The sequence below is a fragment of the Xiphias gladius genome, chromosome 18, assembly GCF_016859285.1.
Source record: "Xiphias gladius isolate SHS-SW01 ecotype Sanya breed wild chromosome 18, ASM1685928v1, whole genome shotgun sequence".
Classification (NCBI taxonomy): Eukaryota; Metazoa; Chordata; class Actinopteri; order Istiophoriformes; family Xiphiidae; genus Xiphias; species Xiphias gladius.
Genome location: NC_053417.1, coordinates 21,116,109 through 21,258,067, shown reverse-complemented (window position 1 = coordinate 21,258,067; position 141,959 = coordinate 21,116,109). Strand labels below are relative to the sequence as shown.

General features: G+C 40.9%; 9 protein-coding genes and 2 non-coding genes across 15 annotated transcripts in view; 8 read left to right on the top strand and 3 right to left on the bottom strand.

The window, feature by feature from the left end:
- The window catches only part of LOC120803484 (adenylate cyclase type 6-like), a 44,788-nt gene extending 26,729 nt beyond the window's left edge, over positions 1-18,059 (bottom strand). The window contains exons 1-3 of the mRNA XM_040151976.1: positions 17,860-18,059; positions 14,078-14,346; positions 13,006-13,945 (exon numbers count right to left, since the gene is read on the bottom strand). Coding sequence (XP_040007910.1) covers positions 13,006-13,945; positions 14,078-14,097 — 960 coding nt within the window. The 5' untranslated portion in view covers positions 14,098-14,346; positions 17,860-18,059. The remainder of the gene's footprint in view (positions 1-13,005; positions 13,946-14,077; positions 14,347-17,859) is intronic.
- Positions 18,060-26,478: 8,419 nt separating this feature from the next.
- Positions 26,479-50,574, top strand: cacnb3a (calcium channel, voltage-dependent, beta 3a). Its single transcript, XM_040153873.1, has 14 exons — positions 26,479-26,911; positions 27,898-27,990; positions 37,139-37,258; positions 38,646-38,768; positions 38,875-38,990; positions 39,076-39,155; positions 39,259-39,278; positions 40,108-40,185; positions 42,656-42,714; positions 42,840-42,940; positions 44,051-44,202; positions 44,290-44,385; positions 46,642-46,812; positions 49,071-50,574. The coding sequence occupies exons 1-14, from the start codon at positions 26,831-26,833 to the stop codon at positions 49,482-49,484; spliced, it is 1,704 nt and encodes a 567-aa protein (XP_040009807.1). The 5' UTR covers positions 26,479-26,830; the 3' UTR covers positions 49,485-50,574.
- Positions 50,575-52,541: 1,967 nt separating this feature from the next.
- On the bottom strand, positions 52,542-63,897 carry ddx23 (DEAD (Asp-Glu-Ala-Asp) box polypeptide 23). Its single transcript, XM_040153547.1, has 17 exons — positions 63,806-63,897; positions 62,870-63,027; positions 62,580-62,693; positions 61,698-61,791; positions 61,541-61,606; positions 61,305-61,443; positions 61,077-61,210; positions 60,391-60,503; positions 60,135-60,278; positions 59,700-59,925; positions 58,042-58,187; positions 57,713-57,890; positions 56,293-56,535; positions 56,034-56,185; positions 55,829-55,937; positions 54,510-54,684; positions 52,542-54,300 (listed from the first exon to the last, which is right to left on the bottom strand). Exons 2-17 carry the CDS (start codon positions 63,025-63,027, stop codon positions 54,077-54,079), a joined length of 2,415 nt encoding a protein of 804 aa, XP_040009481.1. The 5' UTR covers positions 63,806-63,897; the 3' UTR covers positions 52,542-54,076.
- A 10,858-nt stretch (positions 63,898-74,755) lies between these two features.
- On the bottom strand, positions 74,756-85,337 carry LOC120803913 (rho-related GTP-binding protein Rho6-like). Its single transcript, XM_040152944.1, has 5 exons — positions 85,113-85,337; positions 84,292-84,379; positions 79,332-79,441; positions 78,062-78,196; positions 74,756-77,913 (listed from the first exon to the last, which is right to left on the bottom strand). The coding sequence occupies exons 1-5, from the start codon at positions 85,230-85,232 to the stop codon at positions 77,668-77,670; spliced, it is 699 nt and encodes a 232-aa protein (XP_040008878.1). The 5' UTR covers positions 85,233-85,337; the 3' UTR covers positions 74,756-77,667.
- Positions 85,338-92,230: 6,893 nt separating this feature from the next.
- prim1 (DNA primase subunit 1) lies at positions 92,231-99,042 on the top strand. The gene is made up of 13 exons (XM_040151787.1): positions 92,231-92,733; positions 94,218-94,375; positions 94,489-94,595; positions 94,781-94,854; positions 94,959-95,095; positions 96,122-96,180; positions 96,344-96,453; positions 96,564-96,655; positions 96,843-96,975; positions 97,071-97,140; positions 97,224-97,330; positions 98,486-98,584; positions 98,683-99,042. Exons 1-13 carry the CDS (start codon positions 92,625-92,627, stop codon positions 98,700-98,702), a joined length of 1,275 nt encoding a protein of 424 aa, XP_040007721.1. The 5' UTR covers positions 92,231-92,624; the 3' UTR covers positions 98,703-99,042.
- A 446-nt stretch (positions 99,043-99,488) lies between these two features.
- LOC120803552 (nascent polypeptide-associated complex subunit alpha) lies at positions 99,489-111,251 on the top strand. Of its 2 annotated transcripts, XM_040152118.1 has the most exons (9): positions 99,489-99,611; positions 101,038-101,112; positions 103,990-104,676; positions 109,587-109,672; positions 109,945-110,022; positions 110,146-110,292; positions 110,516-110,644; positions 110,747-110,869; positions 111,129-111,251. In XM_040152118.1, the coding sequence occupies exons 2-9, from the start codon at positions 101,043-101,045 to the stop codon at positions 111,141-111,143; spliced, it is 1,335 nt and encodes a 444-aa protein (XP_040008052.1). In that variant the 5' UTR covers positions 99,489-99,611; positions 101,038-101,042; the 3' UTR covers positions 111,144-111,251. The 2 variants fall into 2 exon arrangements, with proteins under 2 accessions (XP_040008052.1, XP_040008053.1); XM_040152119.1 differs by lacking the exon at positions 103,990-104,676 and having other exon boundaries at positions 99,491-99,611.
- Positions 104,802-109,580, top strand: LOC120803551 (calphotin-like). Of its 2 annotated transcripts, none has more exons than XM_040152117.1 (2): positions 104,802-107,541; positions 108,653-109,580. In XM_040152117.1, the coding sequence occupies exons 1-2, from the start codon at positions 105,653-105,655 to the stop codon at positions 109,116-109,118; spliced, it is 2,355 nt and encodes a 784-aa protein (XP_040008051.1). In that variant the 5' UTR covers positions 104,802-105,652; the 3' UTR covers positions 109,119-109,580. The 2 variants fall into 2 exon arrangements, with proteins under 2 accessions (XP_040008051.1, XP_040008050.1); XM_040152116.1 differs by having other exon boundaries at positions 104,802-107,578; positions 108,123-109,580.
- Positions 109,791-109,864, top strand: LOC120804578. Its single transcript, XR_005709455.1, has one exon. It is a non-coding gene; the product is annotated as a small nucleolar RNA SNORD59 (small nucleolar RNA).
- LOC120804577 lies at positions 110,983-111,057 on the top strand. Its single transcript, XR_005709454.1, has one exon. It is a non-coding gene; the product is annotated as a small nucleolar RNA SNORD59 (small nucleolar RNA).
- A 2,411-nt stretch (positions 111,252-113,662) lies between the features above and the next one.
- ptges3b (prostaglandin E synthase 3b (cytosolic)) lies at positions 113,663-119,409 on the top strand. The gene is made up of 8 exons (XM_040153635.1): positions 113,663-113,903; positions 115,941-116,054; positions 116,546-116,615; positions 116,750-116,848; positions 117,029-117,118; positions 118,030-118,086; positions 118,238-118,265; positions 118,381-119,409. Coding segments are annotated over exons 1-8 (480 nt in total). The 5' UTR covers positions 113,663-113,901; the 3' UTR covers positions 118,401-119,409.
- Positions 119,410-122,889: 3,480 nt separating this feature from the next.
- baz2a (bromodomain adjacent to zinc finger domain, 2A) lies at positions 122,890-141,547 on the top strand. 3 transcript variants are annotated; one of them, XM_040152165.1, is made up of 30 exons: positions 122,890-122,983; positions 124,348-124,471; positions 124,747-125,613; positions 127,447-129,594; positions 129,855-130,130; positions 130,233-130,610; positions 130,738-130,798; positions 131,042-131,150; positions 131,315-131,416; positions 131,632-131,854; positions 132,018-132,079; positions 132,164-132,229; positions 132,337-132,729; positions 132,834-133,088; positions 133,356-133,570; positions 133,676-133,750; positions 133,875-134,049; positions 134,132-134,194; positions 134,280-134,424; positions 134,517-135,136; positions 135,241-135,577; positions 135,869-136,024; positions 136,202-136,362; positions 136,900-136,965; positions 137,104-137,387; positions 137,502-137,637; positions 137,772-137,918; positions 138,107-138,336; positions 138,485-138,628; positions 139,567-141,547. In XM_040152165.1, exons 2-30 carry the CDS (start codon positions 124,348-124,350, stop codon positions 139,724-139,726), a joined length of 8,178 nt encoding a protein of 2,725 aa, XP_040008099.1. In that variant the 5' UTR covers positions 122,890-122,983; the 3' UTR covers positions 139,727-141,547. The 3 variants fall into 3 exon arrangements, with proteins under 3 accessions (XP_040008099.1, XP_040008098.1, XP_040008100.1); XM_040152164.1 differs by having other exon boundaries at positions 122,913-123,090; XM_040152166.1 differs by lacking the exon at positions 122,890-122,983 and adding an exon at positions 123,111-123,438.
- The last annotated feature ends 412 nt before the right edge of the window (positions 141,548-141,959 follow it).

Here is a 141,959-nt window from a genome sequence, read left to right as displayed (position 1 = left end):
GTTTGGGTTTTGTACTGTTTATCAGAAAAAGAAAAAAAAAATCTGGAGATGACATCTTGGCCTTTGGGAAATTGGAATGGACATTTTTCACAATTTTCTGACCTGGGCCAAACGAATCGATTAATCGAAATATAATCAACAGATTATATTTCGATTATTGATAATACAAATAACTGTTAGTTGCAACCCTCGACTGGACAACCACTATTTGTGGGAGGAGTTTAACAAACTGTCAATTAACTGACTAATCATTTGAACACCATTAGTTTCAAATAGCTTGGAGCCGTCGCAGACTACAAAGGTCACTTAAACACAATGAGAATAATATTTCGTACTGGCATGGAATAAACCATTCAGCCAGACAGTACTGTCCAGTAAACCTTGTGGAGAGTCAGATGCTGAATTTATGTTTTTGTTGAAACGGGGCCAACAAGAGTGCAAGCCAGAGGCCTTTGAGGAACATCTGGAACTCCTTAGAACATCTGTGTTAGATCAGGCTCTGTAAAACACACTCTAGCACCCAAAACACAATGACAGTGCTTAACTCGTGACAAACTCCTGTAGGTTTCCCCTTATCTTTCCCTGAGAGCTTTGGTTATTTATTTCCATATTCTTTTATTTATTTTCTCCTGCCTCCTCACGCTCCTGCTCAACTCGCTGTCACTTTGAGCTTTTGTTACAGAGGCTGCGTATGTGTGCAGTGCCAGGCAGCTGCTGGGTTTGTGTACTCAGCCTGAGCCTCATGTCTACACACAGCTCGCACTACCCTTATCTGAAATGACCAGAACCACATCAACAGATAAAGAGTCAAGCCCCGCCTGCTCACTCGGCTCCCTCACTCAGTCACTCGGTCTATACTACGGACCGTCTGGAGGTGAGACACACTACAAGCAGACGTTTGTGTCTTACCCTGGAAAAACTTCACATGGAAAAATAAAATAATCTTTAAAGCTGTAGAGAACACAATAACCTGTGCAGTCTTGTCATTTCTGAAAATGACATTCAGTAAATTTGTGATGAACAACAGGGCAGAGTTTTGTCCTTTCTCAGGAAAACATTTTCCAGGACATTTCCAGTACAACATCAATCAAACTGTTTAAAGGTATTTTTAGTTCCTAAAATCTGTCATCATTGCGACGGACAAGAAGCAGTGCAATTTAACCAAAACAAAACTTTCACCACTGTGATGTGAGGACACAGCATTTATATATATATATATATATATATATATATATAAATATATATATATATATACATATATATATATTTATTTATTTATATATATTTTATACTTTTCTCATTTTCAAAGTTGTTTCTGTTGCAGAGAATAACAAGTCTCTTTTGACTTTGTTACTCTGCCACACAGACATAAAGCACCATGATTTAAATACTATTTACTCTTAAGATGTTAATGAAAACAGTCTGTGAATTCCCATCATAGTTTTTATTTTTACATGCACATGTACCAGGGGAATAAAAATGTTTCAGGAAATGTTGAATTGTGTAAATTTCATGAATATATGGATCAGAAAAATATCCTCTTTCACATAAAAAGACCAGACCATGATACAATGTTTTTATCTATCTCTAGAAAAGAAACAAAGATTTAAAAAAAAAGAGATCTGATTGAATTGTGCTGTGTCCAATATCCCTCCCTCGTTCAGACACTATTCACTATTATAAAAACTCAGAAGTTTATTCTATAGTGAGCAGTAAATATAGATTTTTGACACTTGAATAAGCAGTATTGCACTTATTGTAGATCCAGAAACAATTTACTGCAGGAGACTTGTTCCACCAGTGGCCGATAAAACATTTAAAACATTTTTTGTAATCCGCTAATACAGTCATATAATAGAAGAAGTTTACTCTAGACTTCAGTTGCAGCTGGGATCTTGCAATCTGTGAGGGAAGTGGTGTATTTTTTGTGTATTTAAGTAAAATATGAGTCTAAACCAACATGTGATGCATAAGATAAATCAGAAAGGATCAGAAAATGGCTAGTTGATATTATATGTGCTTTTACAGCAGGAAATGGCGTAAATATGTGGCAATTGTTTCTGCTCCCCAAAATGTAATTTATTCAGAAAGCCAGTCACAACTTATTTTATTACAACAAACATGTCTTTTTAAGCTAAAACACACTGAATACACTGACAGTCCAGCTCCTTTTCCCCCGTCACCACTGATATTTGTTTTGGGATGAGTGAAGAAACTACTTTTTTCTTATCTATAAACATAAAAGTGTGACTGATGACACACGTATTCCTATTAATAATTCTATTTTTCTGCATTTCCATCGGCCGTTTTAGACGTCTTTGAGTGTTTCAGAAGCCGTGCACCGAAACACAAAACCATACGCATTTACATGAATAATGTAAAGCCAGGTGGCGAACAGTTTCTTGTAACGTAAAGCCAGTTATCCTGATCATACTGGCCCTATTCCTCAGTCATGTTTCTGCAAACATGGAGACGGCCACACTGGGGGCCCCAACACTGAAAAAATACACACCAAACACATTTCTGTCAGCAACCAGGAGGGTGTGACTTCTGTGGCGAGAGTGTGACTATTAAAGCATCCTGGCATTGGAGTTGTAAAAGTGTCTTTAGGTAAAGAACAACAGAAATCTCCATAAAAAGAAGGGAGCTTGAGGGAATTAAAACTATTTTAATAATATTATCAAGTTTTTCTGTAACGCACTGGACCCCTGCAAGGCTGGTAGGCTCCACATGCTGCGGACAGATGACAGGTTTAGGGATAACGGCTGTGATTAAACAAAAAGCCTCCTAGAGGAGTTATGTCAACATCCGAGGAATGTAAAGGAGTTGTAATTGGCAATAAAACCAGTTATCTGTGGCAGAAAAAGAAACTCATCCAACTAACAGAAGAAAACAAGGTCAATTACTCAACTACTTTAAAAAGCATGTATCTTTGAGGCCTAAAAACACTTCCTGCACTGTTTCCACAGCACAGGGGCAACAAACATGCACAGTCATAGCGTGCTGACCAGAGATAAGCTTCCCTGAACCAGACAACTGGCAAACAACATCCTGTGCATCCCTCCCTCTCGACTCCCCACCACCTCCACTCACGTGACCGCTCCTCTGTCATCGCCATGTTTAATTATGGACGTTCTCATTTCGACAGCAGGGGGGAGGGAAAAAACAAAGCACGAGTCCATCCCGGCAGCCCAACAGCAGCGTGTTTAGAAAGCTCGGACCCCTCCAACACTCGAGCGCTCAGATTCTCAGCAGGAGAAATAAACGGCAGAAATCAATTTTGACCTGAATTTTTTTTTTTTTTTTTTTTGAAATCTTTACTTGAAGCAACAGTTACCAAACTGTACACCAGCAGGCTGAACTGGGTCTGGGGCTGCTTGAGTCGTAGTTGTTTCCATGGCAACCGCTGAACCAACTGAACACAGGCGCTGAGTGAGACACTGTGCAATGCTGTTTATTCCCCATCGTTCTCAGAAGTGATGCTAAACTGCTATCTCCTTTTCCAGCGCCCTCATTGGTCCACAGATTGACTGACTGGCTGTGGTCATATATGTGTGTATTTATATGTCTGTATCCATGTAATCCTCCTAGAAGTACACTGTACTATTTTCTATATTTCATATTATATACTACTGTATATTGCTGTTCTACTACATAATCTACATACTATATATTTATATGCTGTACTAGGAGAATCTCGATAATTATCATAAAAAAATTCCCACAATAATGACGATAAACTGATGAATGCAGCGCAGCACTGCATTTGGGTCGACCCTCTGCATAATAACGTATTAGGCTACAGCAGTGGGGTTGCGTAGCTGACACATGTAGGGCCGAAACATGTGGGAAAAAAACCCCACGCACACCAGCTGCTGGAAAAGTTAAAGTGAGCGACAGTGAGGAGAGTCCGGCGTCCGCGCAAGACGCTAAAATCGTGGCAGAGAGAGGTCACGCGACATCGCTGCATTGGAATGGGTTAAGATTTTTAAAAGCTGGATACATAGTGGAGCGATGCATACGCAGGCGACCTGTACCGATGAAGACGGGAAACAAACCAAACCTTTTCAACTATTTCAAAAGATAACGTTACCATCCCAGCACCCCAGTATACAGAAAGCCGAAACCTTCGGTCCCAGACTGCTAGCACTGACTCACAAACAAGCCTTTTGTGGTTATGCTAGCTCACAATCCCGCAGCAGTCGATCCTGGCTGCCTTTTCAGTCATTACCCCCTATGATAAGAGCTCGAAAAGAAGCAGGGACACAGCGAGTGCAATTTTATATTTTATAGCAAAAGACATGATGCCAGTTAGAACGGCGAAAAGCCAATGAAAGTGATTAACTCCGGGTATAAAGTCACAGGACGGAAACGTTTATCAAAAACAACGCTGCCTCAGCTCTATGCAGAACGCAGGGGAAAGTGGAAAAGCAGCTTAGAGATGTTACACACTTTGCCACCACTACTGACATGTGGTCTAGCCACACAGCAGAGCCTTATATGAGCCTAATAAGCAGAGGTGTTATACCATGTTGGTTGAGGGGAGTATCCAATTATTTATTCTAAAATAAATAATGTCTGGAACTATGATGAATCTTGTGATTCGTGTAGGATTCACTCCTGGACTGAATATACACCTTGACACTCAAATGAAACGGCACCCTGTGGAGTTTTACCTATAAACAAACCAAGTTTACATTCCGCGGTGCTCACCGTGACACGTCGTGTGTCTAACAAACGTGTTGAATGTGGTTCCGTCCTCATTAATGGTATTAAATGTATATCGTGAAATCGATTGGTACTGATCGATATGAAAACCATACTGTGATATTTCTAGCCATATCGCCCAGCCCTATGCCGCATCATTTTATACTATGTCATTACATGTGTACCTTATATTTTCTATTCCATGCTATATTATGCTATACTAATCTATATCACGTCAAAATGTAATACTGTTCTGTACTGTTTATTTATCACTCTTGTGTAGTCTGTGTGTGTCAGTGTGTGTGTGTGTGTGTGTGTGTGTGTGTGTGTGTGTGTGATTCCATCCCATCAGTCAGCACCCGTCCCGGTCGGGAGTCACTATTGTACATGTGACAGGTATCCTCGTTAAAATGCTGCTGCCGCGTTAAACACACAAATTATTTATCAAGGAGGCTGTGGAAGGACTGCGTGGGGAGAATATCGGATTCTCGCCTCGCTGCCTCCGCCTTCCCTCATACAGGGTGTCCTATTCTATAGCCGCAGCGTTGCACAGGTGATCGTCCCAGGCTGACACTTCCTCCACTGGGATCCGAGTTTCCCATCCTGTGGCATGATGCACACAAGGTTACAGAATAGGACAGAATAGAAGAGAATAGAATAGAAGAGAATATCTTTATTGTCATTGCACAAATACAATGGGTCTAAGTTTCCAACTTCTGTACCCAGTGCTATGAATTATTCCAGCACCAGGAGCTGCTGTGAAACTGCTGATACAGTTGATGCCATGTGAGATTTGCTCTCATTAAATTAGGTTCATTCTCTGCATAACATCCTGGAAAGAATGAGAAAAAATGAGTCAACAGCCGTTTGGAAAGTTTGACGTAAGACCACAGTGGGCTTTTGCATAAAAGTAGCGCATTACAATGTTCATAAGCAGCACATTCTTATTTAAACACTATTCCCTTATCTAATCTAATGAATACAAAACACTTCAAAAGCTCGACAAGGAGACCAGTGAAACATATTGGCTGTCCCCTGACCCAGAGTCCACGTAGAGGCCCGATCTGCCCTCCGTGCTGTTTAATGGGCTTTTAGGGGCTTAACCCACCATCTCTGCTGTGGTCAAAGATCAGAGATCCGTCACAAAATGCATTAGGTTATGCTTCATTAACGTAGAACAGAAAGAGGTAACGAAATCGCTTCGGTGTCTGTGAATATACAGTTTTAGCAGCCACTACACCTGTGTGTGTGTGTGTGTGTGTGTGTGTGTGTCTGTGTGTATCAGGGTTTGTGAAAAGGCAGGGCCCATGCGTATGCAGAGAAAAGGGGGATAGAGTGACCTGCCTGTTGCTCTGACGCAGGCTCTGATAAGACTGTTCCATGTGACGCAACAGTTAGCAGAAACGCCAAGGGCCGGGTATTTTTAGGAACCAGTCTTTGACCTCTCACGGCACTTGTGTCAACAACATCCACACAACAATACTAGCCATTGTCGGGGGCCATAATGCACATATTGCTGGGGTTGAAGCATGTACAGTTTTGAGAAGTCTCAGATTTCACTGACAAACATATTGGCAGTGATCAGTGTGCGTTCAAAATAAAGCATGGCCCGACAAAGTGACGCGTACGAAACGTGCCTGGGTGCATTTTTCTAAATTAATCCTGGACAGAAGCACATACAGTACATGCCAGTATTCACACTTAAATAGACACCCACAGATAAGAGACAGGACAATAGCTTTGTGATGTTATTTCCCGCAGAAAAAGAAACAGCAGCAATTCTGACAAACATTCAACGGAGACTATAAAAGAAGGCGTCAACCATAACAAAGCATGAGATGGTTTGCGTGTGTGTGTGTAGTGATGGGTGACTGGGTGGGACATGCACATGTGTATGTGCTGTGCTGCTGTGGCTAATGGATTTCAGCTGAGGAGCCTGAGGATCGGAGACACGGCGAAACAAAAACGAGGAGCAACAGCAGAGCGAAGCTCGCATGCAACCGGACGTCAGGACATTAAAAAGCACTGTTACTTCGTAAAACTGTGATAGGGCGGTATTTTGTCTTGAAAGCATATAACAAGGCAGTTCAAACTCATAGATAGTGCAGTTTAAGGTGTGAGTCTGTAAAATACAACACTCAGTGTGAAGCTAAGAACAGAGACTCGCGATCCTGCTGTATGCAGCTGTAAAAACACACATGCCAACCAACGCCAAGAACAATAAGAAACAACCAGATGGACTGCATGTGTTTTGAAAGGTTTGAAGGGATTAAGGGCCATAAATTTCAAGAGCTGAACATGAAAACACTCCTCATATAGCAACCAGACACCATCAAGATGTCTGGAAGAGCCTCAGCGGGCCTGAACATGACAGAGTATGTTAGATTCGGTGAATAAAAACAGACAATCCCGGAAAGAATAAACTCATACTAATGCTCATTTTCGTAGACAAGCGTACAGTAAACTCATTCAAAATTTTGTAACAAGATTTCTGTGATTATATTATTGTATATTTTGGTCAACAAATGATGATCTAAAGTGAACACTATTTTTACTACTGTTCTGTTTTCATCTCATATTTTTTGTGGATGTCTTTTTTTTTTTGTCTGTGTGTTTCGAATAAGACAAATGACCTGTCAAGCCCTTCTGTCAAGACTTCAATTATGGTCTTGCACGTCCCTTATTTGGAACACTTGTTTTGTGTTTTGGACTATACTGTATTCTGTAAGTAGGTTAAATTATGTATTGTGCCTTTAAAATTACTTTAGCTGAAGAGACAAGAATGAATTAAAAGCCGCATAAAGAGTTTGGGGGTTAGGAGAATAAAATATCATCCTATGTTTCATAAAATTATGGCAAAAAACTCTGTATGGTAACAGGGAGAGCTTAATTCAAACACACAGGAGGACGTATGGCTGACGCTGGGTGCAGCGGGCAAATGTACACACTACAAAATTATACACATGCATGTTTATACACCGGTTAAACTTCAGAAAACCGAGAGTCGTGGATGACAATTACTGTCGGAGGTGTCGAAAGGAAGCAGGCACGTTTCCTCACTTAATGTGTGACTGTTCTTGCTCTCTGCTGTGCTTACCGGGAGACAGAGACAGGGTCAGGAAGCGTCAAACAAAGCCAGTTTTTAAAACGAATGACGGATGTTGCCTCTTTGGAATCTTTGATCGCGAGGACCAATAATTACCAAAGGAGGTTTTATGAAGTTCGCTCTCACTTTTGCATGTATTTAAAGAAAGAAACATAAAATAACATAACATTGCCTTATTTAATTTTTTCACTTACTTTACTGGGATTAGCTACTATATGTGCCCTAATTTGTTTTGTCCTGTTTGCTTTGTTAACTATTCTCCACTGACTTAGTGTAACATGTTGTCCTGTGTTGCACTATGTTTGTTATCTCTTGAAAAGCTTAATAAAAAACTTGAATAGAAAAAAATGAAGGCGGCTATTCTATGGGTGATGAGTGTGTGTGTGTGGTTTGTCATATTTTGAACCGAATTTAACAGATTTTATTAGAAAGTAACTACACACTATATAAACCGAATGCTATGTTACACAACAACTAGAACCTCACTGGTCACCAAAAACACATAGATAATGCGAAGGACGTTCATCTTTAGAGCCCCTGAAACCTTGGTTATAAACATGAACTATCTCTCTGCAAGACAAAATGTTTACGACTACATAAGCAACAATCAAAATTTAAGTTTGTAAATAATTGATTCGATCGATTCAAAATACTTCCCTCAAGGGGCAGAGTGGAACCACACAAGGATTTATAACAGTGGCCAGTCCGTAGCTGGCCGGCAATGACTACACTATATATTATATTTTTAAAAAGCAGAAGTCAAAATTGTAAGTGCATTTATGGGTCGATACTGAAGGCTGACTGACTTCATTCATGGCATTTCTTGTACTGTGGCAGTTCACAGGTCTAATGGCTTCTGGAATAAAAGCAAACTTTGACTCTGTTTGTTTTAAATGAAGGTGATCTAAAACACATTCTGATTACATTACCGTAACGTATGCGTGGGGATAATGCTGTATGTCTTTCGGAGGACTTGTTCAGTTTCAAGCTGTGTCAGGGATGTCTGTGTTTAACAAGTTATTTTTGAGCTGAGGTTAACAACACCCAGCAATCAGTTACCGTCCTTTTGACAAGGGGTGACGTAAACCAGCAAATAGATGAAAAAGTTATACTTTTGATAAAAATAGGAATAAAATGTTTTATTTTTTGATCTGGTCCAAAGGAGTTCAGTGTACGGAGGCAGTGCAGACGCTGCTGAGCCTTTTTCACAATCACATCTGTATTTTCACCAAACCTCCCTCTGTCATCGAACACAGCTCCCAAGTATTTTTCAGGTCTGTTCGATTTTAAAACGTACACCAGGAGACTGTCTATGTTTTGGTGACATTAACATTTCTTCAAAAGATCTGTCACAGCAGTCCCCGAATTCTTAGAATATTAAATGTTTAACAAAAAAACAAAAAAAAAACCAAACCAAAGAAGTGAATCTGCTTCATCAGGACTGTGAGGGTGTGGTGACAGTGGCCTGGCTGCATAAGCAAACACTGTGACCGGTGAAAAGCTCAGACAAAACCCCAAATACAGAAAATCTCTCATGTGAAAGGACCAGACGTTTGTAACTCTGAAAAGAAAACTGTGTTCAAAGAAAGAAATTAATTGAGAAAACTAGTTTCAGAGCCTTTAAACAATCTTTAATGCTGCTCTCCAGTGGTTTGGAGGCTGTCACAGTGCTGCCGACCCAGGTGTAGTAACACTGACACTGACCCCTGACCCTTTTCCCCGTGTTTCTGAGGCAGGTAAGTCGGTTAAAGAAGCTGAACAGCTTGAGGCACTGTCCATGTCTTTTGTGTGTGATCCTCATATCTAGGTCATTTATACTCTTACTGTATATGAAATGAAAAGGAAAATAAAAAATATTTTTGGGACAAGGCTGCTCACTGGTTCAACTCAACAATCCACTTATGAGCAGCTCATAAAACAACAGTCTGATATAAAAATAACACAGATAGAGCTGCAACGATTAGCTGATTAATCGAATAGTCGATCAACAGAAAATTAAACGGCAATTATTCTGATAATCGAATAATCGTTTTTTAAGCAAAAATGACAAGTTTGATGACTAATTTGGTAGTTCTAGCTTCTAAAATGTGAGGATTTTATGCTTTTCTTTGTCATACATTAGATTAAACTGACTATCTTTGGGTTTTGGACTGCTGGTTGGACGAAACAAGACATATGAAGCAGTCACCTTGGGCATTTTATTGACGAAACGATGAATCGGTTGATCAGGAAAATAACTGTCAGTCGCAGCCTTGAACACAAACATCATTTTCTCTGTGGTGATGGAGATTAATCAGCTTCTCATACTTTTTTTCAGGAATCAATACACTTGCACTCATGATAAAGAAGAGAGGCCCAGGTGAAATCCGACATCCAGGAATCTAGTTACTGTCCCAGTCAACGGTAACCTCTCGACTCAACTCAGCTGCACAGATTCCCTCACTGCAGTGCCAGCAAACCACAATGAAAAGATAAACAGAAAAGAGGATCTGCATTTACAGCATTCCTCACGCACAACTTTATCATTATCTTTACCCATCAACACACACCCGGTAAGGTTAATGAGTAATTGGAGAAAGAGGAAATACTTGTACACAAGTGTGAAGCGGTGATCGATGACGCTGTATTACTGTGTCCCATAGCACACAGACGACCTTAGGAATAAACAGCATTGCCGGGCTGCAGCTATCTCATGACATTCATTCACATAACGACGGCAAACAATGTTGGAGCCTGTGATGGATTGTACTCTGGTATATCCTGCATGATGTTACTGAGTTCCCATGAATCTCTAAGCTAGTCCTGTGCTGCAGTAATTCAACAATCGCGGCGTTATAAGAGATCCAGCCAGCACGTGAACGGATGTCTCGCTGAATGCTTATGGCAATGGCAGAGACTTGACAGTGACAATCAGCGATTCAACATTAAGTCCAAATCCCCCTATTGTTTTCATGTACTGGTCTTCCCATCATAAGTTTTCCCCAAGGAGACTGACAGTTGTAAAACAGCTATGGCAGTACAGAAGGCAAGCAGCCACCATACTGTGCCCCCCCCCTCTTCCCCGCCCGGCCTCACCCCTGTCACCCCCCCCTTGGAGAAAAGTACAAAGCGTCCCTTGTGTGAGAGCACAGAGACCTGAGTGATACTGCTTTATATCATGGTATTCTCCCACTGTCACACAACAGCACACACACACACACACACACACACACACACACACACAGTCGTCCAGCCTGGGCGGTTCATGCAGCCCACTGACCTTCAGCGAGCCCCTTGGTCCTTGGCATGACGCACAAACAACAACACACTGTACAGCGAGACCCATAAGCTTCAAAGTACATGTGGTTACGCAGATGCAACATGGTGACAAAACACAGTAGAGCATTGAGAGAGTATACACTGCATCCGCTGTGTTGCCAGTTCACAAGATATCACCCCATCATAAATATCATGCCTAACTGGACGTTTTAAATGCAGCCAGACATGAAGGGACGTAACGATGTGTCAAGTTAAACCAAATTACAGTGATAACTTATCATCATGTTTCACCATTTTTCAGCTTCCCGATGTATTTAATTACTTAGAGACAACTGTAACCTCAGCGTTTCCTATTTTCCGCTTAAAGCAGCTTCAGATTTTGATGAAACTTTTTTTTGTAGGCCCGCAACTAACCACTACTTTTATTTATCGTTTGTCACAATTAGTCAATTCATCATTTGGTCTATTAAATGTCAGAAAATGGTGAAAAATGCTTGGTACATGTAGCTAAAGCCCAATATAATGTCTTCAAATGTCTTTTTTTGGACGACCAAGCAGAAAACTCTGACAACTCAGAAGCTTAAACTAGAAAGTGTTTGGTATTTTCGCTTGAAAGAAGACTTAAACGATTAACTGAGCATCAAAGTCATTGCCGATTAAATTCTGCCCATGGACTAATCAATTAATTGACTAATCATTTAAGCTCTACAGTTGTTTAGCCCCACTGCGCCAATAATACAATAAACCATGTTTTGTGTCAGTTTGTTTGGAAAGTACATCACACTTGAGTTCAACACTTATATTCAGGGAGCCATTTGTTTATAGACGACCAATTACATTAAGTTAAAAACGTATCCTGTGTATAATTTCTTTCGTTACATATTTGGTATCTTAGAAAACTTGGGAACTTTTTTGGCAGGAATTAAAGCTAAATATTTATTGGGGCACATACGTTCATTTACTGCATTTACGTGAAAGATGTCTCTTTCTAGTTACAAACCCACGGCGATTTATCACCACTTAGCATTGTTCAGCTCATTCTTTTGGTTTTGGACCCCATTTCAGGCAGCAGGAGGCAGCGGTTTTCACCTCTAAAAAGAGAAGACTGTATGCTACCAGCATCTGAGAGGTAGCAACAAGCTGGTGAACACAGTGGAACATTTAGCGGATAAAGAGCAAGATATCTGGTGACCATAAACATGATAACGTTGCTCCAGGACCTGTAAATAGGCAACTGTTTGCTAAAATGTTCACCATATCTATTTATAAGGTGTAAATGTGTCAGTGCTGTGTTTACTGCCATCAAAGTGGCCAAAAGTCTATAAATCCAGTTTTGAAATTAAGTTCATACATGGATTACGACTGAGTGTCACGGACTGAACGGAAAGATGAACTTATTCTCCATTACGTTCTCTATGCTATATATTCGGATATGTTATGGCAAAATTGCAGTAACCCAGCCCACAACCTGTCCTTTGTATGAAACACAGCTATTAGCTGGACACAGCAAAATCTCTACTGTCACTGTCACTGCATCTGCTTACCCTGATGAAGACACGCTTCATCTCCATCAAAAAACTCCAAATGTAACTATCTGCTCCAGACCTCACGACTCCAGATCCTTTAAATAAAGTTATTTGGACTTGAACAATGCTTGGCTGCACAGCGCACATTTGGGCTGATGGGCCCACCAAAGGGTCTGAGGAAATATACAACACTATCAGAATTTTACTGAAATTCATTAATGAACTTAATCAATCATTAAAAAAATCTCAGGAGAAAATGCCCATGTACCGTCTGAAAAATAGAAACAGAAAGAGGAAAAAAAGAGTCGAAGGGCCGGAATAGTTTCTGCCCTGTTTGCCATCAGTGTCAGCTCAGGTCAACTATGACAAGCAAAGAGTCAGAACAGTCAGATGTCAAACCGCTCTCACCTGTTTCCAGAGGAACTTGTCTTCCTGGTTGATCTGCCAGGTGGTGACCACATGTATGATAGACAGCACGGCTCCGCTCAGCACCGCCGCTCTCATCCTCACGGGCAGCAGAGTGTAGATGATGTAGATGAAGAACACGGACCACCAGATCCCTTCTGAGGCGCTCCTGGGCGCCACCATGAGCACCCCCAACACCTGCACCGACAGCAAGACTCCGATCACCAGGTAACTGACCATCCACATGTAGTCCTGGTGGAAGCCATTGCGGTTGCAAACTACCATAAGAGCCATGAAGAGTGCCATCGCCACCGACAGTGCAGACGAATAGGCCACGTGAGGGGCGGCGTGGACACAGTGGAAGGTCAGCATGATGCCGCACACGATCACAAGTACCCCCATGAGCATGGTCAGGGAGCTCTGGTTCAACCTAAAGAAGTAACGCTGGTATAGGCGCTCCAGTTTGCGGGACTGAAACTTTTTCGACTGGAACACCCGCACCACCCTGAGCCAGCAGTCCGCAGCCGTCACCACCCCTGCTGCGCCATTGGGACCCTCATCGCCCATGTCCCCGCTTCCTCCGTTACATCCCCCTTTCCTCCCTTTCAGCTCCCCGTCCTCAAAGCCCAAGTCGACCGATTTCAGCCCCACCCCTTCCCCAGGAGCCCCTCCCCTTTTGCCGTAGTGGTCCTCCTGCCATCCGCAACGGACGCCGAAGTTGCCCCCGCCTCCCACGGCCCCCGCCACCCCTCCGCGGTGGTGCTGATGGAGGGGGGCTCCGGAGGGGGGCTCCATAGCATCTGGGTCCCGCAGACAGCTCATGTAACGCGGGTTGCAGAGAGATGAGCCTCCCTTCCGTTTGGACTTCTTGCCATTGCGCTCCCCCCACGCAGTCTTGCGGTCGTCCACTCTGGCAACTAGGAAACCACTGAACCAGGACATTCTGTGTGAGCAGACAGAGGAACATTCAGTACAGGAGCAGGCCAAAGAACGATAACAGCTACAGCTCTGATATCATGTGGGACGACTGAACACCATTTCCTTCTCTATCCACCTGTGAGAGTTGTTCATTTACCTGTTGGGGTTCTGGTACATGTCCCAGCCCTTTCCCTTGCAGCCGGTTCACTCATTTATCCCTGTGGACGAAGTTTTGAAGAAGTGAGGAGGGGTTTGCAGAGGCCGCACCGCAGGGCTGCAGGGTGGGAGTGACCAGATGGGGTCAAAAGGTGCACTAGACACTTCACCGAGCTCCAGATGTTTGTGCCAGAGCTAGTGATCAGAGACCAGGGTTATTGAAAGGACCAGTCTCTGCAGCCAGGCCTATCTCCACGGTTTCTGCTGGGTCTAGAGGAAAAACCAAACACACACAGTAGATTGTAGAGTGAAAAACAGGAAAAGCCGATGCACAAATAGATCTGTGATGGTGTCGTGGCAATAAATTGCGCAAATTTAGATCAGATGAGACACATCATAACATGATAAAAATGTGGATGTCTTGTGTTGTCTGTTGCTGATGCTAATACTCATATAAATGAACAGGCCTGTCTCACATTTAGTTCTTCCAATAACTTGTGAGCAAAGGGCTCTTTTATCCCAAATCTGACAGGAAATAAAATGCATAAAATTTTCTGCTAAATGCACATGAATCTCATTTCCTGGATAACCAGTCACACTTGAGATTTCTTCTCATGTATAAATACTGAGACGGAGTCAGAGGAGAAGAACAAGTTACTTCCAAAATCTAAGGGGGCGAAGGGAGGAAGGGGCGGATAGGACCCAAAATAGCTGGAAAGGTCTGGGTTTTTTAAGGTGAACCAGAGCTTGCTCAATTTGACCCCCATGCAAAAACATTGCCTCTGGTGTAAACACACAACAGCATTTTGGAGTCATTTGGGCTGAAGATAAAGAAGGAGCTCTGTTTATTATCAAGAGCAATGATAGAAGACAAGCAATAAATACAGATAAATGTCGCTGGACAACAGGATACTGTCAAGACAAATATCAAGACAGTAATGGTATATACAGCATGACAGGATCTGTGGCCTTTGCAGTATTAGATTAAACCAAAAATTGTTTAGAAATTACTAAGAAAATCAAACTGCCGATATTTCCCTTGTAGCATTATATCCCGTACATATCACGGACACACGTGTGTCTGATTTTGCTCGATGAAATTCACGAGTAAGGATATGACAGCAAGTATCATCTGTGAATGACATCAATTTTATATCCTTCTGTCCATTTTATCATCATTTTGGAGTTCAGCCTGTCCTAAACAATGTCTGCCGGACTTCCCCTGTCTGTTTGGCGTGGCAGATAATGCAGACTGTTTAAATACAAGGCCTTAGCTCCGTTTCGTGTCGCATGTTTACATCTGATTTGCGATGCTTTGCCAAATACAGAATGGTCGTGTTCTGCTTGTTATCTCTTGCCGTATGCCTGTAATGCAAGCGGTGTCTCGAAGCCCCATGTGGGCTGGGCAAATTTGGGTGTGTGACAATCATTGATTCAGTCAGGAGTGGGGATGCACCGCTCCGCATCGGGGACCGATGCTGCCCTTATCAGGCAAATTTGGTATGGGCCAGAATGCCATTATTAAATTCTGTGTGTTTGCTGCTGCTATTTGCATTCATGCTGTTATTTTAGTGCCTTCGTGTTACCTTACAAGAGGATGATCCCAATGCGGCCCAAGTAGAGAGGTATACCGATTTTTTTAAATTTTGAGGAAAGAGACCACTGGTGTCGGTTCTGGTTTTGAGTATCGGCAGACAAAACGTCAGACAGATGCATCTGTATTACACTGTAGTTATGACTATCGTCCGGGCATAAACTATCTAAAATATTCCTCTAATGGTCTCTAGGGACTTAAAGTGGGCCTTTCTCTGATATTCAGTTGTGGGTTTATGCTGACCGGGTCACATTTTAGAGTATTTATTTTTGATGTGACATCAATAACATCCCTGCAGCACTTTTATAATAGCAAACGTAATAAGAGTATGGTAGAGTAATCATTCATTGTAAGTGCAGTTCATTTTCGTCCTGATTGAATTATAAAACGTCCACATATGCCTCAGCAACTGCGACCAGCTGATCTCCAGACGCCCTGAGCTCCACAAAGTGCAGCGAGCCACGCAAACGCAACGCGGCAGCGGCAGAAGCGGATGCAGCAGCGCCACCGCCGCCGCCGCCGCCTCCTTTACCGGCACTTTCATCGGAGAGTCATGCTGAGTTGTTGAAGCAAAAATAGCATTTCCTCGCTATATTTTGCCTGCATATGCATGCGGCTTCTCTGGCACGTATCCGTCCAAGCCGTATCCCTCCTCCTCCCAGCTGGCAGCGGATCGACAAGATTCAAGGAGAACCCCCCCCCCCCCCCCCTCTCTGTCACACAACTCCCCTCTCCTCCACTCCAGCCCCCCCCCTCCACCTACCCGGCTGCGTCTCTCACTCCCCTGCACAAGGTCGACCAGCTCGTACCCATTCGCAAACGTCGCGGTTGCTCTCCAGTCGCTTCGGTGCGTGTTTGCTTGGTGCTTGCCTTGCACGCTCTTTGCGTGCTCAACCGGACAGCCGCTACACTGGCGCTACAGCCACGTACGGCGAGCATAAAGTCATTCCTTGTGGGCTTGCTCCAGTCAGACATGTCCGAGGCTTTCTCCCTCTCTCTCCCTCTCTCTCTCCCTGTGGCTCACTTGTCATCCAGATGATACAGATGCGAAAATAGATCAAGCAATTAGGGAAAATCAAAGAAATGCCTGCGTTGAACGGGCTTTTTCCTTTTTTTTTTTTTTTTTTTTTTTTTTTGCTTTTTCTGCCGCCCTGTTTTGATCGTGCACGGATGATATGTTTCAGATCCAGTGTATAAATGCCATGCACAGGCAGGCCGTGTGTGAGGGCCCGCATTCAAACAGCGTAGGCTTCCTGTTACATAACACCATGGCCTATGTGACAACCATAGCTGGGACCATAAAACCATTCGTCCGGTAGCTCAAGTTGAGACACAAACACGCCTCTGTCAGAGATTTTTACAAATATCTATATCTATATAGATATAGATATAGATATAAATATATATGCCTATACATATGTATGTATGTATAGGCAGATGTACTTCGGTTTGCAGCAGAGCAATAGCGCGCAGGATTAGTGTGCTGACAAACATGGGTAAATAAACAGACATAAATATGTTACTGCTGCTGCACATTCCTCAGCATCAGTCTGTGGATGGAGGACTGTAGGTGAATAATACTCTAAATCCCATCGTTTATAGCCCCCCATGTGTGCATGCAACGGCAGGCTAAGTAGTGTATAAATGGGGGGGGGGGGGGTGTTCAACTTTAAAGTTGTGCTATCAAATAGAAAATATGCATACATATATATATGTATATGTATGTGTATATATATGTATGTATATCTGCGGCTGATGTGAATCATTATGAGCATCAGATGCGACCTGCAAGCCTCTGAATGTAGCCTGTATTCACACCCTTCAGGACTGTCAGCTGTTATAAGAAACATAAACGCACTGTGATGCAGCTCATCCCCCCTTCTTCTTCTTCTTTTTTTTTTTTCTTCTCTCTCTTACCCCCTCACACAGATACGTTGTTGCTGGTGGAAAACATTTACTGACCGTGTATCCTTTGCCACCACCACCACCAACCAGTGTGAAGCGCAGGCCTCACAGCAACTGTCGCCGGCTATGTCATTCAGTCCGGCAGAAATGGAGTATTGACAGACGAGCGGCAGAGGCCGGTCCATGCAACAGCGTTTGAGACGTTTGTGTGACAGGGGAGCACATATTATATGTCGGCCTGCGGCGCGTTACAGCAGCGGTTACAGTGGGAAAGACGGACTCACCGCGATCATCCTCTGTTTCTGTTCCCCGACAGCACCGCGGCAGACGGTCCCATTCGCTGTGCTCGCCGGTCGGAGCGGCCTGGGTGGAGGACCATTTGTAGCCTGGCTGTCCGAGGATGGTCCGGTGGTTAAATTGGTCACCCTGCGCTGGATCTCCTCCTGTCGTCTTCTCGCTCCACTCCCTTGCCTCTCCTCCCCCTGACCCTCTCGGCTCCGAGCACCGCTGTCAAGACGCGGGGGGGAAGCCGAACACTACGCTTCCGGTTACTGTTTTCAAATTAAAACCCGTGCGACCAGCAGTGGTCGGTGGGACGTGTTCGGATTGGCAAAAGTAGCGACGCTACAATGGAAAAAACACACGACTACAAGTGAAATCGTGCATTTCAAATATCACTCGAAGGAGGGGTTTGAGGAAAAAATCAGCTAAGTCTATGGCGAAAGCCAGTATTCAAATCCTTGACTTGAGTAAAAGTACTAATACTGTGAAAATACTCTACTGCAAGTAAAAGTCCTGTGTTGAAAATGTTCCTCGAGTAACCCTACAGTAAACAAGCATTATAAGTAAAATGTACTTAAAATGTTAAAGGTCAAATGGCCACCGTGAAAGTTATATTAGACTATTACACAGTATATTATATCATATATATATATATATATATAACAATAAGATAAGATCATTAGCAATGCCGGGAAAAGTGGAGTGGTAGGCCTGGGGTGAAAGTGTATTGAAAGACAAATCTGATTTACATCACTGAGCCAGTCCAGTCCAGTTTCAGTTTCTGAGTTAATGAATCATAAATAATTTCTAGAGTCTGTTTTTAATTTTAATTCTCAAACAAACAGGGCTGAGGCAGTTGTTTCATGCTTACACGGCCAAAACACACTTTGGGAAACAGACATTTTGAAATGCTGGAATGAAACAATAATGACCTGCAATAAACTCCCGTTAGTGTCGAAACAATAAACTGGATGAAGTAACATTTAATAATAATGAGTTTAGTTTGAGTTTGGTTATAATGTATATCTGTCTGCATTTACTCATATGATTATTCATTGAATAATGTCTTATTTTACTATAACTATTGTGAGTATTGATGTGTTTCAACAGTGACTGGTTCCTACAGAAGGATCATTTTGTTTTCAGAAATTTTTTAAAACTATTCTCTCTTATTTTTTCTTCATCACTAAGTCAAATATAACAACAAGACTAAACTAGGCACTCAGATAAACTCTTCATGGACAAAAAATCTTTATACTTTTAATATTTTGCAAATCGACTCTGCTGCTCTATTCTGTTCGAACGACATCTACTGCACCTCTGTCCACCCTGGAGGAGGGACGGACTGTTGCTGTCTCTCTTCCCGAGGTTTCTTCCATTTGTCCCCTCATTAAAGCTGTTCCTTGGCTGGCTTTTTCCTCATCCAATTCATGGCTCTAAGGATAAACGGTGCGCGGATTGTAAAGCCCCTTGACACAAATGCTTCATAAATAATAAACCGACTTGACTCGTTTCAAATCAAACAACTGCATTAAATGTAATCTGTTGCACTGGCTGCGGTTCTGTTACCCCCCAGATTCCCTAGACTTTTTTTAAGCCTTTACTTTGAAATGGAACTCAACGCAGTTCCGGCGTTGTGCTGTCTGACTTTGGCTGGTTTGACGCAGCTCTCCTCGGCCCAGGCGCGCCGCCGCTCACACCACCGCTCTCCCGTGTCCCATTGTACTAACTCGGCACTCCCTCTAGAGGCGAAGCGGTGTCTGCAGCGAGCCCGGCCGGTCAGCTGGAGTCCCAGAGGGTAAAAACAGTGATGGCGAGGAAGGTGAGGCCAACCTAAACCTTTGGTTTTTTGTTTTGTTTTTTTTTTTTTTTTTTACAATATGTATAAGCAGTGATCAGCTAGTGGTAAATGTTTTTTGGTATCAATCATAATTGGGCTCAGTGGCTTAATTTAGCCAATTCCTGTGTACAAGGCTGTAGGGTTGGATTCAAAAGTGGAGAGAACACACAATACACAAAATACAAAACAATGATAGTCTAACTTTTATTCATGTAGTTTTCTGTATTATCGGGACACTTACTCTGTTACGATAGATACATATTGTAGTTGCAACTTTACCACAAAGAGCACGGTCCAGAGGTGAGTAGTAATGAGTTACATTTACTCACCTACGTGTACTTGTGGGAGTAGTTTTAACGCAGCACACTTCTTACTCTTACTCGATTACATTCTGGGAGAAAAATCAGTACTTCCACACTGTTACATTTACATACGTTTGTTGCAGTGGATTTATTTATACATTAGTTATGATGAAGATGTGGCCTAAAACTAATATGGAATTTTTTAAATCTCACGTAGGAGATGAAGATTAGGAATTTTGTCCTGGAGAATATATAACCAACTATCTAATTAGAAAATTAGGATGTGAAATTTCATCACAGATTGGCTATAAATACAGGTGTGTGTGTTTACTTCTCTACATTTTCTTGCTTTCTTATTTTCTTTCTTTCTATCTTTCTTTGTCTTTCTTTCTTTAACTCGTGAATTTACACACTACTGGAACTGTTTTGTCCAGTAGATACAGTAGTACTCTCCTCACGTATTCATTTTCATAGTTCTTGTTTTTATGAAGTAACAATACTTTTACTTGAGTACACTTTTTGGCCAATCCACCCACGTCCGGCAACGTTCTTTACTGCGCTGTTTTTTAACTGATGTTCAATAGCATCTTCTCAGAATATTCAAAAAAAAAAAAAGACTTGAAAAACCTTTTAATAATTAACCTAAAAGAATGTGGGAGGATGTAACAGTATTTTTTGCAGTACAGAGCACAGGCTCCAGGGACAAAGCAAATCACTTGCTACTGCTCATAAAGCTTGTTGCTGTAAGCTCACAATAGAGATTTTAGTGAGTAAATCAAACTGAAACTGTAAAAATGGCCCCTATCTGTACATACTGTAAACTACATCACTGACTAAGCTGTGTGTTGGTAAAGTATTAGGGACAAACCCAAGATGTCCTTTTTGATTGTGCCATCAGGAATTCAGTGTAGCTTACTTTCGTGAATTGTCTCCCATGTTTTCCAATTTAGTTTAAAAATTTTAAATAATGTCAGTCCCAAATACAGCAATGATAAGACCATCAGTACCGGCAAATTGCCAGTGTGTAAACTAAATAAGACGCGATAGAGCTGTGTTCACAAGGTGACAGGTGATAAGGGCCCTGTCAAAAGCTGTAATCGCTTAACTAACAGAAATGAACAGGTTACAGTGGACAAGATGATGACTCAAACTATGTAAAGCCCAAAATCATCTTTTTTTTTTTTTTAAATCCATTTTATCGGTTTTATTATTTAACATTTCTGTGTCTTGTGTGTCTTAGTCTCAAATTGTTTTATTGTTGTTTCTAATCATTTATCTTATTATCAGCTTGTCAGTCTGTGAAACTCTTTGAAATGCACTAACCTGTGAAAGTTTCATCGATTGATTAATTGATATGGCTCTCGTAATAGTTTCATTGTCTATTAAGTGCTATAATTGGAAAACGTTCACTACAACACTTAAAGAAAAGGGTATACCAGTAAAGTTGAATTAATTTGTTAAATTTTTGTTGTAAGAGCCTTTATTTTTTTACAAAATGTGTTTAAATACTTTATTAGGCCTGTTTATGTAACAGGAAGATTCCATGTACTGTTAGCTTGAGTAAAACTGCAGAGCCTCACGAAATAGTATTGTGTCAAAAGTGAACACGACGTGAGCAAACATCTGGGTCTGATTGGGCAAGGGGTCAGTGTTATTGCAGTTCTTTTTATTGTTAAGCATGTGCTGCACATACTGTGCATCTACAGAATAAAGGTTAAAGGATAAAGGATAAAGTGCAACAGTCATGGTTTACGTTTTCACAACAGTATTTGGACCTCTGCGTCTGAATAGCGTGTCAGAGGAATGAAGGACAATTGTTTCGGAAAACGCAGAAACGAATCTACTCACAATCAGACCTGAAATAAGCAGTGGACCCAAAATGGAGCCCTGTTACACTCCTCCACGGACGCCTGTTGGGATGACACCATTGGCCGACAGACCAAGGCTGTCATCCCTTATGGCGGTGACACAAAACAGACATCCGGTAATCTGGTGAGTGGAGTTGGAAAATTGCCCATCATAATCACAACGGAGCTAATGGATAAATGAACGACGGGTGGGCGAGCAGGTGGCGGAAAACGAAAGCGACGCCCCCCGCCCCCCCGAGACCGGCAGAGGCGGAAAAAAACTCGCGGAGGGCATCTAGTGGACAAGTTTGTCCTGGGCGACTCTGGGAAATTCAGCTGGACTTGCGCTTCTCCGGGCGGCATCGAGGGCAAACGCGGCGGCGTGGCCGGCTGTTTATTTTATACTTACACTCAGTGCATTCATGTTTTTCTCTCTTTGACCTTCGTGTCGAACCTGCCCCCTGCGAAGGGGCTGAATCAACCGATCAACTCGCTTCGGACGCCCCCCACGGCCCATCGTTCGCTGTCGAGATGCGGGATACACCGGGGTCTGAACCTCTAAATATCTCGGGTTATATCGAGCACGTTGAGCACCGGGTGTTGTGCACTTACTGTGTGCCGGCATCGAGTGGAAATTAAACGCCGCGAATCTCTATCCTCCCAAAATATTAAGCAGTAAAAGGGGTTTTACTTAACTCACTGTGATAACTGCGTTGATGCTGTGAATGTATATTATTACTGTAAACAAACAAAAGTCCACCAACTCTTATGTACTTCGTGTTATATAATGACGGAGGAAGAAATAAGAAAACCTGGAAAAAACAGGTTTGAATACTAAAAATATTTAAGCTCACACTAGCCAGGTCTCGCTATAACACCCACAAGGTCTAAAAATCGTGCGCGTACAAACCAAACCGTGGCAGCAAGACCCCCAAACTCCTCGGGCAGCAGGAACAGGATCCACGGGGTCGCAAGCACAGGGTCTAGTGGCGAGCTCCCAAGATCCCGAGGCGGTCTCCTATTCGGCACTCTTCGACGCGTCGAGGGCAGCGGGTCGGTACGGGAGCTGGCGTCGAGTCGCCGTGAGTTCCGTAGATTACACTGATGTGTGCGGGTGCGTGGTACCGAGTGGCCTCCGCAGCGCGCGCGCACAGCCACGTTCAAAACGCGACCCAGGTCGTCGTCACCTGCACCGCCTCAAGTCAAACTCTCTGTCACACGCTACCGGGTAACTACATTTAAGGCTGCAAACGCGTCCACTTACGGGGCTGGCAGGTCAGTTTGGGGACACGTGAAAGCCAAGAGTGCGAAAGCTGTTGTCACGTCGGACTCAAGAGCGCGAGCATATGGCTGTTTCCTGGAGGCAGCACGCGTCGGCGTAAACTCGATTTACGCGTCAAAGTTGCAAAAGTAACGGTAGAAGATATTTGTGTGTTTTATTTTTTGCCCAGCATTAGCGTGATTCCAGCGTTACACAATACGCACGAAGAATAGGGTAAAGAGCCTGCAAGTGGAGGAGGGAGAGAGGGAGTGTAGGTTGGACAACCGACAGGACCACCCCCCCACCCCCCCATCAAGAGGGCCATCGATGAGCCAGAATCGTGGCGGGGACTTGAATCCGGGAGCCAGAGGACTTGACAGAGTCGAGGGGGTGCTCAACCCAGGACAAATGACAGATCTGTGTGTATGGATCAGAGCAAGCGCGAAGTGGCAGGGTTGTCAACATTATCAGTGAGGAGTATCACAAACCGGAGTGTCAGTCTGTTGATGCAGGTCAAAAGTGAACAACCGAACCTGTTGCATAAAATGGTAACGGCAAGAAAGGGGGGGGGGTGTATCGCCACGGCGGCAATGGCACTGGAGAGGCTGTACTATCTGCTTGGAAGGGGAGACTCGGCGCTGGAGTGGCAGCTCGGGGAGTGGACAGGAAGACTGGACTACTCGGGCGGTCTGCCCAGGTGCTGAAGCAACGGGTGGGGGGCTAATGAAGAAGGTGGCACAGAGGCAGCCTTCCTCCAAACCTCTGAAGCACCGGCCCACGTCGCAGATGTGTTCAGTGATTCAGGGAAAGAAAAAGAAAAAAAAGAAGAAGAAGCAAAAGCAGTCGGCCGACACAAAGCGCAGGTGAGCCCGAGTGAATGGAGCAAAGAGGCAGCTCGTTCTCATTAGTAGGCGAGCAACAAGGACGCAGACGCGACTACTGAGAAATCCCCAAAGCCAGAGCCCCGAGGTGTAGGGGTGCTTAGGGTGTTATTATAGTTATTGTTATCATTCCACGACACCCCGCTCTCCTGGTCCCGGTCACACCATTGCGGGGCAACGCAAGTTTTCCAGGTGGTCTCCTATATTCTGTCGGAAGCTCCGGATCGGATTCGGGACGGCCCCTCCAGTGTGGACGAAGTACATTTCAGATCCAGTTTATAAAGGTGTGTTGCTGTCATGAGTGACGACTCTGTGCCGTCAGTGTAGTTACCTCGTCTCCTTCATAGCTATGCCGTCGCTGATCTTTTTATATATTTAAAAAAAAAAACAAAAAAAAACAAATCAATCTATCTGTGAATTCTTGAATTGTGAATTCCAGTATTGTCGGAATGAAATGGAAATATCTACGGGGAAAGTCCCACAAGTTTCCTCTGGCTACGCGTGGTGATAATGAAACTGTAAAACGGCCATGTATAGTGGGGGTCAACGGGGGCCCACCAACAAATTTGTTGGTGGGGCCCAGTCCAAATCAGTCCATTTTTTTTGGTGGGCCCCAGCCTGGTCCAACATTTCTGCTGGTGGGCTAGGTCGTTGATCCGGCCATAGTTATCTGAAAGTGGTACAGAGAAATGCTTCACCAGACCCCGAGCTCCCCTCCTGTACGCTGTGAATTCAAAGATCCACATATTATTTGCCAGTAGTTTCAAAGCAAACAAATATTCTACACAGACGAGAAGGGAAACGGTGTAAAGCAACGCACTTTAAAAAAAAAAAAAAAAGAAGAATAGAAGAAGAAGAAGAAGAGGAGGAAAGAAATGCCGGTGTGAAGTGATTTCTGTGCCGGTTAAGCTAACCTTGACACCCCCGGCACAGACGCACAGTTAGTACGGACCTGCTCGGTTGCTCGAGCGATGACGCTTCAGTCTCAACGGTTTATTTTAGCTCCGGCATTTTTCCTGCCCGCGTTTGCGTTTTCCCCGATGTAACACGCGTTGTGTGCGCGAGCTACGGCCTTCCAAATCCGCCGAAATGTGGACACCAGTCGCCCTGTCTGCGTATCTTCGCACCCGCATGCCGCTTCTTTCGCTGTCTACCGCCGCATTTAGATGTATTTTGAATCCCCCGTTTCCTCCAGTGACCCATGTCTGTGTGCATCCCGCCTCCCTGCGCTCTCAATAGATGGTGCAAGTCAAAATGTCCAAATCGCCCGTAGACCCTCTGTCTGCTGTGGAAACCGGCTCTCAGTCGCACTATTTTCAGGTAAATCCACACACTTCAGTCCATTTTTCACTCGTCTATCACCGAGGAGAGTGTGGTGTGGTGGTGGTGGTGGTGGGGGGGCGGTCAGTTAATGTCTTTGCTACTTGTTGTAAATGAGGCGTCGCGTTTTGGCAGCAAGCTACTTTATTTAGATTTTTTGATTTTTTTTTTTAACACCTCTGCCTTCACTGAAACTGCAGATTGATGCTTGATTGGTGTTAAAAAAAAAAAAAAGAAGAAGAAGCAAAAGCAGTCGGCCGACACAAAGCGCAGGTGAGCCCGAGTGAATGGAGCAAAGAGGCAGCTCGTTCCCATTAGTAGGCGAGCAACAAGGACGCAGACGCGACTACTGAGAAATCCCCAAAGCCAGAGCCCCGAGGTGTAGGGGTGCTTAGGGTGTTATTATACTTATGAACATCATTCCACGACACCCCGCTCTCCTGGTCCCGGTCACACCATTGCGGGGCAACGCAAGTTTTCCAGGTGGTCTCCTATATTCTGTCGGAAGCTCCGGATCGGATGCGGGACGGCCCCTCCAGTGTGGACGAAGTACATTTCAGATCCAGTTTATAAAGGTGTGTTGCTGTCATGAGTGACGACTCTGTGCCGTCAGTGTAGTTACCTCGTCTCCTTCATAGCTATGCCGTCGCTGATCTTTTTATATATTTAAAAAAAAAAAAAAAAAATCAATCTATCTGTGAATTCTTGAATTGTGAATTCCAGTATTGTCGGAATGAAATGGAAATATCTACGGGGAAAGTCCCACAAGTTTCCTCTGGCTACGCGTGGAGATAATGAAACTGTAAAACTGCCATGTATAGTGGGGGTCAACGGGGGCCCACCAACAAATCAGTCCACCATTTTTACTGGTGGGCCCCAGCCCCCGGTCCAACATTTCTGCTGGTGGGGGCTAGGTCGTTGATCCGGCCATAGTTATCTGAAAGTGGTACAGAGAAATGCTTCACCAGACCCCGAGCTCCCCTCCTGTACGCTGTGAATTCAAAGATCCACATATTATTTGCCAGTAGTTTCAAAGCAAACAAATATTCTACACAGACGAGAAGGGAAACGGTGTAAAGCAACGCACTTCCAAAAAAAAAAAAAAAAGAAGAATAGAAGAAGAAGAAGAAGAAGAAGAAGAAGAAGAGGGGGAAAGAAATGCCGGTGTGAAGTGATTTCTGTGCCGGTTAAGCTAACCTTGACACCCCCGGCACAGACGCACAGTTAGTACGGACCTGCTCGGTTGCTCGAGCGATGACGCTTCAGTCTCAACGGTTTATTTTAGCTCCGGCATTTTTCCTGCCCGCGTTTGCGTTTTCCCCGATGTAACACGCGTTGTGTGCGCGAGCTACGGCCTTCCAAATCCGCCGAAATGTGGACACCAGTCGCCCTGTCTGCGTATCTTCGCACCCGCATGCCGCTTCTTTCGCTGTCTACCGCCGCATTTAGATGTATTTTGAATCCCCCGTTTCCTCCAGTGACCCATGTCTGTGTGCATCCCGCCTCCCTGCGCTCTCAATAGATGGTGCAAGTCAAAATGTCCAAATCGCCCGTAGACCCTCTGTCTGCTGTGGAAACCGGCTCTCAGTCGCACTATTTTCAGGTAAATCCACACACTTCAGTCCATTTTTCACTCGTCTATCACCGAGGAGAGTGTGGTGTGGTGGTGGTGGTGGTGGGGGGGCGGTCAGTTAATGTCTTTGCTACTTGTTGTTGTAAATGAGGCGTCGCGTTTTGGCAGCAAGCTACTTTATTTAGATTTTTTGATTTTTTTTTTTAACACCTCTGCCTTCACTGAAACTGCAGATTGATGCTTGATTGGTGTTAAAAAAAAAAAAAAAAAAAAGACCAAGGAGATGCGATTATAAAGTGGATACTCTGCCTTTAGGACACACACAGAAACAGGTTAAAAATCTCCTCGGTTCTTGTTACATTTGCTGTTTGAGATCAAGCCTTTTGTTTATTTCTAATGCATTTCCTTTCAACACCGAATCCACACTAACGCAGGGAAACCAGCACACACCAGTAACCTCGTGGGACTTGAGGATGCTGGTTTCCACTGGTTTAAAGGAGCATGTCTCTGACTCACCTGTAGCCTGAATCTACAGGGCCATGTCAGCTGTCACCGCAACATCCAAGCTTTCTTATTAATGGGCCGTGCTACAGGAGGCCTGAGGGGAAACTGTCTCTCTGCGTTACACACAGTATGAGCAGCTAGATTCATTTTGTTTTGAGATATTTGTGACTCTGGTGAAATGACAGCTTATTATATTTGCTGCTCTTGTGCACTGAAGCTCTTTTACACACATTCTCCCTGAATTTAGGCTTTTATTTGGTCAAAATTATGAAGCCAAATCAGCATAGACAAGCTGTCCGTCTATCTATCTATCTATTTTAATTTCAAACAAATTTGCGATCAATGAAATTATGTCGCCCAGACCCAAATGACAAGGAGAAAACCTTAAGGTCTCGGACAGTTGCTCGCTTTGCCCGGTTGGTAATCCAGCCTTGCTATCTATCTATCTATCTAGCTATCTATCTCCTCCACTCCCTTTTTTCTCTCACCAGTGTACTTTCCTTTCATCACAGCTGCCCAGGAAGTTGCCTAAAAGGAAAAGCCGCTTCAAACGCTCAGATGGCAGCACGTCTTCTGACACAACATCCAGCTTCATCAAACGTCAGGTAAAAAAGCTCTCGGAGCCAGTTCTTTGCCTTCTTCTTCCTCATTTATGCCCGCATTGTCGGCTACTTACATTTTTCTGGTACATCACGGTCACGTCCAGGTTATCGTTCTTATTTGTGTTGGGAGAAAAATGTAGGCCACACTGTGCTCTAAGGTCAAAATGAAGCTATAGTGGTCTGAGGTTGCTTTTTCACCGGAGGAGGTGTCTCTGCATTATTCTGTTGGCATTGTATGGCACCTATAGTTTTTGCTCGATATATTCTATTGGTGGTGAATCCAGGTTCCTCTTCTGGGCTCAAAAATACATTTGCAGTTCTGTATTTATTATCCTGCATCCAGTTCATGAACGTTTCTGCTCTCCGTCTGCATCCCCAGAGCTTTCTCCTCAGTTGCAGTTGTTGTTTTGCACAGTAGAGGGCAGCAAAATGCTTGAAAGTGGAGGTGTGTTACATCAAAATCCCAAGACAGCCCAGTTTTTTTAATTAATGTTTTTAGGTCATGCACATGCACAAGACTCAGATGGAGATTTGGTGTTATTTAAGACGATCTCCGTGACTGAAAAATAGAAAAAAAAGAGAAAAAAAGCAGAAGAGATTCCCCTCATGCTGTTGCTGCGTGGCTGTTGTGAATCATACCCTCTCGTCTAGATCAGATGATCTGATGGTGTATAATAATCAAGACAACTGTAATTTACCTCCATGTGTCGTTTCTGAAGATGTATTTGATTTGATTTGGGTGTTGGTGTAAAACCAGAGGGTGGTCTCAGAGAGTTCAGCAGAGGGGAGAACTCGATCCCTGTAGAAATCAGATTTTGAGGGAGTCGAGAAGTTTCACGGAGCTCATCCCAAACCACTAGATCCCTGAGGTTCATGAGCCTCAATATATCAAAGAAGGAAAGTCGGGAGTTGGGAAGGATTTAGATATCCGCTCTAAAAAGAGACCTCGTGTACTAATGACAGAAACTACAAGGCTCTCTTTACATTCCTGCTGGCTTTCACTCGTTTCAGTCCTGATTTATTCATCTAGAGCTGAAACGATTAGAGTAGAATAGGTTAGAATGGTTAGAATATAATACAACTTTTATCATTCAACAAGGTGGAAAACTGTCTTTGGCTCAAACATTTAAAAAAAACACACACACACATCACGTAACAACACTGACAATATGAATTAATTAATTCGTTTCTCAAACATGAGTGTTTGCAGCTTTGTCATAAATGACTGTAAACTGAATACCATTGGGTGGAAGAGGTGGAAGAATATTGTATTTAAGTAAAAGTACCATTACCGCAGTGTAGAAATACTTTGATACAAGTAAAAGGAATGCATTCAAAAATTTACACAAGTAAAAGTACATAAATTGCATAAAGCGATACTTAAAGTACCAATGTAACAGTACTCATAATGCAGAATGGCCTGTTTTCAGAGTAATGATTATGATATTATGGGAATATAATTACGGATGTGCACATCACCTTAATGTTGCAGCTGGTAAATTACTTTATATACTGCTGCATGGCTTGTAAATCAATAAAGGAGTCAAAAAAGTCTGATATTAACCCATATATTTGTGCTGTTAACCTGAATCTGCAAAGTAACTAGTAATTAAAGTTATTAACTAAATGTAGTGGAGTAAAAAAGTACAATATTTGCCTCTGAACCTAGTGGAGTAGAAGTATAAAGTAGCAGAAAATGAAAATACTCATGTAAAGTACTAGTAAGTACAAGTACAAGCAGTATAATTACTTGACTTAATGTACGGCATTACATTCCTTTTGGTTTGAGACTGTTGGTCTGACAAAACAAGCAATTTAAAGATGTTTCCATGGACTTTAGGAAACTGTGAGTAATCAGCAGATTAATCGATAATGAAAATAATTGTTAGTTGATGTGTTTAAATCAGCTTTTGTCTGGACTTATTCAACTAAATTGTGAATTGAAACTCTAAAAACGTAGCAGATTGGAAAGAGGCTGAAATGCATCTTCAATACGACTGGTTAATTAACCTAAGTTTGTCAGAAGATTCACTTTATTGATAATTGATTAATCTTTTAAAGTGAGACTGAGCCTGTTTGTAAAGTGAGACTCAAACTATATGTTTGTCAACAGGCTATGGCGTCTGACACCACTGCTCTCAGGCTTATTTTGTTTATACTAAAGGAGAAATAAGGGCGCATGGTTCATTATCATTTCAGAAATGTATTGCACTGATCCACAAACGCCATTGTCTTTCAGTGGGCTAATCAGTGACTCTATTGACTAATCGTTTCAGCTCCAAATTCACGCGCAAAATATTAATTAAGCCCTAACCCTGGAAAGGTAATACAGTGCATTATGATTCCTTGAACCACTTGAAGTTATCAAGCTAGATATGCTTTCTAACAAATGGTAGTGCAATTCAAATATCAAAGTATAGCTCAAAGTATTAATCGATTAATTGTCAATTGACAGAAAATAATCGGCTGCTATTTTTGTGACTGATTAATCATTTAGGTAATTTTTCAAACAAAACTGCCTAATTTTTCCATGTTCCAAATTTTCAATTGTGATGATTTGCTGATATTTGTATTATATGATAGAAAACTGAATATCTTTAGGTTTTGCAGCAATTTGAAGGAGTCAGCTTGGCTTTTTCTGCCAACTTTATAGACCAAACGATTATCTGCTCATCAGCTGATTATGGAAATAATCGTTAGTTGCAGTCCTATATCAACTGTTGTCTTTATATTCAATATGTTCAATATTTCATTCAGTTTATATTCAAAAACAGGAAAGCTTCTTTAGTAAGTAAAAGAAAGCCTTTTGAATTCAACATTCAACAAAACCTTTGCATATTAAATAAGGTAAGTGAAATAACGTTTAAACTGTACAGGAACAACCTATTTCCACTACAACTAACAAATTATTTTCATTTTGATATTTTTTGAAATGTCAAAAAGTAGTGGAAAACGCCTACCACAACCTCTGATAGCGTGCTCCATTTTGCATCGTGTTCCCTGTCGGCAAAATACCCAGATTTGTTAAGCTCAGACGCTAAAAAAAAAAAATCTCTTATCAAATTCATTATTTTTTATAACCAAAGACCGATGTTGAAAACATGCAGGTTAGCGTTAGCAAGCTTCTCATTTATAGCCGGCGCTGACCGTTGCTTTGGGCGGTTAAGGTGACCAACGTCACTGGAGACAGATTATATCACCTGTAGCCAATTAATGGTAACAGCTCCACTGAAACTTTAGTCTGTTGGTCAATGTGCTCTCTCCAAGCCGCTGACTGTACTCTGCCAAAGACAGTGTGAAGAGACACCTCACTCTGTGACAAATGACTTTACAACCACTAGTGAACTCTGTTTTTGTAGTTCAACAGAGTGGCGACTCTTTTCTGATCAGTGCGCCACGTTAAATACAGGAGAGTCCTAGTGAAACTATTTATTCATCAAATCAACATTTTGAGCTCATTGCCAACTTAGTTGTGAATGAGGACCTCCATTATTCAATTACATACAGTGTGTCTAAACAATCAATATCAATCAACAATCAACATTTCATTTCTTCTGCTGCTCGTCTCATTTTCAGATTGTAGCTACAGTTGATCACAGACCTTAACTGAATTTTTGAATTGTTTTTTTTTTCTTTTTTGTAACTTTACTTAGTTGCAAATGGTGACCGCCAAATTTAATGAGATTTGATACGGGATTTGACAGGATTCGGACTTTTCAAAAGTGGATCTGACACAGGATTTAGATTCGATAAAATGCTATCGAACCCCCAACCCAACGTGACGTCCTTAAATTTCTTGTGTTTGCGAACACCAGTCCAAAACCCAAAAATATTTCATTTATTATCATATATGATCCAAATAACCAAACTCTCATATTTAAAAAGCTGGAAGCAGCAAATATTCTGCATTTTTGCTTTAAAAATGATAAATTGATTCACAATTGATCACAATTTTCTTCTGATTGACTTGTTGCAGCTCTAGTAAAAAATGTATTCGCAAAGAAAGTAGTTTAAACACTGAAAAACAAAATTAAATTTCATATTAAATTCACTCATAAGGTTTTAAGGGCTATGGACATGATATTCGTTTCTTACCATAATGGGTCATTTGTTTGACACCTGCAAACATGAAATTCAAACACCATGAAAAATACCTTGGTTTCATGCATGGCACCATTAGCGTGACGGGAATGTGGAGCAGTGTGAGAGGCGTTGGTGAGAAGGAAAAAAAAGGGCTGAGCAGACATCTTCTTCAGGAGGGGACATTAGTTATCCTGATCGGGGGGCTTAATGACAATCTCCAGATTCCCTGAGAATATTGCACGGCTTAAAATATTCATGATGCTCATTTTGAAGGCCTCGGGCGATTTGACGTGTGGGTTCACTGTTCACACGAGCACCTTTGGTTTCATTTCAATCATTACCTACCCTCTGCATGCACTATGGGTGAGATGACAAAGTGTTTCATGCAGAAGGAGTACATTTCACAAACAGAGCAGATAGTTTCTTGTCTGTGATAGGGGTGGGGTGTCTATGGAGGAGCAGTGGAGTATGACTCATTTCTGCAGCAGGATACCATGAGCTGTATGCTGCCATAAGTGTGGATTCATGTGTTATATGTAGGACATGAGGTTTGAAACAGGAGGGGTAATCTGGAGCTATATGTGATTACAAAAGCCTCTTCCTCTCTGTTCCTTCTGTACCTGTGAATGTTGAATTGGACTTGAATGGAGGAATGTGATGTAAATTTAGAAAGGTGGTTTGGTCAAGTGACGCAAAAGCCGCGTTGGTTGTTGTTGTTAGTTTATGTGAGTGTGAGTGTGCGTTTGTTTGTTGTGATGGAATGAGGTGGAGTAAGAATAGAAAAGAAGGTGTTGCTAGTGCCTGCTCCAGTGCAGGTCGTCCCTGGTTAGGTGATGGGACACAGTGCAGTTTGTTTGCATTTTACAGCATGTAGTATATAGAGAGGGAGGGACTGGCAGCAGCAGCATCACCACATTAACTGAGTAAGTACAAATGACTCCCAACACAGTCTGCTTGTCTTTCTCCCTGTTTGAAACTCCTCTCTTTCTGTCTCGCTTTGTTCCATCTTATCGTTGCCGCTCCCCTCTGTGTTTTCCTTTGTCTTCCTCCCTCAACTCACCTCCCTGCTCCAACAAACACTTTTGTTTCTTCCATTCTTTAGCTTGTTTTACTTTTTGATTGGCATCATCCTGTGCACACTCTTCACACTTCCCCGCCGAGTCTTGTGACTGATGAATTTGACATAGAGTATGCCCGATGTTGACTTTGATATTGATGTAACCACGCCATTAGTTTGTGATTTATTGCAGTGTGTATGAGGGAGCTCCGTGCGTGTGTAACATGCTGACACTGAATTATGACCGCACAGTTAATTGAACGCTTTTTGAAATTGGATATGTGGCAATTGGATTTCCAAATCGCTAGAGCTTGCAGTTTTGTTTTTGTTTTTTTTGTTTGTTTTTTTGTTTGTTTTTTCCCCTGTGAGGGAAAGGTGTTTCAGGATCCTGAATAATGTATTCTGATGTTGTGCAGAATCTCCGTCCTGCAAATAAAGCCACAGAAATTACATTTTTGCATCAGTACGCACTCCCTGCATTTTATGCAATTTCAAAGAAACATGCTGTGTCTTCTATTTTTATTCCATTTATAAGGAATCATGTAACTTCGACATTCCTACCAACCCTTTTTAAGGCAAACAGTAGATTTTTGAGTCTCTCCCATCTGACAATTGTTTGTTTTCCGAAGCTGCCAATCTTGTTTTCAAGCCTTCTTCACACATATTAATGGACAATTGTGTGGAAGTGAGAAAGTAAACAGGATCTGACCTTCTCTCTCAAGTTCTGTGTTTTCATTCTTTACACAACTGTTTTCTGTCACTTTTCATGTGCATAAACAAGTGCAACAGGCAGCTGTTTTCAGTGAAAGAGCTCTGATAAATCGACTGCATGCTATCTGCCCAGAACCAAACAGCAAACAGACACAGTTAGTGACTACCTGGTGAACACAGTGGTTCACAGTGGAGCGAATATTGGATATCTTGACCTGGATTTGTCAAGTGGAAATAAAAACAGCACTAAATGAATGTTAATGTTGTTCTGTATCTTCTAGGTGCTCAGATAAGCAACTCATATCAACCTTATAAGGTGATAATTTCTTAACATTGCGTTTACAGTTTGCTGCACTGTCCCCAATTGTTTTGAGAGTGGTAGATTCCAATCTTGCACTTGGGTTTTTGGTCGCAACTCTTTGTTTACATTTTGATCGATGATTGTTGCTTTAAAGTTGCTCTTTGGCATTCTCTACTATGGTTAACCAGTCAATTAACCTACAATTTAAGAACAGAGCCCATGGTGAAGATATCTCTACATGTCTTGCCAAAAGAAAACTAGAACACAAATGAACGTAAATTATTAAACCACTGAATAACATATCAGTGAAATCCTGGTAAAATTAGTGTAGAAATCCCCTGCTGTTCTGTCCCTGGACTACAGGATGACTTGGCCCTCCTGAGGACTCAACTAGCTGGATAATACACTTCCCTATCGGCCCCTCCCTGTGGAGTTGAGGCCATCGGTGTTGCAGTGTGTGAAGAATAATCACAGAAGCAGAATAGGGAGGAAAAGAGTTCAAATTTGCCCCCCAGACGGGGACAATAGCAGTAAAAAAAAAAAAAAAAAAAAAGGACATGACCAGACAATAAAGGTGTACTGAGATTGCTACATTCCGCACTGCAGAACCAGTAAAATACACTATTTTCTGGTGGTAACACCGTTTTTTTTTTTTTTTAAGGATTTAACAAGTAACCAGGGCAGAGTGTGCGCAGCAGAGGTCCACAGCCTCATGTCCAAACATTAATAATGAACAACAATCACAGCCCAGGCAGCTCTCTGTGTCCCAACATCATTAAACAGCTCACTGACATAACGCCTTTCCCCTGCGCCCACCACCATATTTATTCCACTTTTATGTCTGTGTGTTTGAGTGTGTTCCCAGTGAAGACAGAGCAGTGAGAAAATTCAGATTCATGTCTTTTTCAGGCTCTAGCGCTGTCCTCCTAATCAGCCAGGTATGCAACTCTCTCTGCTATCTTTGTGTCTAGGTATCTGGGTCTCACTCCACTCCCTCATAGCATTGTATTATGTTCTAATCTCATCTTCCCCTTGAGATAGCCTCGCTTTATCTCGTCATATAAATCGTTTATACCTCTCTCGTCTCGCCAACCATCCGTCAGTCACCCTCCATCCTCGTAAACATCCTTCTCTTTTCAGGATATCTTGTAAATGATATTCACCCCCCTTCTCCATCTCGCCTTCTCTTTCTATCTATCCTGTTCTTCCTCACCCTCCTTTTCTGTCTCGGTGCTGCTCTGGCACTGGTGCAGTGGCGCCTCGCAGAGCTGCTAAAAATCAGATCTAGTTATCTAACATAGACACACACACAAAAAAAGAAACAAGAAGAGCTGTTCGTTTGCTGCTTCTCTGGGGCTTGAAGTGGTACTGTAGATAAAGATTTATTTTGGATTATACATATGCATTCTGAAGTGCAGGAAAAGCAAAGGTGGTGGTTATTTTTCATATCTGGGCACTTTTTTTGTATTTCGAGCCTGAACTGCCTTTTGTTGTGCTGCTGCTAATTGGTCCTCCAGAGGATCCATTTGTATATGTTGGCAAGATGGATGACCAGGACTAACTCACTGCACTCTGGAGGAGAGGAAAACCAATGTGAAAACTGTATTATGTGCTTCTTGTCATATAGATTATGCTTGATTGCCTCAGTATATATTAATGTAATTATGAAAACTGCAGTTACCTGTGAGAGGTTTTTATCTGAGCAAGGTTTATTTTCTCCTCTTTTGCTTCGGTCACTTCTTTTATTCTTTATATTTCATATTTGTCTCCTGTGTTGTCTTTCTCTTTTGCCTGAGTTGGATTTGTTTTTGCTGCAGCGGTTCTCCTTACTGACAGATTCAGAATAAGTTCCTTCAGCAAAGCCAAGTAGATACCAAATATATGAGAACTCTCTCACACACACACACACACACACACACACATGCACACACACAGACTACCCAAACTGCATTTAGAACACTACTTCATTTTCTTCTCCATTCATGTTTTTCTCTTTTTTTATAAAAATCAGCACCATGTTTGAATGACTATAAAATACAGTATAATGGGACTGTTTTCATTATTGATTAAACTCTCGATTTTCTCAACTAATTGATTATTTGCTTCTGCTATAAAATGCCCATAATTATTTTCCAGTGTCTATGGTGCCATTTTCAAATTTCTTGTTTTTATTCCTGCCAGCAGTTATAAACCCAAAGATATTCCATTTACTCGCATATAGGACAAAGAAAAGCGGGAAAAAATCCCATTTGAAAAACTGGAACCAGTGCATTCTTGGCATTGTTGCTTTAAAAAAGATTGAAATGATTATAAAAATAGTTGCTGATTAATTTTCAGTCAAATGACTAATTGATTAATCAAATAATTATTTCAGCTCTATAGTATATAATGCAGACATTTAAGAAAATCATCACAGGAATCTTCATACCAGTTCTGAATGAAGGCCAGCAGCAGCACCTATCAAGTGATTTTCACCATTTTGTGTAAAATGCCTCTGTGTTTGTTTGTTTTATCTGTCGCTCTCTGCATAATGTGCTAGCCATCCCTGTGATATGTCCCTAAACAACTTACAATGAAAAATGATAGCCACCATATATTTTGCTAATGAGATGTCCTTGGAGAATAAACAGGGGAAGAAAGGATGTATATGTGCTGCACTGTGGGGGATGATGGAATGGATTGGGGCCAAGCAGGAGAGAAGAGGAAGCAGTTGCCTCCTTTTGTGCTATATTTGGTCTACCAGAAGATGGCTGGTGTGGGAGAGCAGCACATTGTGTTGTAGATACACGCGGGCTCACACATGAATGTGTTCATGAATACGGATATGTATTTGCACGTACACCTGCACAGAACCAGGCTGCAGAAGCCAAAGTATAAACGGAAACAACAGATCCGTGTATCTACTCTCACAGTAAAATGTCAAGCAAGTAATGAAATTATCAATTCATATATCACAAATAATAGTCCAACCACATCCACCATCGGCTCTCTCCTGACAGGGGTCGGCTGATTCGTACACCAGTAGACCGTCGGATTCAGACCTGTCAGCAGAGGAGGACCGCGAGGCGTATCGGCGTGAAGCCGAGCGCCAGGCACAACTGCAGCTCGACAGAGCTAAGGTAGGTCATACACTGAGTCACACTGCTACACGCTGTTGTGTTTCAACAGTTTGAGGTCTGGAGCAACGTGTTCATTGAGTGCACCGGGAGTACTTTCATATATACAGTGATGGAATGTAACTAAGTGCATTTACTCAAATACTGTACATAAGTACAATTCTGAGGTACAAGTATTTTACTTGAGTGCTTCCGTTTTCTGCTACTTTATACTATGTACTGTGCTACTACTTATACTTACTGTACTACATTTACAAGTTACTTTGTAGATTGATATAATAATAATACAGAATATAACCCGTAAAGATTTGCAAACCAAAGACATCATTTAGTCAAAACAAAATAGTTAAATCTACAGTACATCTAAAGCTAAAATGCTGTTTTAGTGCAAACCAGAGGTGAAACACATTGTATGGCAAGTCTCAAGTGAGTTCAAGTCCAGTCAGATTTTATTGATATAGCCAAATATCACAAATCACAAATTTGCCTCAGAAGGCTTAACAATCTGTAAGTACCCTCTGTCCTTTAACCCTCAAAAAAGGAAAAACTCCCCAAAAAAAAAACCCTTCAACTGATTTCAACTAGATGTATAGTATGGACAATCAGGATGACAAAACTATAGTTTGTAAACATTAATCAAGAATAAGAACATAAATATCAAGTCGTGGCGATAAAATCTAGTCCCAAATCTAGACCAGCAGATCCCAAGTCACGTCCGATCCCTAAACTTTATATTTTGAGTCCTAAACAAGTCATCATGAAATTAGGAACAGCAGCAATGGCAGGTTAACTTGACAGATAGCTGATATTAGACATTGCTGATTGTTTTTAAAGACAACATTCAGGCTACCAAATCTTGGGTGAAAAAAATTTGGTTACCACGCTGGTTGTGTCAAGGGCTCATTGATTTCAAGTTCTTGGCGTCAGTTCTCAGCTAATGTTAGCTTAAACATAGCCGGCCAAAGAACATTAATGTTAACCTCAACTTACCGGTCTCGGTGTAGCCTCAAATGTTGAACAAAGGTGTTGTTTCTCCCTGCGTGACTTTTGAGCCTTATGTGGGTGTCCATTCTGTGTTGACTACAATTGTCTTTATATCCATATGTGATAATCCGAGGAATGGCCTGTCTCCTAGTCTGCACTGCCAAACACACCTTTCCCTCCTGCTCGACTTGCGCAATTTTCGGAGTGAATCCAAGTTTTCATGTCTGTGCTGTCAGGAAAATGAAGAACTCAAAAAGATTAAGTCCAAGTGAAGTCATGAGTCACTGGTTTTAAAGCCAAAGTCACCAGATCCATGACTCAAGTCCAAAACTCTGGTGAGTTATATGTTTGTACTCCAGTTTCCATCATTGACCAGTGGTTTTCTTCTTATCTACTGTAACCACAGTCCAAACCTGTAGCGTTTGCGGTAAAGACAAATGTGAGTTACTGTGGAGCTCTGGATGAGGACTGTCCTGTCCAAGGGGCTGCAGTCAATTTTGATGCCAAAGACTTCCTGCACATCAAAGAAGTGAGTGATTATCTGCTGTTAATGAGGATGACCACCTTCCTTAGAACGACATGAAAACAAAACAGGTATATGTGACATGTTAGTGCTGTTGCCCTGAACTTAACAGAAGTACAATAATGACTGGTGGATCGGTCGGCTGGTAAAGGAGGGAGCAGATATCACTTTCATCCCCAGCCCTCTACGACTGGAGGCCATGAGACTCAAACAGGAGCAGAAACAGAGGTCAGCTAATGCATTTAACCACAAGCTTCTCGGAGGATTTGTTTCTGCAATACGAGCTTGATAAATTTGTGTTGCTTTGTTGCAGGAAAACAGGGGGCAACTCCTCTAGTTTAGGAGATATGGTGACTGGGAGCTGGAGGACCACACCGCCATCTGCAGGTGAATGTGAGTACTGAAAACCTTCCTCTGGTGCTGGAACTGAAACCTACTACTGCTGTCTTTCTGCCTTTCTCCCTTCAATGATTGTTATTTTTCTTCTTTTCACAAGCCAAACAGAAGCAAAAACAGGTAGGTTCCGGCACTTTATGAGGACACAGCATTTGCTCATAATACCTAGGTTTCGACTTTTGACTATCAGGGTATCTGTAGGAAAAGTCTTACCACTGAATTCAGTTCCCTCAAAAAAAAGGGACTTAAAAATATTAAAACGTCCGAAATGTAATTAAAAAAGGTCTAAAATATTTTTTTCTTCCCTGCTGTGGACAGTAACATAAGTTATAACTTTAACAATGGAACACCATACATCTTAATACTACACTATACCAACAGTGGATTGTGCATGTAGGAGGCTGTTGAATTGTGTTGTTTTTTTTAGTTATTATTTATTATTAATTATTATTATTATTACTGCTGACTACAGTAGCAAGGAATCTCATTGGCTTATAATGGGCTTGTGTCAGTTTTTGCAAAAACCTAAATTAAATCAATTTTCAATTGGTTAATCCACCCATCAGTTTTCTGAGACTTATCTGGGTCTAGCTCACATGAAATAATCAATTATATTACTAAGAGGATTTTGTTAAAATACAGCTAGGAACAACTGACAAAAATGTGATACAAAATTTATTTAATTAATGTATTTTATAAATAATTTTAGGCCTTATCATCCCCAATGTTTTTCCATCATTTTTTGACAGTTATGAATGTGAAAAAGATATTTAAAAGGTATCAAATTTTATTCTATTTAGTATTAAAAAGGTCTTAAAAAGTCATCATATTCATTAGGTGAACTCTGCAGAAACCCTGATTATGTTTTTTTTAGCGTTTCACTAACAAACCCAACCCCCATAATTTCTTACCCCTGCTCTCTCTGTTCTTCATTCCTCTCCCGTCGCAGGAACATGTCCCTCCCTACGATGTGGTGCCCTCTATGAGGCCGGTGGTCCTCGTGGGACCATCGCTGAAGGGCTATGAGGTCAGCCTCTCTCCATTTCACCTGCAGCAGATAGAGAGCGCAGTACATTGCATGCAATGTACTTTGCAAAGCATTTTTAAGTTACATCAAACATCTAATAAGGCCTAAAAATGATTTTTAGAATTTTTCCAGACACCGGGACAGTATTGGCGTTTCCAAGGGCGTAACCATGTTATACGCATTGGGGGGGGTCCACTGTAATCTGTGGATACAGGTTTACAAATAATACATGAGTGTATGGGAGTGCAAAGAATGCTGAACTACTGTAAATATATGGATAATGTAATAAATTGGTTTATGTACAAACAAAAGGTGGTTATGTACAGTATACAGTATATACACACATACAAATACATGAAGAGGTGGGCAGTAATGAATTACATTTACTAAGTTACATGTACTTATGTTACTTCTTTGAGTAAACTGTACTTGTTTGAGTACTTTTAATGCAGTATACCTTCTACTCTTACTCGAGTACATTGTGAGAGCAAAATCGGCAATGCTTTAATTTACAAGTTTGTTTTTTCCTACTAATTTCTATCTTTCAAACGATGTATAATTTGTCAAGGTTTTGTGTTTCGGTACAGAACAAAAACACACCTAAAGTAGCACGACCAAGGCCACAGTGTCCCATGGTTGGCACAGTGTATTTTTAAAGATTAAATTAGTTCAGTTACTTGTGTTGAGTTTATCATTATGCTTATATTAACCTTTGACAGTAAAGGCTAACTTGAAACTTCAATGTTTCTCATAACTTTATTGCAGAATGCTGTTTACAAATATTAAACTCCATTCTCATGAACCAAAAATAGGCTAAGAGAACAGACACACTGTTGTTAGTTAAAAATAGGCAAATACAAATAAAAAAAAAGGCTGTGTTGACTTTATCATTGATTACCAGAGAAATCTCCATTTAAACCATAAATATTTATTCATCCCTCATTATTGGAAACTTTATTCTTCATGTGTACTTAGTTGTATGTTTGTTTGTAGACACATTTCACATCTTGCATGTCCAGCTCACCTGCTCCCCTCCGACTAAAAGTCTCAAGGTTGCACCGGCTTAACACTCGACATTACTGGAGGTAAACCACACGGTTACTCTCTATTTTACTTATAATTAGAACCAAATTACATGGTTCTTTTCAGGAAACTTTTTGGCTGGACTGCAACAGTGGGGCCAGCCCTATAAATGTGAGTGTCCATGACTGACCAAGTGCTGAAGTTCCCCATTGGTCATTGCTCTTTCAAAATAAATAGGTGCAAACAGTTTCTGTTGCATCATCAGGGGGTGTTTACAGACAGTGTTGCAAACTTAGAGCCTTTGTCGCTAGATTTTTACCAACTTTTCACACACTTTTAACGACTTTTCTCCACAAATGCACCTAGCGACAAATCTAGCAACTTTTTGGACAAACCTCAGCTCCTTTCTGTAGAAGAGAGTCGCCAGTATTTCCCTGTGAGCCCAAGGTCTGGCTTTCCTTACGCAGACACACCTCTCTATGCGTCTCATTTCATTGACGGCACGGCAGCCGCCACAGACATGAACGAGCTTCTAATGTTCTCTCTGAGTGATCATTTTATAATGAATATGGTCTAAATCACAGCACAGCCAGTGTCTTTAATTTATGTGTATGGTGAATCTTTCAGACAATGACATTGCGGTTATGAAATCAGGATTTTAGCAGAGCAGAGCAGCAGCTTGGATATGGCTTGGAAGTGACTGCTGGTTAACATGTAATCTCAATGGGCCATGTTTCAGTCACTATTTCATATTTGTTCCATTGTCTGACAACAGAAAAAAATGTAAATGAGAAGAGCTTTATTGGGAATTTGGCCATATTAAAATACTGTATATGTGAGAACAGAGAGTAGGAGAGAAGTGACCAGATAAAGGGCGGTCCAGCCATAGACTAGGTTTTGACTTAGTCTTGTTAAGAAATTATCTGGACATTAATCAGAATTTACAGATCCATTTAAAAAAAGCCTTACTGAAAAATCATACAATATATAACAAATTATCTAATTAGAAAATTAGGTGTACTTCTTTACCTTTTTCTCTTTATTCATGAATTTACACACTATTCAAGGTTGTTTTTTAGGAAGGTACTTTAGTTTGCTTACTCAAGTAATTATTTTCATAACAACTTTTAGCACTACTGGAGTTCTTGTTTGTTTTAAAGTAACAAAACTTTTACTTGAGTACATGTTTTGGCTACTCTACCCACCTCTGTATACATGTGTTTGTAGAGTAATACATCTTGCTTATATTAACCTTTGACAGTAAATGAATATTATGGACATTTCACTGTTCATGACTATGGAAAAAAGCTGTAATTATATTATATTATCCTGACATTAAACCAAAGTATAAAATTATTTTTTAATTTTATAATGTATATTTAAATGTTGTTTTGTAGGTCTGTGTTCTGTCTTTCTAAAACAGTTGGTTTCTTATCCTCCCACCTAGGTCACAGATATGATGCAGAAAGCTCTTTTTGACTTCCTGAAACACAGATTTGAGGGAAGGTCAGTAAAATGGAGAGACTGCCGAATAGCTCCTGTAGTTGTGTAAAGTCAAGCCTTTAATTAATCTGATCAAAAATGTTTCACTGAATATTTTTTCTCCGCGTATTTTGTGAATTTGTTCGCAGAATCTCAATCACCCGTGTAACTGCCGACCTGTCTTTAGCCAAGAGATCGGTCCTCAACAAAAGACCCATAATGGAGAGATCCAACACTCGCTCCAGCCTAGGTAATGTCAGTAGGCTTGGGCAGTATGTGTGTTTTCGTACCTTAATACATTTGACCGGGGTATACGGTATATGACTTCTGTTGGCTAAGTTTCAAATTCAGTTTATTTTCAATTTTTCTTTTCCATCAGTAACTTGAAGCTTCAGTGTTTCTCATAACTTTATTGCAGAATGTTGTTTACAAATATTAAATTCCATTCTCATGAACCAAAAATAGGATAAGGGAACAGACACACTGTTGTTCAGTTAAACGTAGTCTTAATATAAGCAGATGGCCTAATGCCGGATTGGTAAGCCCTATGCTTTCCCTTTCATAAAAAAAGTGGCAAACATCACATCGAAAACAGATCATTTAAGCCAGACCCACTAAAGGCAATTGTGGGAGTTTGGGCAGAAATAGATAGAAAAATAGCCCTATACAAATAAAAAAAGGCTGAATAAATATTTAGCCTAATTAAATCACAACTGAATCCTTAGCCTGCTAGTACAAACCAGCCAAAAAGCAATGGATCATCCTTAAATTTAGCGCATAAAGGTCTAGCGGGCCTAATTGTCCAGATTTTTTGCCAAGAAAACAAGCATATTTACTTTGTCTGGCTTGAGTTGGAGCGTTTAGATTTGCGAGGTGACTGTATTAGCCCGTTTCGCTGAATATTCGTACAGATGCTGCAGCTGAGGCACAGATGCAGAAGTACTTGTGAGCCACACTGGACAACCATTTTCTGATGTATTACAGTCTCTTGTCACAACTTTCCTGGAGCAAATAGTGAAAACAGCTTCACCTGTGTTGGCTGGCTCACCTGTATGATTGGATCTGAACCCAAAATATTCCCAAATATTACCTGTTTTGCCAGTTGCACTGTATCCTGAATGACCTGTGGTGGGCCATTTTGTACACCACATTACCTCACGGTAAAAGAGCGCCTCTATGTCGGTTTAATAGAAAAAAAAAGTTTTCAATTTTTTTGAAGGTTTTGACAGTCATACCTTTGGGGTGTCTAAATGCCGTGGAATACCTTAATACTGTGATAGTGTCAGAATGAAAACTCCACAGATCTTTGTTCTTGAGAACCAATGAGTTTGAACTTACGAAATGTGTCGTCTCTGTGCAGCGGAGGTTCAGAGTGAGATTGAGAGGATATTTGAGCTCGCCAAAACCCTGCAGCTGGTGGTTCTGGACGCGGACACCATCAACCATCCTGCACAGCTCGCCAAAACCTCCCTCGCCCCCATCATTGTCTACGTTAAAGTTTCCTCACCAAAGGTACAGTAGGTTACCTCACTCAAGAGCGTCGGATTCGGGCAACTTCATCTTCCTTGATCTATAACACTATCTTTACCTTTCTCTCAGGTGCTCCAGAGGCTGATCAAATCCAGGGGAAAGTCTCAGAGCAAGCACCTGAATGTGCAGATGATGGCTGCAGACAAACTCTCTCAATGTCCCCCGGTGAGTGGAGGGAACAGGGTGATTTCTTTCAACTGCTGTAAAGCGTGGTCGGTCTTAATCGGCCTGTACAATCTGAACATTTATTACAGACAAGTAATGCTTACAAGGTGAAAAAGAGGAAGTAAATCCTTGATCATAAACCTTATTGGGTTAAGCTAAGGTGTTTGCACTTGAGGGGTTGTCACTTTGGTAACTTTAATGTGAGAATAGTACGTATTTTATATCTGCTCATTGGTTAGCAAGAAGGACACATTTTCTTGTTTTTTTTTTGTGACTAATAGGATGTAGCTGTTCAGTAAGTGTACGATATCATGGTTCTACACACTCATTATGATTAAAAAAATAGTGCTGTAGGGGCTATTTGTCCAAAATCGAAATCAAAATTAAATCAGACTTAAAATCTTACCACTGATGCACAATGGCGAAGTAATGTAACCAGGCAAAAGAAGTCCACTGTCAAAACCGAGGCTTTGCCTTTTCTTGAGATTTATTCATCCACAGCAAGTAAGAAAACAAAGGCACAAAGAAATCATGGCTTCTGCCGCCTCTCGTGCTCTGGTAAAAAGCTACAGACCCTCCCAGGTGCAAGCTGGTCCTATACCTACCTACCTACCTATATAAAACCTGAGTTGCCTACGGTGCCTACGGTGCCTACAGTGCTCCCTGGTTGTTACAAAATAAAGCCAAATAGACTAAACAAACAAATAGAAAAACAAAGCAAACTAAATAACAAAGGTTTCGTCATAATTTTCAAATTCAACCTGTGTGCTGCTAGTATGGACAGTTTTGTCGGCCCCTGATGGTAAAAATCGAACTTGAATTGACGAGGAAAGGGCGGTCCTTGTCAATTCTAGATAAAATCATGTAACTCATGAAGAGCTGTGATTTTTTTTAACCACGCTAGCGCAAGGGTGGATAACCCACTGGGCAACTGCCCAGGGACACCAGATCGCCAGGGCCCCCAAAAGCCCCAGGTTTACTCCTTATTATTTGGGTCTATAAATTTGATTAATGTCAAATCTGTTAGAAATTTGCACCACTGACTTTTTGGAAATTTCAACTATAAGAGGTCCTCCTGCAATCATCCATCCGGGCCCTGGTTTCATGTAACCTGAGTCAAAATCTGGTTTTAAGACCTTCACTGTTTCAATTTATCAAATTATCAAATTGTTTTAATTTTTTTCTGTGTCATGCTATCAGATTCACAGAAAACCTAATACTAAGTACTAAGGCTGTAACTAATAATTATTTTCATTACCAATACATCTGAATATTATTTTCTTAAATAATCGATTAATTGTTCGGTGTATAAAATGCCAGAAATTTTTTCCAATTAATTACTGTCAGTCGACCAACCAAGGACTCTAGAGTACTGGTTGTTTTCTGTGTGTCTGGGGAAATAATGGAACTGCCTTGTATAGTGGTAAACGGACTGCACTTCATAGCGCTTTTCTAGTCTAGTCGACCACTCAAAGCGCTTTACACTACATTCACCCATTCGCACACTCATTAACACAGTGGGCAATTTGGGGTTCAGTTTGGGGAGGAGCCTCGGATCGAACCACCGACCTTCCAGTTGCTCTACTTCCTGAGCCACAGCCACGGCTGTAGAGTGGGGGTCAATAGGGACCAACAACAAATGTTTGCCCCGTAAGATGTTAATCCGGCCGTGCGTTAGCAGCGTGGCTCGTCGGATGGTAATGTCTGTTTGATTGTTGGTCAGTTGATCCACCACTTTCATCCAGACTGAAATATCTTTTTTAGATGGACTACCGTGTGTTTAGTGTTATAGTTACCAAATGTTAGCATGCTAACAAGCTAAACCAAGGTGGCGCATGTGGTAAATGTTAGACTAGGGCTGTCAATAACAATTATTTTCATCACCGACTAATCTGCTGAATATTTTCTCTATTAATCATTTGGTCTATAAACTATCAGAAAATGGAGAGAAATAACCACCATAATTTACCACAGCCCAAGGAGATGTAATTGTTATTTTTGCCTGAAAAATTATTAAAAGGAGAATTTGATAACAAAGAGAGTCACAGATTCATTTTCTGTCAATTAACTACTTGATTAATTGATCAGTCGTTTCAGCTCTACATTACATTTGCTTAACATCAGCACGTTAGCATCGTGTTTCTGAGTACATTAGCATGCTAATGTTAGCATTTAGCTCAAGTACAGCCTCGCAGAGCAGCTAGCCCGTCATAGACTCCCAGTCTTGTTTATTTGTGTCTTGTTGTTCGCTTGTAGGATATGTTTGATGTCATTTTGGATGAGAACCAGCTGGAAGATGCTTGCGAGCATTTGGCTGAATACCTGGAGATTTACTGGCGTGCCACTCACCTCCCAGGGAACACTCCTCTGAATCCCTTATTGGAGCAGAGTCTGATGACCCCACCTTCCGCCATCTCTAGCCTACAGGTGAGTTCATCTCCACCTGTTTTTAAAAAGCAAGAGAGCATGTTGTAATACTGCGTTAATACTGTTTTAAGACTATCAAGTAGGAATGTTGTTTCGAACATGTGGTGTTGTCCCTGTCCTTACCAGCTCTTCCCATCTCCGATTCTCACGCCTGTGTTTTTATTTAATTGTCTCCGGTTGTCTTGTCTGTCCTCTCACTCATCCATGCTTAACATTTTTGCAGTTTTCTGAAACACAGGAATTAATTGAATGATCGCTTACAAAATGGGGTGAGTAGTAGGGTTTATATATATATATATATATATATATTTGCACCCTCAGCCCCAACAGTCCCCTCTTACACACCTACCGACACCTGAACACGATTCAGCAGCTGAGACAGCGAATGAACAGCATTTTATTCATTCAGATCACACCACAGAAAATAAGACGTGTTTCCTTATTGCATCTTGCCTCCTTTCCTTTAGTTGATGGTCTCAGGTGAATCGACGCTGCTCCACAAACCTTCTGGGAGAAAATTCACAAAGCTGTTTAGCTCAGGCTACAATGTAAAACCATAATTGAGCGCATCATGTTTGGATTCATAGAATGTTTGTATGAAATGTCAGCGTTTCGCCATTGTTCTCTAGTTTCTTTCCATTTCCTTTTCCAAGCATGCTTTGTGAATGGCGACCCTGCCCACAGTGGCACGAAATGCAATCTTGAATGACAGTGCTAATTAAAGGCACATGAGAAATGCTTAAATAATATATTCACGGAAATAATTGCGAATTTACACGGCAATAAACTGAGACCATAACTACCGTACGATACCATTTTAAGTCTGAGAGTAACCCCCTGGCCTTCCATTCAAGTGTTTTACCTGCATTTCTTTTGTTCAGTGTCTGTGGTATTAATCTGTAAACACACAGATAAAACACTGTAAACACTTTACTGAAAAGGAATTTGAAGAGACTTTACCAACACTAAAAACGCTGCTGCCCTACTAAATGCCAGTTATTAACGTTGTCAACAATGTGTACACAAATTTGCAAATGCGAACATGCGATACATGTGTAAAATAATCTAAAAGTGTGGGCAAATTACACATTTTGTTGATTTTTGAAGGGAAAAGAAGTAAAAACAACCCCTGCAGCAAATACACATTAGAAATTAGCATTTCTTCAAATGTGAATGCACTGTTACATTTTATTTTATGAGCTTAAAAAATGGAAGTTGAATATGCTGCAATTACTGTTTTTTTTTAAGCTGGAAAAAAAAAATACAGTGTATTAACTTGAAAAAAGGCTCGTTCTGAATGTGTGTTTGCTGCAGGGGTTGTATTTACTTCACTTCAAAAATCAAGAAAATATGTAGTGTGCCCAAAATTTTTCATATAAGTAAGTTATAGCAGTCCTGTGCACATCCACAAAATCTCAGTGTGATTAAAAAAAATAAATACAATTGTAATACAAAGAGTATCTGCACACAGGTCCCTTTAATTTTATCAGTGTTTATCAATGGTTTATTACCAAGTGGTGATTTTCAGACCTGATTTATAGCTGACAAATGCTGCTAATTGGCATCATAAGTGACATTTTGTCGCAGTGTTTGTAATTATCACAGCATATTAAGAGTTAAAAGATGTATTTACATCTGGTTTAAAGAAATCCCTTCCTAAAGTGACTCCAGTGTAAGAGATGATGGGCATAATTCACAGTCCTCGTTCTGTATAGAAATTCATTAAATTAATAACAAAATTACATATTTGTGCAACTGTCCCTCCGCTGCAGCTCAGCAAGGGAGCGTAGACTGTGAAAACCTTAAAAAGGGAATCCTTACCAAAAAGTCTGTAAGGTACCCACTTGTTTTACTGCTTCAGAGCACTGAAGCTTTTATACATTATCAGCTTCACACACATTTTTGAATGTAATTTTGCACAGAATGAGGACTGTGCATTTTGTCTCCTATATCTTACAATGCAAACACCTTAGGAAAGGATGTCTTTGCGGACAGTGCGGACAGGAGGAACAATTTCAACAACCGCTGTGAGTGTTGTTTTAAGAAAGGTTTAACCTTTCCTTCAAAATCCTTCTTGATGTAGTGTTAGCTGTGTTTTGTCCACCCTCCGTGTGTCTGTAGCAGAAAAACTGTCTGTGCTGTTAGAGAAAAAAAAGGCTGCAGAAAGTGTCAAGCTACTTTGAAATGTTTTCCTAGTTTCAGAGCTTTCTTTTGACGCGTTTTTTTTTTCCCACTCCATGGCTACTCGAATCCTCCAGAACCAGAACAAGAACCAGCCGCAGCCTCGTGAGGCGGTGGGCTTGGAGGGTGACGAGGAGGAAGAGGCGGGTGAGGAGGCCCACTCCCCCTTGGAGCAGGACAGTCTTATGCCGTCTGACGAGGCCAGCGACTCCCTGTCTCGCAGCCGCAGGGGGAGCCCATGCCACAGGGGGGGAGGGCAGGAAGAGGAGGAAGAGGAAGAGGAGGAAGAAGAGGAGGATGAGTACGCCTCCCCATGCCATTCTCGCACATACAGGGACATGTACCCGCCTCACCGTGGGCACGTGGGCAGTGCCCACAGTGCCAACGGGCACGAGTCACAGGACAGGCTGCTCCAACGCGAGGCTCAGCAAGGTCACAACCAGAGGAACAACCGCCAGCGCAGCCGCCACTGGCCCCGAGACACCTACTGAGGAACAAAGGCCCCCCCAACCCATCCTCCCTTAGCGTCCAGATCAGCATCGAGATCACCCTGAGCCCTCTGACAGTCGAACAGTCCCGAACACACATTTAGAGACGAAAAAAACAAAACATTCCCAAAATCAGCTCCAGACTTTAACATCAATCAGAAACAGACACAGCAGACAACTGTAGGTGTCAAGTATTTACAATCTCTCTCTTCCAGACTCCCCGTGTCAATTTATCTAAACCGATGGGATGCAATGACCTCTCCAGGGTCAGGTCATCCAGATAAAAGTCAACAGGGCTACTCACCTTTGCCATGGAAAGGTCTCTGGCTACCAGCTGTACGCAAACTCAAACTTTAGCTGCTTTGCCTAAGGTTTCTCTATTGTAGGATGTCTCATATATTGGCCTTAAAATTCCTAAGACTTTTAACTATCATTGATATTGCATGTATGAGTATAATTATTTTAAGGCTATTTGCACATTTACGTCAGAACATGAACTGAATGATCTTTACAGATAAACTAATGTAGGAATGTCTACTGTTGAATCAATTTATGGGGAATTGTAATGCATTTGATTACAGTGTATATACTGAATGGTCAATTGGTTTTGTTTCATTGCTATTTTATTGATTGATTTGTTTCATTCTGTTAGTATGGACTTGTTTACTGTTTCAGAGAAATGTTTCCAGCCATGTGTTGTTAATTTTCTACTCTGAAGACGGCGAATGGCGTCTGGGAGACACACGTTCAGTTAATCCTTCTGTAAACGGTCGCGATGCAAGTATGAAGCTGCAGTACAGCATCAGTGTCAAGTACAGTATGTCCTGGGCATCCCTTGTCTCTGCTGTTGCACAATCACTCTCTTAACACTTCTAAAAAAAAAATCTAAAAACGGGCACAGAGAATGTAAACACAACTTAGAAAGAGAATGTAATCTTTTCAAAGGACGAATTATTTGCCAAACCGCTTGTTTACATCGAGTCATTCACATATTTCAAGCACAGGCTGCACAGCTGCAGCTCCTCTCCAAATCCAGGCTTCAGAGAATGTAAGCTTGCATGCCTTTTGCACCTCCAGCTCCACCCAGGTGTCCGCGACCCAACCGATCTCCCTGTAATTCGATTGTAGCACATTATTGATTGTAGCATCCACAATTTCTACACTTAACCACCCCCACACACACACACACACACACACACACACACATTTCGTTGCGTTTTGTGTACTGCAGTTTTACTGAGGCAGATCCTCAGGTGTTAAGTCCTACACACTCGTCCCGCTCAACTTCGTGTAACGAATGTGTCGTGCTCCTGAAGGACTCGTAGCATCTATGACACGACGAAATTCTGTTCCTGCACCATTTTTAGTACATGAGCCGATGACAAGTTGGACGTGATGCTGATGAGCAGCGACCTGCTTCTGCTCACATACAGGGTCAGTGCTGTCTCAGCCTGCTTTAGGAATTACTGGTTTACTGCTTCCATGTCCCACAGATATCTCTATCTAGTGTTCTGTATATTTTGAAGAGAAAAAAAAAAATCAGCATGATTGGAAAAAAAAAAGAAAAAAAATCTATGCAAGTGTTGCATGAAATCTGATTGTTTCTTTTTAAAGTTAAGTATTTTAGTAACGCATTGATTCTGACTTTCCTCGTTGTCTTGTAGTGATAGTCTTGTCTTTGGGGCTACTCACTCCTCACACCACTAACAACACTATTACTAGATATCAGAACGCATCAGTTTATTTATCCACAAACCTGAGTATTGGGGACATTTTCCCACAACATTGGGTGGACACTGTTTGACGTCACGTAATAAAACTGCCCCAGATCAGGCCTACGCTTTTTTAATTTGTGATTTTGAGAAAAAAGGAATGAGTGAATTATTAGAGCCCTGCATGTCTTGGTTCCCCAATTAGGTATCTTCATTATATTTTGGCAGAGTATGTTTTTCAAAGCGGACCAATTTAGCAACTGATACAGCAGTTGAGGTATTTCAATTTATGAAGCACAATTTTTACAAGGGTTATGATTTAGTTTCCTCCGTCTTATTCTGTATGCAATACTAAGCCTAACATTGAAAAACTTTAAACGCCTTAGACTATCTGGACTTTCTCTTTTGTGTGAGTAGAAAAAAAAAAGAAAAAAATTGCACTACTTTTGTTTGGGACGGTTGCTTTCTAATGCAATAACTGCACTAATTATAACAATGTATCCACCAGACTAACACAGCGTGCTAGCGTGGCCCAACACGCCTCTTCCCTCTATTTATCTGAAGAGACAGCAAATGTGTAAAAAGTGAGACATTTCCTGCCTGATGCTGTATAGAATGCTTTCTATTTGAAAATAGATTTCCAATGCTGAGTAAAATATGACTTAAACTAAATAAACATGACATTTTATGTACTTTTAACTGTTTGGGTCATTTTTGTGTTTCACTATATTTGCATTTAATGGTACATCTAGTCCCAAAGGAAGCAGTGCTTTTCTGCTGTAGTGATGGCAGTGTTGGCCTCTCAGTCGGCCCAGACGACACTAAAATATCTCAACATCGAGCAGATGGATTGGCACAGAATTTTGCTCGGACATTTATAGTTCCCAGAAGATTCATCCCACTGACACTGTTGTCACCATGAGGTTGCCATTTGCGGTTTTAAGTGAAATATCTTGACATCTGTTGGATGGATAACCATGACATTTGGCTCAAACGTTCGTGTCCCCGTCAGGATAGATTGTAATAACTCTGGTGAATCCCCTCACTTTTCCTCTCCTGCCACCTCCGGTTTATGACCAAAATACCTGCAAAACTAAGGACATTCCCATCGGCCACTGCTGCACTTGTAGAAGTAGTATTTCAGTCTCTATGTTCACAATTATTCCAAGTCAGTCTAAAAAAGAATAGTCAGGTGTCCATATGAACACCTGATTTGATTAACTGATTTCATCGTGCCTGTGGATTTTTGGCCCCGATCACTTACACTGAAAGCTAATTAGGAAGTGATCTCTTTATGACCAGTATGAACAGAAGGAATGATTACAGCAAACAAAAAACTTGCAGACTTGGAAAAACTGTGAACCTCTCCTTTAATATTGTCTGTATCAGAATTGTACTCTGATTACATCATGTATAATGTTTTCCATGTGTGTGAGCACATGGCATCATACATGGCCACACACAGGGGTTTCAGGGCATACTGGTAATGTAAAGCCCCCTTTGTATCAGTTCTATAGTTTTCCACTCAAGAACCCTTCTAATGTGCTTCTTCAGGATTGTGCATCTGTGGTTTGATCAGATTTGACTGAAACACAACTGTCATCACAATTGGATTTAAATGTTGCTAAACTCCGATTGGTGCAAGATCACATTTGAGTCCCGCCTACTTAAGATAGGTGAGAAAGGAAAGAACAAATAGAAAAACAGACATCTCTCGCCTGAAATAACCAAAACCGTTCAAAGTTTGGCAGAACATTCGGTCTTTATGCAGACGCTGATTGTAAGAAGTTGACTAGCAAATGTATTTTTAGGGCCTTTAAACAAAAAGGTAAGTTGTTGCCAGCAGTTGTCTATGAAAATTAGATCATCCGATTGGTTATTTGTACATTTAGCACCACAATGGTTAGCATGTCCAAAAGAGCAAACTTCAGACACACACGCACACAAAGCTGCAGGAGTAACATGGAGTCTTGATTTTTTTTTTTTAAAAAGCCATTATTATGGTTTTATGAACAAGCTTATTGGCTTGTTCATAAAACAAATCAAAAAGCAACCGGTTTGGTTGCCATATGTAACCAATACTAACCAAAAACTACTGCTTCTCTACATGTGAGTGCCTGGAGATGCTTTCTTCTGTACAGGTTTAAAGATTTCGACACTACTGCCGAAAACGACTTATGCTAGACACATCGCTAACAATGTGGCCATACAGATGGTAAGTGTTTAGCATAAAACATTGACAGTAATGAGACAGATGTCACACAAATTCACTGTATTCACCTCATACAAATGTTTATATTTAAAACAACGAACTGAAATTTAAACAGCTGATGCATTTATAGAGAAAATAGTAGCCGTTACTTCCGGCATTGGTCTCTTAAACAGTTAGGGAACTCAGATTATGGTGAATGGTAATGGTTAATAAAAATGCACAACATAGCCCTTACTACTAATCTACACTCGCATCCTGGCTGGTATTTATCACATTTGATGATTATTGAAGGGGAACATCTTTACAGTGCAGATCATCAGTGTGCTGCTAAGTGATCCTGGACCTGGGCTCTTGTTCCCAGAAGCATAACACATGTCTCCTCCTGAGTCCACATTTACACATCTTTGAACTGTGTGAACCTACTCAAATTCACAGACATCGATAAGAACTGCACATTTGAGCCTTACCACCTCAAAACCAGTGCTGCGATGATTTCTGCACCAGTTAATGTGTCCGTTTCTACCCGCAGACTGGACTAAAAGACAAAAACAGACTGACAGAATGGGTGGCAAGGTGAGAAACAACTAAAGACGTGAGCATGATTAACTTGGAGAAACGCATATTGTGTACACATACAACATGGCAAAACAGTCTGAAACAGCCAGAGTGGATCAGGCGAAGATGGTCTCCTCGCGTCTCTTCTTGGTCAGGATGGTTCCAGGTTTGTGCTGAGCGTCCGGGTGGTTGGCCAGCTCTGGAGGGCAGGTGGAGACTGGGCTCTCGAGGATGGCCTGCTTCAGGTCGTAGAACACCGCCGAGTCCTCTTTGGTGAGGAAAGTCATGGCCACACCGCTCTTACCAGCACGACCCGTACGACCGATACGATGGATGTAGTCTGCAGGAGGAGGAAGAGGAGAATTGAAGTAGAGCACTTTGTAACCAGAGTGAAGTAATAACACAGGAGCGGCCTAATGGGTAATGAGTTATTTATGTGAATTGTACAATATTGTTTTCAACAAATATGAAATTATGGTAATAGAAAATCACAATAAAGAAAAACCTTTAGTAGTGAGGAAACACTGCGCCCTGAAGGAGGGATCTTACCTTCAATGTTCTTAGCCATGTCGTAGTTAATGACCATGGAGACGTCCTGGATATCAATACCTCGACCAGCAACGTCTGTGGCCACCAGAATATCTTTGGCTCCCGCCTTGAGATTGGAAAGCGCAAACTCTCTCTGCTCCTGGCCTTTGCCACCGTGCAGCGTGCAGGCATTGTACTGTGAGAAGAGGAGGAAGAGACAGTTCAGGTTAAATTTTGTTGTAGATTTTTAGTATTTTAGCAAATCGATGTCTCTGACAGGCATTTTAGAGAGAGTGGTCCAGTGTTTCCGCACAGTGGGTGCCTTAAAATGTATGCCTTTGTGCCTCATGAGTCTACAGCTATGCTAACAGCCGTGTGAAGCTGTGCTTAGGGTACAGCAGTGCCTTGAACTAAAGGCTAAGGTCAACATGCTCACAATGATAACAAACGCTAACATGAGGTTGATTAGCGGGTTTAGCAACATTTGCCAATTACCACTAAACACAAAGTAAAGCTGAGGCTCATGGGAATGTCATTAGTTTTTCAGGTATTTCGTCATAAACCCAAGAATGGGACACGTTAAAAACTAGAAAATTTGACCATGTTTGCACCAGATTTCATGTCAGTTCATCCATTATTACTGCCGGTCACAGTAGCTTGGAAGCTCATCAACTAATGATGGGCATTTGTCAATTCAAGCAAAACTGAATACATTAATTAATAATTTTTTTAAATGGTTAATCATCCCATCAATTTTCAGTCACTTTCCTGGGCCCAACTCAAGTAATAAATTACATGCTGAAGAATTAGTTAAATACAGCTAGGGATTACTGACAAAAATTAGATATTTATGTTATTTTATTCGTGTGCTAATTTAATTCTAGGCCTTATTGTCACTACTATTTTTTTTTTCATTCTTTTACCATTATGAACGTGAAAAGGGTGTTAAAATTCATTTCCTGTGCCATTAAAAAGGGCTTTAAAAGTCTTCAGTTTAATTTTATTAACCCTGTAGAAACCCTGCAAGACATTTCAACCCAAAACCTCAAGGTGGCTCTAGAGGGGGGAAAAAAAAAAGAAAAAAGGCAGGCAAGTAGTAGTAAAAACTTTGACCTGCTGGTGGCAGTAGAGGAAGAGTAGGGGGATTACCAAGGTTACTAGGATTAATTCTCTGGGGACCATGAATGTCTTTGTAAAATTTAATGACAATCCATCTAGGAGTTGTTGAGATTGTTCAGTATAAACACTGTAACATTTACATAAACTACATTTTCATATTATTTTTTTAAACAATGAAAGTGTGGTTTGGGAAAGTTGTTGTCTAGTCTACAGTGACTTACCCCCATCTTCTCCAGAGACTTGGCCAGCACATCGCACCCCTTCTTCTGGTTGACAAAGATGATGATGGGAGGCTCGAAGCCATGCGCCAACACCTCCAGCAGCTTCTTCCTGCACCACACAAAATCCAAAAACACTCGGTATGACACCTTGACAGAAATAAAGGGGATGTTTGCTGTTTACAGTTTGCGTTTGTGTCTGTCTCACCTCTTCTCTCCCTCTGACATAAGCAGCACCTTCTGTTCGACTCTCTCGTGAGGTTTGCCGGCAGACCCGATGTACACCACAGCAGGACGTCTCAAGTAGCTCCTGGCCAGTCTCTCCACAGCTGGAGGCATAGTAGCTGTGAACATGACCGTCTGCAAAGTGCAATCAAATACAGTTAGAAAAAAAACTCAACACCTGGCACCTACAGAAGAGTCCTGTTTATAAAGAATGTTTGCAAGCATTTGACAGATAAACGTACTTGTCTGTATTTATGTTTTCCCGATTCAAAATTCATCATCATTTTCTCAGGGTCCTCTGCTTCGTCTGTGTCTGGTTTCTGATTGGTCACTGGGATGTACTCCAGAATCTTCTGGACATCGGGCTCGAAGCCCATGTCAATCATACGATCAGCCTCGTCGAGGACCACATAGGTGCAGCGGCCCAGGACCAGGTAGCGGTTCTCCAGCACGTCGATCAGACGGCCAGGGGTGGCGATCACAATCTGTTTGATGAGGAAAACATACAGTTGGTGAGTGTCTGTTTTTAACCTTTTGAACCCCAGGCTCTTATTGCTCAATTTTCACTCCCTATATTTAGTCACTACATGTCTTAGCCAGGCATTGCATATAGACAACATTCACAACTGTACTTATAAGCGCGTGATCTCTCTCTTGATTTTTAATCTGGATACTGACAATCTGATCTAATGGCCTTTGCGTTTACGCCTGGTATCAATATTTCAAGGCCGGATACTTAGAAATGCCATCAATTTGTAATTTTTTTCCCTTGCACTTTACTTTTTCTATGTATTTTTTTGCCTGTATGGTCACAGGTTTTCATTACAGGGCAAATACTGTACACGCCGTTCCCGGTTAATTAGTTACACCTAGCTAAATGCAGTCTAATACAACTAATTTTTTTACAGAGGTGTTTATTCAACTGTTGAATTGAACTGTGCTATACGAACAGTTGTATGGGCTAAATAAGCTATTTGTACCTAATAAAATGGAAACTGAGTTTGTGTTTCAGAGGTATAACAACCATGTTCATGGGACATTTTAACCCTCTGGTATTGATGATTTTTTTTACTTCAATATATTTTGATTTTCTTTTTCCTACTGCTATTTGAGATAGTCATGCTCTACGTTTTGGAACTACAATGCGTATGTGGCTGGGGATGGGGATGCAAGCAGGGAGAATTATGTTGCCACGGAGTCAGTGAGTAGCTGTATGCTACACCTTGACTCCTGTTTTTAAGTTTACATTTGTTGACATTTCTGACAACTATCTTTATTACTCTGATACTGAAGAAAACCTCCAAATGTGATGATTAACAGGCAAGCTCTGGAGTTATAAGGAACGTCTTTAACCTGTTTAGCTGTGACGGACAACAAGAGATATTTATATTTATTTATTTATCCCAAAAGGGTACAAGTTGCACTGAGCCTAACTGTATGTGTAGCATGTCTGTGTATTCTTATTTAGGGCTTAGTGTTAAAGAATATTAAAAACAAAAACAAAAAAAATGGCTTATTAATTCCCTGTAATTATTCACAAAAAGTAGCAGAACTCAGTATAACCAAGATATCTGAATGTTACCATGTCAAAATGATATGATGTATGAATGTTACTGTTTCTACTCTTTGAAGAAACAAAAGTGTAATTGCTGAATGTTTCACCTCACAGCCCATCCTGAGACGGAAGCCCTGGTCCTCTCTGGATATTCCTCCAATCACAGCCACTGTCCGGATGCCGAGCGGTTTACCGAACTTAATGGTCTCCTCTTCAATCTGCTGCGCCAACTCACGAGTTGGGGCCAGGATCACAGCATAAGGACCCTGGTCTGAGTCTTCAATCCTGCAGCAATAGTCCAGCAGAGGAATGTATTAGGTGGTTATGTGAGTAAAATGTCATTCAAGCCAGCAAAATGGAAAGTCTTGGAATCAAGAATTGACTGTGACATTATAAGTGGGTTTAGTTGAGTTTATCGGATCATAGGTGGTTTTACCTGTCAATTTTTGGCAGGGTGGTAATCCAGACAAGCAGTGGAATCAGGAAAGCAGCTGTTTTACCACTACCTGTCTCAGCCACACCAATGATGTCACGGTTCTGTAAGCCAATAGGAATGGCCTGCCTCTGAATAGGTGTTGGATCCTGGATTTAAAGAGAAAAAAGGATCATTAGCAATTACATTCAGTTTGTCCAAAGACATTCGGTGGCCACTTAGGTAACCAAGTTACAGTCTCCTTTTTCTTTTTTCTTTCTTAAATGTCGCATAAACGAAAAACCTGGTTTCCATAACCTCGGTAAGGGATTAGAGAAACCTGGTTTCCATAACCTGGGTAGGGGATTAGAGAAACCTGATTTCCTCAGGTAAATTTCTCCTGGAGAACGCCAATTTCTCTGCCATGCAAACAAGAAACAACGTTTCCAATCTGCGTGTTTCATAACAACAACCTGCAGACAAGGGAAAATCGCAGCAGAATGGTTGCTGAAAGGAGACATGATTACATGGAGTGATGTGTTTTGAAAATTATTTCACCCAAAGTCAGACTGAAACAGAATCTAACACGCAATAGTCTCTAGAAGTCTAGAGGTGGGGGACACGCTGGACAGGTCATCAGTCTGTCACCGGGCTGACACAGAGAGACATACAAGCAGTCTTGCTCACATTCACACCTACAGACTATTTTGAGTCGTCAGTTGACCTAACCTGCATGTCTTTGGACTGTGGGACGAAGCCAGAGCACCGAGAGGAAACCGATGCAGACATGGGGAGAACATGCAAACTCCACACAGGGAGGTCCCCAGCCGGCCGGCAGGTTCAGACCCAGAACCTTCTCTCTGCGAGGCGACAGTGCTAACCACTGCACCACCGTGCTGCCCTGTCATTGCCATTTTTTCAAAATCAGGGGCCAGGGGCAGAGGACAAATCTGCTTCCTTACCTGCTGCAGGCATATACAGACTTACAGCAATCTGGTTATCACAGTGCATGTACACACCTCTGGTTACCCACATAAAAATGGTTTTCTCCAAGTAACCTGTTCACGTGTAAATGCACAAACTGTATAAAAGTTTAGGTCAACATGTCTGACTAGATGTTGGTTTGTTGGTCAATCAAGGAAAATATAAAAGTAAATGAAAATAATTGTAACAATATTAGTAGGACTACGAAAAAACTAATGTCTTCATTACTGATTAATCTGCACATTATTTTCTTAATTAATAGTTTAGTCAAAATGTCAGACAAATGTCCATCCCAGTTTCTTAAAGTCCAAAGTGACGTCTTTAAATGTCTTGCCTTGTCCAAAAACCCAAAGATATTCAATTTAATATGATATAAAACATAGAAAAGCAGGAAATCTTCACATTTGAGAGGCTGAAAACAGCATTTTTTTGCCGCTTTCCAATGAAAAATTACTTTAACAATTAACTGAATTATCAATAGCTTCGAATTATTTTTGACCTATCGATCAATATACTAACTGTTGCAGCTCTGTATTTTAAACATTAAGCATTATATCAGTAAACTCTGTGCACTGTATAACATCAAAAAAATACTGGAACTAAAAAGTCAAAGACACACAAACTCAATGATAATCAAAAGACCTCTACCACTCTGTATTCCTCTTTGGAATAACTTCCAAGTGACTCAGTGATCTGACCTTGTAGCCACATTTGTCGATGACCTCCAGGATGTGAGCAGGCAGCGGGTACTCCTTCCAGTTCCTGATGGGGTTCGGGATCTTTCCTCCCTTGGTGGTGATGCTGTAGTCCTCTCTGAAGATTCGCCAATCTCTGTCCGTCATCTCGTCCAGTTTCTTCTGGGACCAGTGTCTGTCGTCCCAGCGCTGCTTGGCCTCTTTTTTACGCATCTTCTTCAGTCTTGTCCTGAAAGGAGTAGGGTGAGGTTGTTGAGTCAGTACAAATTGAGTATACTTTACATTTTTAGAGTGATCTTCTACATTGCGGTCAGTTTTGTTTAATATACACAGCTTCATTTTTTGGGTTAGATTTAAAAACTTTAAATTGCTTTTGAAAACAAATAATATGCTCCCTTAAGCCACAAACAGAGCTGATCACTTTGATGTTTAACTCACTCTTCCTGCTCCTTCTCTTCCAGCGTGCGCCTTTTCTCCATCAGGTCACCATAGAAACGTGACTGCTCTCTCTTTTGCTGCTTTAAGTCGATGCCAGCGATGAAGCCTCGTCCATACAGCTGCACCTGATGCTTTTCTTTGTAACTGGGAGACAGACCTTCTTGTTTAGACTGGTACACATGCTAGCAAAAACAAAACCAGCTTCAAATTCAAGAGATACACGTTCGAATGATACGATACGTTCACAATGACTCACATTGGGTTGTAGTCGACTGATGTGTCTTCAGAAGCATCCCACTCAAACACAAACTTCCTGTCATTCAAGTGACGAGTTCTCCGGCGTTTCTTTAGCCCACCCAGGTAACGCTCCTAAAGATTAGATATTTACTTTAGTAAAATATCCTTCCATCCATCCTCTTCATACTTTATTTTTACTGATTGAGAATTTTTTATTAGAAACCTTATGATCTGTTTAAATGTTTTAAACTTTTTTTAATGTAATGTCATGTAAAGTACTCTGAGCTGCATATTCTTATGTATGAACAGTGCTATACAAATAAGCCTTTTTTTTAAATTAAATAATGTATTTTAATGCATGATTTCATTATGTCTTAGAAACCGCAGATGATCAACATTTTCACAGTTACAGTTTGCAATGTCTGAATACCAAAAGGTAACAGGTCAGTAATAAATTATATTTTGTGCTTTCAGGTGCCATCTGCCAAGATTAATTTTCTTGGATGATAAATACAAATGGTCCACTGGATATTCAGCTGTCTCAAGAGTGCAGTTTCATATAAGAAAAATGTAGAGGTTAATTAGATGATTAAAACTTCCCAAACACAATGAGACTCAATGTAAACCTGTACAACATTTAAAATTGCTATTCCACACAACCATTTCTACACGACTGTAAACTAAACTTTTTCCCCTCGGACAAACCTTGATGGCGTGGAGCTCTTTGCTTTTATCTTTCTCCTCTCTGAGTTTTTGTCGTCCATCATCGTCTTCATTCCCATTGTTCTCTCGCTCCATTCGCTCTCTCCGCTCTCGTCTCTCCCTTTCCTGGGGGTCCTCTGTACCAGACAGTCTCAGTTACTATCAACATGCTTCACAATATAGCAAAGTGCAAACAGTCTACAACTGAACGGACCAGAGGCTGATACACACCCAGCATTTTTCTCCCGATGTCCTGGAACATCCTTCTTTTCTTCCTTTCCTCTTCGAACAACCTCTTCTTCTCCTCTGTCTGTTGCGCCCTTCGTTTCAGAGCCTCAGCTTCTCGCTCTGCTTTGGACAGGAACTTGGGCTGAAAAGAACAAAATTTTAAAAATTAGTGTGGAAAAAAAAAAAAGATCTTGGGTCTAAAAAGGAAAAGAAAACGTATGCCTTGGGGAAGTTCTCACCTTTGCCTCTGCTTCCTCTTCTGCCTTTTTTTTGGCCAGAAGCTCTTCTAAAGATAGGGGCTGGACCTGAACAGAAGCGACACAAGTTAAAGACTCAAAATAACAACCTAATAAACAGTGCAACGCTATGAAAGATTCAGCCAAACCAGATGCATACCTTCTCTTTCTTCTTTTTTTCATCTTCGTCCTCCTCTGTCTTTATATCCTTCTCTCTCTTTATTCTGGAATCCTTAGACTTTGGTGAGGGACTCCTTTAAAGGAGAGTGACAGACAGTATTTAACAGGTATAATCAACCTCTTCGAAAATAACAGTCATTCATTAATTGTTTATTTGACTGATTTCAGCGCATCATTCCAGAACAAGAATTAAGGCAAAATTTTCACTGTAACCTAAACTACTTCTACACACTTCAATGTCCCAAAAGGAGCAGGAAAAAAGAAACATCTTAAATCATGTAGATAAAAATTGTTTGCCAGTTTTTTATGTGACACATTATAGTTCTACCTGCAACGCTTCAATTATGTTTGCTATATGATATGAGATTGTAAAGAGTCCCATGTATACGACTTGCTCACCGGACATGTCACGACGGTTGCACGACTGCAGAGATGGTTGTGTGAAGGTTAAAAATTCTGTGCATTGACAATAAAGCAACATATCCATTAAATTTGAGTTAAACTGCTTTTAATGCCAGACTTTGGCTGACATGAGGCATACATGTCTATTTGGTTTTCAGGCACATCCAAATTATTGAGCCCTACGTTGGATATATCGGAGCTTACTGAGAAGTCCCGAGTCTCCCTGTCGTAATTACAACCTGGATGTTGAAGTGAATGTTATTTGCAAGTTGGGAACTGGTAATTACAGTAAATGTCAATGATCATACAGTTGTTCAAGAGTTTTATGAGATCTGTGGGCAAAATCTAAAGCTGTTAAATAAATTATAGCAAAGAAAATTATCCCTTTTGCTTTGCTCAAAGAAAGTGTCATCTGATCTGTCTCCATCTCATAAAGCTGTATATTTCAGCATTTGCATACCTGGACCTCTTGCTGCGATCACGGCGATGGCCATCTCTGTCCTTACGGCTCCGCTCTCTGTCCTTATCTCTGTCACGGTCCTTGTCTCTATCCTTGTCTTTCATACGACGGTCTCTGTAATTATGAAACAAATCAGATACAATGTTTAATTTGTTTTTATTTCAACAACAGACAAACTTGGTCATGCAGGAAATAAAACAAAGGCAAAGTCAGTAAGGATGCCGGAAATGTTCAAATTTGAACATTAAGCCAGTGTTAAAGATGGGTTTGTGCCTTTGCGTTTTAGTTACCTTTCTGCAGATTTGGAGCGGTTTCTTTCACGAGACCGATGGCGTTTGCGGGAAGGTGAGACCTTACGATCTCTGTCTCGTGAACGGCTGCGTTTCCTCTCCCTGTCTTTGGTCCCTGAGGATTCTGCATCCTTCTTGTCTGAGGAGTCAGCTGCCATCTGGAAACACAAATTGCATGGGTGGTGTTTTTTTTTTTTTGTTTTTTTTTTAGGAACTTGTACTTTTTAGTGTATTTTCAAAATCAGTTAATTTCACTTGGGTTGGCTCTTGATAAGGCATTGTACTTTATTTTTCTATTAAATGAATCAATGGATAGGCTACAGTTATTTTTAAACGCGAGTAAGATTTGTATATGTTTTAAACGCTGCAATTATAGGCATTAAATAACTGCACGTAAATGTTTATTACACAATTTATGTATTTTATTATGGTTTACGCACGGTTTCAAGTTGAACATTATCCAATGCCGTTTTGGACAAGACAACATACAATACACAGTCCTAAAAAAACATCATAAATAATGAATGGCTGATCGATTTCGTACATATATATTTGAGCTTTTACTCGTTAAAGTTCATGGTTTACCCGCATTTTATCTTGCTATCTCCAAGAGTAACGGTGTAGTATTAACGTTAGCCGTTTTGTTAAAGTTTCTGGCTTGCTCGCCATCGATTTTAAGAAGATTTATCTTGTCACACGACACGTAGTTAACTAACAAAACAAAAAAAGGACATCAGACTCTGTAGAATTAATGCAGTTGATAGTATGAAGAAGCTAGCTCCTAACGTTAGCCAACAATTTAGCAAAAAGGCTAATCGTCTTCTATAGACAACTCAAACCTGCAGCATTTAAAATCTTGTTCAAGTCAGAAGTTAATGAAACACAAGTAATGAAACACAGCAGAGCAATGTGTGGTTTACGACATTTAAAACTTACCTTTCTCACTTGTCAACAAAACATTTACGGTTCAGCAACGCTTCAAGAAGACGCCATATCGCCCGACACGAGCTGAAGGAAACACGGTTTTGTGGGAAATGTAGTACTTAGCGTTACGTTCAGAGTGGAGGTAACGGCCGTAAAACTACATTACCCAGCAATATCAGTATATTCTATCAAGGCCCCGGTTGTTTGGCACATGAATACCTAAACGCCTGACCAAAATAATCTTCTGAGCCAGAGCATTTTCCATCTCGAGCACAAGGTGGAAACCGTGTTACAAGTTAGCACGACACTGATTTTGTTTTAAATAAGAATGAAAAAGAATAACCGTGTATTTCAGGCAGCTAAACGCTGTTGACGATGCTTCCAATGAAGGGGAAAAAGTAAATTTTCCCGAGCTCTACCTAGACTAGTCAAATCTGGACCAGATTGACCCAGAGATTTTCTGGGATATTAGATTTTTGAAACCTGTATTTTATTTGTGAATAGAGAAAAAAGGTCGATTTCACTGCTTTTTCCCTGTTCAAGACGAAATAAGATCAGAAAACCACTAAACTAAGACTTGTAAAAACAACAACAACAATAAAGGTTTCATAGATCTGAAACTGTGTTTAAAACAGTCTTCATCTTATCTGGGTTAATCTATCTGAGATCTGGCAAGTTTAGGTATAGTGGTTTTTGATCAAGACCTGGTCCCATGTGGTCTAGATGGAAAAAAGCAGTGAAATCGCCCTTTATGTGAATTCACAAATAGAATAAAGGTTTCACAAATTTGAAAGTGATTCTATCTATCTTGCTATCTATCTAGTGTACCCCTGGTCAGTATCACTCAAATGTTAAGTAAATATCAATTCTGTCCATTTAATACTGTTTTATTTGTTTCTAGCAACAGCCAAAGAAGAATGAAGCCAAGTAATTTGGAAAACAGAAATCTTTACTAATTCAACTATAATGAAAAGTTCATATATTAGAACCATTTGCAACAAAAGTCAGTACACCCTTCACTCATGAGACTCCATTCTTTTATTTTTTAAATATTTCGTACGTCCGCCTTCACGGTGTCATTTCCAAGGATAGCCACTGTGCCTTCTGTTGTTGGTAGTATGGCTCTTCCTATATCTCCTAAAACTCCTGCTGCAACTGTGTTTCAGCTTATGTTCAGCAGCTGTGGCCAGTATTCCAGTAGCCAATGTCTCATAAAAACAGCCGTAAGAGAATAATTTACAGCATGGCCGGGTTAACCTCCTATGGGGCCCGAGGGCAAAAATTAGTTGTTGGGCCCCTAGTGACCCCCACTGTGCATGGCAGTTTCATTACTTCCACGGGCACCCAAAAACTTGCCAGTACTCTAAAGCTGAAATGTTTAGTTAATATTTGATTAGTCGACTAACAGAAAATCGAATGGCAGCAATTTTCATTAATTTATTCATGTTTTTTTTCTGAGCAAATATGGCAAAAGTTCAGTATTACCAGCTTCTCAAATGTGAATATTTGCTAGTTTCCTAGTTTTCTGTGATCTTCGGGTTTTTGGCTTTTGGTCAGACAAGAAAAGCCAGTTGAATATGTTACTTCATGAATAATGACTGGCATCAATTGATTATTAAAGAAAATAACTGTCAGGCGTATTGATAATGAAAATAATTGTTGTTTGCAGCCTTACAGTAGCCAACTCCTTTGATGGGATAATACGTTTTCTGTGGGTTAATTACTTGACATTAAAAATTAAAACATTTTGATAAAAACACAACTTAGACCCAGTGAGCACAAGAAAAAGTTAAACAGGTCTTAAAACCAGGTTTTGACACAGTGCCCTAGTTACCTGGTATTGTTCTTCAGTGGTATAAATGTATAACAAATTTGCAAGTAATCAAATTATGTAGACCCAAATAATATGGAGTAAATATGGTTTTTAGGACCCTGATCAGTTGTCCATTTTTCCCGGTTGGTAATCCAGCCTGGATTAATAGCACTTACTTGGAAAGTTTAATGAAATACAAAGTTTAATGCAATGTCCTTTGTGAAATGCATTCATAAACAAAATAGATAAGAAATAATATGCAAAACAACAAGGAGGCAAAATTAAAAGCAAATAGCTTTTGTGAGGTATCGGCACGCAGAAGTTGCCGGTCTAACTCCATTTGGCAGGACAATTCCTATTTAGCGGGACTAAAAGAGCAATCCTGAATCTATCTAATCCAGTGGTAATGTCTCTTATTAGTCTGCTGATTACCTGAAAGAAGACTTAAAGGTCTACAGCAGGAACCAGACCTATCAGTCTATTGTTGACCACAGACTCTATAGTGCAGCTGAAATAGTTCTGTCTGCTCAGAACCACTTAAAAACACACAGCCTCTGCATCATATTAACATTCAAGAAGTGCTGTTAATGCAGAGACCAGACCATGTTTTTCCCTGTAATCTAAGCCATCATCTGGTGTGTATGTGAGTGTGCATGCTCCTGCAAACATAAGACATTTTAGATGCTGCTATGCTTGACTACAGTCCAGATTGGCCCGACTCCGGTTCATATTCTGGACCTTCCTTTTCATCCACGGGGAGATCAAGAGAGATTTACGGAGCCCTTCTGAAGGTGAAGCGGTTTCAGTAGGAATACATCAAAGTTGATCCTTTAAAAAATAATAATAATAATCACACACAAAGGGGAAAGATGGTGGGGAAGAAAACAGTGAACTGATTAGACTATAAAAGTCGGAGTCGTATTTTCTGTACTGAACTGTGGTCATTAGTTTTTCTTTGATTCTCCAAATAGCTTTTACTGGGTAAGTCTAAACAAGATTAAATAAAATTGATAAAAGGAGGACAAAGGCTGCTCTTGAAATGAATTATGAATTCCCTCTATCTCGTACTGTAACTACTAATCTGCTAAGGGCTATGTGTTCCTTAACGGTAGCAAGGGTTTTTCTCTGATAGGCTTTTATCACAGCAGAAATTTTGACCTGTCACAGTAGGAAAAACACAGGTGTAACTGATAACAATAACAGTGGCTTTGCTCTATTAAGGCGTCCCAGTACGCCATGACTGTGAGCCAGCATGAACAATACCAGGACCCTGAAACGGAAGCAACTGTTAGAATTCAGCCATCATTAATTTCATTATTTATACCTGAGCTTTTCCTACTGTAACAAAAAAAGGCCCCTTTTTCAGCTGAGCAGAGGTCTTATCAGCCAGGCCGTGCACACTCACACCTGTGTGAGTGTGCACGGCCTTTAAGTCGCTAAATATAATGTTGTCAAATAGAAATGTTCGTTTGAGAGAGAACATTAATGTAGGCTAGAGGGAAAAAAAACAGATTTTTTAGATTAAATAATGTGAAGGTCTAATTTATATGTTTTATATGGAATGTATCTCATATGGTGTGAGTATGCGGTTATAACTTTCTTATACAGTAATGCTGTTAAGAAACATACAAGTAATGTATGACCGTAGCAGTAATTGTGTAAGCAAAATACAGAAACATTCTTCAATAATATAGTATGGACATTATCGCTCTTTTTACATTTCTATTACCTGATTGATTTATACTGTTATTATCATAACTACATATTATGTTTCATTATGATTGAAGTGAGTCATGATAGTTTATAATTTATGTAATGTTGCTGGCAGCAGTTTTATCAAACCAAATCAAATCAAGGTTACTGTCATTTTACCATACATCTCTGTACAAGGCAGAATGACAGAAAATTACTCTGGGACCAAGGTGCAAAACAAAAGGTGGAAATTGTTTGGAAAAGCACTACATGCATTGGACATGTCAAGGTGTCGTTGTTGCTGTTCAGTGTCGATGACATTTTGTGTCTCTGCAAAGTGCCGACACACCTCACTCACACAAAAACACACTGTCTACATACTTTGGGGCTTCACCGTCGTGACTACCCCACATTTGCCATTAGGACCTTGTCTTATACCGTATGTCTACAGTGGGCATACAGGGTGAGTAATGCACAGTGAGGATTTAGTACAACAGTTGAATCTCAGAAATATGCCCATTACAATTTTACCATGATTCAACTTTTTTACCACCAAATGTGTCCGCCTTTCTACACGTTTTTTTTTTTTTTTTTAGGTCACAGTCTGTTAATGATTCCTCAGGTCCAGAAGCTGAACTGCCTTCAGCCAGAGTTGTGTAATGTCGACTCTAACCTAATTCGGATCACTAACATCTGACCATTGATAACAGTTAAAGTTAGGCTTTGTGTAAGCAAAGAGATCAATTTTAGAGGGCAAATCACATTGTTTAGTGTCAACTCTTACTGTCAAAACACCAGATAAAACATGGAAAAGACTCAGCTGATCGGGAAATATTTACCAGTTTTGAAGCCCTAGCAACAGACTTTTGCTAGAGCCACATGATTGGATGGCACAGATAGGACTGTGTTTAGCTGTTCTCCAGATGTACACACCACATTTCCAACAGTAACCCTAAATCCCCCAACTCCAAACTACAGTCAACCCCCATTCCAAGCACCTCATGCGCCCCTGCCTCAGCTCCCCTCCCCGCATATCCCCGCATGTCAGGCGTGGTTGTCTAATTAAACAGCTAGAAGAGCGCTCGCTCTTGACATGCCCTCAGGGTGTTCCAAATGGGCTACGTGGGCATGAAGTGGGGGTTAGATCTGGTGAAAGTGAACAGTGTGCATGAACCGGGGTTTCTGGGGGTCTCATACTATGGGGAGGGAAGGGGGACAGGATAGTCGTACCCAAGGAGTCTGTTTACCTCTGGCGGGGAGACAAGGGGTCTTATCATTACAGCAGGCCCGAGCGCCGGGGTGTGTGAACCTGGCTCACCTCACTGCACTTGGGAACGAGAAAATATGCAGCGTGGACAAGATAAACTGCTTAGTATACACGGCACACACACCCTGGCACACGTTCAAACACCAATTCACATGTACATCATCACGCATGGATGCCGTTAGCTTAAAAAAATACAGTACTCACAGACACAGGCATGGAGAGATAATGGGACTGCACTGGCACGACTGACAAAGAAACACGGTTGAACAACAGTATTTACAGCAGCAAATGTGATCAGAAAAGCACAGATGAAGTCTTATGTTTACTGAATATTAAACTTTATTTTCAGCGCATTATGCACAGTATGCTAATACGGCTTAATATGTTTAATATTAATGTGAGTCAGTCCTCAGGGGTCAGGGCTATAGAAAGGCGGCGGTGCGTGCTGTCTGCTGATGTTTGTGTGCCTCACTGTGTAGCCCAAAGCACACAGACATTCCCAGGCGGAGAGCTGCTCTGCCGCCTGAACCCGTCACATCAGAGCAGCTTTGGTCATTTGCAACAAAACTTCTCTTCGATACTTCGATGCAATACAGACACGTACAAAAAAAATCTTTAAGAGAAAATTAACATAATCGTAAAAAAATATATACTGTACATTGACAGCTTGTATTTGAAAAGATAAATAGGCTGTTTAAAGGAATAGTTTGACATTTTAAGATATATGCAAGAATATATGCAGAATACGATCGACACCATTCTCTTAACTATCCTGGCAAATACGCAGCTACGGTACTGAAAAAACAAGATATACGGTGTTAATTAGTGAGCTCTAGAGATGCTGGTCGGTGGATTTTGTTACCTTTGGACAGACCCAGGCTAGCTGTTTCACATCTTAATGCTAAGCTAAGCTAACTGGCTACTGGCTCTAGCCTTATTAGCTCGACAGACATGACAGATGTGTCGATCTTCTCATCATCTCGTCTAACTCTCGGCAGGAGAACAAATAAGAGAATTTCCCAAAATGTCACACAATTTCTTTACAGCACATTGATTATGTAGGCATACAGTAGGTGGGGAAAAATATATAAAGAAGTGGAAAGACATCATAGAGATAGAGGCCACGTCTGCCCACATGGGACACCCCTTCCCCTACTCCTCACCCAGCTGAGCCTTTGACATGCAACCCCAGTTTCCATCCAGAGACACGAGTCATGACACTATCAGAGCAGCTGTGGCAAAGCTCACCGTTAGTGTGTTTGTGTGTGTTCAGTGTGTGCGCAGGCATATGAGGGAATGTAACCTATATGTCAGACTGCAAATAGCTAATCGGTAACCAGGCAGCATACAGTGGCTTTGCAAAGCCCCTTCCTCTCATCAGCCTTCTGCCTCCTTCTCTGCTGCTGCGGTTTGTGGAATAGGTCTGATAGGTTGATCGTACAAATGTGTGTGAGACTCCAACATGTGCATGTTTTTATATGTGTCTGTGCTGCCATGTCTGATGGATGATGTGCTTATGTGGTAATGAGCCACGCTGCACAGCGACCATTTTCTTGGACTCCCCGAGAGGGTTTCAGATGACAGCACTCTTCCCTAAATTATCCTCCCTCCAGTTCCTGATCCTGATTCTCAACAGTCGCACCGTCTCCGCTGCAGGCTCCATCCTTCAGGGAGGAAGGGACAAATGTCTAGACTGCACAGATCACTCGCTGCTGACCTGTTCATTAGTTTACATCCAATATGTCAGTGCCATACATATGTCGCTGTTGGCCTGTACATCTATTTTCAAGCATGGATTGATTTTCAGAAACTGTCATGGACATGGAGGTAAATTTATCTATAAATCAGCAGTGCAGCCCCCTGGTTATTTCTTCTTCTTCTTCTTTTTTTTTGATTCAAGTTTTTATTTTCTTTATTCATACCCAAGTGTGTACAGTACAGTACATCTGTACAGTAAATGTGTCCATTTCTCTGGACATTTCTATGCTCATCTTGTATGGCTCTTACTTTTTCTTGTTTTTACTCAGGCACGCTCTGATGCTTCAATTTCCTCACTTGCCACACTACCATGTTTCTCTCTATCCCGTTTGTGACTATGTTTGATTTGAAATCAATCAATGTTTGTTGTTCGTTAGCTAGCCTATTCCGTATATTCCGTAAATATTTAGGAATTTAGTAAAAGCCCAAATATACATGAAAAGATTGTTTGCTTATAGTGCAGAGTATTTTATTTTATCACCCCAAAATTATCCAACACCCGCCCACTGTTTACTTACTCTTCCAAAGCACTTTCACTTTTGTGAAGAACTCACCAAAAATGGCAACACTGCAGTGAATTACGTTAGCTCTCGTGTTTATAATCTATACTGCCATCTCGGTTATGAGTGGTGTAGCTGCTTTGAGTACTTTAGGGATTATTTGGCGGTATTATTATATAATTATTTGCTGCCATGTGAGCCGGCGATTAAAGTTTGGTGAGTCACATAGTGAGTATCACTGACTCAGCATAAAGACTGGAAACTGGGGGAAATAGTTAGCCTAGCTCTCCCCCAGCCAAGAATTTTTTTTTTCTTTATTTTCTCCTAAGCTAACCAGCTGCTGGCTGTTGCTTCATATTTACCATACAGACATTAGACATGGTTTTGATCTTCCCATCTGTCTCTCCTCAAGGAAGCTAATGTGTGTATTTTGAAAATGTGGATCTGTCCCTTTAAACATAGTCTGGGGCAAAACCAGCCCAAATAGCATCATCCGAAAAAGTGCAGTCTTTGTCAGAGGAGGATGGCAGCGCTTGATTTCCACATCCACTATGGTCGTGCAGTATAATCATGCCTTGGAGCAACCTGCCATGGATGACAGGCTCAATGTGCCTTGATCAGAGGTTTATCTGATTTGCAGAGACATGTAATGTACGTGGGCCAATTTTTGATAAATGTGTGCATGTGTGCATGTATCTGTGTGAGAGAGACAGGGATACAGATAAACTGTAGAAAAAGATAAGAAAGAGGAGCCTCGTAGACACACAGGCTGGCAGCCCAGTTTATCCAGAAGACGATCAAATCACTATTCCCTTTCCAGCTACAGAAAATCAATGTTGGAGTCGACAAGAGATTGAATTTATCTGAGACCGGTGATGTAGAGTATATTCTCACAATTTCCTCTTCTCCCATTGTACAAAGGTAATGGATAAGGAGGTCATGAGTCACTGCTGTATCCTCCATCCTGTATGTGTGATAGTTCAGGAATGGCAAACATTCAGCCACTTTATCCACATCATATCATGAGTGTGACAGGAGGACGTAGCCAGGGAGTTCCCGATAAGAGCCAGTATCAGTCAAGTGAAAGACTAAGCAAATATAATAATGGAGGTCAGGGTGGCTGGTTGGTTACATAAGGGAAAGAAAGAGAAAGGGAAAGGGAAACAAGGAAAAAAAGACAAAAAAACAGTGGAATTATCTTTTATAAGAAATGCTCATGTTTTTAATATTCTTGATGGAATATTTTGTTCCTTGTTAAATTACTCGACTGAATCTGTTATGGCCTTAACCAGATATAAGCCCTTTACCAGTTAGCAACTATGGGTAGGCAAAGTATCGTTACTACCAATATGAAGTCTTATTTTGAGTATCAATAATATCATCAATATGTTTGATAGCAAAAGAAATGGATCCTACACATGTTGGATCACATCCTGGTCATGTGAACACTCTTCTTAGTGCTGCAATATATTGTGCTGTTGTTGCGTGCATGCGTGTAGTGAATACCTGTGAAGTTCAGACAAATCACATATTGAACAGTTTTATTTACCATTAAAAACTGAATGAGTTTGACCATGTTTGACACTGTGTTGTATGACATAGCAAATTTGTAGAATTTATTTCCAAAATGGTACAAGTCTATTTCAGGGGAAAAGACTGTACCTGAAATTGCTCATTATGTATCTCTAAAACATAAACTATCCACTTGTGTAAGCCTTAAAATGTACAGAATAAAAGTTGGCCAATCATGGCGAAGAGGCAGCATAAAGACATTGTTACAACCAGGGTTGTAGCCAGGATTTTAGAAATATTGAGTCTTCTAAACATCGCCAAAGACACCAAGAAGAGAGCCTTCCTTTTTAGTTTTATTATTTCGATTTTTTAAATATTTTTTTATTGGGTTATAGCAGGTCAATTATATTTAATGTCAGGTTTATTTAAATGGAGTACTTCTCTCAAGGGAATTCCTCTGGAAATAAACATCTACTTACAAACTTAACTCAAATTTCCCTATATTTAGCACAAGTTTAAATAAATGTTTGACCTATGACCATGCATTAATGTTAATTAAGTAATTAAAAGAGAATTGAAAAAAGCAAATTATTTGGTGGTAATAAAAATATATACAGAAGTATCCTGTTGAGAATGCATTCACCTCATAAATATCAGTATTGATATTGGTCATTCTAGCCGTGGTATTACTTGGTAACTTACCTAGTTATAACATAAATATTTTCTAACTGGAGATTTACATAGTACTAAATGAAATTGGGTTGCAACATAAAATCTGGAACTATGTAGATATTAATTGTTAAATATTTACACCCAGTGACTGCCACCTGTTACGTATTGTTAGCTAACTGACAGAACTAGCTTAGCTTGCTAACATTACAGTATGGCTACTAATTTCTATAAGAGACAACATAATATGGTCGACATATGGGGTCACTTGATCAAAAAGCTGTTTACTAATTATGTAAACTGGGAAGACTTTGAATTACTTTTCCGCAAAATTACAAAACGCCTCTCACGCTAAACATGAATACTACGTATCTAAAACACACATTTCTCCCTGTATTATCGTAGCAATAATCGACATTTGCTTTGACACCATACTGTCAAGCCGCCGCCGTCATCATCTAACTGTAGGCCACACAGTCCTTAGGGGCTGAACAAAAAAAGTTCAGATTTAATGTCCAGAAATACAAACAAACGACTGCAGTTCTTTTTACCACTGCGCCAACACAGCTTCGGTCCGATTCATTTTATTTTGGAGAGCTATAGTTAATAACCCTCAGGAAATAGGGTTAATCTGTTGGCCTATCAGACAGACACAGTAGAGTAACATTTTAACTGTATCTCGGTCTTATTAGTAAGTGAGTGTGTAGTGAACTACTGTGCCCATGGCCTTGGTTACAAGTATATATTATCATTCTTTCTCAAGACAAAATAAACAATGTGCTGCCAAGCGATCGGTCTTTGTTACTCTCAAGGAGCCTTGAATTTGATTAAATTACCCAAATAATCATTTGCCCTAATTTGATAAACCTCCTGAAACAGAGAGGTGCAATCTGGTGTTTTTTGACATGACTGAAGAGATATAGAAACTTAAAAAAAAAAAATAAGATGGACTCAAAGGGTATAAGACAAAGCTGGCTTCCCAAATGTTTGACATCTTGCGTGAAAAGTGGGCAATACGTAATGCTTATATATACATTTATACTATTTGTGTTTAAAGGTCTTTTGGTATTTCTCCACTTCTTCATAATCATTGAAATGTGTTTAACACAGGAAAAAAACACAGACTTGTAAATGAAATTCAGGCATATTTATTTAAATAAAGATGAAAATAGCGTACGACAATAACATACAGAATACAGTCAATAATTTAATAATAACAATTGGCAACTTGACACAAACATTTTGTTTTGCTGCAGTAACATTCTTTTGGGGGTTGTCTTATAAACAGTTTTAAGAGGAAGAAGGCTTATGACAAAAAAAAGTCTGTCTGTCAAAAAAGAGCAAGGGAGAAACTGTGAAATGCAGGGTTTCTGTCCCTAGAAGGCATTAAAAAGCCTTAAATATAATGAACAAAAGTCATAAATCTTGTCTCTTGGCTGCTGTAGGCAGTAATGTTTGTTGTAATAATGTTTCTGTATGTGACTCTGTGTTGTAAGGAAACTAAAAAACTGGATTTTTATGACGGGATTGTGCTGCAGGAGGCTTTTTGATTCTTTTTTGTGGAGTTTTAGTCAGCGCCGTCAGACCTGTAGCAAACACTGTCTCCACTGCTGGCTACAGTAGCAAGGAAGATCATCAGCTCAGAATGGACAAGTAGAGATTTTAATAAAAACTTCAGTGAACTTAAACAAATTAAAACCATTTTTCATTAATTATGCCATCCATTCATTTTCTGTTGCTTATCAGGTCAGAGATCACATTATTTTATATACTGCTGGGAAGTACTGAAAAATGTGATATAATAAATAATAATAATAATAATAATAATAATAATAATAATAAATAATTCCAGTCCACATCTTCCTTTCTGCTATCATACCTTCATACTTTGGATGGTGTGAAACAGGTATTAATTTAATATGGTGAACCCCTAATTTTAATTTTAAGTTGTTGAACCCTGCAGGAACCCCGGAAGGTGAAATGTACATTGAACAAAAATGAGCTTGTTTAGGATGGCACGATGCTCCAGACACGACGAGTGAAATAATGACTGCAGCAGAGCTGAAGAGACACATTTTAGAAGGCATGCTGTTTCCAACAACCCACTCGTAGTTGCTACCAGCATGGGGTCTTTATAATCACGTAGAGATCTTTAGCAGTCCGCCGCTCCCTGAAATGCCCAGCCATCACCTCCGCTGTGGCTTCTGTCTAATGCTACAAATAAAAGGTGAGGCGCCCTCTTGGAGAGCTGTCCCTCCCTCTCTCTGGGAGACAGGAGTCCTGATCGCACTGTTGCTAGGCAACACCTTAAATTCCAGTGTTCTGTACATCCAGAGAAGTCCAGGCTTCTCGGTGCAGACCTACAAATCATCAAGCCCTCCATTAGCCGAGCTGTCAACAGCTACAAATGCCAGAAGACTTGAGTGAATACAACATCAGCAACAGCTGCAAAAACACCAAAGACAGCGACAAGCAAGTAGAAACATCCAGGGGAAAAAAAGGCTATTTTATAAGTGGAAAATGTCAAGAATACTTTGCAGCGATGTTGAAAAATAAAATCAAAATATTTTTAAAGCATAAATAGAAAAAAGAGGAAGGAAAAGATCTCTTTCTCCAGACAGGACCAGCCTGTGATTGAATTCAGCTCCCCCACCCCACCAACCCATCATCGCGGGGACATTTAGTGTTAATGCGGATTTGGCTGCTATTCGATTCCAAGCCTTGGGAGTGGGTGCCCGTACCCAGGACGCTATGACACGGTCTGCATCGCGCTCGCGGAGTGATGGCTCATCTTGTGTCCAAGTCTGTTCCCCCCTTCTGATAATCTTTATCTCCTGTTAAAGTGGTGTTTCCTGTAGTTTTATGTAGATGTGCACTTAGTTAATGGTAACTTCGTTCCTTGTCGATCGCAATTCTTATGGTCATGTGATTATCAGATATTTGTGTTATGTTCAGTCGGGGCGTTTAGTCTTAGTTATATTCACCCGTGCTCTGTCAGACTGCCGTTCAATTGCTTGAACAGGCAGTCTGTACTGTTGAGTACAACCAAATACTCCCAAGCCTTGGAATCTAATGCCAACCATGCAGATATCCAGACTGAAAATGGCAGCAGGAGCATCTTTGATAACTGTTACCAATGAAGAATTTAGCTTGAAGGGGTTTTCACAAATCTTACACATCAAAGTCTGTTTATAGGTGTTGGGGAGTATTACTACATACAGTATGTGGGGAAAAAAAACTTGTGTAAAGTGAGTTTACCAGACCTTTGTAGCCCGCTACTCATCTTTGCCTGAAGCTAGCAGCTTTAGGCTACATTAGCTACTACTAGCAAAACACACCCGAATCTCTGCCGAACTCTCAGCGGCTGAGTTGCAATGTAGGTAATGTAGGCGCCAGGTTTTGACAAAGGAAGAAGAATGTGTGGAATAAAAAAGTCCTCTGGTTGTGCTGCATTAGTCTGACAGTTTTATATGGGCGCAATGCTAAATCGGTGGAGCACTCTATTTACCCAGCACCTGGAGCTTGTTGAAGTACGGTGGATTAATCTTCAAATAATCTTGAGGCAGAGGATTCAAAAACAAATAACTTTTTTTGATACATTAAAATAAATCCATCTAGTTTTGCTTGTATAAAAAGAAATCGTTGTTTTATCCTTTAAAGACTAAGAAAGAATGGTTTAATTATTTTTCCGGATTAAAAAAACTGATATCCGGTTAATATTCATGGTTAATAACACTGAAGAATTATGACTGCTGTGAATGAAATGAAATGAAAGGGTACGTGACAAAAACATGGTCAGACAGTTTTTACATGGCCCAGATTTTGTGTTTGTTTTTGTCACAGCATGTCCACCCTGCACTGTTTTGTGGCTCATGTGAGTGCTGAGTCACATTGCGGTCCTTCAGATGTGCTCTCAGCTCGTCCTCCCACTGTCTCAGCAAATGAACACTCTGCCTGCCAAATCTCTCCCTTCTCTCCCCCTTTTCTCCACTGTCGGCTTTAATTCCTTAACGAAATACTGTGAGGGGTCTGCTGGGGAATAATTTCCTCAAGGACCACTGCTTTAAATTCTCCAAGTTGTACATAGCACGTTCTGCATCGTCAGATTTTACATTTCATCTAGTCACTCAGCCCATAGCGTGACCTTAAAGGGACATTCAAATCAAGAGATGGATGGGAAAGGGCACCGCTATCAGAACTTAAAATCGGTCTCATCAGGGTAATGCAGTCAAATGCAGTGTTTACAACCACTTCCCCCATAGAAAAGAGGAGGTACTGACCTTATTCAAGCTGACTCTATCACAGCAGCCTTTATGTGATGAGAAAACAGGTCTGCACCTTAAAGCGCCTGTTATGATGTCTTTGTACAGGATTATTTAATTGATCAGAAATATTTTAAACATCAAAGCTTTTTCACTCTGTCTCTGCACTGAGTGCTGGTGTCAAGTCATGATCAAAAGTTCAGTGTCAGAGTTGAATATAGAGAGTATAGTGATCTTTTTGAAGTGGTTGAGGGAGTTTGGACTGCAAAGGAGAGAGGGACTGAGTAGAAATCCACTTTGTTGCTCTCTCGCCCTTGCACACCCTGCACCCCTGCTGAACCAGCTACAGTATAGTTCACTTGTCCTTCCTTTCTTTTTTCCACCCTGATCCCAGCAGTATTTCACATGATGGAGCAGCTCTTTGACTTCTCCTTGCTAAAGGTAGAGGAGAGGAGCTCTGTCTTGCTTGGCAGGTGGAGGAGTCTCTTGGAGAGGCGACGGACGGGGCTGGGTTTATTGGCAGGCTGGGGTTTGTTCATGCAGGCCACAGCTGCCGTACGGAAAACACTGTGGATGCTCTTCTCTGATGTGAAGGCTGAGCACTCCAGGTAAGCCTCTGCTCCGAGCTGCTTGGCCATGGACGAACCCTACAATGTGAGGGGATTAAATATACGCATGTTAAACTGAGTATGAGCTAGAGTAGATTAAAACAAAGGGGAATTTCTACAAGTACCCAGACTAGACAGGAGACCTAAACAGACACACAAAGGAGGAAAGAGTATTCCTGGAACAAACCTGTTCATGGGAGATGGGACTCTGTTTCTGATTGGACAGCTCCATGCGCGTGCATACATCCGTGCGCAGGTCCGTTTTACAGCCTATTAGCAGGATCCGTGTGCTGGGGCAGAAGTCCTGGATCTCTGCTTTCCACTGCAAAGAAAAATAAACAGAGCTGTCACCAGACAGTCACTTGAAACTGTAACATATAAAGGGTGAAAATGGTGGAGCACCCATTAGTGATCAAGGAGACTACCACCTAGATTAAGTGTATGTCCACTTTATGATGGTTAAATTTGTACACACATCTTTACTGTCCATCAGCCCCCCGTCCAGATTAAAACAGCAACCTCCCCCAAATTTGAGTTTTTCCAAAATGGGTTCCAGAGTGTGTAAATCTGAAAACGCCAGTGTATAAACAGCCATGGTCACAACCATGACCTAAACCAGCCAGTGAGGGTCATAGTTGTGTGACAACATTGTTACGAAAACAACTTTAAGTTGTCTCTAACTTTCACTGATTGTTCATTTTAAATGCCAATACAGCTGAATACACATTAGAGCTGTTGTCATTAACCTGGATTTGTGTTGGTTGTCAGACAGCATCACAATTATAAAATAAGGATTCTATCAACGCAGCGCAGCTGCTCTGGAATGACTGATTTTTAACATATAGTGTTCATCGGCCGCATTTAAATCACTACTTTTTCACTTATCTGACAACAAAAACAGAAAAATATGTAAATGAGAACTACCATATAATGAATTTGGCTGCATTAAACACAGTATAGGTGGCCACAGAGAGCATGAGGAGACTGAACAAAAAAAAAAAGACAACTTTCTGTCATCCCTAACTTTTTCTGTAATCAAGCATTTTAAATGTTGATATAGTCGTTGATACAGCACAGCTATTGTGATTAATCTCTATTAATCCTTGATTGAATTTGTCAGACGACGCCCCCAACTATGAAATAATGATTTTATCAGCCAGCTGTCTGTCCCACTCCTTACTAGATGTAGGGTTTGATGCAGTTTTTGTTGTTTGCCAACATAGCAGAGAATGAAGAGGAGGAGATTTGACTGCGTTCATATTGTTCAGGCATTTCACTGTGGACAGATCCCCCTACAAAAACAACGTGGAAACACTAATGTGGACGCAAATTTGTTTTCACACAAAACTTAGATGACTCAGATGACTTTAGATGACTTAATGTAGACCTGGTCTAAAATGAAGCCGTAACACTGCAGTGTTGTCATCGTGTCATGTTCACATTTCAGCTGCCCATACCTTCTTCAGTGCACTGTCTACTGTGTCTGGTCGGCTGATGTCAAAGCATAAGAGCACTGCATCTGAGTCACTGTAGCAGAGGGGCCTGACGTTGTCGTAGTATGGAGAACCTACAAGGACAGAACAGAGACAGAGTAAAGTTTCGATTTTGTAAACATGGAGTTTAGGAAGCCTGACGCTCAACTTGAAACAAAATCTTTGAAAATTAAAAACCTTTAGTTTTCCCATTGTCAGCGAGCAGAATTATAAACGTGTAAAGTGTGTCTTTCTATGGTCTGAGTCCAGCTGACACTATTATAAAGTTCTTTACAAATCATCCTCCTCACATACACACAGTACAAACACAACCAGACACATACACCCCTGCCAAACTGATATGAGAGCAAATAATTTAACTACGCTGGATGCCTTCCCGCTGAGAGGATTTTTTCCAGATAAGTAAACTAACTCACTGAGTCACGGGCAGTGTAACTCTGTACCAGTCATGTCTTTCCATTATTAGTCAATATCGAACTTTATTTACCAAACTTTTGAATGAATGAAAAAACTACCAGATGTCCCAAGAGGGTAAATTATCATCATAGGACACTCTTTTCCAGAATTTTTCCATGATAAAGTGCAAAATACAGACACTATGTCTGAGCAACATTAAGCAATCTTAATCTATGTCTGTTAAATTAAGTCTCTGTCTCTGCTCTATATTCATATAAAAGATAGCTAGATCAATGAAAACTATTCTTTTTAAAGTAGATGCTTATTCACTTTCTGGTAACAGTTAGAAGAGAACATTGACAGCGAGGAGCCAATTAGCTTAGCTTAGCACAAAGACTGAAATCAGGGGGAAACAGCTAGCCCTGCTCTGTCCAATCGTAACAAAACCCGCAGTGACAATTAGGCGTTTCACAGCGGGATATGTCCTACGTGTTAATTGGTGAGCTTTAGAGATGCTGGTAGGTGGATTTTGTTACAGATGGATAGACCCTGAAATGTTATAAAATTGTTGGATGTTCATATGTCACCCATATTTGGGTGCAAATGCATGTTGCATCAGCTTTGTGCGGCCTGGTGCAGTCACACTAATTAGAGACAGGAGTTGAGCACAAACTCATTAATGTTGCTGTGTTGTTGCTTTAAAACAATGCCTTTATTAACTATTAGTAACTTTTCCGTCATTTTCAACCCCCACTTACACTACAGAGGCATTATTAAACTAATCCTCTGCAAGATAACATTCACTATTCGTCTCGTCACTCAGGCAGTCTACCCTGATTCTTGTTACATAAATATGACACCTTAGTTACAAGAATGCGAATTATGTTGTGAAGGAAACATATTTTGCTTCCATTTCCATAAACAGCACATCTACAGTATATGTAGAACTTTTTTTAACTCTCAGGAAGGCTCCCTTGCTAAAAACAGACTGACAGGATGTCCGCTCTCTATTGTCTTCGCTCTGCCACCTAATCACTCCCCACACACCAACACTAAGATTTAATTTCCTACTCCTGTCCTTGGGGGGCCACATGTGAGCCAGAAGCTTTCGTTGCAAATATAAGAGAATGTAATTATACCAGGAATAGATACTTCTAATAAGCTTCAACTGGAATTAACTAACAATCATGCTGTCTCGATGAATCTGGTGGTCTCTTGAGACATTTATGAATATTTTATTTTTTAATATAATATTACCATCAAAAAGCATTACTGTTCAGAGAGCCCTTCTGGCTTATTCAGTTTCTCTGAATCTTTGATTTAACTCTGCAAAGTAGGACAACTTATACAACTACAATCTATCAATAACATTTCTTTTAGCGGGAATCAAAGCGCCCATCACATAACTACCCAGGGTGATGTAAGGACTGAGAAAGAGAAAGTAGAGAGATTTAAAGAGGACACAACTTCTAGCACCTACCAACTCCCACACATTAGCAGCACCCTGCCTGGACACACAAACACACAAAGCAAACACACACAGACACACAGACACACACACACACACACACACACACACACACACACACACAGTAAGCACAAACACGCAGCCCTTTCAATTGAGAAAAACAATAGCTGATGTGCTGAAACTGTCTTCTCTTCTGTCAAAGAATGAAAGCGAATGGAAGTTGGAACCCTCGTCTTACGCCAAAAGAAAGAAAGAACCGTCCATGTCTTCAAAAAAGATGCAAGATAAACTCAAATATATCCTTCTGAGCCTTTTTACTATGAAAAAGCCTATGGCACACATTGAATCGATTAGGCTTCAATTAACAATTATGTTTTTTATTGATTAGTCCGATAATTGATAATTGATTCATCATTTCAGTCATTTTTCAAGCAAAAATGCTAAACATTCTCTCTTTGTAGCTTTTCAAATGTGAGCATTTTCTCCTTTTCTTTGTCACAAACGATAGTGAATAAAAAAAATCTTTTGGTTTTGGACTTTCGGTTGGATACAACAAGCAATTTAAGAATGTCACTTTGGACCCTGAGAAGTAGTGAGTGACATTTTCTGTAACATTTTGTAAGCAAAATGATTTATTGAGGAGATAGATTAGCAGATTCATCAATTCTGAAAATAATCATTAGTTGCAGGCCTAGACACCTGGAGCAATGCTATAAATAGAGATAATGAAGGAGGAGGATGAAAAACAAAAATAAAGAGTGACATCAACTGTGTGTGTGTGTGTGTGTGTGTGTGTGTGTGTGTGTGTGTGTGTGTGTGTGTGTTGTGTGTTTGTGTGTGTGTGTGTATATTGCAAATGTAAATTCATATTATGCAATGTTTCCTCTGGAAAAGGCTGACTGTCCAGAAAGTTTTTACTCCGTGGGAGATAAACAGACAAACCTACATTAGTTCAGTGCTGGTTTCAGTTACGTAAGACCTCTTTTAGGCAGCACACACCATAAGGCAGTGAGGAGGTCATGCATATCTTTTCTCTCAGTATCCCTCTCTTGTGCCTTCTGTTCACAGCAAAGGTATGGCATACACACACAATTGTACACATAGTGAGACAGGACACACACACACACACACACACACACACACACACACACACACACACACACACACACACACACACACACACACACACAAACACACACACTTGCCCACACTCTTACAGACTTCCACCCCCTGCATGGACGAGGCATCCCCCTCTCCCCTGTGAAAGAACCCCTCTGCACGCCAACTGGCACAGCTCAACTTCCTCTGGGCGCAAAGCTTCATCCAGTGCTGTTATGAAAGAAATCTATACTGCAGCGGGTGGCTTTTCCTATTGATCCTATTTACATAATTTTTCTGTATGTTTAAAGTCATTGTGTCAGTAGGCCACTGCTATTAACCTATCCACGCAGCTCACAACAGATTTTCAAGACAGCAACTAAAAACGGCCACAAACACTTTAGACATTTTGGATCCAAAATCCAAAAGGAGGAGAGACACTAATGGCTCTCTGAACTGTACATAACTATCTGTACATAATCTATCTTTAGTTTCAAAAAATGGTCATGGTGATGTCTTCAGATGTCATGATTTGTTTGACCAACAGTCCAAAATTCCAGGATATTCAGTTTGAAATCAAAGAAAACAGAGAGAGGTATCAAATCCTCACGTTTAAGAAGCTGGAACCAGCAAATTCTTTGCATTTCTACTTGAAAGGTAAATCAAAATAGTGATCAATTAATCTTTTCCGCTCTAGTATGTACAGTATCGATGACAGAGCTGGCTGAGAAATGTGTCTGATTTGTGTCACAAATTATTCACCTACTTTTGTTTAAACCTTTGTTATAAGAGTTTTTTGTAGAGTTTAAAAAAAAACAACAACTTTCTTGAACACAATGTATGACTCTCTTTTTGATAACTTGACTTATTCCACATAGAGGTCAGAGGTCAGGAGCATCAGGAGACCATCATCCCTGCAGCTGTTTTACTGATTGTAAAAACAGTTTACCCATTCAGCAGGTTAGCTCCCTGATCCGTCTGCATACGGGACAAACAGACTACCATGTACTGTGCCTGAACTCTGCCAAATTAAACTTCACAGCCATTATAAAGATCAGTAAAGATCTGAGCCTTTAACAAATTATAATGGGTAGTTTACACAGCTTTCTGACATTTTATAGATAAAATAATTAATCAGTTGATTAAATCGCCAGATTAATCAATGATGAAAATAATCATCAGTTGCAGCCCTAGCTGAATTAACAATAACACAAACTGCTCAAAGCACCGATAATACTGTAATAACAGTTTCATTATCAAAATCTTACAGATCAGACTGGAATGGTTAATATATATCTCAGGGCCCATATATAATTATGGGGGGAATTGAAAATTAGTATTAAGTTTGATTTAGCATTTAGTGTGTGTTTAATTTATTTTCTTAGGGATCTTCCTGTTAATATCTTGGTTATGTTTCTCAAACCGGGGTCCCTATTTGTCTTTGGTGTCTTTTACTAATCTAGATTTGGCTCATTCAATCATTTGGAGGATTCCATGCGCTAAACTGTGTATTTTGGGCCCCTGGTTGTCCTCTGAGTGAGCCAGGCAGGGTTTGCTGCTCAGGTCTGTCATTCGTTTCCTGCGCCACTTTTCCAAGGAAGATCTCTCACCAGATTTCACACTAGTGAAAAGCTGCTTAACTGCTTCAAAACAGGACTGACAGATAGTGACGCCTGGGTAAACAGCAACAACACTGTAAGTAAAACAATGGGCGAGAGGAGGCTTCATTTACAGTTGTTACCCGACTCCAGGCTGACTGTGTTGTTGGGAGGGTAAACACGTTCCACAAATCAACCTGTGAATACAGTACTGAAACTGACTCCTTAACTCATTGCTCAAACGCAAAACATTGACCATGACAGATTGGGTGGCTTATAAAATATCCGTGGGTAAAAACATTCAGTTTTATTTAACTGTAGGCAAGTTAAAAAAAAAAAGAAAAAAAAAAAGCATAATCCTCACCTGATGTGTCCCAGAGGCTGAGCTCAACTCGCTGGTCTTCAAGCTGCAGGCAGGCTGTGTAGTTCTCAAACACAGTAGGTACATAAGTCTAGAAATCGACAATTAAAGAAGGACTTAGGGAGCGTTTTTAACTTGTGTTTTTAAAATCGCAAATCCACATGGAAAATCATTAACTTACTTATTATTTAGTATGAAGAACAAATGCCCACCACATGTTACCAGTAATGGACGTACCAAGTCTAACCAACATCAAAAAGTATGAAATATTTAATTATATAAAACAAAAGACAAACAGATCTTTACATTTGTGAGGCAGTTATTTTTAAGTGACTGACACAATAAATCAATAATCCAAACCGATCAATTCATTGGTTTCAGCAGTGCTCAACAAATATCAACCTACAGTATATCACTTACTTTACACAGGCGTTATTGCCAGTCTGGAGGTATTTTATGTAAACCTGTCTAGGTCACAAAGCTTCGTGTGCGGAAATAATCTTTACTAAACATTTAGCATGTGCCAATCCAATAATTCTATAGGTTGCGCAGCATTGATGGTACCACGGGAGTTAATATATATACAATCCTATATATTTAAATACTATGTATATTACCAACAGGATGTAAATAAATTCAAAGTCAGTAGCACTGACCTACACAGTACTGGAAACCCCCAAGAAGTACAAGGGCAGGAAAACGTTAAGCTCTGAAGTCCTTGTAGGAGTATTAAAGGGAATATTTATTCTTACTCACGGACGAAATAAATCATCAACTGACGCTAGAACAACTCCAGACATTAAATCTGTGGAGAAATCTCATACCTCTGGATAGCAGTCCTTGGCCAAGACTTGTAACATCGCCGTTTTCCCGCATTGGACATCTCCAACCAGCACTAGTTTACACCTCGCCACAAAAGGCTGCGCGAGTCTTCTTTCCTTCATGGTGGGGACGAGGGAAAGACTGTCAAAAGGAACAGGACTGGAAAACAATAACGCGGGTCCTTCTGGCGACCGGCTTTTAGTCCGCCCCACTGCTCGGTCGGTCCGTCAGTGAGTGAGGCGGCGCAGCAGTCACTGCGGGGCTTTATAATGTCGCGCCAATGAGGAAGAGCAGGAGGAGGAGGAGGAGGAGGACGAGGAGGCCAGAGCTGCAGGGCTGTAGCCAGGTTTTCTGAAAGATTCAAATCACGCGTCCCCTCGATGCACCACCTAAGCCACGCTTATACCTCAGGCCGAACATTGCGACCAGAAGACACAGAGAAGTTTTTTTTTTTCAATCATTATTATTATTATTATTATTATTATTATTGGCATTGTTTATATTTCATATATTCAATTATTCAGTCAAAAGTAGTGGATGGAAGCAGATTATGCAATACCTAGCATGTGTAGGTTTTTAATTGTAGAATGTAAACTCCTTGCAGACTGCGGAAACTCATAAAGTCACACACACACGCGCGCGTACGCACACACACACACACACACACACACACACACACACACACACACACACACACACTCAAAACGAGGACCAGACCTGTCCACAGTGGTATTTATTGCCACATATGTTAAAGGAATAAGGCCAATTCATGGCTTCCACATCCGCGTAGACGCAAGGTGTGCGATGTATTCCACATCCTTGTTCCTGTTCTTGTTAGGTGGTTGCACACGTTTTTGTTTTTTGTTTTTTTGTTTTTTTATTTGGCTGAGAAGTTCAATATCACTCTCAGATCTTTACAGGAAATATTAAACTACAGCCAACATCTTAGCTTAGAATAAAGACTGGAAGCAGGGGGGCACAGCCAGCCTGGCTCTATCCAAAGGTTTAAAAATCAGCCTATCAGCACCTCTAAAGCTCACTAATCAAAGTGTTATACCTTGCTTATTTGATCTTAATTGATGTAAAAACAACTATTTGTGGCCTTCTCCAGGAATGTATTACGTCTCTTCAATCCGCTTTTTTTCTTCATGAATTAAACAAACGAGATATAACATTTTCATTAAGCGGCCATTACGCTCCTTCAGAACTGCTTGTCAGATGGTCGAATAGCTCAAGAAACCCCCCTACCCCCGTATCTTTCCGACATTGGATTAGGTGAAGTCTGTGGCCGATCATTTCTGTAATTTTCCCGAAAACCAGTGATCTTTGCGCCATGAATCGCCAGCTTTTTGGAGGTGAGAAAGGAGCCGAAGTGTGAACGTCTTCTCTCTCTTTCTTCATTCTTGACACAACTATTTCTCTCGCTTGTCATAAAAACAACCGAGTGCAACACTAATGCCTCCCAAGAGAGAAAGTCTGAAAATGCGTGCCGTTGTCCCCATATTTAAACTATCCTATAATTCTGATCTAGGATAACCCAAACCTTACTGAGGTTTAGTGGTGCTCGGAGGCAGAATTTCTTTACATTTGAACAGAACCAGGCTAGCTCTTTCCCCCTGTTTTCAGTCTTTGTGCTAAGCTAAGCTAACGGTCTTCTGGAATGATGTGGGAGTAGTATCGATCTTCTCATCTAGCTCTCTGCAACAGCGCAAATAAGTGTATTCCTAGAATGTTGAACTACTCATCTAAGTAAAACACTAAGAAGTCAATGACAGTGTGAAAGCAGTGAAGTTTCAGGGGATTTTTGCCTTCTCATATGGTCTTCGTGGAAAACTTGACGTGTATTTGGCAATAGGCCTAAATTAGATTTAGTTGAAACAAAACAAACATTCACAAAGTTATTTTTTTAACAACCTCGCAGGAAACTCTGATTAATGTTCATGGTATTAGCAATTGCTTTTCCTCTTCTGCCAGCAGTTTGTGTGTGTGTGTGTGTGTGTGTGTGTGTGTGTGTAGTTTGTGCAACATGCAGTGAAACCAGAAGTAATCAGAAAGTACCTCATCTGTTATCTGACTTGTGTCAGTTGTACCGCTGGCTGTGTGTGCTAGTCATAGTATCCTCTTTACATGTTTTTGAAGTTTTATGACCTCAAAGCCTTGTAGTATCTAAGTTCAGAGGTCATCTTGATCAAGTGATGAACTGGCTGAAATTGACAATGTCTATGAAAAGGTTCAAAGCATGACAATACACAGAAATCCACCTTATCAGAATATGCCCTAAATGATGTCTAAATGTTTCTCTCATACGTATTTTAGTGTGTTTATCCGTCAAACCAGCTGTGGGATACAGCCATGTGAGGGTGCACGCAGTTATTTCTTACATTAAACATATGACGGACGTTACATATGTTTACACAACACGTGTGCAAGCATGCAGCATACAGGGCCAAGCGCTGCCTGCCAACCCCAAATACCTGACAGATGGCTTCATCAATCTGAAGTATAACAGAGAACTCAAGAGTGTAAGCCATTTGGAGAGGAGGTGGAGCATGGCGTGTTGTGCTGAACATAAATGGAAACAACTGCTCGACTGTCACAGAGGGCTCTTTGATGCCATTAATGTATAGCATGAAACTCTGGATGGGGACATCGATTGCACCTGCTGCCTGGTGCAGAGAAAAACAAGGTAAACTGCGTCCCTCTGTCTTGCTTCATTGAAATTTCAAATTTTGTGCTCTGTTCCCTCCCTTCCACGCACCTGAACAATACACCACTGGGATAAAAACACTACTTTCACTTAATGCTTCCTTCCCTCATGCTCCATTTCTCCCTCTTAGTGGGCTTACTGTATAATTATGTATGACTTTCCAAACACTGAGCTACAAACGGTTTATAACTCAGTCTGTCATAATGAATCCCTGTCTTCTTTTACGTCACGGTAGAGAAATCCTTGTCTTTCTCTTTGTTCTATTGATGATACATTTAAACTTTGGCATGGTAGGAGAATAAGAGAAGTGACCAGTCTCTTTGACAATGGTATATTAATGTCCTTCAATCAGCTGCAAGATAAGTATAGTTTACCATCTACTCATTTATTTTAGCTTTTTTCAAGTTCTTGAGCTTAGTTTAAGGAACAAGATATGGCCCCTTTTCTGTCCTAAAACCCATAGGCTTTACAAACTAATAAACAGGCCTAAACTTTCTCAATTCAAAACAATACATATATTACTCGCCAGAAAAACTTCATTGATTGAACTCGGATATGTCTTTTGTGTTGGCGCTGTAAAAAAACAGAAGGGAAATTCAAGGGTCTGACTTGCACAAACAAGTCAGACCCTTGAGATAAATTTAAAAAAAGAAATATATAGATCTTGCTCTTTTAGCTGAGAGAAAATGTATAACAATTAACTGGGAATCTGAATACCCCCCTACAATCTCATGTTGGCTAATTGAAATCTCAAGTTACATCCATAACATCCATTGTAAAAGAACATTAAAAAAAATATCTTTCACATATGGAATTCATGGCCAACAGAGCTGTTAATATGAGTAGTGTCCTAATTGTGTAGCTTTTATTTTACTTATTTATCTTATTCTTTTTTTTTTCCCCCTTTGTCTTGTGTTTTTTTTTTTTTTTTTTGGGTATGAGTGGAGAAGAACAATGTCCTTGCCAGGTAGCAAGCAGAGACTCAAGGTAGTGACTACACCCAGCCGCTGCTCACCAAGAAATAGTTACAGCACTGCAAAACCACAACTTATCCAGTTTACATTGTGTATGGATTAAACAAACAAGATATAACGTGTTAAGCAGTGAGCTTTAGAGGCGCTGGGAGATGTATGTTTGAGCCAGGCTAGCTGTTTCCTCCGGCTTCCACTCTTTATGCTAAGCTAAGCTAATTAGCTCCAGGCTCTACTGTATGTCGTTAATGCACAGACATAAGAGCAGTATCAATCTTTTCATCTAGTTCTCGGAAAGAAAGCAAATAAGCATATTTCCCAAAATGTCAAACTATTCCCCTAAAGATCATTTATAATAAAAATAATAGTTCACTGAATGGATATTCCTGATGATAGAACTACTGGAGTTTAGATAGGTTTCTATGTTTTGGGCCTTCTGAATCAACATCAGCAAAATCGAACACAGTCATACAGTATTTGGTCATGTGTTCAGCGTTGCTGCATATTGTGTTTGAGAGGTTTTCTACTGACCTATGTGTCGCCAATGTTTTCCTGATGAGAGGCGACGGCATCTCTGAGATGGTGGCACACTGGTCATCTGAAGAGGCAGTGACTTTTATATAATCTCCAGTATATGACTCCTCCTGTACGGCTAACATGTTGGCCTATAGTGCTGGCTAGTGTGCTCCATGGGCACCCGGTGACTGTCTGACCTAGATTTATCATACACAGGGCTGAAAGTTGCATTTTCACTTAACCTAACTTGCCCCACTGACATTTAGTGTTGTGTGTGGATGTGTGTGCAAGCAGTAAGTGTCTGTTACAGTGGCATGTGATGTTGGCTTGCATGTCTAGATGCATGATGAGCAACAGGAAAACTCAAGTATAACGGTTCAGAAAATGGTCAGCAATGCTTTAGGTTAAGAGCTACTGTATGTAATGCAGTATGTGCATTAGTATTCACCAGAATTATTAACATACAGTGGGAATGTTGGAAGAGAGAGAACGACAGCGGGCATTAATCCCAAATCCAGTTCAAATAATTTCTAAGAAAGGACCCAAAAAAGAAAAACCCATCACATTCCCTACGCCTTGAAGCAAAATCATTTGCATAATTCAAGTATGATGTGGTTGAGAGCCCCTGCATTATGTAAATCAGGCTATGATTAAAGAATATTATCATAAACACGAGTGCAATCATGAAGTGGAAATGTATTGGTAGTACCTGTCTGTCTTACTTGCTGTTGAACATGGCACAGTTCACTGATGCTGCAAATTGCAGCATCGGTGAACAGCCTACAAAGGAGAAACTAGTTCATTACAATTAATTTAGTGTACAGGCATTTCATATACAGTAACATAGTATTCTAGCAACTGGGTAATTGCAGTTGTGGAGGGTTGTCCTCACTTTCAGCATCTACCTGACTGACAGTTGTGAAAAAATAAATGGATTAAATGGACTGCCTAAGAATGGAGGTGTCTTGGTTAGTTGTGCACAAAAAATATTGAGCTGCTAACAAAGTTATTTTTCCCTTAAAAGCTTCACACCACTTCGAAGCTGAGCTTGCCCTCAGCGAAGGAAGATGACTTTTGATTTAATACATCTGATAGCAGCGGCAGTGTATTTAAAAAGGTTTGTATGCAAAATGTCTTGACATTTACATTCTGTCAAATTTCCATTGAACTGTGAAAATACAGGCAGAATGATGGAGGCAGAGAGAGAAATTATCGAGAAAGGTTCTAATGCCAACAATGGAGAAGTCAGGAGATGAGACGGAATGAATAAAATTATAGAGCTCATATCTAATGTACAGTACAACAGTGCAAATTGTGAGTGTTATTTTATATAACAAGTACAATAACTGACAAGAGCGCTTAACGCTGCACAGCTCTCAACCTTCTGTCTGAACAGCACCACTTCAGTGAGATGGAGTTTCAGACTGGCTGCCTAGGTTGTATATAAAAAGACTGGCTGCCTGAAAATACAATAGCAAAGCCACATTATTATTGAGCAGCCCCTGCTCATTTTTTTTCTTGAAAGCAAAAGTGCCCTTTTCAAATGTCAAAGCAAAGGTTGTCCTTGCACATACCTACAACGGTATCGGACACAAAGGGTAATGGCATAAATTAGACTGTTTTAGCCAAAAAGAAACAAAAGAAGGCACTGGTGTCTCCCTGTGTGGCCTCTGGGTCCTGCAACTCTACCTCTGTTAAAACCAGAGAAGTGCCCCTTTTTTGTGCTCTTGTTTTTGGCATTTCAATGTTATGCTGAGCGTTTCATGGTCTTATTGTAGACTTAATAAACAAACAACGAAGGAGTGTGTTCAGTACCAATTATCTTCAATTTCCTGACATGGAGCTCAATGTGGCAACCCTGGAGATAATGTCACGAAACTGTACTGCCCTCTAAAGGTGTAGAATGGAAAGTGAAGTGAAAAAAGAGCCATGAAATCAGAACACAATGATCAAGGAGGGCTCCAGTAATGTTTTTGTTGGTGGAGTAAGTGTAGAATACTCCTCTGAAGCAACAGATTTCTATTGCAAAGATCTTGGTATTGTCAGTACTTAGCAGATAAAATACTACAAAGATGTCAGTAACTTTGCATTTAAAACAAAGCTAGACTTTTGGCAGTATTCCCGTTAATTTATAGCATATCTAAATGATTTTTAAATTGTATGTGGAATTTCTTTTCTAAAACAAAAATGTACTCACTGCATTTTACTATTGTAATTAAGCTTGTATTTTAAGAAAATACCTTTAATTGTATTTTGTTTATTTTTCATCATTAATTATTCATTCCTTTGTCTCTATATTCTATTGTATTTTACTTTATAGTCTACATTACAGTGTTCCCATATTTTTGCTTTCATTAAGTGAAAGATGAGAAATGTTTCACGTTTATTATACTATAGATACCATCACTGTTTGTAAATGAAACTTCAGTAGTGTTTGAGGGAAGAAAAAAAACCCTCTGCATTCACCGTCTTTAACAGGGTGGACTGGTGTGGCCCAGGTAAAAAAATGAAAAGCTATTAAATGTACATTTTGTAAGAAAGACATTGAAATTCAAGAACACCTGTTTTACACCTCTGTTGTCATCCAAATGGTCTGTAGAAGACTATAAAGCCAAAACCAAAATTGTAATTCTTGATTTTCAATATGGTAACGTCAACATATACATTAATTTAGATTTAAGGACACTCCAACATGTTTACATTTCTAAAAAAATAAATTGTAAATATATATATATTTCATTTTGATAAAATATATAATACAGTAATGCATATTATTTTAATATGTATTATTTTAATATGTTTTTGTTATTTATTAAATCAACTTTCATTGTATTCATTATAGTAATTTGTTGTATTTATTTCATTTGTTGATTTAAAAAAGAAACCGGCAGCAGAGTCAAATGACTACACGTCCCTCGATGCTCTCCTCGCCAGGCGTCACTTCCGCCGCTTCATTCGTCGTAGGACGATTATTACAAGGTTCGGTAAAGCTTCGCGCAAAGACAGCAGAGGTCATGGAGTCTAATAATACCGACATCTAAAACACATCAGTCAATCAAGTTCAGCTCACTTGTGGTAGTTTTGCTATATGTTTCCCTACTGGGGGATCCAACAGAAAAACGAAATCCTTCAAAATATCTTCTTCTTACAGAGGAAGTTCCTGGTTTCGGCGACGTCATTGTCTGAACCTTGTGTCATTGGTTCTGTCCTCTGCTTAAGACTTTTCCCGCGCTGCAGAACTACGCACTGAACCCGTAGTTGCAGCAAGCTTTAACATTATTTTACACCGGTACCGGAGCCGCTACTTTATTAACCAGGTGATGCCGTCCTCGGATTATGACCCGGCTTGTCTGCCGGACTTACTACCGCTGTACTACCGCCGGCTGTTCCCCTTCTTCCAGTACTACCGCTGGCTAAACTATGGAGGACGTGAGTATCATTGATTAGACAGGCCAGGAAAGGCAGCAAGAATGAATGCTGGCAAGCTACATGACTGGAGCTCTTGAACAGTCTTGTGAGATGTGCGACGTACCTGCATGCTTCAACTCAGCAATGTCAACTGTGGTTGTGCTGTTTTCCTGCTGGCAACATATTGCACTCAGTCACCAGTTTATTAGGTACACCTGGCCAAATCTAATACAGAGGTTCTGCAACAAATCCTCCCTTCAGGAATGTTACAATGTTTTTTTGTTTGTTTGTTTGTTTGTTTGTTACAACGTTTTTAGAGAGGTGTTGATGCGACTGTGTGGTAAATTTTGGAGAATGTGTTTTGTGGTACTGTTGTTATTGTATTATGCATCATGGCAGCAGGTGTTTCTATTATTTTGTCCACCCAAAGATGGATTACCGACTGGGCAAAGTAGGCCACTGCCCAGAAGCCCGAGGTCTCCAGGAGCCTGAAAAGCCCCGGGTTTATTTAATATAATTTTGGTCTACATAATTTAATTAATTGTAACCAATCTATCAGCTATTATGGTTCCTCCATCCTGCAGCCCTAGTGTTGTAGAGGGACTCTGTGTGAAATTCTAGTTTTAAGACCTGAACTGTTTTAGTTCATATTGTGGTCATTTGTTTTGAAGTTGTGTTCTATCAAATTGCTTTCATTTATCTGTGTCACGTGATTAACTGACAGAAAACCCTGGGCGAGGTAGTATTATTCCATCATAGAAATACTTAGAAGCTGCAACAAACAATTATTTTTCCTTAATAATCAATTGATTGTTCAGAGTAAAATGTCAGGAAATCCTGAAAAATGCTCATTATTCCCTGAAGCTCAAGTTAACGCATTAAACATATTAAAATGTCCTTTTCTTGTCTAAGCAACAGTCAAAAACACGAAGTAAATATTGAATTTGCAATCATAGAAAACTTGAAATAAATCAGAAAATATTCACATTTAACATTTGCTTAATTATTGGCATTTTTCCTTTTTAAAAGACTTATATAAATTAATCAATGGTCAAACTTGTTTCCAATTAATTTCCTGTCAATCAGTCCTATCATTTCAGCTCTAAAGCACTGGTTGTTGTTGTTTTTCTTACTTGGTGAAATAACAAAAAGGCCGTGTGTAATGGGGGTCAGGCAATGTGACACCATTTATATCGATGAGGGTGGGCTAACTAACAGAAACACCTGTCAATATAATGTAATACACTTCAACATCACCACAAACTATATCCTCCAAAATGATCATATCGTTGAATCAACACCTCTCTAAAACAGGTTAAATAAAACTTAACATTATAACCTTCATGTAGGTAGAATTTATTGCAGAACTGTTGTATTAGACTGAATGAGTTTAGCTAGGTGTGCCTAATAAACTGGTAACTGAATGAAGTCTGTCCCCAAGGATGATTTTTAGAGGCAAAAAAACACTACAGGAGAGTAAAATGTTGTTTCTTCTACAACCTCAGTGCAAAAGAACTACTTTCAGAATCGAGAGTTCTCCTTCACCCTGAAAGATGACATCTACGTCCGCTACCAGTCATTCAGCACACAGAACGAGCTGGAGAAGGAAATGCAGAAGATGAACCCTTACAAGATTGACATTGGAGCGATATACAGTCACAGGGTAAGACTGCATGCTCCTATTATTTGCACTCTTACACGACTCCGTGTCACCGCAGATGTCCTGCTGTTTCAGCAGGATAATGGAGGAAAATTTCGTCTGTTTGTCGCCCGCAGCCAAATCAACACAACACGGTGAAGTCAGGAACCTTCCAGGCGCTGGAGAAGGAGCTGGTGTTTGACATCGACATGACAGATTATGACGACGTCAGAAGCTGTTGCAGGTAAATGGACTGTGTCGCTAATTTTTTTCCGACTGTTGAATGAGTCAGTGTCTTATTTAATTAATTAAATAAGCCACACTGTGGAGTGACTTTAAACCACCACTGTATTCCACATCAGCGCAATCGAGTATTTCAGCATATCCTGATTGTCACATCACTGAGACAACACAAAACTCTAATTTTAGTGCTGCAGACATTTGCTCCAAGTGCTGGACCTTGATGACCATTGCTATTCGTATCCTGGATAGAGCTCTTCGAGGTTTGTTTGTCAGCAATTTTATGTCAGCCATCTGCTCATGTTATTTTCAATTTTTTGGCAAAATTAGCATCAAACACTTATTTTTTTGTTATGTGATATTACAGAGGACTTTGGTTTCCAGCACCTGCTGTGGGTTTATTCTGGCAGAAGAGGAGTGCATTGCTGGGTGTGTGATGAAGCTGCCAGGAAGCTCTCTGTAGCCGCACGCTCTGCTGTTGCAGAATACCTGAGCCTGGTGAAGGTAACAGGATTTTAGCTTTTATTAGATGCATAGGGAAGATTTATTTATTAGCAGCCGGGCTCTATTCTCATTATTGTGTACGTATCATTGTATTTCTCTCAGGTAACCCAGACTACAGCCTGACCAATAAAACGACCATGTTGTATGTCAATATTAGTACTGGCCTAAAAAAATCAAAGTATCAGTCAGGCTGTAGTTACGACGCAGACAGGCTCCAAAAAGCACTAGTTTAACACATTTAAGAGAAGTACTGTAATTTTTCAAAGCTGTGAGGAACAGGGTGACAAAATATTGGATCTGAACAGCTCCACATTACTTTTGCCACATTTGTGTCATAATAAAGTTATCATAATTACAATTCTCTGACTTGTGGATAGCGTTCATGTCACCATCAAAGTTGTAATTACGACCTGGAAACTTATTTTTCTGAAATGGGCAAGATATCCAAATTGGTACCGAATAATACGTAATTGCCTGAGCCAAACAAACATGGACGCCTCACTTCAGCCAAACTCGGTCACTAAATGTAATTAAACCCAAATTTAATGGATATCGTGTTATACTGTCATTGCACAGTATACAACCATCTTGATGGCACGAATGCTTGCAAGCTTTAAACATAGGAATCTTTCCCATCTCCACCATTCATCCCATTTTATGTAAATGCAGTATTTAGTCGACTCTAATTGTTGCCAAAAAATAAAGATTTTTTATTTATTTATTTTTCCTTAGTCAACTTTATTGGTCTGCTATATATAACAAGTAATCCTGGGCAATGGTCCAAAGTAATCAATTTACCTATTATTATATGCATTATATGAATTAGAATATTTCTTTCATATTTCTATCATTTTCTTTCCCTCAACTAGATGTTTTCCACAGAAATCACCAGTTAATCACTTGACGTAGCTAAAAAAAATTTAAAACTGACATTGACTCCTTTTGCTGCACGATCAGTCGGTTTTATATGTAAAACCGATAAATTAATTTTTGAGATTGATTCACTATTTCATTGCTGATTTACAGGGAGGTGAAGAGACAGTGAAGAAAGTAGTGCTGACAGATCCAATTCATCCTTTTATCCGGTAAGAATCTGATCATTTTCTTTGTGAAGGTAAGTGTGAAGCTGTTACTGTGTTTGTTCTGTTGTGATGTTTGTGTCTAACTTCACTGATTGTTACTGTTGTTGCCTCTGTTGGTTTGTCGCGGCTTCAGCTGTTTAAGAGTCTGTACCTGTAATCTCAACAGAGAGTCTTTGACAGTGGTGGAGCGATACTTTACCCAGTACGCGCTACAGGAACAGGAAATACTGAGCCGCAGGGAATCTGTTGACAAAGTGCTGGCACTCGTGCCTGAAGATATCCTTTTTCACAGTTTCACATGTATCTCAAGACCACATGCAGTAGAGCTGGTGGTTAATGGGGGAAAAAAACTGCATTTTATTTCTTGACCTTAACTCAGCTCCTACATGTCAAAAAAGAATTACAGCAGGACTTCCAAAATGAGAAGAAACCTGAGAATCGTTGGAAACTGGTCAAGGATCACGCCAATAGGAAACAGGTTGGTAATCCTGCGCATACTACATAACGACAGGTGTTTAAATCTTTAGTTGGATTTTACGTGTTACAACAAGATGTGATGTGTAAAAACCACATTACATCTTGATTATTACACATTACATCTTGTGTAAAAGATGTAATGTGTAATGTATGGTACAGGGGCAGTGATACAATCTTTCGTCCTCCAGGCCACTGCCAAGAAGGGCCAACACTTTGAGAAAGAAATCATGCTGCAGTATTGTTACCCACGGCTCGATGTGAACGTCAGTAAAGGTGTGAACCATTTGCTGAAGAGCCCCTTCAGTGTCCACCCGAAAACAGGTGAGCAAAGATCTAATGAGATTAAATCAAGGCCTTGTTGTGAATACGTCGCTGACCGAGTCTCACTGTGGCCTTTCTCTTTTAACTCTGGCCAGGACGAATTTCGGTTCCCATGGACCTCAAAGAATTAGATAAGTTCGATCCTTTTGCTGTGCCCACAATAAGGTAAGCGATAATTTAATGCCGCCCCGCACTGTTGTGTGAAGTGTTTGATACTATTTAGAGCTGATGTTGTAACTTTTTTCCAGCCTCATCTGTGAGGAGCTGGATCGGCCAAGAACGGGAGAAGAAGAGTCAGAGGACACGAAGGAGAAGGAAAACGAGAAGGATGCCGCAGAGAGACGAAAGATCAGAGGTGAAATTCTGAAATCTGAATTTCAGGCTTCTTGTATCCCAGACAAGAGCTTTACCTTTACCTTTCTTTCTTTCTCTCTTTTGATATTGTCGCAAAGTTATAAGTAGGCCGATACAATGTAAAATGGTATTTCCTGCTTCAAAATGAGGCAAATGTGGTAATTTAACCATGACCTGCTGAACCTAAATTAATTTTTTTGTTTTGATATAAAAAAATATTAAAACATGCTGCAGGTACTGAGCAGATGCCGAGGGCCTTATCTGCTTACTTTTTTCCTATAATAGGATGAAATAGTAATAGCTGAATTGCTTTTTTTTTTTTTTTTGCTAAAAGTGAACCACAAGACATATTTATCAAGAAACCCACTCTTGCTTACAGCGTAGTGTAAGAGTAACCTTTAGAAGTAGTTCTCAGGGGATCACATAATTAATCACATGTAACGATCACAGCAGGAACAGTCAGTCATAAAAAATGGTCTTACATCTGCCATATTCTTAATTCTTTAATAAATACTTGCTTGCTAGATGTTTTCTTTGTTTGAAAACTTTCATATTTCCAGTAGCAATTCACACTTGAAATTAACAGCAGTCCAATGTCTTCATGAAATTGGAATGAAAAACAGAAACAAACCAGAGGAGGGAGAAAATTCTGGTGCGCGTAGAGGAGGTAAACCAGTGAAAACATACAGTAAAGACAGTTTGTAAGAAATGCAGATGCATCTTGATTGCAAACAAAATCAATGCCAGCTTTATTCTTGTTGTTGGTACCACCGTTAAATGCAAGAAAAAGGGGGGGGGGAAGTGGTGTAACAGCCCATCAAATGTGCACTTTTCAGCAGCCGCAAATAGTAAGCCAGATCTACTCTATTCTGAATTGTACCTTGCTTTAGATAATATGTTATTCATCATGACAAATGCCATATTGCACACTTACTCCAAAACATGTCCAAACAGGCTACTCTTGACCAGCTTCAGAGACAAATTTTTCAGTCAAAAGACATTTAATAAATAGCCTTTACTGTCAAGTTTGCCAGTAAAATTGAAGGGTTTTTGCTTTTATCTTTAACTTGAGTCCAAAATTTCACTTTCAGTAGTTTGATAAATTTTGATCCAGAGCAACTGACTATTTCAGCTCACTGATTACTTTTCTTCACAGATTACAAAAAAACCAGTCTGGCAAAGTACGTGAAACACTTCGATCTGTTTCTGGATGGAATGGCTCGCTCGTGGAAAGGAGAACTTGTCAGAAAGAGCGGTACGTTGTCATTTTGGTAGATTAAATGAAGACAGAATGACTTTTGAGCTTTTTACACTTTCATGTAATCAGTCTTCTTTTAACCTCTTTTCTTTTAGATCTTGAGAAAGAATTCTGAACTGGATCAACAATCAGAAAGCGATGACTTCTGAAGTGGCACTGTTAATGGCTGCCGATTACCAACTGTCCTGTTTCGGGAGTTTCATGTTGTGGTGGAATGTTTCCTTTTTTCTGACAAACAATAATTTCATCCAAATCTGTTTTATTATACTCTTCAGTAATAGAAGAAGAGATTCAGTTATAATAATACACTCATAAATTAAACATAAGTAAATCCTCTTAGTGTAGGATTTTCGTAATACAATTCCAATTATATATTGTTTGTCTACTTGTTGCCTACATTTTGCTACTGTACAGTCATTTGTGAAAATAAATTTGGTATTCCTACTCTTCCAAAATCTTGTATGCTATTATTTGCAGAGCAATAGCGCCTTGTCTGAGGTTTTCTGTGTGTTAATTACTTGTCAAACTGAAAAAATGGAAGCAAGTTCATGAAACACAACTTTACAACAAATGAGCAACATGTACTATATAGACAAAAACAGTTAAGTCTTAATACTAGACTTTTAACACAAGGTCCCCCTTTACAAGACCAGAGGATGGAGGACCTGTATTGTTCTACTTAAAGTGGTAAGAATTTCTAGCAAATTATTGATAAATCAAATTACGTAGACCCAAATTATACGGCGTAACCCTGGGGCCTTTTGTTTTAAACAGTTACCGGAGTCTGTCTATGCTTTATTTAAGTAAAACGGTTGAGAAACACAAAATTCTGATATTTACATAAACCAGACTCCAAAGCAGATATAATCATAATTTTAGGTGGAAAAAGAAAAAAAAAAAAAGTTAACGATTGTGCCTGTAAATAACCCGGAAGAAGAAAATACGGCTCTAAAGCGGATATTACCGTGAAGCTGGGGTCAGAAGTTCTCTCTCACAGCCATCTTGGATATAGCGTCCCGAGTCGGTGAGTGTCTCCGCTTATAATCCAACACCATCCAGTAGTTTTTCACAAATTCCCGTCTGTACCGAAGGCTTCATGTGTTCAGTTAAAGCTCTGTCAGCAGGCCGATACAGCTATTACTCCTTTACCGTCCCGCTGCTCAGTGATATATGCTCTGTTGTGCCACCGATTACTGGCTCAAAATGGGGGAACATGATGCCTACTAGTTTATACTAGCAGCCTGTCAGGGCCGGCAAGAGATGTGAAGTTTAATGGTGTGACAACGAGCCGGTCGCTTCAGAGAGGTTAAACTGGAAGAGAAAGGGATGACAGGCTTAATAATTTGTTGTTGAGCTTTCTCCCTGTAGACGCTGATAGAACCGGTTAGCTTACCGTCGCTCCAACGGGGAGTAACGTTACAGACGGAGCTCACAAGCTGAAGCATGGGCTTGGTCACCCGTTCAACCCTTTATGACAACCGCAGCTCGTGGTCTGAACTGGTTAACTAGTCTGGTAGTGATCCGTTGAGTGCCAGGAAAGCTGTCCCAAATTACCTACTCTACAACGCCGCCGAAGTTAGCTGCCGTTACGCAGTTTTTACTAATCTCTGTGTGTTAAACAGTCTTTGGCTTCTCTGGGTTAATGCTGTCCGGACTGAAATTTTCCTATTTGTGTTTACACAAATAGTTTTAGATTTGTGAATCTTTCTTCTTTCTGCTTTTTAAGCAGGCTTTACACTACCCTGTTAATCAAGTCCTAACTATAGTGGGTTTTCACAGATACAATCTACAAATCTGAAACTGTGTTTATAACAGTTGCTTTAATATTAATAAGTGGATTGAATAACAGAATCAGTCACTCAGTGTCATTAAATTTCTCCTAACTTTCCTTTCAAATGCTGAATCTGAAGCTAACTTAATTTTATATAAGTATTCTCATTTTATAATGTTTGTTTTTATCAAATTGCTTTCATTTGTGTGTGTGTGTGTGTGTGTGTGTGTGTGTGTTAAGTAATTAACAAACAGAACCTTGGTTAAGGTAGTACAATTCCATCATAGAAGTACTATAAGGCTGCATCCATTCACATGGGCATCCAAAGCCCATGTGAATGTATTGTAGTCTGACCAATAGTCAAAACCAAAAGTTGCTAAGTTTACTGTCATGGGAAACCAGCAAATATTCACATGTGAGAAGTTGGTGCTGGAGGATTTTTGACATTTTTGCTTAAAAATGACAATCAGTAAATAAAAGTTGTTGCCAACTTTACGCCAATCAACTATTTAATTAATCAGCAGCCTTAGGTTGGTTTCTGGGTGTCAGGGGTAATAACAAAACTGCTATGTACAGTGAGGGCTAATAGGAGCACAACAACAAATGACCATGACCACTACAAGTTATTAAGACATACCTTGTGCCAATAAACTATCTTTTCCCTAATTTTTCTCACAAGCAACCATGCCTAGTGAAGCCACAGAAACGGTCCCAGTCACCGAGCAGGAGATGCAGCAGCCACAAGTGGAGACCGGTTCGTATATTTTAGCATCACATGCATGTTATACTGTATATTAAATACAGGGGTCCTTGAACTCTCAGAAATTGTGAATTGGTCAAAAAATAACAGCCTACGGAAGGTTATTTGTTGTAAATGATCAATATTGGATTATTGGATCATTATTTGGTTCAGGGATTTGACTCAGCTGGCTGGACACTGAGTTAATGTAAAAGGTTTATTTTGACTGTCACCATCCATGTATTGGGACATCAGTAACAGTATGTTGCTCACCAAGGAATTTGCAATGGTGATATGGCTTGCTTTGAAAAGAGTAATCCAGGACCCCTCTTTTTTTTCTAATTACACAAACTCACAATGGAGTGTGGTGAATTGCACTGACAACTGGATTTAGCAGACAATGCATGGTGTTCAGTGTGGTTTTCCCCGTGCACAATAAATGCCTTGAAAACCTACTTTGCATAGATTTGGAAGTAGCTGTTGGTGATGGTACAGATCATTCCGTGTTGCATATTTATTTTAGCCCGATCTTAAAATGTTTTTGTAGCAATAGTTTTAAAACGACTAGTCTTGTTGATAACAACTTTGCTTATTTCCTTTTTAGTAGATAAACGCATCTTCATATTGTCTATAGGGTAATAAATGTGGTCAACACTTGTAAGTAAATTTCTCAAGTATTGTTATGCTGATACCAAAATATAGTTTAAATGACAATGGACGTCTTTTGAAAGTCATCAGTTAACATATTGTACATGGTACTCTTTTGACCAAAAATAATGTAATATCCTGTTAATAAAGGGGATATGTCTGCTGTCCATGTTAGTTGAAGTCTGTTATCCTGGATGTTTCTGAGTTACAATGTTGTCACACGGAGGGTGTTGGAGGAGAAATCCAATTTGTACACACAACAGTGAATCATAATTCTTCATAATTCTACAATCAAACTTAAGTTTTTATAAATTCTTGTGCATGAGTTTTCACTCAATATGCACCTCAGTGTTTTCGTGTAAAAATAGTCTATAATGGGGTGGAGGTGCATGCTCAGGGGAGGGGCTTAGATATCTATACCAACTGATCAGTTGCAAGTGGCTTCAGAGAAACTGCTAACAGGCTAGCCTGTCAGTCAGCAGTGGCTATCCCTCTACAACCAAATGTAAAAATACCAAGAGGATTCTGTGACATGTACGGCACTGTACATGTACTGTGAAAAGCTGCCATCAAGCTGTTGTGTATTTGTTTTGAAGTGGTTTCCCAACCTTAGTTTGAGTATATGCACCAAAGAGGAGACTATTTAATTAAACCACCAATAGTCTTTCACTTTGAACTTTATTTGTTTCAACTCAAAAAGGGAGTTTTGACTGCTCTTTAGTATGTTAAAACTGTACAGTAAAAGGACGAAGAGCAATAACTTTAACTAACACCCATGTTTATTTCAGTTGGGCTTGTGATATCAGATTGAGTGTCTCTGTTTTAGTTTAAATCAAACTGAATATGTACTTGGGTTGGGAAGGTTACCACAATACTGCCGTTGAAAGCCTACCCTAGGGTTTAGCTCATTACCTTCCTTGGCCCTTTTTTCTGATGGTCAAGTCCTCACTAATTTACCTTTTTTAAAAAGTAGTCTTTGGTTTTAAATGTGAATTCTGAAAGTCTTGATTTTTTTTTTTTTTTTTAATTAATTTTTAATTTATTTATTTTTCCTACATGAAATCTGAATTTGTGTATTGATATTGTATTTTTGATTGTCACCACGCTCTACTGAAAAAAGCTGTTGGCATTTTTGTTTAAGTTAATCAGTTGGATGACAAACTTTTTTACAGTAAAACTACAGTTTAACTATCTTGAGCAGTGATATAAGGCCCCTTCAATTGTGGTTTGATTTATAGGCAGTCTTACAGGTTCGTTGTGCCTTTTGAGAATTCTTGACAACCAGGTTAAATATGCACAGGCCAATATTTTTTAGATTCTCTTTAGCAATGTGGGAGGACATTGGTAAAATAATTGTACTGGCAGTGGAAAGTGTATGCATTTATTTGGGCTTTGCATCACATTACATCATTATCTGTGAAAATACAAACTTAGGGCATCAACAGTAGAACAGTACCTCACACTGATAGCTGATCCTACTGCGTCAGTTACTGATGATGTTTCTGATGGATCTTGAGGGGGAGGGGCGTGTCATTTCACTTGAAGTGTTTCCTTGATTCTATCAATGACAGTGGTTGGGGTGAATACGGATGCAGGTTCAGTCCCTGATTCGTACTGAACGCAAACTAAGGGCAAGTGTTCTGTTATTTCATAGGGATGCGTCTGTGTTGGCATGTTGACAAGCACTCTATTAAGGCTGAGCACAGTGCTCTAATCTTTGAATAAAAGGCATTTCAAACTGATTGCAAAGTTATTTTGGGTTTTTAGCTATTAATGTAATTAAGTATGTACTAAACATAGATGTTGCCAAGAGGCAATGCAATAATGTGTATGTATTGAGCTGTACAACGAAGAGTTCGAGTTAGTGCAGTCTACTACTGATTTAAAAAGATAGTCTTGGACTGTAAATGGATTCGTGGCTTATTTTCACGCACCAGCTGCTGTTTTGGACTAAAGAAGCTTTTATCTCACATTTGGACACTGCATGGAGTTTGGGACATAGGCACTTTTTTTTAAGTTGAGTTCACTCAACACCCCCTTTTTCTTTTTTTACACTGGCAAATCAAGAGCCAGCTCCACATCACTGAGCTTTCTCACAAACTCATCGTTTGGTCACGTGTGAAGCACAATTTCCTTTTCACTTCAGTGTATACATGAAACTCTAAAAATTTGCAATTTGAGCTCCTCAAACGGCTACTGTGATTGCATATCCCCCTGTTACTCCTGTTGATTTTCCTTCATCAGCCACAGGAGTATTGAATTCTTCTTCCCCTGAGATGACTGTTCCTACAGTGAACAGAGCGATCCCACTGGAGAATCCTTCAGAAACCTCGGTTCCTGCTCAAGAGATAAGTTCCCCAGAAGAAGCTAACATTCAGACTAGTGGTGATCAACCAAATGGTGTTGCTGCAACTCAAGAAATGACCAAGCAAACAGAGGAGAGTGGGTTGGAAGCAACACCTGTTTCACAGCAAGGGGAGACTGCTGACCCAGCAGGTGCTTCGGCTGGTTTGCCAGTTCCTGAAGAGTCCACGCCTTTTGCCGAGGCTCCAACTAAAGAGGTACAGTGTCAGGAGTCAGTTGTTGCTGCTGAAGAAGTGGCCACTGCAGAGGTTAAGCAGATTTCTGTAGAAGAGAAGACCTCTGGAGAAGAGCTGGGAACAGTGGCAGAAAAAATTCCTGGTGATACAAAACCATCTGCTCCTGAAGACGTTGGCGCAAACCGTGAAGATGGGAAGATGGCAGAGGGTACAAGGAATCTTTGCCTGGATGTAGCTCAAGATGAAGTATTACCTGGTGATGTGAACATCGATGTGGCTACTCAGAACGAAAATCTTGACAAGAAAGAACCTGTTATACTTATTTCCAAGGGCATTCAGTCAAAGGGGACCTCCTGTGAGGGCCCACCTGTTTCCACTCACCACCTGTCAGGTTGGTTTCACCACCCCCCTTTTGTACCAATCTGTTGATTGCCCCTTTTTGATCGGGTAACATGATTTGCACAAGTTCATGCCTCTTTTCCACACAACATATAATCCCAGTGAGTGTTGTTTTTTTTTTTTTTTTTTTTTCCCCCTTCGCAGACAAAATTGGCTAAATATCATATTGCCATTCTGCTGCATCTGTTAGTGTTTTTTGTTGGGGTGGGTCATGACGTGTTCAGAGCAGAGTTCGATATTGTTTTTGTCTGCATCTGCAGTACTGTAATCTTTTCTAAAATGGTAGTTATTCTTTCTATAACCTGTTGTCATAAAAAATCCCCCTCACCACCAGTTAAAATTGTTGATCACTGTTAAAAGGGACAATAAATTATTTGGCTAGGAATGCCTTTGTTTAACTAAAGTCAATCTATCTAATATATGTTTAATATATTTTAGATCAAATACTTATGTAGTAAAAAATAGCAAAATAGGGTGAAATAGTCACTTCATTTATTTTGCAAGCATTTTCGTTGAAGCACTGGGTCAGTGGCTGTATGTCAATGTAGTGTAGCCCTGTGTTGTGTGATATTTCATTATGCAGTGTAATTTGCATTTTCCTTTTCATTCTAAGTGCATCCTGACTAAATATAGAATGGGTTTTGTGTGGAAGTAAGTAGTATGTACTGTGCATTTTGAGTGGAAGTTTGCATCAAACTTTGAAGTTAGGCAGGCCCTTTTCCCTAACCCTAAGAAAGGTGGTTTTGTCTTGGTTTGTGATCGTTTAACCTGCATGAGTAAGACTTCAACATTCCCAGCAAAAAAAATTTTAAAGAATCTTTTTCTATTCAGCTACACCTCCTGCCCCAGCTTCCTCCCAGAAACCTCAGGCAGCTTCTGGCCCTGCTAAGCCCAAAGGCAAAGATGCCAAGAGTGCACAGGGTTCCTCTGCCCCAAAGGCTGTCCCTGGCAGGAGAAAACGCTCCTCTATGTCTGCCTCTTCTTCTTCTCCAACCTCACCGAAATCTACTCCCTCCTCTACCCCCCTGTCACCTGTTCCATCTCCCCTAGCCTCCTCACCTGCTAGTTCTTCTGCTAATCAGGCTAACCGCTCCACCCCAAAAGTTGTCAAGGCTGGCAAACAAGGAAAATCTAAGAAAGGAGAGGCATTTGTTCCTGCTCCTGCCCCTGAGGAGCGCAAGGTCACACCAGTCAAAGCTAAACCTGCCCCAGTTGAGAAAAAAAAACCCTCACCAGCTGTTACAAAGCCTGAAGCAGCACCAGCTGCTTTTAAAGTTACCTCAAAACCTGCTTTGGCAGCACCAGTTTCATTTTCAGATACTCTTTCTTCTAGCACTCCCAAAACATTTGAAGTTAAGGCAGCTTCATCAAAAGCTGTTGCCGTTACTTTAGCTGCTGATGATGACCTCCCTCCACTTATCCCACCTGAGAAGCCAATTAAAATGCCTGTGTTCGTACCCCCTGTTGTGAAAGAGGGTGCAAAACCTGCTACTGTTGAGGCTGATAAACCAGCTCCTATTGAAGTTGCTAAAACAATTTCCAAGGCCAAACCTGCTCTAATTGGAGCTGCTATACCAGCAGCCCCAGCCCCAGCCACAGTCGAGGCTGCTAAGGCAGCATCCCCAAGCAAACCTGCTCCTGCCGAGGACAGACCTGCTCTTGCTGAAGCTCCTAAACCAGTTGCAGTGGCCAAACCTGCTCCTGTCGAGGCCGAAAAACCCACTCCTGTCGAGGCTGCTGTTAAACCCCCGGTGGAGGCCGAAAAACCTGCTCCTGTCGAGGCTGCCCCCAAGCCAGCTGTCGAAGCTAAAAAACCCGCTCCTGTTGAGGCCGCCCCCAAGCCAGCTGTGGAGGCCAAAAAACCCGCTCCTGTCGAGGCCGCCCCCAAGCCAGCTGTCGAAGCTAAAAAACTCGCTCCCGTCGAGGCCGCCCCCAAGCCAGCTGTCGAAGCTGAAAAACCCGCTCCCGTCGAGGCCGCCGCCAAGCCAGCTGTCGAAGCTGAAAAACCCGCTCCCGTCGAGGCCGCCGCCAAGCCGCCGGTGGAGGCCGAAAAACCCGCTCCTGTTAAGCCGCCGGTGGAGGCCGAAAAACCCGCTCCTGTTAAGCCGCCGGTGGAGGCCGAAAAACCCGCTCCTGTTAAGCCGCCGGTGGAGGCCGAAAAACCCGCTCCTGTTAAGCCGCCGGCGGAGGCCGAAAAACCCGCTCCTGTCGAGGCCGCCGTTAAGCCAGCTGTCGAGGCTAAAAAACCCGCTTCTTTCGAGGCCGCCCCCAAGCCAGCTGTGGAGGCCAAAAAACCCGCTCCTGTCGAGGCCGCCCCCAAGCCAGCTGTGGAGGCCAAAAAACCCGCTCCTGTCGAGGCCTCCCCCAAGCCAGCTGTGGAGGCCAAAAAACCCGCTCCTGTCGAGGCCGCCGCCAAGCCAGCTGTGGAGGCCAAAAAACCCGCTCCTGTCGAGGCCGCCGCCAAGCCAGCTGTCGAGGCTAAAAAACCCGCTCCTGTCGTGGCCGCCGCCAAGCCAGCTGTCGAGGCTAAAAAACCCGCTTCTGTCGTGGCCGCCCCCAAGCCAGCTGTCGAGGCTAAAAAACCCGCTTCTGTGGAGGCCGCCCCCAAGCCAGCTGTCGAGGCCAAAAAACCCGATCCTGTGGAGGCCGCCCCCAAGCCAGCTGTGGAGGCCAAAAAACCCGCTCCTGTCGAGGCCGCCCCCAAGCCAGCTGTGGAGGCCAAAAAACCCGCTCCTGTCGAGGCTGCTAAACTAGCTGTTGTCGAGGTCAAAAAATCTACTCCTGTTGAGGCTCATAAACAAGTTGAAGAAAGTAAAGCTGCTCCTCCTAAGATTGCAAAACCAGATGTGGAGGTCAGGTCTCCCTCTGTTGAGGTTGTCAAGCCAGCTGTCCAGGCCGAAAAACCTGCTCCTGTTGAGGTTGTCAAGCCAGCTGTCCAGGCCGAAAAACCTGCTCCTGTTGAGGCCACCAAGCCAACTGTGGAGGCCAAGCTGTCCGAGGGAGGTTGCCAAGCTGCCAAGGTGGAGGCGCCTCAAGCCAGCTGTCGAAGCCGACGCCAAGCCAGCTGTGGAGGCAGCCGCCAAGCCAGCTGTGGAGGCAGCCGCCAAGCCAGCTGTGGAGGCCGCCGCCAAGCCAGCTGTCGAGGCCAAAAAACCCGCTCCTGTGGAGGCAGCCCCCAAGCCAGCTGTGGAGGCAGCCCCCAAGCCAGCTGTCGAGGCCGCCCCCAAGCCAGCTGTGGAGGCCAAAAAACCCGCTCCTGTCGAGGCTGCTAAACTAGCTGTGGAGGCGGCCGCAAAGCCAGTTGTCGAGGTCAAAAAATCTACTCCTGTTGAGGCTCATAAACAAGTTGAAGAAAGTAAAGCTGCTCCTCCTAAGATTTCAAAACCAGATGTGGAGGTCAGGTCTCCCTCTGTTGACGTTGTCAAGCCAGCTGTCCAGACTGAAAAACCTGCTCCTGTTGAGGCCACCAAGCCAACTTTGGAGGCCGCAGCTAAGCCTGCGATGAAGGCTGCCGCCAAGCCAGCTGTGGAGGCCAAAAAACCCGCTCCTGTCGAGGCCACCAAGCCAACTGTGGAGGCCGCCGCTAAACCTGCTCCTGTGGAGGCCGAAAAACCTTCTCCGGTGGAGGCCGCCGCCAAGCCAGCGGTGGAGGTCAAAAAATCTACTCCTGTTGAGGCTCATAAACAAGTTGAAGAAAGTAAAGCTGCTCCTACTAAGATTGCAAAACAAGATGCGGAGGTCAGGTCTGCCTCTATTGAGGTTGTCAAGCCAGCTGTCCAGGCCGAAAAACCCGCTCCGGTCGAGGCCGCCACTAAGCCAGTGGTGGATGTCAAAAAACCTGCTCCTGTCGAGGCCCCCACCAAGCCAGCTGTCGAAGCCAAAAAACCTGCACCCGTTGAGGCTCATAAACAAGTTGAAGAAACTAAAGCGTCTACTCCTAAGATTGCAAAACCAGATGTGGAGGTCAGGTCTGCCTCTGTTGAGGTTGTCAAGCCAGCTGGAGAACCTAAACTAGCTGCCGCTGAGGTTACCAAGCAAGCTCCTGTGAAGGATGCTAAGCCAGAGGCCAAATTGGCTGAGGTTAAGGCAGCACCTGCTGAGGTTGCAAAGCCTGCCAAAACAGCAGCTGAACCTTCATCTGCTCCCTTAAAACCCATTCCAGTCGAGCCTGCTATTCCTGCCCCAGCTCCCCGTAAACTCACATTTGCTGAGGCAGTTGCAAAACCTGCCCCTGTTAAACCTGAGGTTGAGGTAATCAGTACAACTCCCTCTGAGCCCGTCTCATCACCCAAACCTGCCCCCACACCTACTAAAACACCAGCCAAGGTGGAGCCTGTGGTCAAGAATGACAAGGGTATTTTCTTCTTTCTCTCCTCTTTTGTGCCATCTGTTTTTCCAGCTGTACTGCAGTCTGGAAACAACTCAGATGCTTAGCTATGTCATTCTCCAAGGCTGTGAAGTATAAATTAGCTTTTTTAAATTTTAAACTGTGACATGCTACCTAGTTGTTGACATGGAGTCTCCTGGTTTTGGAAAGTCAATGCTCTTGTTGTATACTCTGTAATAATTTTGTACACATTCATTTGTGTGATCATATAATGTTTGATGTCAGTTTTTATTTAGTTAGTGAAAATGTCTTGTGTTGGTCTGGTAAATATGGTAAGAGACTGAAGGGGAATTGTGTTCTCAACACACAGAGTACACAGTTGTTTGGATTTGAGGTTAAAAAATCATCATGAATCTGGAAGCATAAGTTCAGACAACTTGAATATAAATTGATGTATGCATTTTTATTCCTCAGGAATGATGCAGCTTATTTGCAGAACTACTTTTTAGGGGTACACTTTTTTAAAAGGTGACATTTTATGACAAAATTTTGGTTCCCCTTGGTGGTTTTTGCAGGATCCGGCACTGAGTCGGACAGCGATGACTCAGTCCCTGAGCTGGAGGAACAGGACTCGACACAGACACAGACACAGCAAGCTCAGGTGAGCTTTCAGTCTGTGCTTGAATATTGTGTTCACTGTTGACTTTAGCCCAGACAAGACCATTTCAACATTTACTGGTTATGTCAAACTTTTTGAGCAGATGTTGATGGTCTATAACTCTTCTGTGATGATTTGCACAGTGACTTTCGTTCTTCTGAGCCTACTGAAGCTAGCCTTTCTGTCCTGAGAAGAGACACTATTAAAACCAGTGATGAATCACAATAAGTTCTACATTTACATATTCAAATTAAATGTGGATGAATCTCCTTTAGCTTGCAGCAGCTGCTGAGATAGATGAGGAACCTGTCAGCAAAGCCAAACAGAGCCGCAGTGAGAAGAAGGCACGGAAGGTAACGATCTTAACTTAATTAAAATATTTGATTTTTTTTTTTTTAATGTCAAATGGGCTTTTCTGATTTCATTGTAATGGTAAAAAATGGCCACATTTGTAAAATGATTTGTATTTCTTGCAGGCAATGTCAAAGCTTGGTCTCAGGCAGGTAACGGGGGTCACCAGGGTCACAATTCGCAAGTCAAAGAACATCTTGTTTGTCATCACCAAACCAGACGTCTACAAGAGCCCTGCATCAGACACATACATCGTCTTTGGTGAAGCTAAGGTATGTAGCCAGTAATAATACAAGCCACATTAGTCTTTATCCCTTCTTAAGGTGTCAAGTGATTACACTGGTCCCACTGTCTGGTCTATTCTCAGCCTTTCATAAGGCAGTAGAATAGACTAATTGAGAAATTCGGTAAAAATGTTAGAAAATGTCCTCGGCCAAGATCTTACTGCCAAATGATGTATTGATGTTTCATTTTACTGTCTCTCTTGCATCCCAGATTGAAGATCTTTCCCAGCAAGCCCAGCTGGCTGCCGCAGAAAAATTCAAGGTACAGGGAGAAGCTGTATCAAACATCCAGGAAAACACACAGACGCCAACAGTACAGGAGGAGAGCGAAGAAGAAGAGGTAAGAAATAGTTTTATTCAAGTCAGGATAGACACAAATTAATTTGAGTTCTTGTTTCATAATATGAGGTGTTACAAATTTCTGCCCCTATTATTTTTATAGGTTGATGAGACCGGAGTTGAGGTCAAGGACATTGAACTCGTCATGTCACAAGCCAACGTGTCGCGGGCGAAGGCTGTACGCGCCCTGAAAAACAACAACAACGACATTGTCAATGCTATTATGGTAAGACTTTAAAAACGTTTTCTAATTTTAGTAAAATGGTTTGGAGCATTATTCTCAACAAGCCATTTTAAATGTTTTACTCAGATTTCTGGTGATAAATGTGTATGAAGAACTCTTCAGTGATGAATAAATACAGTGACTTTCGTTCTTCTGAGTTTACTGAAGCCAACATTTCTGTCCTGAGAAGAGAAAAACTGTCTAAACTGGATAAATAATTCTTGAAACGTACGCTAACAAACCTCTCTTGTTCCCTTTGCAGGAGTTGACAATGTAATGGGACCCTGTCAATGCAGAGTTGGAGAAAGGTTGCTGATTTAATCTAAGCTCGTTTATACAATTTATACCCAAGATGGAAATAAAGTTGTGGCTTGATAAAATGAAATTTTTGATGTTTACTGTTTATTTGGAAATGGGGGGAGAGTTTTTGTTGTTGATAAATTAATAGCTTGGTCAAGGCAGGGATGGGGCAGGTGTCCTCAAACAGGACTACTGGAAATACTGATTTATTTGGATTTTGCCTTCCATTTTTTACACCCTTGTAATCCTATTTAGATGTCACAGAGAGCTGAACAAATTACAGCCTTGCACTGGACAGGACACAGAGTTCCAGGATTCAGAACTGAGGTTAGGTGCATCATGGAAAGTCCCTTTGCAGTCTAGGCCTATAGCAGCATAATTACAGGATGGTTCAAGACCAGCCTTAGCCAGGCCTTAATAATCTTTATTAAAAATGAAGGTTTTAAGCCTGCTCTTAAACGTGGAGAGTGTGTCTGCCTCCTGAAACCAACTGGAAGATGGTTCCAAAGGAGAGGAGCCGGATAACTGAGGGCTTTGGCTCCCATTCTACTTTTGGAGACCCTAGGAAACACAAAGTAAGCCTCCATTCTGGTACCGCAGTGTTTTAGTGGGGTAATAGGGTACTATTAGCTCTTTAAGATATTATGGTGCCTGACAATTGAGGGCTTTTTAGGTGAGGAGGAGGATTTTAAATTAGATTCTGGATTTTAGAGGGAGCCAATGCAGTGATACTAATACAGGAGAAATCTCTTTCCCTAGTTCCTTCCAGTACTTGCGCTGCAGCATTCTGGATCAGCTGGAGAGTAAAGATATGTTGGGACATCCTGATACTAAGGAATTACAATAATCCAGCCAAGAAGTAACAAAGCATGGACTAGTTTTTATGCATCTTTTTGAGACAGGATGTGCCTGATATTTTCAAAGAAAACTCAAATTCCCAACGGTGGTGCTGGAGGCCAAGGCAATGCCATCTAAAGGAACTATATCATTAGATAGTGTGTTTCTGAGGTTTATGGGGTCCAAGTACAATAACTTCAGTTTTGTCTGGGTTCAGTGGCAGAATATTCCTGATCATCCAGGTCTTTATGTCCTTAAGGCATGCTTGAAATTTTAGCTAACTGATTGGTTTTGTCTGGCTTCATTGATAAGTACAATTGGCTATTATCAGCCAAACAATGGAAGTTTATGGATTGTTCTTATGCCTAAATGAAGCATATATAGGGTGAACAGAATTGGTAGGTGACAGTGCTAACCACTGAGCCACCATGGTACTCTGTTGATGTGGGTGACAGGGCTAATAACTCAGTTCATCTGCTTGTCATCAACTTCAGCTCAACTTTTTTTCTTTTTTTTTTGTGCCTTTATTTGATTGTTGGTGTAGAGAGAGGGAACATGGAAACATGGGGATGGAGAGGGGTATGACAAAAAACAAAGTGACCACCTTAGGCAATCAAGGCAGCCCACTTCAAGCTAAACTTGATCATTAGCACAATTATGGCTGGGCAGAGATGAATTAATCCAGAGTTAATCAGCTTTGGTAAAAAACAACATAATTCATAAGTATATTTGGTAGCTGCGTACCCAGAAGTAGGAATGCCAACCTTAAAAGACTGTGACTTGCTTTTTGACACCACAGTTCTCATGTTTTGAAAAGTTGAAGCTGTTTAAGTAGCAGTTAGTGGAGATGAACATTGCATTGCAAAGATAAACAAAAAAATAAATACATTTTAAAAATCTTTAGATGATTAATGGGATATAAAATAGAAAAGGGGATCTTTTAAAGGGAACACATTTACCATTGACAAACAAACGGAGGCTATTAAATGCCCATCATATTCATTTGTTTTTAACACTTACTGTATCTCATGTCCAATTTTCACTTTCTAATAAGTCATCTTGTATGCAGTTATAAATGTGAGTATGACATTAATAAAGTAAACGGGTTTCGCAATTTGAAATAAGCCATCAGCAGAAGTTAGTCACCTGTAAATGTTCATAAATTCCTAATAAAGGTTTCTACAATCCATCAAGTCTGTTGTTCTTAATGTTAATAAGCTTTTTATAAATAAATTATGGTACACATGTTCTACAGCTCTTTTCCAGAAGGCGAGTTATCAAATAGCCTTCCTAGTGAATTAAAACGCTTAATGGTTTATAACTGATTTGATGAATCATTCGTAAATGGTTTATTAAGCAGTAATAAAGAGAGCTTATACAACCTTTATAAATGGTGCCTTATCCGAATATATGACCATTTTGATTATTGTCGTAGATTTTAGTAGTTTATCTGTTTGTAACGCCCTCGGTAAATGCACCAATATTGACGAGCTATAAAAGCAACAAAAAAGAAAAAAATAGTAAAATAAATAACTAGATAACTAGAAATATTATTTTACTCTGTCGCAAATTGGTGTTCGGCCGCGGATAAGTTTATTTGAGGTTATCATACTAGGTGGTACGGACACCATAGAAGATCACATTAAATTTGTGGCTGCCTCCTTCACATCCGCCGCAGCTGTGGCTGAAAGCTCTAGAAACGTCTAGTACGCTCCAGCTGCGTCAGGACTGCCATTCTCATCCCGAGATACGCAAGAAGATCCGGAGTATTACAGTTCACAGCATAGAGGCGTTTACACTGGTTGTGTGTGGGCAGCATTCCTTCTTTTTGCAGGCATTACCATTCCTCTCACAAGACTATTTTAACTGTGAAAAAGAGGCTCACTTCACGCCTAGACATGTAAGTTGTGGAAAGTTAACTTGAGGATACAGCGGAGGGAAAGTGCGATAGTACAACATGCTTAGCTAGCTACCTAGCTAACGTTAGCCGTCTGACAACATGCTTTCGCAAAGGCGGGAGGTTGGCCTTGCCAGAGTGAACTGTAAGCTAACAGTAACAAGCTTCTTAGAGGACCAGGTTAAAGAAAACAGTTTACAACCGCAGTTATTATAGCAGACCCGGGCTCCTGCATTAGTTGAAAAGACGGCTACTTTTGCCAGTGGTTTGAGTCAGGGGCCCCGCATGGCTCAACCAACGTAGCGGCTAACGTCAGCGTTGTTAGCTTGGCTAGCAGAGTATTCATTGATCATTAGATTAGCACCAGGTCTATGTCAGAAGTCACGATATCATCGTTAAAAAAAGAAAAACGGGAATGTAAGCAGCAAAGCTAAACCTATCAATCGTTAGCGGCTTGATCGCAAAGTTGCGAAAGGAGTGAGCAACGTTTAATCAACGTTTGTGTTAAACGCTAGCGTCATATTGTTCCACGATCATGTGTAAGAGGATTTGGTTAATGAGGCCATCAGTTCGATGTTAAGAGGAGAAAAGTATCGATAAATATGCAGTTGACTAAATTTTTCTTAACTTCATTAAAGAAAATCCAAACTTATAAATAAGCAGAGGTCAGTAAGTGCTTATTGATTAGTTGTAACCACAGACATGTAACTGTAGTGAGGGTCCACTGCTCAGTGAGGTAGTTATCAGTAAGTTTGTATTATGGGGGGGCCTGTCACTTTGTCATGTAATACGTTTTCTTTGTTTCCAGTGGGGTATAAAAAGATCATGGATTCTTTCCTGGTCTTCTAATCTCTTTCATCAGTACCTGTAAAGTTAGACTGATGGTTGAATTTACCATACCAGTGGGTTGAGCTGCAACGATTAGTCCATTAATAGATTACCAGATAGAAAAAATAAATTGGCAACTACTTTGATAGTTGAATAATTATTTTGGTCATATTTTACAGCAAAAAATGCCAATCGATTGCCGTTTCTAGCCTGACAAATGTGAAGATCTTTGCTTTTCTTTGTCATGCTTAATAGTCATCGGGATATCTTTTGGGTTTTAGTTGATTTGAATTTGAACTGGGCACAATTAGAACTTTTGTGCTACATGTTAAAAGGGATAGGGCTGCAACTAATGATTATTTTCATTATCGTTTCATCTGTAGAGTAGTTTCACGATTAATCATTTAATCGCTTAGCATAATGTCATCCATTCTCTTCTTATCCCCGGTCAATAGGCTAAAACCTAAAATTATTGAGTTTTCTATCAAATGAGACCAAGAAAAGATTCAAGTCCTCACAAATGAAAAGCTGGAAAAAGGATTGCATGGCATTTTTGCTTGAAATTGCAAACAAAAATGAATTTATGATTAATCGATTAACAAAGTAGTTGCCAATTTATTGTTATATAAATATATATTTTAAAATAATTATTTTTATTTTTCTTACTGTTGGTTGACTGATTAATCGACTCATTGTTTGAGCTTTCAAAAGAATTACAGTAATATGCGTAATGAATAGGGAAACCTGATCTGAACCCATCCATAGCTCGTTAACTTGACTTGTCACCTTTTACGATGCAGAGATGTTTCACTTTCGAGGTTTCCTGATACAGGAACACTGTGTAACTGGATGCTGTGTGGCAACCTGATACAGGCTGATGGCAGGCTGTTGTGCTTGAACACTTGCCCACTTATCAACAGCACTGACGTATTATCTATTTTTTGTGCAAGTTTGAGATCTCATTAGCTTTACTTTCTTTACAACAAACAGGAAAGAGAGGTTTAGAATTTTTTGTTAAAGTTACTGTTGTTCTTTTTTTAACCAAATCCACATTGTTCAAAGCTCTGTACAAACATACCAAGAGCTGTACTTTTAATTGGCACAGCAAATTACAATTGGATACTCAGTTTGTCTAGAAAACCAATAATCCTTAAGTTCTGTAACAGACTGTTTCCATGTGTTGATATTTTGGTGTCTTTTGTCTTTTCACAGGCATCCAGCAACTGCCAAGTGGTACGATAGAAGGGACTCTGTCTTTATAGAGTTCTGTGTAGCAGACAGCAAAGATGTTAAAGTCAATTTTGATAAAACAAAGTGTGGTTTCAGGTATGTTTGCCTCATGTTGGCTCTTAAAACAGACTATGAAGTTGTGTTTAATTATGTATTTTTTGTTAAATGTTTTGTTGGTTCCACTCTTAAAGTCTATTTTGCTGAGTGAAGTTTAGTGTAGACTACAAGACTTTGGCCAGGATTTGTCTGCCCCAGGCCGGAGACAGAAAACAGCGCACAGCCATTAAGTATTTTATTAATGCAATAGGAAGCACAAAACAATCTTTGTGAAAAGGGGATTGAGTGGCATAAGAACACCCATCAAAATGTGCAAAAATGCTGTAACACTATGTAAAGTACAATAAGAGGGCAGTCATAGTTTTATTTCACCTCTGAAATATTTTTAGTTTTCTCAGTTGTGGATTTTTCTCCAACAATCAGTAATTCTGAGATTTTCAAAGTCTTGTAATCTGCACTTGGTTTAACACTTGTCTGCTGTTTTATTTTTCACAAAAATAAGGTTGTTTTTTCTTTTTTTTCTTCCACAGTTGTCTTGGTGGAACTGACAATGTCAAACATGAGAATGAAATAGACCTTTTTGAAGCTATTGATGAAAATGTAAGTTATACCAGTTGTCTGAATTATTGCTTTGATTAATATTGCGTCAGAAAATTTACACAGCACTGCAGATGGAATTTTACAAAATGAATCCAGAAATTGATCACACATCTTTTCTTTCTGTCTCAACGCAGGAATCTAAACACAAACGCACAGATCGCTCAGTGTTGTGCTATTTACGAAAAGCGCAGCCAGGGAAGGCGTGGCCAAGGCTAACAAAAGAGAAGGCTAAGGTCAGTGATACACAAAAGAACACAGTCATTAAATGTAAAGGACATTGTGTATCATAAATTTGAAATACTGACTGTTAATAGTAAGATTCAGTTAATCGATGCACAACATTAGAATAATTAAAATTAGATTAATTGTATCAAATTCCTATAATGAGAGACACTGATTTTGTTTTTTCGCAGCTGAGTTGGCTCAGTGTCGACTTCAACAACTGGAAAGACTGGGAGGATGACTCAGATGAGGAGATAGGCAACTTCGATCAATTCTCAGATGTAAGCACTATGATTATAATTACTTTGAAGAGCTCTATTTTAAACCTAATTAAGAGCTTTTTCTAAATAGTTGTATCACCTTTAATACAGTCAGTCAAAATTACGAGCAGGCCCACCCTAAAAATCCACAATTGTCATTTAGCCAAGGCCCAAAATGTCAGAAAAACTTGTGTGAACATTGGTAAAAGATAACGTTATGGAATAATATGACTTTTTAAAAATTGGATTGTAAAATTTGTGTTCTTTTTTTAATGTTTCATTTTGATATAATCTGATTATACCAGTCCCAATTTTATAATTATGTATATTTTCCATATAATAACTGGTTGTTGCGCACTTGGCATGAAATAGTCAAAATCTGTACTCTAGTGAGGTAGAGATTTTAAGAAGAAAAAAGAAGAATAATGGGGGTGCGTTGGTGGTACCCCATTTTACAACTGTACATATGAGTCGGTAGTCAGGGGTTGGGACAGCAACCATGAATGACAGTGTCCCCGGTTTTCATCCGACCAGGAAAATTAGTCCTTGCCCATCTCTCTCTTCCCCCTCATGTCCTGTCTAAAAGGCCCCAAAATAATTATTAAAAATTGGTACCTGGTAATGAATTGGTACTTGAGTTTCTGTGCCATAATTGGTATTGAGACAAAAATGAAGATTGGTGCCTCCCTACACTCTAGTGTTGGCCAGTTGTTATACAGTTCTGCAAAGAGGAAAAATGCTCCACCATAGTCAGCTTCTCAAATGCAAACCCGTCTTGTCATTCCAACTGTAAGTGAATTAATTTTTATGCCAGCTTGAAAAATTAAAGTATTGACTTATGAGCCTTAACCTAAGGAAGATATGAATGATTTTGAGTTTTCCATTTAAGGAAAGAGAAATGGCATGGTTTTAACAGTATTGACATATTACAGATGATGAACAGCATGGGAGGTGAGGATGACCTACCTGATCTAGATGGTGCAGATGACGTAAGAAGCATTAATGTTATATTCACAAATAAAAAACGCATGATAAAGCAGACAATATTCGGTGTCAGTAATGTTCTTGTATTGAAGCAACCATTGCATTAAATGATGTGTAACATTTTTCAACCTTATCTTGTACCTTTTGTCTTTTTAGGATGAGTCTGCAGATAGCGACGATGAGAGTAAGTGTTTAGGAGCCTTTGGAACAATAAAAATTACAAATGTATATGATGGCTACAAGTTGTGATAATGAGTGTTTGCTCGGATGGAAGGCTGAATTTTTGCTTTTACTTTCAGAAATGCCAGATTTGGAATAGAAGACTGTAAGACTCTGGAAAGAAAATGGAAGAACAGAGAGCAAGAGGAATCTTATCAAATGTATATCTTGAAATTGAAGACAGTGACAAACAACTGTACATACGAGTCAGTAGTCATATTTAAATCCATAGCCTCAGCTCCAAACTCTTGACCAATCAGTCCACTGAAGGTTGATATGCATGGTATTGTACAGAGCAGCTATCTCCACTTCCATTTGCTGTACCGCACCTTTTGGGTATCTTGTTTTACTGTTAAATATTACAACTAAGCACACATTATTTGTTGGAAAAGCTGTATAGTTGTCCTCAACTAAGCAATACGTGTTAAGAGATTTACAATTTGTTATCAAATTAATTGTGGTCAAAAATGATTAGGCCCACCCATTCCCAATGTTGTGGTTTTAAGTTAGTCGACCAGTGTAGTTTATTTCATGATTTAAGAAAACACTAGCTATGTACACCGGATTAATTAGATGCATTTACTGATTGGGTTCCTCTAAAGCCTTCCATGTGCTGTGAATTAGATATCCAGGATGCCAGTCTTTGTTTCTGTAGCTTAACCTTCCAGCTTACATGTTTCCCTTTACTTCTCGTTTAATGTTTGTAAGATTGGAATATTCTGAAATCTCCCGAGTGATCATCTACTTTGCTAATCTGAATGAATTCCACATATTTGGTATCTTAACAGTTCCTCTCTCCATACCCAGTTAACATGCACACTTATGTTAGACTGCAAGGTGAAATGTTTTGCAGCTGATAAAGAGGCTTGAAGCTTGGTTTGGCCTTAGCATCGTGTGGTTTGTTGCTATCCTCCAGGTTCTTTCCGTTAGTTCATCCAGAATAGATCCTCCCTCGTTCGTTAGGGAGTGTTGGAACAATACGGCGACGTGTAATGACCAAATTATATTTGCACTGTCAATAAAATGTAAGGGGAGACAAGTAGTGTTAAATTACAGTGGAAATTCTTTTTTTATTGTCTACATCTTTCTAATAAACCGTTTAAGAATCATTTTAAATGCCTTTTTTTTTTTTTTTTTTGTAAATGACATTTGACTCGTGTTTTATTCATTTGTCCCTAGATACAGAGTGTGACTTTCTTTCAAAGAAGGGTCCGAATCATTAGAAAGGGGGATAATTTAGGACAGAATACATCATGATTTTGGGAGCAAGTTGAGCTTTGGACCTGCTAACAGATGACAAGTAACGTGTACTACGGTTAATATAATTGTGTAGAATTATTTTGCACTTATTTCAGAAATCAGTAATTTTATCTCCACTTAAATTTACGTTCAGTGGCCACATTATTTGGTACACCTGTACTATTTAATTCAGTATAATAACGCTGCCATAAACTCTACTTTTGCAATGTTTGTGATTAGTTTTTGTTGACGACATAAACATGGTGGTGGTGGTGATGGTGATGGTGTACTAGATTACTTTATGTTCAGAGGGATTTGTAATTTTTTTTTTTTTTTTGTCCCCCCAATTTACATACATGACAGTAGCAGAATTTTAGAAACACCTCTGGATATAATCCTGTCCGGTCATGGATGGATTATGAGACTGGTCCCCACACCCCTCCTACATACCAGCAAGACACCCAGACATAAAGTGTCTGTAGTTGTTTTGCAACTCTGTGTTTATTTCGCCTCCTGTTGTCGCCCTTTGCATCTCTATGTATTAGTTTTGTATCTTTTTGTTTTCATTTTGCACAATTTAATGGTGATTTACTTCTCGTGGTCGCTTTACATCTTGTGGTCATTTTGCTTCTCTCTGGCCAGATTGTGTCTCGTTTTGGTCATTTTGAGTCTTGCTGTAGTTGGTTTGCATCCGTCTGTGGTTGTTGTGTGAATCTTTTTGGGCATTTTGTTCTGTTTGAGCTTGTTTTGAGTCTCTTTCCGTAATATTTTGCAGGTGTAGTGCACAGGGCCCCTTGTCAATTGACTTAATCCCTTTGGCCCGTGCTTAGAAGGCTCGGTGGAGTTCATGACTGTCAAAAAATGAACATTACAGGCATCATGAAAGACTTTATGGTAAAACAGTTGTATTGGATTTCATTATATCACACAGGTGTACCTAGGGACCGTCACTGCATTGTAAAGGAATTGAAATGATACTGGTATGGCATATTCATAATGAAATGGTTTTTCAGGATACGATACTGGCCCGTTCATGCTGTCCAAGCTTAAGAGCAGTTTTAATACAGTAACCTTTGTCGCATTTAATAAAAGTATTCTCAGTTATAATGCAGTATTTATACTTGAGTACGATTTTGTGGTAATGTAACTTTCAATCCTCCAATTTTCGGAGTTAGGACCCAGAAACCCGGAGGCTCTTCGGCCCAGAATTAGCCTACTTCCTCTTCGGGCCTGATTTCCTCACTGTCATTTCTGAGAAGTGGGCTTTATTAAGCAACACCAATTTCCTGCTGTCACCCTGAAGCACATTAAAATAAAAGCGTTGATTTGACAGTCGTGTTGTACCTGTAAGAGGATAACTGGTTGGGATTATCACGGATATTGTCTGGTGGTTCTTATGAAAACCTGCTTCATTATCGTCTGCCTAATCTAGTCGGATTGACTCATTTAAAAATAACGTTTTGTTGGGGAAAAAAATCCCTCGCACCTGTTATTAACAGTAAATTTAAAAACAGTATATGAAATAAAGGGTTTAACTAACAATAGACTCACATCAGAATCAACACTAGCTATGAATCTGTTTAGTTACTGTTTAACAGAGATGAAAGAAGTATTCACTTCTGTAAAAGTTCTCGTACGCAGTGTAGAAATACTCTTCTACAAGTAAAAGTCCTGCACTCAAAATTTTACCTAAGTAAAAGGATAGAAGCATTAACATTACAATAGTACTGAAAGTAAACACACTAATTATGCAGAATGGTCCATTTTGGAATATCTATATAATGCATTTTATTATTAGATGATAATTCTTGTTGTATTAATGTGTAAGCACCATTCAAATACTGAAACTTGTAAAAGTGGGGCTAATTTTAACTACTTTATATAGATAGATTCATTTATAACAACTGATTAATTAAGTATATTTTTTATTACTGATATTTCAAAGTAACTAGTAACTCAAGCTGTCATGTAAATGTGGTGGAGTAAAAAGTACAATACTTGCCGCTCGCACGTAGTGGAGTAGAAGTCTAAAGTAGAAGCAAATGGAAATTCACAAGTAAAGTACGAATACCTCAAAATTTTACTTAAGTACTTGAGTGAATATACTCGTTACTTTCCACGCCTGCTGTTTAACAGTGGTGGAATGTACATTTACTCAGGTATTTAAGTACATTTCTGAGGTACTGTAGGCAAATTTTCCTGACTGATTTTCATGTTATGCTACTTTATAATTCTACTCCGCTACATGAGATTGGATTTTTTACTCCATTACATTTATTTGACAGCTACATTTACTTGCTGTGAAGATTAAGATTTTAAGTATCTATAATGAGCAAAATAAACTAGAATGTATTTTTATAAAGTAAATTAAACCACCCAACAGTATATAAAAATCATGCACCACGTTAAAGTGCTGCTTACATATTAATGCATCAGTAATAATAATCCAGTAATTTTGGGCACCCTACTAAGTTACTATTTAGTAACCCTGCATTTGCCAATTGTTAAACTACGGGCTGGAGATATTAATCTTGCGTGGCAGCCAATAACACAGGAAACATTGCACAGGTAGTGGGAAGAATGGATTCCAGGAAATATCAGCAAATTCTCGATGCAAATGTCTGGATGCAAAAGGACAATGATCCAAATCAGACCTAAAAATCCACCATGAACTACTTCAAGAAACACAAGCTGGAGCTTTGGGAACGGCTCTCGTAGTCCCCTGACTTGAACATCATTGACAATCTGTGAGTAGATCTGAAACATGCCATGCATGAAAGACAGCCTAAAAATATCTCAGAACCTCAAGTGGTCTGCAGGAAGAGTGGATGAAAAGTCCTAAATCAAGAATAGAAAGACTCTTAACTGTGAAAAAAAAGCGTTTGCAAGCCGTGATATGGAGGGTGTCCAAAGTTTTGCACATGCCACAATTACTGTTTATTTTTTCCTCTATTTTTCTAAAAGTTCATGACATATAAAATAACTGCATCAACAGAAAGGCTGAAGAAAGGCTCGTTTTTAAATGTCTGTTTGCTGTATGGGGGTGTATTTATTTTTGACTTCATCAATCAAAAAAATATATGCAATTTGCCCAAAGTTTTGCATACAACTGTATAATAAACATCTGACAGGGGCCATTCTTCCTGCATAATGAGTCATTTTACTATCGACACTTTAAGAACATTTCGCTGAGGATACTTTTACTGAAACTGCAAAAAGTAGCGTATGGCCATTTTTTTTTTTTTATTGTTAAAAATAAATTCCTAGCAGTGTATGATTCTCACCATTATGATTACTATTGGGTGTTTTCTTGTGAAGCGACATGAAGAAATGTGACCGGATGTGTCTCTGGTTATTGTTGGGAATTTTACGCTGCTCACCCTGTTCTGTGATCATGGCTGCACTGGACCACACCAGCCATGTTTGCTAATTTAAAACCCAAAGGTTAGGGAATAGTTGTTTATTATTTATCGCTGTGCCATCCTCACCCGCATATCTGTTAAGACGAAGGTTTAGAGGCATCTGCACCTTCGAAATCCAAGGACCGAAAGGTTTGAGTAGCTTCAAGTGAAATATCAGCGAAACTTTTGATGGTGGCAGTGTAGAGGAGGATGATGCTTCGCAAAAATTGTCTGTATGCGTGTAGCGTAAACAATGTAACTTCATCTGGCTGCTAGCTAACGTTAGCCCATGAACAAAAGGGAGCACGCCTCTATCTGTTAACAAGCGAGTCTGAGTGAGTTAACGTTCGCCACTCTCAACCGAACCGGTTGATATTTATTTTCAACCACGGCGCTTTCCATCGCAGATGGGCATCATGGATCCAAACCAGCGTGTTTGCGGTACCTGCTGCCTGGCTATCAGCTAACATCGCAGCTCACGTACCGTACTCACTCCGGGTAAACGTTAAAGATGCTATCAGTTAGCTATCTAGCTAGCGTGTGTTAGCTAGGTTCTATTGTGATGCTTTAGCTAAATAACCTTGGAACTGAAGCGGGGAATGTTTTTGTGTGGTGTTTCACGTTAGAGTAAACCGACAATTCAACCTTTGACATGGGTTACATCTAAGGTTAACAGTAGTAGTTGTTAGCACAGCGGACCAGCAGCGCTTTAAAGTGAATTGTTTGTTTGAGAGCACAGCCAGCGCGACTTGGCTAACGCGACGCCTGCTTTTGCAACGGCCTTCCTGGTTGAATTAGAAATTCAAATATTCAGTGATGGCCACTTTGTGTTACGAGGACATAGACGTGTTGAACAGTGAGCGGTGTGGGAACAGTTTCTCGGGCCTCGGAGTGACTGTGAAATATTCTCGCTAATCCCTTCATTGTTAGGCCGCCGGGTCTTGGCTACTGTGTGGCTGCCTGGGCCGTGTATCTATCGTGGTAGATTGGGGAGGCTCTGCTCGTGTTAGCAGCGCCTCATCAGCGGTAATGATGAGCTTCTATCGTAATATTCCTGTTGTCCATTAAGGCTCGCTAGGGCCTGGCATCTTCCGCTGCCGGCTGCGACATTTTGACGGTTGTTGCCGGAGCGAAATGGTGCTGTCACAAGGCTGCAGTTGGCAAAATCATTAAAGATGGGCATTTCACGGAGGAAATTGTGCGTATAACGTAGTGTCGGGTGTCCTCAAAATTGCATGAAAATAAACGAAAATTAATTAAATAATAAATTTGTGATTCTTATGATGATAGTATCGTGAACATGCACCTCAAGCAATTGCATAACCTCTACCTAGTTTACTGGAGAAGAGCATTGAATATTAGTGTAAATTTGTGTATTTATTTATTTATGTTGTTTTTGTTTTACAGATGGAGTCAAATAATCATTTCAACTATGGCACCCACTCCTCAGCAAACTCAGGACTGAAACTCTCCTCAGGGGATTCTCTTTATACTAACGGGTCCTCAATGAGTTTTCCTCAGCAGGGGAAGAGTAAGTTGTTTTTTTTTTTTTTGTTTTTTTTTGTGTGTGTTTTTTTCATTCTCTAGCATGTGTTGAGTAAGAATGCAAAATAAAATTAGTGTTAATGTGAAAAGTTCATGTACTTGTACTTGTTCATGTACTAGACCCAGACTTCTCCCTCCTCCTGACCTAATTCTTTTGATTTGATAGTCCAACCTATCTCAGCATTAAAGTCAACAAACCCAATATTTTACTAATGCAAACTGTAACCTTTTTAACTTGTCTAATGTTCTTTTATCTAATAGATCTGAATGGCGAGATGAATGTGAATGGCGCCACTACTGTACTTGGGTCCGGTGTACCTGGTTCCCACCCACCAACAGCTCCTTATCCACACATGAGCAACCACCACCAGAGCAGCATGGGCTATGACTACTTGTGGGGGGGGCACCCTCAGTATAGTCCAGGCATGGGCACCTCTCCTGGGCACGGGATGCACCAGAAGCAGCCTACACCTGGGATGGTGCAGCCTCAGTCGCAGCACCACTTCCAGGGTCATGGACAGTACCAACTGAATGGGGGTATTGAAAGCTCCCACCAACCCCCTGTGGCAGGCCCACCAAACATCCCTCTTACTGGGAATCAGTACTGGAACAGGAGTAACCCTAGCCCACAGCAGATAGGTTATAATTCCCACAGTATGTATGGGACCTACCAGAGTCAGGCACATCCTGGAATTACACCGTCACAGCATCACCAGCAGCAGTCCTTACAGCCTCCCCCACATCAACCGTCACAGCAGCACCCCCACTCCCATCGCCACCACCACCACCAGCAGCACCAGCAGCCACAGCATTATGGCATGATGCCTAATGGGATGCCGTACTACCAGCATCAGCCCCAGCACACGACCCTGCCATCTCCTCAGCAGCAGCTAGCACAGCAGTCGCAGCCTCAAGGCCAGACCCAGATGATGCCCCCAGCAGCCCAGAATTTTTCTCCTCCACGTGGCAGCCCACAGCACCACACTTTAGGTAGAGGGAGCACTGGCAGCCCTCTCCCTGTGGGGATGACCTCTGCACCAATGATGTCACCATCAACAGTGCAGGATAGTGGATCACCCAAGAGCCACAGCAGGGATAGCAACATGGGAATGTCTTCTGTAATGCAAGGTGACCACTTTACACTTGTAGATGTTTTTTCGAAAATTTATGGCTTATTTGATCCTGTCAGTCCTTTTTTGTTTACCCAGTTTCCACAGAAAGTAATTACTAATACAGATGTGTATAGAATTTTTACGTTCTACATTTTTAAAGTACTGCATTTCTGGTGGCTATCTATCTACCTACTTTTTATTTCCTGATAAATCAAACAGCGTTTATGATACTTGCAGTTCCTCCTTTTCTTAATGCCACTGGGTGAGTGATACTCAAAACTCATAACCAAACTGTTTTCTTCCTCTTTGGCCATTCTTAACATAGCTCGACATACTTGACATGGCACTCCCTAGTTTAATTACAGTTTCATATGTCATCATACATAATTATATTAATGAAATACAATTATTATTTAGCTAAAAACAGCTAACTTGTTTTTCATCCAAGTGGGCATATTTTCTTGTTTCTAGGTTGGCTATCTATGCTAGTTATTTGATTAATCGAGTAGATGATTAAAAGATAATTAGTTTATATTTAATTAATAATTTTAGTCATTTTTTAAAAGCAGAAATGCTAAACATTTGCTGGTTCCAACCTCTCATATGTGGAGATTTGCTGATTTTGTCTAACATTATAGTGAACTGAACTTTGTTGGGTTTTGCACTTTCAGTGTGAAAAGACATTTGAATGTTAGTTTACACTCACTGGAATTGTGATGGGCAGTTTTCACTATTTTGTGACATTTTATAGACTAACTATTAATCAAGAAAATAATCGGCAGATTAATCATTAATGAAAATAATTTCTGTCTGCAACCCTACCAGTTGTACCTTAAACATGAATGTATAGTACTGTAACAGTCTAACTGCCAGTGCTTAATAGTTGGGTAGTGCTAAGATTTAACCAGCAGATGCCACTGTTTGACTGTGAGCTACAGTGTGAACAACCTTTTGAAATAAACTCACTGAGGTTGTTTGATAGGGATAGCTAATACCTACTGAACATTTTTATTTATAAAACATCATTATTTCTATATCAAAATTCATTATCAGAGTACAGTGCCCCTGAAGGTCAAATCACAACATGACAGAAGAAAACATGAAAATACACAAAACACGACATTTCACATAACACAAACATTTCAGATTATGGAAAAAGGTGGGACAAAACCTCTTGTTTGTGATTGGACAGAACTCAAGTCCCTGGCAACTGTGTCATTTCCTATTTCTATTGTGTACTACTCTCAGCAGTGTCCTTGCGCAAATTTTAAACCAAGTTTTAAAGGATGGAAGAGGAGATTGAAATCAAAAAGGGAATATTTTAACAAAGCACATTTATATGATTTAATTCTCGATATGCTTTCAACATATCGGGGCATTAAATTGTCCCACACAACCTCTAGTCGGAAATCGTGCAATGACGCTGAGCGACACTGCAGAGAGGAGTGAGTGCAGGAAATTGACTTGTCAAGGCATAACTTTTTCAATAAAGCCAAAGATCTGAACAATTGACCAGTTAAACCTCTAGGGGACTTGACAGTTGCCTGACAGCGTAACAACCAATCAAAGCAGTGTAAAGTTTAGAGCGTCTCTGTGGCTGATCTAATCTAGCACCAACCCACTTTAACAGAACCACTGAATAAACTCTGAACTGACTTGGGTTCTTTCCAAGCACAAACAGAATTGTTGTCCTGCCCTTTCTCTAACCTGATATTTTGTGTTTTCTGAAGAATTGGTGGGTTTTGACCCTCAGGGCCACTGTATCAGAGTGACTATCATGTGCTTCAGTATACAACACCCTCGCTCTGAATTTATCATAGTATTGACTGTTTTCTTGATTCTCTTCCAGGGCATACAAGGGAAGCTGTCAAGGAGGTAGACACAAGCTATAATGGCAATGAAAGGGCACCTGCTGCCCAGAGGCTCCCCAAAACTGACAGTTACCAATCAAAACCTTCAGCAGCCCATGCGGGACCTACAAATGATTATCGACAGCATTCTGACCAGCCAGCAGCTCAGTGTCCAGAGATGGCTTCTCCGGTCAGAGATGCAGCCGTTAATCCACCTCCCCAGTTTGTGTCATCTCAGCTCCCTGTCTCTCCATCACCTGCAGCAGTGTCAGTGTCTCTAACCAAGTCCTCTGCAGCTTCTGCTGTCTCTGGATCTCCCATATCTGCCCCTGGGCCCCCGATAGTTGCATCCCCTGATGTAGAATCTACTCCACCACAAATCTCAACACCTCCCAGTGTGTCCTCTGTTCCATCTCCAGCTGCTCCTCCCAGGCTTTCCTCACCTCCCCTAATGGTGCAAGGCCTCAGACCTCCCCCTTCTGCTGCAACTGAGATACCCCCTGCTGGATCCAAGCATCTGTCAGCGGGGTCCTCTTCCTCCTCCCTGCCGGAATCACCTCTGAAGTTGTCTACACCCCTAGCTTTGACTCATAGCGAGTCTAGACCTGCCACAGTTTCCTTGGTCCCTCCAGTCTCTTCTTCATTGGAGTCTGTGGCTCATCAATCAGCATTTCCTCCTACAGCTTCTGGACCTCATACAACTGTCTCCCCTCCTGCCACAGTGTCCAAGTCTTCTTACTCAGTGTCTGCACCCATCTCATCTCTTCAGCAGATGGTACAAGGGTCCAAGCTATCCTGCTTTCCCGATACATCTGGAGCTCAGCATGAAAAGCCTGGAGTCCCAAAACTGATGTCTGCCACTTCATCTGTGGGTACAAACTCCTCATCAGCTGGTCTGGTTCCATCTCTTATGTCAATATCAAGACCTTCGACCTCAACACCAACAGGCTCTTGTTTAACAACATCTCCATCTCCGATGTCTGTGTCAGTTACTCCTTCAGTTGGCAGTAAACCTTGTGAACCAGCACCTACAGCCCAGCACCAGACATACACTCCTCCAGCTGTAGACACTGGTCTTTCCACTGCCTCTGCAGCATCATCACCACCAGGAGGGGTGAATTTACCCTCCCTAGCAGCCAATGGAAGTCCTACAGTCCAACCTCTGTCTACCCTACCTCTTCTAACCACTCAAGCCTCTAGGACTGCACCTGTGTCCACTCCTCCTGCCTTGGTGTCTGTGCCTCCTGCAATGGGTACATCTTCTGGAATGGTCCAAAGTTCTGAGTCCGAGCAGCCTCCACCTAACACCACTCCTCCTCATGCACTAAAACAGTTGTCTCCCAAGCCAGAGCACCATGGTCATAGCGAGGACAGAAAAGTTTTCAGTAATAAAAGACATGGAAAACCAGAAGAACACCTCCCTCAGATTGATTCATGCACAATAAGGACACCACAGAAGGTGGAAGCGATTGAGACTCATAAAACTGATCTTCCTGGGAAACCTTTGCAGACCACAGTTGCTTCTGATAAGATGGCTAAGAATAAACAGACTGACTTTGAAAAGCATGCCATGCAAAGCAGTGTCAGTGACATCTGTGAGACCGAGGACTCCATGATGGAGCAAACTCCACTCAGAAAGTCCCCACAGCTTCACAGTACAAGGGTAGAACATATGACCGATGAAGAAAGTTTTGAGAACTCTTCACATGCTGTTTTTGAATTTGATGACAATTCATCATGTGACACATCTTCTAGAATTGAAATCAGCTCGGTCTTTGAAAAGACCTCTCTAGATGGTGACAGCTCATGCGTAGATGACTCTACTCACTTTGAAAACAGTTTTCACCTGAGAAAGGGCACGTCTCAGTTTGACAGCAGTTCCCATGCCGAAGGGGAACCATCTACTATGTTTGACACCACTGGAGACAGCAGCTTCTCTGTTGAAGACTCCAGAGACGACACGCTGGACTCCACCAGAGAAGAGGAAACCTCTGAGGCAGAAGAGACCACGAACAGTTGCCAGATCACTGGGGAATCAATGCTGGAGTCTTCGCTAAACAACACCGCTCAGAAGGAAGAGCCCTCTGTCGATTCGAATGATGTGTCCAACTCGCGCTCGTTTGTGCAGTCTCAGCCTGGTCATCAAGGTACAGGCTTAAAGTTCATGATCCTGGAAACTATTATCACATGTGTTTACAAGTGATAGTTATTAGTTGAGATACACTATGTAGAATGATTTATCTTAAAAGTATTCCCCTTCTTTCCCTCTGTAAAAAAATTATATTTCTTTTTTGCTCCTTTCATTGTCACCAAATTGAGTTATACAGCTGTTCCTTTTCTGTGTTGTTATCCTATAATTGTAATTTATGCTGATACAGTTCAGTGTCATTGTTTCATCTTTAATTAGGACGTGAAGCAGAGTGGGCACCCAGAGGACAGGATACACCAGACTCAGCTGGACGAATAAGCATTAAGACCACTGTTAATGAGGCATTAACTCTGCCGAGTTTCAAGATGAGAGATGAGAACTTCATCGCCTTCAGTACCCCAGCAGAGAGCCCTGCTGTACACCCACTCCAACCAGTAACTGATCAGGTTATGTCAGCTGCTGGAGGACATCTGAAAACCCCAGGGAAACCACGAAAACCTCGAGCGCCAAAGGCAATATGGATTAAAACCTCAGGTATTCAACATTCTGATTTCAAAATAATGTTACATCAAAAAATATTCAGTTTTACTTGAAATCATTTTTTTTTTTTTGTCTTTTTTCCCTTTTTATTTTAAGCTCCTGAGGAGGCCCAGCGGAAGCCCCGTGTTCGAACCCCTAAAGGGGAGAAAATCAAGACTGAAGAAGAAGGAGGCAATAAAGAAGAGGGAGCCACGGGCAGAAAAAGAAAGAAGTCCCTCAAAGTGGATGTCAAAGAAACATCAGCTGTATCTGGAGAGGCTGGGCCTCCAACAGAAGAGGTTGATTCAATCACAGCCACAATTGAAGCTGTTCTGGCCAATGCTTCAGCCATTAGCACAGCAGTCGAGAAACCCAAGAAGGCGAAAAGGGTCAAGAAACAAGACCAAGAAGGAAATGTGGTAAAAACATCTAAACAAGAAGGCGAAATGACTGCTGATGATGCTGATGAAAATGACGACGACAGCTCTACTGCAGGTAACAAAAAAGGTTAATAGAGTTTTGTGGGGGGGTGTCACACATTATGTGATGACAATTTGTTAAATTTGATGTCACAGTTTGAAAGTCTAATGCTGAGCCTGGTTATGTCTGTTTTTCTTAACAGGTGAATCTAACAGACGGAGGGTTGCAACGGAGGAGCAGGTCCAATTCCCTTTGTTGCATGGGTAATTATTCCTTTAACTGCTTATTGAGGCTTGAAATCTGAATGAAATATGATACGTTAAGGAATCAATTAGATTTTTTTTTTTTTAGTCCAAAGTCTCAAATCTTCTAAAATCTTTTTATTTAGTTTGGAGGAATGTGTACAGTATTTATATGTAATTCCAACTTTAGTTTGTTTGCTGTACTTTGATGTCTGACAAGCTACTGTATGACAGGAATGTAATAACGAACTCTCTGAACCATAGGTGGAAGAGGGAGATTCGCGTGAAGAAAACAGAGAACCGCATGAAGGGTGAAACCTGGTATTACACACCTTGTGGAAGAAGGATGAAGCAGTTCCCGGAAATAGTCAAGGTAAATTTTCCCGGCTAAAAAACAAATCCAAAATGATCTTTTAAGTTGTTGAAATCCATGCATTTCATGACAGACACAACAGATGATTACTGGGTTGTCAAAACAATGACCTTTGTTTTCATTCTCTCTTGCCTATCCTGTCATTTCCTCAATGCTTTGCTCAGTACTTGAATAGACACACAGACAGCGTGGTCACCAGAGAACACTTCAGCTTCAGCCCACGCATGCCTGTTGGAGACTTCTATGAAGAGAGAGAAACTCCCGAGGTCTGTATATTTAGCTAAGTTCAGCTCATTTTTTATTTAAGCATTATTTATACATGACACTAAACTTCATACATTTTATAACCTCTCAGTGAAATCATTATCAGTAAATGGTTTGGATCAGAACTACAGCTCAGTTGAACTGATGGCATTATAAACATGTCAAAAATGTATAGCAGACATTATAGGGATCCATTGCTCTCTATGATATATTACAGGGTATGAAGTGGGTGCTCTTGGCTAATGAGGAGGTTCCCTCTATGATCATGGCCATCACTGGCCGGCGAGGTCGACCTCCAAATCCAGATAAAGAGAAACCCCGCCGAGTTCGTGGCCTGAAGGGAGGACAGGCCCGGCGCCCCGGTAGACCTCCCAAACCCAAGATGATTGACCTCCTTAGCAAAGTTGACGCGAAGCTGTTGAAGCGACTTGAGGCCAAGGGTGAGTGGATGTTGAGTTGAGGAGTTATGGGTGTATTAGGATGTGTTTAATATGGCTGACAGTTAACCAATGGTGGTCATGTGTCTAAGAACAAATGGTTTACTTAGTATGTAACCTCAAGAAATTTGTAAAGTCTGTAATTGTTTGTATTTGCTTTTTATAGAAGCTCTTACAGAGGAGGAAAAGGAGAAACTTGCAAAAATCAAAAAGAAAATGAAGAGAAAGGTATGTTGTCCATACTGTTTGTAATTTTGAACTATTTGCTGTTCATATTTCATATTGATTTTGTTGCTGCTGTTCATTTTTTAGGCAAGAATGAAGAGAAGGGAGGATGCTAAGATTAAGAAGATGAAAGAGGAAAAAAAGAAAGCCAAGGTACAGACAAAATTCCACACTCAAAAACGGAAAACAATTAATTAGTAATGTTCTTAGCACCATATCTTCCTAACCTCCACCCGTCTTTCTTTCCTTTGTGGTTTCAGCTTGAGCAAGAGGCAAAGGGCCTGGAGGTGAAGGCTGAACTAACCGACCCAACGGCACCACAGGTCACACAGGCGGCATCCGATTCTGTTGCAGAGCCGAAGAAGCCAGGCCGCAGAAGGTCAGTGAAGACTGAAGCTACTCCACCAGTACGGCAGACGGATGAGGAGAGGATAGCCCAGGGTAAGAGGGTGCTGGGTGCTCGGAGTAAGGCAAAGGCTCTGGCTAAAGCTCAGGCAGAGGCAGAGGCGGCAGCTCAAGCTGCTCTGTCAGCTAAGAGGGCAGCAGAGAGGAGAGCTCAGGCCCAGAGACGTCTGGAAGAAAGAAAGAGGCAGCAGTTGATTGCAGAAGAGCTGAAGAAGCCTACAGAAGATATGTGTCTCACTGACCACAAAGTAAGTTTTAATTTAAACCCAATCTGTTTGGATCCTCTCTGGTAATATGCGATTGCAGCGGTTTTGTCAGCATGATCATGACCTTTTAATTTTATCTCCACTAGCCCTTGCCAGAGCTGTCCCGTATCCCTGGTGTAGTTCTTTCCGGCACAGCCTTTGCACACTGCCTGGCCGTGGTTGAGTTCCTACATGGCTATGGAAAGGTGATCGGTCTCAATATACCCAAGGACATTCCAAGCCTGTCTACCCTACAGGAGGGCCTCCTAGGCCTGGGCGAAAGCCAAGGAGAAGTCCAGGACCTACTGATGAAGCTGGTGGAGGCTGCACTCCATGATCCAGGCCTGCCATCGTATTATCAGGTATGTGATTGGAGCTGAAACGATTAAATCGATGAATCGGCAAAGTCATTTTTTTCAAGCCAAACTACCAAACATTCACTTGTTTGAGCGTCATAAATGTGAGGATCTGCTGTTTTTCTTTGTAAGTGATAGTAAATCTTAATATCTTTGGGTTTTGTAGTGTTCAAGCAGAACAAGACTTCATCTTGGACTTCACGCAATTCCAAATGAAGAAAGTTGTCGATTTTAATGTACATTTTCCTCTGTTTCTTTTACTCCAACCTTCAGTCTGTAAAGATCCTTGGGGAAAAGCTGGTTGAGTTAGAGCTGACCCGCAGCACAGTTTCAGAAGTACTTCGCATCTTTTTGGAATCTCACGGTTATGAGACAGAGGTGTGCAACACACTGAGGACCAAAACATTTCATGCCCTGCCTCCTGACACCAAGGCAGCTATCCTGGGTTTCCTGGTGGAAGAGCTTAACAGCAGTAACATTGTGACAAGGTTAGACCAAGAACTAATAATTTATTCTAAGGCCACCCCTGAACCTAAAAGTTTGTTACTTCCACATTTTTGTTACTTTATTAATGTATGCTTTTTATATTTCAGTGACATTGACAACACATTGGAAAACATGGCAACCTACAGGAAGAACAAGTGGATAATTGAGGGGAAACTGCGCAAGTAAGATCATGGTTTTGTCTCTTCAAATACAGAATAATTAGATATATTACTCAGATCTTTTATCAGTCAAAACACAGAGCTATACGACATGTTGATCCTGATTGTTTCATTTTCTGTGTGCTAGACTGAAGGCGGCGCTAGCACGTCGTACAGGACGCTCGGAGGAAGAGCTGTGTTTTGAGGAGAGGAGGCGCAGTGCCAGAGTGGCTGAGGAAGAGAACCTCAGTCTAGAGGAGAGTGGTGTGGTCCTGGAGAGAGGCAACCGCCGTGCACGCAAAGAAGAGCCCAAACTCAGTGATGTGCGTATCTGCTATGGGTTTTTTTTTTTAAGAATGAGAACCTGATCATTTCTACATTTAATTTAATTCTTTCCTGCTACAGAGTGAGAGTCCTACCAATGCCAGCATTCCAGAGCTTGAAAGGCAGATAGATAAGCTAACCAAGGTAAGACTGATGCTATGCAGACTCGGTGCTTTATACATTTATGCTGCGTTATGTTTAATATTCTTCTGTCTTCGGCTCTCCACAGCGTCAAGCATTTTTCCGTAAAAAGCTTCTACAGTCATCTCATTCCATGCGGGCCATGTTGCTGGGCCAGGACCGTTACAGGCGCAGATACTTGGCTTTGCCTCACCTCGGAGGAGTTCTAGTTGAGGGACCAGAAGAGCTCTTGAGTGAGTCTGAGAATAAATTTAAGTTTTTAGACTTTACAAACCCTTGGCCTGTCCATCATTATCTACTTTTTCCTCACATTTCTATCTTGCAGCTTCGGGAGATGTCCTTGTAGCTGAGGTGCCCGTCACCTTCCTCAAAAAGGAGCCCAAAGTTGAAGAGACCCCCATGCCTACCACTCCCTCTCCTGCTCTACCTCCCTCTCCTTCCTCTGCTACCCCTGCCCAGGCCCAGACCTTTTCTCCAGAGGATGACCCACTTCCTGGCACTGCATCCCTCATGAGCAGGCCAAGAGGACGTGGTCGTCCCCGAAAAATCAAACCAGAAGTGGAGCTTCACCTCCGCACAGCAAAGATCCGCCGCCGGCGTCGAAGTAGTGTCAGGTCTGGTGGTGAAGAAGGGCCGGGATCACCAAACAGTGGCACACAAGACCTCACACAGGCTGCTTTCCAGAACTGGCTCAGCCAGTCACAGGAAGCAGTGACCAACGGCACATGTTCAGCAGCAGGGGAAGCTCCAGAGGGTAATCGACCAGAGGAGAGTGTGAAGCAGATGGCAGAGAAACAAGGGCAGTGGTTCAACCTGCTCCCCAAACAACCGTGTGACGATAACTCTCTCACTGAGCCCCAGATGCCCACGTCACCCAGCTCACCCCCGAAACTCCTCCCTCAGATCCCGAGTACTCTGCCTGCACTCGCTGCTCCACTCATGCAGGTTTGCCCACCCAAATCAATACAGATACTTTTAATGATGCTATAATAATGCACTTAAAGTATTATGTATGGCATATTAATACACAATCTCACCCCAATCCTCAGCCGGACCCACTCTTGCCTAGCTTGGCTCCTGCTGACCCTGTGACCCAAGCAACATCACAGGACATTCCCCCCACAACCCCTGCTTCTGCTGTTCCTGTTGGTGCCCCACCACCACTCCCTCAGCTTCTTCCAGCCCCCATTCCTCCTGCTCCGACCACTGCTATCATCCCTGCCAGGCCAGGCCGCAGGCGGAGGAGGGGCAGCAGAGGCAGTAGTCCTGCCCGTAGAGGGCCACGAGGAGCTGCAGCTAAACGCCGCGGACGCCCTCCAAACTCTGTGTTCCAGGAGCTCGAGCAGCAGTACTTCACACAGCTAGTGGTCAAGCCCATTCCAGCATGTAAGTAGAGGGTAAAAAGAGTGTCATAATTTTGAGCAAGCAGTCTGAGAGATACATTTGTTTCCTTTAATTTGTTTTGACTGCTACCACATTTCACAATTCCTAAACAATAAGACAGATCAGAGCTGATCCTGGGGTTTATGAATCCCCACTCCCATTTAGTGTACAAAAATGTACAGGACAAATGTATATGATGTTTAGTTATTGTGTTGCTCTCAGTGGAAAACGCAAGAAGAATCTGTGTCTGTCTGATTTTTAACATGCTGTGTAACTCATATCTATCTTTTCCAGCAATGGTCCGCGGCTGGTGGTGGATCAAGGATCCAGAAGAACTATATAACACCTTACAGGCCCTCCATCCAAGAGGCATCAGGGAGAAGGTGCTCCATAAGCATTTGGCCAAACATATGGAGAGCATAGCTGAGATATGCACCAAACCTATCAACGGTGAGTGGTGTTAGTAAATGGACCATCTCAGTTGTGTAGTGAAATTTGTCACTCATGATTTTAACTCTGTCATCATCGTGCGTGAATCTGTGGATTTCCAGAGGCGATTTCCCTCTGCAAGTTTCCCGTGTTGCCCTGAGTTTTCCTCAAAGCTGTTCTTATGTTGTTTCTGGCCAGACCCAATGTTTGAGTTAAAGGTAGAAGAGAAAGATGCACTAGTGGAGGCTCTGCAGCAGCCGTGGCAAGTGCAGGAGAAGGCCATGGAGACTGACATCAGCGCCCTGCGGTGGGTGGAGGACATGGAGCAGCGAGTCATTGCTGCTGACCTCCATCTGAAGGTGAGAAATCACCTCACTCTTTATGTGTCACCATTGTGCGTCATCTGATTAATCCAACTGTCAAAACAACGGCTACAATTCGAGTTGACAAAATGAAATTGAAAGTGTGATTACTATTTATAACTACAGTAATAATTACAAGATATGGCATAATGATGTGTGGCTTTTTAATGTGATTCTGAGAGATGAGCGAAGCACAGAAGATATGTGGTATAACATACATTTTTGTAAAGTTGTTGAAAAAGTAGGAAGTTGCAGAAAAAAAAAAAAAAAAATTGGGTGCCAACTGGGGATCTCTTTTCTCAAGTCATACCCCATTGCCCTTCCTTTATTTCCTGTCATCTTTCTAATGTCAAAATCTCCAAGTTAAAATACTTTTTAAAAAATTTGCAACAAATTACCAAATAGTTGCAGACTTGGCTCATGCCGTGACCGTGTGCTGAGAGGTGTGTCTCACTCGTAACAATATTTTTAAAAAGCTAAACAACAGCTGATGTGCTCATGCATACTCATATCTCCCTGTTGTTTTTCTTCAAGGCACCTCCTCAGAGCGCAATGAACGATGCTGAATCTAACACAGAGACACCAATGGCAGAATTCCAGGTAACCATTAAAACTCATAATCAAACAATTCCTCACAATTTTTAGTCTTGGAAAAAACACATTATGCATAATTCCTGTGTAGTTATCGCTGTGACTGATACTTAAACTCTCTCCATCTTCGTTCCACCCCTTTTTAAGCCCTACACAATCCCAGATCCAGACTCCACACGGGATGACCTCCAATACTACGAACATGATGCTGACCCACGCGATGACTGGATTGTGCGAACAAAAAAGGAGTGGTCCGGCCTGCCTCGCATCGCCACACACCCTCTGGACCTGGCTGTGCTGCGACTGGCTAACCTTGAGCGAAACATTGAGAGACGCTACCTGAAGGAGCCACTGTGGAACCCAGCTGAAGTGATGCGCCTCGCTCCTCTCACACCTACACCAGGAGAGGAGCACCCCATGGATGTCATTAGGTTAGGAGAATGGCCAGGGTTTGGCATTTGTTTTTGTTTTTTTATATCTGTATGTATATATAAAATATAATGTATATTTAACCTTTATTATCTAATAATTTTCCTTTGTTCCAGTCTGGAAAGTGAAATCACCTCTCGACTACGAACATGGCGGCAGGCTCTAGATCGCTGTCGCAGCGCTCCCCAGCTCTGTCTGTGTTTACTTCAGCTGGAGAAGGCCATTGCTTGGGAGAGATCTGTGACTAAAGTGGTGAGTAACTTTATCTCACTTGATGGTTCTTTGGCCCTGGTGTACTTACTTTTTTGGGAGCACACTGCACAAAGTAACACAAAAAAGTTATTTTAACAATAATGATTTCTTTCCTGTGATCTCTTTTTTTCTAGACTTGCCAGGTTTGCAGGAAGGGAGACAATGATGAGTGCCTGCTGCTGTGTGACAGCTGTGACCGTGGCTGCCACATGTATTGCCTGAGGCCCAAAATCACCCAGGTGCCAGAGGGAGACTGGTTTTGTCCTACCTGCGTTGCCAAGGTTAGAACCTGTCCTGTTATTCTTTACCAAGAAACAACTTCAAATTGAACAAAACTTACAGGGAAAAACTCGGGTTGTTATGAATCTAAGAGCATTTTGCAGCATTTGTTTCCATCCAAACGATTTTAATATGCTACATTGTTCCTACAGTTACCTCAATCTGTTTCCTTATTTGCTCTGTCTCTCAGGAGGAGGATGAATCTCCGCGCTCGTCAAAAATGAGGATCAGGGTGAAGAAGAGAAGATATGAAGACGACAGCTCTGAAGATGAGATGACAACACGACGTAGTTCTGGCATGGCAACGCGGAACAAGGAGACCGTGGCACCTTCCTCATCCGCTCGTTACTCTGGAGAAGGAGGCGGCACTAAACGGCGTCGCATGACAACCCGCAACCAGCCTGACCTCACCTTCTGCGAGTGAGTCTTACCTTCGTTGCTGATGAGTTATTCACATGCAGTATGATCATATTAATGTTAAACAACAGGATTTTAAGTCTACAGGACAGCATTTGTTTTGGCAGCTGCGTTATGATGGATTAATGTGTTTTATTTTATTTCCCTCCAGGATCATTCTCATGGAGATGGAGGCTCATGCAGATGCCTGGCCATTCCTTGAACCTGTCAACCCCCGACTGGTGCCAGGCTACCGCCGCATCATCAAAAACCCCATGGACTTCCTAACAATGAGAGAGAGACTGCTACAGGGAGGGTGAGAGCAGATCATGATACACAATTATTTACTCCTTTTATTTATTTGCTCTAAAGTACAGTAGTTCAGGGTTCACTGCATTACAGGTTGCCTGAAAAAAGGTGGAAAACCTCCTCTCTGGAACTTTTTATGACTTTTTTTAAATTTTAAAATATAACTTCATTTCATATAACAAATGACAATTTGAAAAGCCTGCTAATATATCGTAGGGACTAAGTAAGCAACAAAGCCATAAACAAACACACCTGGGAAGTGGTAGGGGAAAGACAATATACAGTATTATTAAGGCAAATTCCCCTCAACTTTCCATTATAAGTAATAGGAAAATAGGAAAAAGCAGGACTAACAATAAGCTGACAAAGAAACAACTACACAACTGTAGCTTAAATAGGAAAAAACACCCAAATTCTATCCAAAGCAGTTAAATATTTAACTGAAACCGGCAAAACGTGTAAAAATTAGACTCTACACACAACAAAATACTGTTTAAAGTTACTTACACAAAAAGGTTACGGTTAACCTAAAAGAAAAAAAAATTCTTGTTGCATACCAATTGTTTTGTAAACTTACTGCTAGTCCTGCTTTTTCCTATTATCTACTGAAAATCTTTTTTTATTTTATTTTACTTGGTAAGTTGAGGCCTTAATTCAGCTTGATAATACATTTTCTTTCCCCTGCCCCTGCCCAGGTGTGTTTGCTTTGTTTATTACATGTTCCCTACGATTGGATGATAGTTCTGTACTTACATATTTATAAAAGAAATATTCATCCCCTACTCAAGAGAATGTTTGTCTATCCTGTTACATCCTGTATGACATTCTTCCATTTGCAGCAGCCTTTCCTAACTCTATCATCCAGTTCCTGAGAATAATTTGTCCCGCTCTGGTACTTTTAAACATCGGCCTTCTCTCTCTCTCTCTCCTGTCGTCTTGCCTCAGGTACTGCAGCTGTGAGGAGTTTGCGGCGGACGCTCACCTGGTCTTCAACAACTGTGAACTGTTCAATGAGGACACGTCGGAGGTGGGAATGGCTGGACACTCCATGAGGCGTTTCTTTGAGAGCCGCTGGGCGGAGTTCTACTCAAATAAGGACAAATAGGAGCCTATGAAGTTCCCCCTGATGGTGGGGCTGTAGACTGTTGGTGCTGTCACCGTCCCAGTCACACTCTCTCCAATACTGCTAAGACTGTCTGGAGGTTCTTCCAGCTATGTGTATTCTCTCATGTATAGGTATATATGTATAGATTTTGGCTATTTGTCTGTTATCGTTTCCTCTACTGGCCGAATCTTTTCAAGGCCCACAGCTGAACTGGCTTGAACTTGTACCCATTCCCCATCACAGAGAGTGAGAACATGTCTCTCTTCACTTTTCCTTCCTCCTTTCGTGTCTCCTTATCTTCACCTCAGCACCTCATCTCCTGTTTGCATTTTCCTGTCATATCCTTTCACAAGCCCCATGTCGTAGCGAGGCCTTTGGTCAAGCCCTGCTGTGGGGTGAAGACACGGTCTCAGGCCCTGAGTATTTTGGCTCTCAGACTCATACTGAAGGTCAGGGACTGATCACACTATAGCAGCCTAACCGCTGCATACTGGACCTGCTTAGCACCCGCTCAATGATAAAATGGATCAAAACTCTTCAGAGCCTGGGCCATTTCTTACCTGTTCAATGGAAATGTAATGTAACGTGGTCTTATTCCTAGAAGTAATTTTTTTGCTCAATATATTTTTATTATATATTCTATATATAAATATATATAAAGATTACAATAGCTGGGATTATTTAATAGCAATAGCTTGTAGTGAATGTGTACAGATTACCTTATAGAGATGTCTAGACGATTTATGAAAAGGCCAGTTAAACTAAAAGGAATCTGTTTTTGGACTGTCACGAGTAGACGTTGTATAACCTCCACTTAAAGTCTTGCACGCACACACAAACACTTTTCACCAACACACAAACACACGAACAAACACACAACATGCACATGATTTCACACATATACCCACCTACTGCTGCTGTGTGAAAGACACTGGTTTCTGAAACTGGAGGACTTTTTAATGTTGGTCAGTTAGTCTGGGCTTAGACTCTTATATTTCACTGTCCCTCCTGTTAAGAGTAAATAATCAGCTATTTGCACCAGATCTGTGTCACAACTGAGAGGATGCTACTGCAATTTTAGCACCTGTTAAATAGTCCGATTAGATAACACAGCTCACACTGAAGTTTTACTCTTATATGCTATAAAATTGCCTCAAGACAAGATAGTGTTTCAGCTTCAAGACTGCAACTGAGTGATTCATCCGTGTACAAAATCAAATGTTTGTCTGTAGCTCATCTGAACGGGTGGAAAGGTCTAAAGGTGGTTATGTGCGAGGCTAAAATCCTCTCATTTTAAAGACTAGCATTGCAAAGGAGTTCTGATAATGAAGCACTGGGCACATCCCTGCCTAGTTTTCTGTCTTGCATTCCTTTTTATGTTTTTTTTTTTTTTTTTTTGGGTTGTTTTTGTTTCTGTTTTTGCTGTACAAGGGCCAATGTACGATGTTGCACGGCATGGTTGATGTGCTATGAAGGCGACAGGATAATTCCACAGTCCAGGTTTTATTTAAACTTGTTTCTCACACTGAACTCAAATGCGTTGATAGAAAACAAACTTTGATGTTCCTTATTACACTTTAAGGGACAAGACGTTTTTTCAAAAAAGAAAAAAAAAAAAGACATGAAAACCAAATGTGGTGTTAAGTGAATTTTTAATAATGTACAGTTTTGGTGACTTTAAATTTGTTCCTTTATATTTTTAGGACCAATTCATCATTTTTAAGAGGAGGTATTACAAGACTCTGTTGTATTAAGGTGATGTAACACGTGTGCATCTGTAGAATGTACTGTGAGTTGAATAAAAACCACATCTAGTAGAGAGTATTTGTTTTGTTACTACATTTTCTGTTTTCCTCTCTCTTTTTCTCCTTATATTTGAATCCTTTCTATGTCTCCTCTCCATGTTTATCCCAAATGTTGGGTTTCCCTCAGGGGCCCCAGTTTCCTCACACATAAAGGCATTTGGTGACTCAAAATTACTCTCACCTGTGGAGGTATCGGTCTGTTTCTGTTAGACCTGTGTTAGAGTGAACCCGGCCTCCTGCTAAGTGCATGCTGGGATAGGCTGTATTGATAAATTTGATATATTTCACTGTATATAGCTAATAGGGCCATCTCTACAAGATAAAAAATCCAGTGACTGAGAGGGTAGGTATATACAATTTGTATAAATGAGTTTATTACATGTAAACAAGATCCAAAACCACAGCATTTTTACAGAAAATAAATACAA

Bases quoted from the DNA above. Each gene is read 5' to 3' on its own strand.
- baz2a (XM_040152165.1), top strand. From the start codon at position 124,348: ATGGAGTCAAATAATCATTTCAACTATGGCACCCACTCCTCAGCAAAC. The intron at 132,230-132,336 runs GTACAGACAAAA...TTGTGGTTTCAG, and splicing joins AGGAAAAAAAGAAAGCCAAG to CTTGAGCAAGAGGCAAAGGG. The intron at 138,337-138,484 runs GTGAGTCTTACC...ATTTCCCTCCAG, and splicing joins CCTGACCTCACCTTCTGCGA to GATCATTCTCATGGAGATGG.
- prim1 (XM_040151787.1), top strand. From the start codon at position 92,625: ATGCCGTCCTCGGATTATGACCCGGCTTGTCTGCCGGACTTACTACCG. The intron at 94,376-94,488 runs GTAAGACTGCAT...TGTCGCCCGCAG, and splicing joins GAGCGATATACAGTCACAGG to CCAAATCAACACAACACGGT. The intron at 97,141-97,223 runs GTAAGCGATAAT...ACTTTTTTCCAG, and splicing joins TTTGCTGTGCCCACAATAAG to CCTCATCTGTGAGGAGCTGG.
- LOC120803913 (XM_040152944.1), bottom strand. From the start codon at position 85,232: ATGAAGGAAAGAAGACTCGCGCAGCCTTTTGTGGCGAGGTGTAAACTA. The intron at 79,442-84,291 runs GTGAGGATTATG...CTGTCCTTGTAG, and splicing joins CAGCCTCTGGGACACATCAG to GTTCTCCATACTACGACAAC. The intron at 77,914-78,061 runs GTTTGTTCCAGG...CTCACATTGTAG, and splicing joins GTCCCATCTCCCATGAACAG to GGTTCGTCCATGGCCAAGCA.
- LOC120803552 (XM_040152118.1), top strand. From the start codon at position 101,043: ATGCCTAGTGAAGCCACAGAAACGGTCCCAGTCACCGAGCAGGAGATG. The intron at 104,677-109,586 runs GTTGGTTTCACC...TGGTTTTTGCAG, and splicing joins TTCCACTCACCACCTGTCAG to GATCCGGCACTGAGTCGGAC. The intron at 110,023-110,145 runs GTAACGATCTTA...TATTTCTTGCAG, and splicing joins GTGAGAAGAAGGCACGGAAG to GCAATGTCAAAGCTTGGTCT.
- ddx23 (XM_040153547.1), bottom strand. From the start codon at position 63,027: ATGGCAGCTGACTCCTCAGACAAGAAGGATGCAGAATCCTCAGGGACC. The intron at 60,504-61,076 runs GTTTGTCCGAGG...TCTAATCTTTAG, and splicing joins AAGAGCTCCACGCCATCAAG to GAGCGTTACCTGGGTGGGCT. The intron at 59,926-60,134 runs GTGAGTTAAACA...TACTCCTTTCAG, and splicing joins GAAGAGAAGGAGCAGGAAGA to GACAAGACTGAAGAAGATGC.
- LOC120803551 (XM_040152116.1), top strand. From the start codon at position 105,653: ATGTCTGCCTCTTCTTCTTCTCCAACCTCACCGAAATCTACTCCCTCC. The intron at 107,579-108,122 runs GCCGAAAAACCT...CCAGCTGTCCAG, and splicing joins TTGTCAAGCCAGCTGTCCAG to ACTGAAAAACCTGCTCCTGT.
- cacnb3a (XM_040153873.1), top strand. From the start codon at position 26,831: ATGGTGCAAGTCAAAATGTCCAAATCGCCCGTAGACCCTCTGTCTGCT. The intron at 27,991-37,138 runs GTAAAAAAGCTC...CTCTCCTGACAG, and splicing joins CCAGCTTCATCAAACGTCAG to GGGTCGGCTGATTCGTACAC. The intron at 42,715-42,839 runs GTCAGTAAAATG...ATTTGTTCGCAG, and splicing joins AAACACAGATTTGAGGGAAG to AATCTCAATCACCCGTGTAA.
- ptges3b (XM_040153635.1), top strand. The intron at 117,119-118,029 runs GTAAGCACTATG...GACATATTACAG, and splicing joins ACTTCGATCAATTCTCAGAT to ATGATGAACAGCATGGGAGG. The intron at 118,087-118,237 runs GTAAGAAGCATT...TTGTCTTTTTAG, and splicing joins ATCTAGATGGTGCAGATGAC to GATGAGTCTGCAGATAGCGA.